Source organism: Mesoplodon bidens (assembly GCF_964165515.1).
Source record: "Mesoplodon bidens genome assembly, chromosome: 12".
Taxonomy (NCBI): Eukaryota; Metazoa; Chordata; class Mammalia; order Artiodactyla; family Ziphiidae; genus Mesoplodon; species Mesoplodon bidens.
In genome coordinates, this window is record NC_138168.1 from 64,689,236 (window position 1) to 64,833,414 (window position 144,179).

Sequence of the window (144,179 nt, forward strand, 5' to 3'; positions counted from 1 at the left end):
CCTGTGAATGAAAAAGTAAAAAACAATTGATAAAAATGCTAGTCCTAAGAATCGGATACAAATCTCTGTCATTTATGAGATATCATTTATCCAACAACTATAATGTAACTTCTTCCTTCTATTCATTTCCTCTTATCCTGTATGTTAGCTGATTATTATCATTATATCTTTGTTAGCCTTAACTCCAGGATCTACAATAAAGGTCTTGTGAAATGAAATAGCCCAATTTGTCATGCTCTGGAATTTGCCTGGTTCACAGAGTCTTGGAATTAAACATATAATTGAAATGATCCTTTGTCTAAACTTTATCCACAGTCATAAAATAGAGAACAGAGAAAGGGTTGCAACTATGGTGTTTCATCTGAAATCAAAATACTAAACATATTCTGCAGTTCAAAAGGCTCCTTGAGTAGATAGCCTATCACATCTATGCCAAGCCCTAACTATGGTTAAATAACTAGTTCTCATTGTTAATCTGTAGGATAGTTTATTAATCATAGAAAGTGTAATCAGTTAACCTAACCAAGAAGTTGGTGTTGGATATCATACTTCTGCTGTATTGTAATCATTCAGCATTTTCAACAGCTCTACAGACACTCCATTCATGACACGGTCTTTTCTTATAAGATAAGCATTCCTGAAAGAGTAGATTGAGAGAAAATACAAAGCATTTAGAAAGAACATTTCCACTGACATGACTTTCATGAAAATAAAGTCTGCCTTAGAAAATTTAAAAGTAAAAGAAAAAAATACAAAAAGAAAGGAAAAACAATAACAACAACAAAAATCAACCATGGTTGTGGGTTTCTAGCAGCCAAAAAATAATCATAATAAACCAATCTGGAGACCTGGGGTGGAAGACTAGGTGGGTCATTGAACCATTCATAGGTAGGATGGGAGGAGGAGGGAAGTGTCTAGATTGTTAAGGTCATTCAAAACTCGAAAGTTCTATGACGTAAATATCTTAGATTAACTTTAGCCCTTTCATTTGGGGTCAGGTCATCATTGGCGCTTGCAGCTCAGCCTAGTTGAGAAAGGTCTGTTTTCTTGAGAGCAGCTGCCCTCTAGCCTCATCCTTAGAAGTAACAAATAACATGAATCCTGCTGCTTCCATGTGTCCACTAACAAACCTTGATTCTGAGTATTTTGTCAGCTTAACACCAGGTCTTATATTTTAATATGTAAACAATTTTAAAAGATAGTAATATTGAGAGTCCCTGGATGTCTAAAATATGGCTCCAGTGACATGTTTGGTGACTCCATTTGGTGATTATCTTTGATGTGCAACCACTTTGTTCATTCCTACCTTTAAGGAAGTGATTTTTTGAAACAAATTTTAGAATAACTTTAGAATTTTATCAACTAGGAAACAGAGGTCTCTTCAGATTTATGTGTATTTATTTACTCTTTAAGGCAAGATGAGTAATTACTGCCCCATCTTCTATTCTCAGCACTCTCTGATTTTAGTAGCTACTGATTTTGCTGAAAGATGGAGAAGTCAAGCACATTTGTAATTAGCCCTTCTGGGCAAATAACCTTGTAAAACAAAATATTTTACTTCAGTTGGTTATAAACTTGCTAGATTTGAGTGGGATGTTATATGTATATTGGCTTCCTTAACTCTACTAAGGAAAATTATTCTGGGGGGTAAAAAAAAATACTTTGAAACCAGAATGCAAGGAGAAATGCAAGCAGTCATTTCATTCCCCCACGTTGCTGGTGACCAAATGTTCTGAAGGGAGAATAGTTAAAAGCAGTGTCTCCCTGACTGTAAGAATTGATCCACTTGCTCAGGATGGTATGGAAGCCCAGAGAGGCTGAAGACTCAAGACTCACAAGGTCTTGCCTCATGAGGAAACTTGGACCAAAAAATCTTGCTTGGCTTTGAGCTACATTCGAAGGGATGTTTTTCAAATTACTGGGATGAAATCTGACTGAGGGTGATGATTCTTTATGGTTTAAGAACACAAACCTTTTCCTTGGCGGTTTCTTTTCTCTTTCTCTTATTCCATTTGAATCACCTGAGCTTCCTTTCTCTCCAAATATGCAGTAAAGACAGGGGAAAGGATAAAAAGCAAATTCACCAATTGCATACTTTTTGTTGTTGAGATGCTTTGAAACTACATTTTTTTGTTGTTGTTCCCAAATGTTTTCAAGGCCAAGAGGCTAAAGGACCCTGAGTGAGAGATCTTGACTGAGCTCAAAGATTTAGAGCATCCAACAAATTAAACTCCTTCCTTTAGCATGTCTATTAGAATCTTAGAGTCTTTAATATAATTTAAAGCAATTGTCCCTGTAGAGAGGTCTAACATTTTGCACAATAACGTTGAAATAATTGACCTGCCTGAGGAAACTAGAAGAATTTCAAGGGAACATTTCAAGACTCTGTTTCTGTTGATAATAGTGTTCCAGAATTTATATTTATTAATATTGCTTTATTTTGGTCAGACTCCCACAGGAAATCCTGAGGAGTGTACGTTTCTGGCATATTTTATCTTAGATAGTTCCATCCCTTTGGTCTTGCATCCTGATTGCTAGACTGAAGAGTACCTTTGTAAGCCTCTACTCTTTAATAGAGCTGAGGATGACAACAAGCAGGAACTTCAACACTCTAGGAAGACAATCTGTCTACTTTCTCCGGTTATCATTAAAATGTCTTTTAGACGTAGGTCATAACTGGAAACCTATAAATGATGTCTGTGTAGTGAGCACTTCCCACAGAGCTGGAGTCCCAAGTGATTAAAATTTATCACATTGTTCTTATGGTTACAAATGCTGCTGATATGTGTCATTACTTAGAAAGTACTATTCATAACATTTTGATTTCAGTCCAAACAGTTTTTTTTTCCCCTGAATTTCCCATAAAATGCTCTTGATCTTTTCTTCAGAGGTCTAATCCGCTTTTCCTTTGAAAGAACAAAGAAAAAGGGTTGATTGTTCCCTAGTTTAAATTTTGTTTAGTGTGATATATTTATTGCCTGGTGGGATGCAGTTAATTTTCCACTAGCTTTTCCGAGAAAGTTATTAAGATAGAATTTAATCCTGTTCACCGTATGGGCCCTAAGCTCTTTCATGAATTACAAGTTATGGTGTTTAGCATGTAGCTCTATTAAAATGATATGTAACTACGAGTCCTCATATTTGAGCAGTGCTTTGTTTTTCAAAAATGCATGCTTTGAGTGTACAAATTTGCCCTTTTCGTACATGACACAGTATACACTGAAATGCTTTCAAGCGAGCTCTTAATATGGTAAGGGTTTGTTAGAACACAGGATAGCAAGGTGGCCTCTCATTTAGTCTCCTGAAGAGCTAAAGATCTAGTTTTTCAATATGATTTTCTAACCCTCATGCATTTTCCATACCTCTGAGAATTTATACATTAAGGCAAAATGTTAGTACAGAGTACCCTCAGACATTTATCTCTTATGAGGTATTTTACCTGGAAAGCAGTGAATTGAACTGGCTTGTATTTATTGAAAAATAAGCCTGTGCAGAAAGCATACCACCTGCTTTTCTGCCTAAATGTTTATTTCCTGAAAATTTGAGACAACCCTGGCTTGACAAATATGCTTTGAGTTTTTGTAACTGATTTCTAAATCCTGGAAGTAAGAGTACCTTGTAATAATATTGAAATATCAGGAAAAGAAAGAAAGTGAGATACTAATGGAATTGAACACCAAGATTTTTTTCAATCTAAAAGATCATTTATTATTGACTCACATCTCCAATATTTCAAGTGAGAACAAATTTCATGAAAGGTGTGATCTGAGCTTTTGCTCCATTTCTTTGTGATTCTCTGGACTCAGTGCTCCTCTCCTAAACCCCTTTGACTTTGGTTGCCTCATCCTTGGATGGCTTCCTTCATGGTTACAAGATGGCTGTCTATAGCAATATGGGCTATACCCACTTCTTTGTTCACTTTCAAGGATTTTGTCCCTTCCACAGTCATCCAAACCTTACCCCTTAACTTTGGGATGATTACATAACACCAGGAGTTTTTAACTAAGGAATATATCAAAACTTCTATCACGATTTGGACTGCTGGTTATGAGAATTTCAACACCATCTAGCCTTCTAATTTAGCTGACTAATATATACACTATTGTACTATAATTTAACATTCTACTTTGTACATTTTAATGTGATTTGACATCACAAGGGATATTATAAAGCTGATGTAAATTTTTACCTCATAGTTTTAGAAATAAATTAAAGAAGAAAAGGTGAGCTTCTTCACTTAGAATTCTGGAGTCAAGAATATTTGGGGCTTAAGTAGGCAAATTGCCAGATCTAGGATTTTTTTTTTTATATTCAACACAAAATGTACTAGTTCTTTCCATCGCTGACATAGTTGGCTCCGTGGAACTTTTGGAGCAAATCTCTTTTTGTATATTATCTTGCCGTTTAGAGTCCTTTTGCAGTGGGAAAAAAAGCCAGCTGGTGGCTAGCAAAAATGAAGTAGAGGGGGTGTTGATAGGAAAACAAAAAAAGGATCATAGAATTGATTTTATGAATCTTATTAAAACAAACTCCAAGGGACTAATTTATTTTGTCATATGGGTATCTTAAAATATCAAATATTCTTGGAAACAAATGAACTATTGGCTGGGGCTTGACAAGCATTTGTTATCTGGAGATTTTTCATTGTACATTAAAAGACTGAAAAGAGACAATGATACATAAAAACAACCAACACAAAATTTCTGATTATAATAGATTTTTACAGCTAATGTAGTTTCAAACTGTTTTGATCAGGGTTTTATGTGTATTTGTTGTCATTTATTTTGCCTGTTTATATTGAGAATTATATTTAAATGGCATGTCTGTAGGCAAGATGGCCCAATAACCAGAAAACAAGTCATGTCTCTTAGATACCTATGCATCAAAATTTAATTTTCTAATCAATCAACCAGTTACTTTGTCTATGTGATAACAAATGCTAGTTTAGTATCATTGCTTTCTGTTTTGTAATATCTCTAAATTTTCTGAAATACTTGATTGCTTTGGAAGATATTCATACCAGAAAAACATGTAAATATTTTAAACATCCTTAGAATACTAGAATACCCGATTCAGACAGGACAACAAAGGTCTAGATATAAATCCAATGTGAAAATCACCGCTCCAGCCTCTCCAACAGGTTAGAGGTGCTGGTCTCCTAAAGCAGCCCATTCTATCTAAACAGGATTAACTATAAGCAAGTCCATCCTTAGTTGGAAGCTTCTATGGATTGGTCTTTGTATACATATGACAGCAGAGAGAATAAACCTTTTCCGCTTCAATAATAAAACTCTTCTTTCTTCCAGATAAAACATCGTGTGTCCCTGTAGTTTTTCTTCCTTTGACATGATTTTATATCCTCTCACCAAGAACATCTTTTGTTTCTGAAAGCATACTTTCTTAAAGTGGGTGCATAGATATGAACTCAGGATTTGAAAAGAAGTTTTGACCACTGTGAAATGTTGAGTGGGGTTATCACATCTTCCTTAGCCTGGAAAGTTTGCTCCAAAATTGACCTAAACCCTATTAGACTTATGACAGCCTCACCACTCTGTTGACCTATATTGAACTCACTATTATCTAAAAGCCCTAGGCCATTTTTTCTCCAGCATTTTCAATACAAACTATTTTCCCAGTTGGTTTTCTGAACCCAGGTACAGGGATGTGTATTTATTGTTTGTTCTTATCAAAATTCATTTTGTGAGACTCTGCCAATTTGTTCAGCTTGTCAAGCTCATTTGGAGCCTGAGGTTGTCATCATCAGATGCAGTAAAACCCTAGCATATTTGACAAGATACTTGCCAAAACATTGAAAACAATATCTGGAAGGCATGGCCTTCCAACATGTTAAATTCTAGCCCCTAATCCAGCAGTCCACAACCTTTTTGGCACCAGGGACCAGTTTCATGGGACCCCTGCCTTAATCCATTCTTGCTGGAGTTTAAATCCTTTCCCAGATAAGGCAAGATCTCAAATAGGCCATGATTAAAAAATGGCCTTACTCTTTATCAAGGCATATCCTTGATAACTAATAGCCCTTTATTTTAAGCAAGAATAGTATGCCTAGCAAAGTAAAAATAATCCAGGGAAACACAATGAATCGAAGTCATTTATTATGACCTATACCTCCTTTTGGTTATTTATCTGATCTTTATACAAAAGTGTTGATGATGAAACTCAGATTATGTTTACCAGAGTTAGATTTTTGTCTTTCTTCAACTTCAACTAAAGTGAGGACAGGATTAAGCAAAGGACAGTGAAATCCCCTTTTAAATAAAAATGAAACCAAGGCAAAATCTCCAAGTCAAATAGAAATTTTCTGTCTAACAGCTTTCAAAATACGCTTGCTTGACTATGGTTCCCTTAGGATTTATGCTATTGTTCAGTAGACACTATTAAATAACAAAAATCATGTTGTTGGTAAAACATAATGATTACCATAACCTACCCCAGAAGCAGACACACACTAATCATACAGAAGTCTTTGGCGTTTAACTTTAAAGTGTACAATCATCAAAATGCTTGAGCAGCCACATGTGTAGGAGTGATGGGTCTTGCCCATATTTATGAGCTGCCTTAAATCCTTTCTGGAGCGAAGAGAAAGGTAAATAAAAGACACAGTCACATATTTAATGAGAAGGGAGAGAAAAGTCTAAATTGGTATGCAGTCATTGCTCTCACAAACAACTTAATTTTCTAAACGTTATACTGAAATATTGAGATGCCTCCTTTCAGTCAACACCCCCAAGGTAGGAGACATGTTATATCTCCAATGTCATAGATACATAGAACATTGTTAAGCAAAAATACTGTAATGAAATAGCTTTTTAATGACCTATTACCCTTAAGTTTTTAAATAAATGTAAAAACGCCACCTGCCATCCACAGGGTCATTCCTGATTGTCTTCATGGGATATGCCTTCTTCTGTGACTCCAGGAAGAATTCCATGCTACTGAGTCAGAGCTCAATATCTTTGGTTTACTTTAGATGGGATTTGCATGGGGATAATACGATTCCATCTGCATTTTTTCCCCACTTAAAAATTAAACAGGGGCTTCCCTGGTGGCGCAGTGGTTGAGAGTCCGCCTGCCGATGCAGGGGACACGGGTTCGTGCCCCGGTCTGGGAAGATCCCACATGCCGCAGAGCGGCTAGGCCCGTGAGCCATGGCTGCTGAGCCTGCGCATCCGGAGCCTGTGCTCTGCAAGGGGAGAGGCCACAACAGTGAGAGGCCCGCCTACCGCAAAAAAAAAAAAAAAAAAAATTAAACAGGAAACACATATGTACTATATATGTGATATAAATATATCTGGTTTTATTTAATTTTCTCCTCTCTAACCCAAACGGTGCCTCCTTTTCTCTTTTCATTTTTGCAGAAAAGGATCATCAGAAACTAATAATTTATTTGAAAGTTTGTTGGAAGTCATTTTATTATATGACTCTTTGAGCAGAAATGTCCTTTTCATTAGAGACAATTCTTTGTTCAGTTGCTTGTTGTTTTTATCTAATTGGCATAAATTAACCCAGTCACAGGATAAACAGATACTCATTTGTAGGGTAATCCTGTTTTAAATCCTGTTTATCCCCTGTATAGCAAAGACTGGATCCTTAGCCTAACCCTCTCGGCACCCCTCCCGGTGCTCCCAGCCTTACACACTAGTCTCCAACGAGACTCAAATGTATAGCATGGCCAGATTTAGCAAACAAACTTACAGAATGCCCAGTAAAATTTGAGTTTCAGATAAACAACCAAGAATGTGTTAGTATAAGTATGTTCCAAATATAGTATAGGATATACTTATACTAAAACACTCTTGGTTGTTTATCTGAAACTCTTTAACTGGATGCCCTGAATTTCATCTGGCAATCCTACAAACACATCTTCTATGTTGTTGTTTCAAGTCATTTTGTGCAGATTTTCCCTTCCATCTCAGATGAACTACTGTGCCTTGTCAACATGAGAGACATGGTTCAACTGGCTTTTTCTCCTTTTCCATAAAATCTTAGCTGACCTGCTCCATTCCAGCTTCAGCAGAGTTGATCATCCCCTTCTTTGGGCTGAGACTGTGTCTTGAGTATAATTGTGTCACAAGCTATATCTCACCAGAGACGTATATACATATACACAGATACATTTGTGTGTGTCTGGTGGTAAGGTCTCTGGGACACAAGGTGCTTTACTCATCTGTATCCCCAGAGCTAGAAGATAGAAGGAGAGTTTCTGGGTAGGAGTAAGAGCAGAGGGCTGGAGCCAAAGAAAACTGTGTTTGAATCTTGGCCTCTGACACTCTGCAGCTGAGACTGTGGATGACACATTTACTCTCAGGGTCTAAAATTTCTCATCTACATATTTAAAAACTAACACATCCCTGGCCAAGAAATTGTTGAAAATTAAATGAAGGTGTTTATATATAAGTGACCTGTCACCAAGCATAGGGTCATCTAAGTAGTTACCTTCTAAGCCCACTCTCCTTGTTGAACTAAAAAGTCCTTTCAGAGGTACAATGTCTTTCCTTTCCTGATAATCTAGAAAGAATTTCAATTTCAGTCTTCAAATTAAGTTTTAAATTTTGTCTGGTTATGACCTTATACACTCAACTTTTAATATTTTCATTGTTTTGCCCACTTATCCCCAAATTCTGATTGAATGCCTTGTTCTTCCTTTACAGTCAAATAACACTTCCAATCAGACCATATAAAACAAGCAAAACTCTGCTCCCAAAAGCTTGCAAAGCAAGAGAGTTTCTAAAAATTACCCTTGTCTCATCTGTCTGACTCACATTTATCTAAAAATAAAAGGAAAACTAGGAGAAAAAATAAACGAACAGAGGATAACGTGCAGCCTCATGTCTCTAAGTCAGATAACGAGATAATTTTTCTGCATGCTCTATGTTTCAATTTACTTTCCAAAATGACCTTTCCACCCCTTAGTCCTATCACTAGAATATAAATCCATTAATGAGGAATCTTTTCTTTCCCTGTCCTTTTTCATATCAATCTCAGCAGGATGCTAGACTGTTCTTTTGAGTTCATTCACTTTATTGCCATTAAAAAGAAAATATAGTCTGGAGACGGCCTGTCTCCAAATGGTTAAGCACAAAATGAAGAAATAAATTCCTGAGTTTCTAGCTTTCATATACCACTGATTTTCTATGCAAAACTTAAGGAAAATCCCAAAACTCATTTTTTAATCTGTGAAAGGGTCAGTCATTTAAAAATATCTTTCACATATGCCATTTGTTTAGCAGAAAATAAAAAGATCTTAAAATATTGGTGTTTACAGTTAATGATTTTCAAACTATGCTTGCCTGACTATGCATACTACAATATTTAACTCTATTGCTCTTTAGATGCTCTGAAATATAATAATTATATTGGTAAAATATGATGATTACCATAACTTTCCCCAGAAGTACATACATTCTAATCTAACTTTCAAAGCTAAAGAAACCAGAGGGATCACTGAGAAAAATATGTAGGGAACCTCGAAGTAAATTGACAGACAACTTAGGAGATACATATAGGTTGGTGCCAATTCATTTAACCATTTACTTAGTCATTCATCAAATGTTTAGTAAGCATATACTATAAGCAAAGCTCTGTGACAGACTTTTTCTGAGGTTCATTTCCTCGATTTCCTAATGACACTGGGGCTGTACTAGTAAAATGTATAACTCAGGGGTTAATAGCTTAATGTCCCTAAGTTAACCCTTTAATAATTTTATTAACATCAATATCTCACATCTAGGTAAATTTCTTTCAATGAAGAAAGGGGAAGATCTTGAGATAACAAAACCTTACCATGAAGATCTCATCAGGGTACCTTACAGATCCAGTACAGGTAAACCTGTGGCTTGGAAAAGTCTCTGAAACCAGCCTGAAGCACCTTGTCTGTTAGAAGTGTTATCACTTATACGACACACATGGACCACAAAAATAAGACCTCACATCCTTGTGCTAAAAGAGTAATCCTAATGAAATTCAGGAAAACAATCTAAAAGAAATAAAATATACTTGCTTGAAGTTTTTTGAAATAAGCATGTATAATTTTTGTAAAAACATTTCTAAAGAGGAAAAAGAAGAGAAGGAAGGAAAGAAGGGAGGAAGGAAGGAAGGAAGGAAGGAAGGGAGGAAGGAAAGAAGGGAAGGAGGGAGGGAGGGAAGGAGGGAGGGAGGAAGGGAGGGAGGGAAGAAGGAAGGGTATGTGATTTAATTTTTAAAAATTGATACCCATAGGAGGCTGTGGATGGCAAGACTAAGGAGCACAACACAATGCCTCTAAAGCATCATGATTTCTGAACCCAGACACTTGATATCTGAATCCTGCAGCCATAGAAGTTAGTATAGGCACTTTGGATCAGCTTCCATCTTCCTCATAGTTCCTCAAGAATTCACTTTGGGTTCTGACACAGAGTACTGAAGAGGGAAAATAACTCCCTCCTGCTTCAGAGAAACAGCCAAGAGGATTCTCAGAGCTTTCTGTACTGATGGGAAATAATCATTCTTGACCTCTTTCTCTCTCCCTCCAGAGGCTCATGGCTCTTTGTAGACACAACTAGAGAGATTGAACAGCTTCTCCCATATTTCCAGGTCAAGGGGGCAAGGCTAGAGTTTTTCAGATATTTACTAAATGCCTAATAAGCACAAAAAATAGTACTTGGCACTCTACAGGTCCAAAAAAATAAAAGATATGGTTCCCACTGGAGAAAGAAAAAATATACGTAAGCAAAAAGTAGATGACAAATTAGCCGCGAAACAGGAGATTTCACAAGGTTCTTGCTAAAGGCAAATGTACACAACATGAGAGCTCTCTTGACCAATGTATTAAGTATGCACTGCTTTCTTTAAAAGTGGATCTATCAACATCTGTCAAATGCATCCAGCACACACACACACACACATATATATACACATGCACAATTGCCACTCTGTTAGAATAAATTTTTTTAAAAATCAGAAGTTATAAAAATATACAAAGTTTAAACAATTACAGGGAGAGCAGAGATTCAGAAGAGATGGCATTTATTGAGCAATTTTACTGCTCCAGGTACTGTGCTAAGTGTTCTAAATGCATTTGCTCAATTAATTCTTGCAACAAATGAATGTGATATAGATTATTACCATTTCATATTTGAGGAAACCAAGACTAAGAAAGGTTTAAGTAATTTGTCTGAGATGTCACAACTAATCCCATGGTTCTGAAGAATTTGGTGATATGTTAGAAAATTAGTGTGTTCTCCATTGTACATACACAACATGACTCTATTCTTAGGGAACTCAGTGTTTCATAACAAACTCAAAAGTTCCATGAAGTTGTCTTATTTATTCACATAAAAAAAACAATTATTACAAGAAGACTCAAGGATGTATTGGCAAATTGGCTAATGAGTGGGATTAAATGAGGAAAAAAAATTTGAAGAAAATGAACCTGGAAGAAATTTGTAAGGAAAAGCCTATAGACAGTTCATTCATATTTCATCATTAAACTCTTCTTGAACATCTAATATTTACAAGTCCCTTTTTTTTTTTGCGGTACACGGGCTTCTCACTGTTGTGGCCTCTCCCGTTGCGGAGCACAGCCTCCGGACGCACAGGCTCAGTGGCCATGGCTCACGGGCCCAGCCGCTCCAAGGCATGTGGGATCCTCCGAGACCGGGGCACGAACCCGCGTCCCCTGCATCGGCAGGCGGACTCTCAACCACTGTGCCACCAGGGAAGCCCTCAAGTCCCTTTTTTGATGGTGATAATAGAAGTATGAATGACAGGTATAATTAGCTGCCTTCAAGAAGCTAATAATAATCCTCTGTGAGGTGATGGGATGGTGAGAAGGTGAAGACAAAAGAGACAGACAATGCAATGGGTAGGACATCCTATTACGGAGATGTGAACCAAAAGATATGGAACAGGGGTGGACCCACACAGTATGCATTTTGGAGCTGGGAATGACCTCACTGAGGAAGTCATAGCTGATCTGGGCTTCAATAGATTGGCAAAGTTTGCCTGAAAAATAAAGGGCAGGGGATATTTCTGATGGGGAATAATGTAGGTATAAATGCGTGAACTTTGTGAGGCCAGGTTTTCCATATGAGGAAGGAAAGCACCTCTAAAGTGGAACAAAGCCAGGAGATATTTAAGGTGAGGTTGGCCACAGCCTGAAGGAAAATAGGGAAATGGGGAAAAGGCAAGACCAGTTAGAGTGAGAAGAGAGAGAAGACAGAATGGTTAAGGAATTATGGCTGATCATCGGGCACTAGGAGAACCAAACACTTCTTTTCTAGCTCAGAAAAAGGCATCGTAATTCACCCAGTTGTTCAACCCAGAAACCAAGGTATTATGCTTGCCTTCTTCCACTCCGTCATTCCCTATGTCTCATCAGGCACCAAGTGCATCAACTCTGCCTCCTACACCTCCCTCCTCTCCGCTCACTTCTCTGCACCCTCGTCACTACTGAACTAGGACAGGTCTCTGCATCCTCTTGCCTGGGCTAGCGCAGCAGCCTCCTTGCTAGTGCACTTGCCTTCCTTTAGCCAGCATGACCTTCCTAACAGCACAAATCCATTTATGTCGCTCTTCCAGGGGCTTCTCAACACCTTTGAGGGAACCTTCTCTTGCTTTACAAAGTCCCCTTCAGCCTCTACTTAACTCTTTCCCACCTTGTCTCCCAGCTCCTCCACCTCCTACAAAACACACACATTCTATGATCCACTGATGTTGAATTACTTTCTTTTCCTGAGATACATCATGCTCTCTCTTCCTGAGATTTTGACTCAGGCTGGTTTCTCTGCCTGAAGCACTGTCTCCAGGTTTCTCTTGACTAACTCCAACTCATCCTATAGCTCTCACTTTACACGCTACCTTTTCTGGAAAGCCTTCCGTGAGCTTCATAGTCGGATTAAGCATCCTCCCTCGGTGACTACATAACACATTGTTCTTCCTTTTTCCCAGCACACAGAGCTGTGTAACTGCCTGTTTAGTTATCTGTACTCCCAAACAAACCTTCAGTTCCAAAGAGCAAGACCACATCCATCGCATTCATTTTATATCTCTTAGCAGCTGGTGCATATTAGACCAGTAAATGAATAACCAAATGAATCTTACTGACTCTGGGACAATACTGAGGGAGGATAAAGGACTGGTATATAACAGTGGATGAGTCAATTGAGGTTCAGCTACCAACTCCAGCAGTAAACCACGAGGGCAGCTCAGGTTCAGCCAGCATTGATCAAGCAGGTTCCAAGCAAAATCAAGCTTGGGGCTGCCAAGGTGTTTTGTCTACTTGCAACTGACTGAGTAGTTTAGTGGAAGCCAAGAAACTGAGTGTCCATTCAGAGCTGTGGAAAGTTCTCTTCTCAGCTGGGGTCCAGAATGTCAGTCCTACAAATAAAAAAAAAATTTTAAATTAAAACAAAAAAGAAGATTGAACCAAGTTGGGTGTAAGAAAGTAAAGAAAGCTACAGGGAAATGATCTGATTTGGCAGACTGGAGTAATATCAGAAAGTGGTTTTTAGTTCTCTACTATAAAAAATAACTAAAATATGGGGCTTTTTATTATAAGCAGTGCAATAGACAGTGACTTATAATTTACTCCATAAAACAATATGTACTTTGTACTTCAAAGAAATGTAGGAACCAAGTTTCAACGTCTCCTAAATTGAGTCTCTTTTTCCCTAATCCTCTACTTTGTGCCTGAACTTTATTTAATTCTTTCACTGTATTAATCTTTCCTGGTGTTTATCAGAGTCTTCGTACGGGTTTGAACAAAGTGGAGAGCAAAATCAAATGCACCATAGTTAACTTTCCTTCATAAGGAAAGTATAATGTCCCAGATTTGGGTTAATAAAAAAATCAAATAAATATCTGCCTATTTGGAAAGGTCGGAGGAGAGGACAGGAAATGTCAGTAGATAAAGAAGTAGCATGGTACCTGGTGAAGGCATCAGCCCTGTGTGTTGTACTTCTTTGCTTTAGATCTGTATCTCTTCCTTGCAGTTGGTGATTAGTCTCTGTAGCAGTGTCTGTCTAGAGGTAGGAAAAGCTGGTCATTATCTGGGCTTTAAATTGTGTATAAAGTCTGATAAGACTTTCTGTTTTTCAAGAATAATTTAAGCTTTTCTGAACTTTTTTGGGTAAAAGCACACTTAATCATCATACAGTAAAGCTGGAAGCTGGCCAAATGCAGGACAATCAAAGGGCTTTCTCTCAAAAAGCCCTGAGCCGGATACCTCAGCTTTGGATAAGTACTAGTGGGAGAAATGCAAGGACTCCGGTTCTGGAAATCTTCAAAAACCTTCTGAGTTAAAGCAGATCCTTCTACCCTTTGGAGTAAAGCTTAAGACTGGAGCATGAAAAGGACTGAATAGTCCATGAATAATCATTTTTATTTAATAAATAGAGAATATAAAACAGTTTACAATTATGAGCCATAAAGATAATTCTTAAGCAAGAATTTCTTCCTTAATTGATGTGTCTGAATGTCTACTCTTCCCTCCCCCACAAAATAAACCAAACTGTTACTGGCTTTGGCAGTTTTATACTAAAATGCAAGGTTATATATAATCTGGGAAAACCTAAGACAAGCACATCCTTCCTAATTGCCTCTTTCTAAGTTATGTTTCTTGTAACTCCTCATGTTAGAGGCTCAAATTATATTTTCAGGGTATTTATCACGTTTTATGCTTCTAACTCTGCAATGTTAGACCTCAAGGGGCCCATTATAGGGAAGGTGATGGAGACACAGTTTAAGTGAATCCCTCCTTCCTTAACAAACCACACTAGCTGCCAACACTCTGATGTCATCAGCTAGATGGTTTCACTCCTCCATTGATCATTCATTTGATAGACAACGGTGAAAATAAAGAGAAATCAAGGACTTAGAAATATGTTGGGTGATAGTCACTGGCTCTAATTATGCTTTGTCCTTGACTGTAATAAGTCACTTACCCTTCTGTACCTCATTTGTTCACTTTACAATCAGAGGTTTGGACTAGAATGTTCTCAAAATCCCAATCTAAAATTCCAAGAGTTTTTGACCTATTTTGAGGTATTCTATAAAAAAATATGGAATAAGTCTTACATGACAAATACTACTGGTTTGCCTTCAAGTTTCATGTTTACTTTGCACGTCTTTTTTTTTTTCTTTCAATATTCACTTATGATTTAATACTTGCATGTTCTAATTCTTTTAAAATGTTGATCCACTTGGAACTTTGTAAATGTTACAATTTAATCCAAAGCAAAGTTACATAAATCTCAAATATTAGTTAAGTTAACTTTAATAAATACATAATCAAAAAAGAAAAGCTTTAAAGGATTTTTAAACTATTTCCAGAAATACAGCAGAATAAATATTCCCATGTATTAGGCTTTGAAGAGCTTGACTGAATTGTGAATAATGTGATAAGGTAAACTAAAGAAGCAAAAACCAAAATCGTATAAATTTGTTTTTTAACATACTAAGAAATACTGTTGGCTTGGAAAAATATAAGTGATTGAGTGTCTTATTGTAGTCATTGTTATCTGGTTCTCATGTGGCACATTCCACAAATTATTGTAGGCATAGAGCAATCCTTTTCTAATCCTTGTGTCTATATATCCCCACGAATATCAACATTAAAGTGCTACTGCCTTGAGCTCATATATTAAATTTCCTTTTAGAAAAAAACATTTCCTCTCCTCCGTCTCTCCTCCCATTTCCTATACCATGTTACAACAACCCCCATTATTCTAAGAACTTTTATTACAGATATTTTGCCTCTTTGTAATTCATGTTCTATGGAATAGCCTTCCATTCTTCTTCCTTCAGTGAATATTTACTCAACGCTTACTATTGTTGGTCAGTGCTGAAGGCCACAGAACTAAATGGACACAATCTCTGCCCTCAGTAAATGCATGTTTTAATGAAGTTATCCATTCCTTCTAAGGTCTAGTTTATTCATCTACAAAGGGGTAACAGTAATTATGCATGAGTTATTGAGAGGATTCAGTGAAATAACAATTTTTAAATACTTGGCAAAATGCTTTGGTGAATACCTAACACTCAATAAATATTGTTTATTCCATTCTATTCCCTAGGTACTATAGTAGAAAAAACTCAATAAAAGAGATAATGTTTGAACCGTGTCTTGAAAAGGATTGTTTCTCAGAGGAAGGAAGATGGAAAATATTTTAGATATTAGGAACATACAGTCTGTATACAAGAAGTTTGAAAGAATATGTCATGTTCTATTTTAAAGAACTGCTTTAAAGAACTATTTAAAGAAAATATTTGCAAACAATATGACCAATAAGGGGTTAATATCTAAAATATATAAACAGCTCATACAACTCAACAGCAAAAACACAACCCAATTTAAAAATGGGCAGAACGGAATAGACACTTTTTCAAAGAGGAAATGCAGATGGTCAACAGACACATGAAAAGATGCTCAACATCACTAATCATCAGGGAAATGCAAATCAAAACCACAATGAGATACCTGTCACACCTTACACCTGTCAGAATGGCTATCATCAAAAAGACCACAAACAACAAATATTGGCGAGGATATGGAGAAAAAAGAACACTTGTGCACTGTTGGTGGCAATATAAATTGGTGCAGCCACTGTGGAAAATAGTATGGAGGTTTCTCAAAAAACTCAAAAAAGAACTACCATATGACCCAACAATTCCATTCCTGGGTATATATCCAACAAAAACAAAAACAATAATTCAAAAAGATACATGCACCCCAATGTTCATAGCAGCATTATTTACAATTGCCAAGACATGGAAGGAACCCAAGTGTCCATCAACAGATGAATGGATAAAGGAGGTGTGGTATACATATACAATGGAATATTACTCAGCCATAAAAAAGAATGAAATTTTGCCATTTGCAGCTACATGGATGGACTAGGAGGGCATTATGCTAAGTGAAATAAGTCAGACAGAAAAGCAAATACTATGTGATATCACTTATATGTGGAACCTAAAAAAATACAAGCTAGTTAATATAACAGAAAGAAGCAGACTCACACACATAGAGAGTGAGGTGATGGTTACCAGTGGGGAGAGGGGAGGAGAGAGAGCAATATAGGGGTAGGAGATTAAGAGGTACAAACTACTATGCATAAAATAAGCTCTAACTTTATACTATACAACACAGAGAATATAGTCAATATTTTATAATAACTATAAATGGAGTATAACCTTTAAAAATTGTGAATCACTGCATTGTACACCTGTAACTTAGATGATATTGTACTTCAACCATACTTCAATTAAAAAATAGTTCTTTTGGGCTTCCCTGGTGGTGCAGTGGTTGAAATCCGCCTGCCAATGCAGGGGACACAGGTTTGTGCCCCGGTGCGGGAAGATCCCACATTCCGTGGAGCGGCTGAGCCCGTGAGCCATGGTCGCTGAGCCTGCGCGTCTGGAGCCTGTGCTCCACAATGGGAGAGGCCACAATGGGAGAGGCCACAAAAGTGAGAGGCCCGCGTACTGCAAAAAAAAAAAAAAAGGTTCTTTTGTCAAAAATAAAAAAATATAGAAAGAACTGGAAAGCTGTCTATTAAGCTAGGAAGAAAAAGCAGAATACAAAACTGAAAAGATAGGCTGGCTTAATGGATTAAATCCTGCAGAAGACAGAGAACTGGCAAGGACTTTTAAAAACAGAAGATAACAGTTCTACTTATGTAGCAGAAAAATCGTTATGGTTTCAGTTTGGAGGATGGATTGGTGGTAAAAGAGTCTGCAGGGAGTGAAATCAAGTAAGAGAATTTTAAAATCAAATTAGAGAAGATGATGTCTGAAGTAAAACAATGGTAGTTATTGAAAGATGGAAGTTTAATCAAGAAAATATTTTAGAGGTAGCATCTGCTATATGTGGTCACTAACTGAACCTTCAGGAGAAGGTTGACTCTGAGGCTTTCAGTTTTGTGGTCAAGTGGATAGATACACCATTAACTAGAATAAAGACTGCAGAAAAAGCGTAAGTGTACTGGGGAAGTAAGAGGGGAAGAGATGTAGAAAGTTGAAGATTATGGACATAGTTTTAGACAAGGAAAAACTCAGGAGAATACCAATCCCTTCAAGAGGGCAGGGCAAAGGGCAGGGACCAACACAGAAAATCTCGAGGAAAGGGTATAATAAAAGAGAATAGTGCATTGGGAGTCAAGAGAACTGAGAGTTTCAAAAAGGAGAAATTAAATATTCATACTAATATCATACAGAGGTCAAGTAAGAGAGCTAGGAGAAATCTGGCTCAATCTTCTAACCTCAGGATTGGGGGAGAGGGATAAAGTACAGTCTCCCCTCCTGATGGGTTTGAGGAAGGGAGTGTAATCAGAGGAAATTCATGTTTCAGTCCTAAGTTGAGAAGGTGAAAGGAACACTCTTTATAACTTTTTGTAAAGTTTAACAATGTGGGGAAGAATTAGAAGATTCAGTATTTCAATAAAGAGATTGGGAGGAGAGCCAACAGGCAGAGGAGGGAGAAGTCACCAGACCACCAGGAAAGAACAAGACCAACCTGAATGGAGATAAGAGTATGAGAAGATTAATGATGAGGGGACTTTGATTTCTTTTTATCTTTATCTTATGTGAAATAATTTTCAGCACTTTGAATTCCTTTCTGATATCACATTAACTTAATAACTTAATACTCTGGATGTTCTGCAATTCTACCCTGTATATGAAGGCACTATGCCAATCTAAGCAACTGTGATGCCAACCACCATAATGAGAAAGTACAGTATCATTGCAACATTGCACAAACCTTTCCCATTCAGGTTGAAAGCCACTAGTTCCCCTGTAAGCTTCTCAAGCATCACCTCTGGATTTAATGACAGGTTTGATATGCTTCACAGATAGCTGTTTATGGTGGACCCCAGTCGTTTTCCCAGCAAGAAAAACTCAACTCTGCATTCTTCTGATTTAGCTGTTTATCTCTGTAAAACACATATATAACTTACTTACTAGCCAAGCCAAGACGTTATCCTGCAGGAGCTGCCTGAAACCCCATCATCACCACATGAGAAAAACTGGCAGAGTCTAGGTGTGCCCCTTGCAGTTATTCAATAAACTAAGAAAAAAAGATTGGGTAAACCACATGTCTAAATCAAAAGATAAAGTTCTGAAAATTGTTTTTGTCACCAGATATGCCTTGTTGAGAGCCCTGTTTTCTTTTGCCAAGATGCTGAATCTAATATTTTACAGCCAGTTTTTTTTAGTAGTCCTGTGGTTAGAAGAAAAGATGGACTGCTATACTGACCACATTTGGATTAGGTGCAGAAATAATTTCATTATCCTGGCATGTAGGACATCGTTCAGATGAGCAGTTTACTCTGCTCTCAAATTAGTAAATAAACAGACTGTCAAGGTAATTTGTTGATATGTTTACCCTAGTATGGTAGATGTAACACACCACCCGCAAATTGCTTGGCACTTCTCTTATCGAAAGGTGGGGTCTATGTTCCATCCCCTTGAAACCAGAAAGGCTTATGATTGCTTCAGCCAATAGAATAAGGTGTAAGTGATGTGATCTTCAAGTGAGAAAAGGGCATAGAGCTTCTTTCCAGCCCTCTTGAAAGGGCTACTCTCCAGAAGAAGCCAAAAGCCATTATAGCAGTCTATTTTCCTCATGCTGGAAAGGCACATCAAAAGCCTCAGCTGAGCTACCAGTGAACAAGCGACATCAATTGCTAGCCATACAACTGAGGCATCTTGGACATCCAGCCCAACAGGGCTTTCAGAAAACTGTATCTCGGGCTTCCCTGGTGGCGCAGTGATTGAGAGTCCGCCTGCCAATGCAGGGGACACGGGTTCGTGCCTCGGTCCGGGAGGATCCCACATGCCGCGGAGCAGCTGGGCCTGTGAGCCATGGCCACTGGGCCTGCGCGTCCGGAGCCTGTGCTCCGCAATGGGAGAGGCCACAACAATGAGAGGTCCGCGCACTGCAAAAAAAAAAAAAAAAAAAAAAAAAAAGAAAACTGTATCTCCAGCTGATATCTGGCAACAACTGCATGAGAGACCCCAAGCAAGAACTGCCCCTCTAAGCCCATTCTGAATTACTGAGCCACAAAACTGTAAGCAAGACAAAAAGGGCTCTTTTAAGTTGCTAAATCTGTGGGGTAATTTGTTATACAGCAGTAGCAACTAAAACAGAATTTGTTACCTGGAAGTGGGATACTGCTGAAAACCATAACAAAACCCTAAAACATGTGCATGAACTTTGGGCCTGCAAACCAGATGGTGAGTAAAAGCTAGAAGGGCCTTGAGAAAACCACTGTCAAAAGTCCAATGGCCCTTGAAGAAATTGTCATTGAGAGCTTAAAGGTAATTGAGAAAAACATTATTGAAAGCTGTAGGAAAGGAGATCTTTGTTCTGTAGTGGGAAAGTTTAGCAAAACTATTGCTTGCAGTAACATGGAAATAGAAATGTACCTCATAAAATAATGGATCTGGCTAAGGATATCTTGAGGTAGAATGCAAGAAAATGCTCACTGTTTTCTTTTAGCTGTATATCATATGGCATGGATAAAGCAAGATAAGCCAAAGAAGAAAATTTTCCATTTCCAAGATTATGTAGAGAAAATATAAAAGAACCAAGGCTTGAGGGGCTTCAAAATAAAACTACTTCCAGTCTCTTCCTGTAGAAGATTCTCAAACTGAAAAGTCTTAGGATACATGTCAAATCAGCAAAAATGTGGTCTCATGGTAAATACAAAGCTAATGTGTAGCTATAATTTTTAAATCTTCAGAATTATTTCCGATGGTGCCTCAGAGACATTTTCCAACAACAAAAGACCTTCTAAGTCTCTTAATATATGTTTTGTGATCCCCTCTGTTAAACAACAAGGCTTCAAAGAATGAATGATAAGAGTGTTATCTCATAGCAGCCTTGTCGGGAGCCTAAGGTAGTGAAAGGCTTACCCGGAAGAGATTTGTGAGTGTCACTTTTATCTAATGGGGTAGATTTTAAATTGATACACAAGAAGCTTATAGGATTTTTAAAGGAAGTGTATCAACTTGGACTGAAATGGACATCAACAGTACCAAACGAAGGGAAGTCTTTGACTGAGAAAACTACAGCTGCATCTTGGGCCATTTCTTAGAAAAAGGAAGGATTAATCACAGTATAAAACCAAGATTCTGAGGACAACTCCAAATCCACAGAGAATTAGTCCCAGGAAATGTTATTGATCCCTAATTTGAAAACCAGCAATACTGCCCAGCCATATTTCAGATATATAGATCAGTGACTGCTATCCCTTCTGTTTCCCCTTTTTGCATGGGAGCGTCTGGCAGTTATCCACAGTCTATTCCACCATTTTATATCGGGTGTGTAGGAGCAGACAGCTTGTTTCTTTAGATCACAGATCTTCAGATCATGAAGAATGGTATTCACAGAACTGAACCCAAGGAACTATATCTCAAGAAACTCTTCTCTCTAGAGCTACTTTAGACAATGAGATTCTGGATATCAACAAGCCTGAACTAGATGTTATAATAGGATGAAACATGAGCAGGAGAAAGAGGGATTGATCTTGAGAGGGGATGAATTATTTTGCCTGTGGAAGAAATGAAAATAATTTGTGACCAGAGTACAAACAGTGGTTGTTTAAAACATGGCTCCAAAGGTTGTTGACATTTCTTCCATCAGGAGGTGAGATCTATGTAGACGGACTTATGACTATTTCAACCAATAGAGTACAAAAGAAGGGATGCTGTGTAACATCCAAGTCTGGATCAGAAAATCCCATGCAACTTCTGGTGTTCTGTATGCATGTGTGTGTATATTATATGTATGCATGCATGCAATTGTTAAGCACAGATAAAACAAGCTTGTTAATATGGCTACTCTGAACATGGTGGGCAAAAGTTTAATAAGTCTAATGGGAGGAAGAGGGAAGGAAAGAGAAGGAACCAAGGGGAAAAAAAGAAAAGACTGACTGCATTAAGAACATTTATGAATTTATGAAAAATATGTATGTGCTTATAAAAGTTCAATTATTCATGTATGTGTATGTATACAGACATTTTTTATATTGGGACACAGGGACCATAGACCATGGATGATGGTATTATGAACGGCTGTCAGCAAGATTAAAAGAGGGGAACATATAGGGCAAGGATAGCCATGATAAAACAAAGAAGATACAGAGTTGCAGGTGTGAAACTGGCTAAACCCAGGAGAAACCATAGTCCAAGTGACAAATACTAATGGAGTGGTGGTGAATTGAGGAATGCATAGATACAGTAGAACAAAGTGAATAAACAAAAGCAATGGGAATCAGAAGACTACAGATACTGGAGAACAATAGGAATATTGGGGGAAAGCAGGACAGAGAATAGTAATAAGAACACCTAAAATAATAGAAAAGATAGGGTGAAGTACTAGGGCAAAAAAAAAAGATTCATAGTGCAAGCAAGAATTCTGGGAAGGAAATGCCATGGGCTGCGAGCCTCCAGATCAGGTTATTTGTGGATTACTTTGGGCAGGCAGGGTTATATGGTATAATTGTGTCTAATTAGTGGCCAGCCTAGGAACTAGAAACTCAAAGGCTATTAGAGTGAGGTAACTTACTATGAATAGAAGCAGCATTTTCTAAGATTTATAAACCTTTTAGAAGAGTTTTGAATGTCTTTCCAGAGGCACATGCTAGGTTCTGCTCATCTGCTCACAAATTTGGCAGTGAGAGGCGTCGTTAACTATTTTTCTTTGGAAATTTCATATTGACTTTTGCCCAAAAACTAATTTGGTTAAGCTGTTCTCACTACTTTCTAGGCAGCTTGAGTTTCTTTCTCTAGAGATAAATAACAGTGTACATTTATACTTATTATATAATTCATTTTGGAATCATGAACATCCCAGTAAGAACTTATTGGTCCATGTGTGAATTTACTTAGTCCTTCAAGTAGAAATTGTAAGTATAGTAAGTTTGAATCAATCAAAAATTTCTCTTCCCAATGTGTCTGTAATATGCATCATCCAGAAAATTATTTCAGAATTGCCTCTCTACACTAGAGGAAATACTAAAACTTGGTGGAATAAGGTGGAGGGCAAAACTGATTAGGGAAACCTTCTTCAAATAATTTCAGCAAATTTAATTCAAACAGAGACACAGTTAGCCTGGACAGAGAAGATCTATTTATTCTGTCTGTCCTCTCCTAGTCCACCAGAGAAAGATCATATTTTCATAGATTTTTATACTATGTGTTAACTGCATTCAACAATGGTGAGAACTCATGCCAATAAATTAATAAAGCCTCTCCTAGAAAACTAATGAGAGGTGAGGGAACTCAAATTTTTGTTCTTTATTTCATTCTGAATTGTTTGGGGTTTTTTTACAGTAAATTTCTGTTATTTTAGTAAACTATAAAACTTTTAAAATAATTTAAAAAAATAAAAACAATCATAGCAGGAATAACATTCCCAATGGTTTAACTGAAGTACCCCGCTTTCTCTTAAACAATAAAAATTTTAAAGTGTTTTGCAGTGAAATTGTATTAATAGGAGACTAATAGCCTTTACTGTCCAGACAGTATTCAATGACACATCCATTGCCACACCTTGATTTTCAACTTTGGAATAAGAGGTCTTGCCATCAAGTCAAACCATTTATCAAAATGACAGCTCTTCATATACACTTTAAATATGTGTTGAAATCACCTATCATGTCTTATTATTTAAGGGTAATGTTTTCTTCACTCTCAAACTCTCTTAGGAAGCATTTCTAATGGAAAATTTAGGTCAATATTTTTCTATTGAAAATTTCTTTTTAACGTTTACTATGAGTTCTTTTTCCTTTTTAATTATGGATTTTCAATGAAAAAATCGAAACTGTACATAAGTTCATGTCAAAATTTGAGTGTCTAAACTCAAAATTCAAATAAAGTCAAACCTCAGACTTGAAATTCCAAATGCTTACAAAATTATTGAATGTGAAAAATATTTTTTTACCACTGTAGACTTTATTCTTAAGCCTATTTTTCAACTGCACCAAGTTAGATTCCAAGCCAATTTGGACCAAACTAAAGTCTGAAAGAGAGTGGGAAAAAATCAGTAATTCAAAGTCCTTTCAAACTTGGACATGTGAACTAGCATGACTCAGATAGGGTGAGAAAAATGTCCAAAATGTCCAGGGCCTTACAGGTCTCTTAAATTTTTGATCTTGGCAAATCCTAATGGTTTACATTTGATTTAAAAATATAGGGCTTCCCTGGTGGCACAGTGGTTAAGAATCTTCCTGCCAATGCAGGGGACACAGGTTTGAGCCCTGGTCTAGGAAGATCCCACATGCCACAGAGTAGCTAAGCCCATGCACCACAACTACTAAGCCTGTGCTCTAGAGCCTGTGAGCCACAACTACTGAACCCACATGCCACAACTACTGAAGCCCACGTGCCTAGAGCCCGGGCTCCACAACAAGAGAAGCCACCACATTACAATGAAAAGTAGCCCTGCTCACCGCAACAGGAGAAAATCTGCATGCAGCAATGAAGACCCACTGCAACCAAAAATTAAATAAATAAATAAATTATTATTTTTAAATTAAAAAAATAAAGATATAAGCACATTGAAGATTTCTAGGGCCCATATCCAATATAAAACTACTTTTTTCAGCTATTAAATTGGATCATATACAAGTTACATTTTCACCATTTTGAAGCTAAAATAGATTTGTATACTTGACCCCAAGTTTCTTCATAATTCATTTTCTACTAATATGGAGTGAAATGTAGCCAGATAAAGAACATTATTCAAGTGAGAAGTGTCTGAAACTAATACCTATATTAGCTCTGACTGGTGTTTGCAGTAATATCAGCCATGTATTTATACAGTTAAGTGTTTAAACAATATCACTTAAACTGAGTAATAAAAGAAGTTGTTTAGATTTTTGACACTGCTTCTCAACCTCAAATGCAGGGAAAGAATATAGCATAACTATAACTTTATTTTTATTGTACCTTTTACCTGTAGTATAGTGTCCTGAAACTTGTGACCAGAATAGTGAAAGACTTCGTTGCGGATAAAGATACAAGTTTAAACCCTAGAACAAATACACACTACTATATATAAAATAGGTAAACAACAAGGACCTACTGTGTGGCACAGGGAACTGTATTCAATATCTTGTAATACCCTGTAATGGAAAAGAATCTGAAAAAGAATATATACATATATATGTATGTATAACTGAATCATTTTGCTGTACACTTGAAATTAACAAAACATTGTATGGAGCTGGAGGAATCAGGCTCCCTGACTTCAGACTATACTACAAAGCTACAGTAATCAAGACAGTGTGGTACTGGCACAAAAACAGAAAGATAGATCAGTGGAACAGGATAGAAAGCCCAGAGATAAACCCACGCACATATGGTCACCTTATCTTTGATAAAGGAGGCAGGAATGTACAGTGGAGAAAGGACAGTCTCTTCAATAAGTGGTGCTGGGAAAACTGGACAGGGACATGTAAAAGTATGAGATTCGATCACTCCCTAACACCATACACAAAAATAAGCTCAAAATGGATTAAAGACCTAAATGTAAGGCCAGACACTATCAAACTCTTAGAGGAAAACATAGGCAGAACACTCTATGACATAAATCACAGCAAGATCCTTTTTGACCCACCTCCTAGAGTAATGGAAATAAAGACAAAAATAAACACATGGGACCTAATGAAACTTCAAAGCTTTTGCACAGCAAAGGAAACCATAAACAAGACCAAAAGACAACCCTCAGAATGGGAGAAAATATTTGCAAATGAAGCAACTGACAAAGGATTAATCTCCAAAATTTATAAGCAGCTCATGCAGCTCAATACCAAAAATCAAACAACCCAATCCAAAAATGGGCAGAAGACCTAAATAGACATTTCTCCACAGAAGATATACAGACTGCCAACAAACACATGAAAGGATGCTCAACATCTTTACTCATTAGAGAAATGCAAATCAAAACTACAATGAGATATCATCTCACACCAGTCAGAATGGCCATCATCAAGGAATCTAGAAACAATAAATGCTGGAGAGGGTGTGGAAAAAAGGGAACACTCTTGCACTGCTGGTGGGAATGTGAATTGGTACAGCCACTATGGAGAACAGTATGGAGGTTCCTTAAAAAACTAAAAATAGAACTACCATATGACCCAGCAATCCCACTACTGGGCATATATCCTGAGAAAACCATAATTCGAAAAGAGTCATGTACCAAAATGTTCATAGCAGCCCTATTTACAATAGCCCGGAGATGGAAACAACCTAAGTGTCCATCATCGGATGAATGGGTAAAGAAGATGTGGCACATATATACAATGGAATATTACTCAGCCATAAAAAGAAACGAAATTGAACTATTTGTAATGAGGTGGATGGACCTAGAGTCTGTTATACAGAGTGAAGTAAGTCAGAAAGAGAAAGACAAATACTGTATGCTGACACATATATATGGAATTTAAGGGAAAAAAATGTCATGAAGAACATAGGGGTAAGACAGGAATAAAGACACAGATCTACTAGAGAATGGACTTGAGGATATGGGGAGGGGGAAGGGTAAGCTGTGACAAAGCAAAAGAGCGGCATGGACATATATACACTACCAAACGTAAGGTAGATAGCTAGTGGGAAGCAGCCGCATAGCACAGGGAGATCAGCTCGGTGCTTTGTGACCGCCTGGAGGGGTGAGATAGGGAGGGCGGGAGGGAGACGCAAAAGGGAGGGGATATGGGAACATATGTATAAGTATAACTGATTAAATTTGTTAAATAAAAAAAAAAGAAGAAAAAAAACAAAACAAAACAAAAAAAAAACATTGTAAATTAACTATACTTCAATTTAAAAATTACAAAAAAAAAAGAAATACAAGAAAAAAGAAAGTAGATAAGTGAAGGGGAGAAGGAAGGTGATAGAAAGACTGTTAATGAGTATGGAGTTTCTTATTGTTGTAAAGAAAATGTTCTAAATTTGATTGTAATGCTGAGTGCATAATTCTGTTACTATACTAAAAACTATTGAACTTCACACTTTAAATGGATGAATTTTTTTTTTTTTTTTTTTGGCGGTACGCGGGCCTCTCACTGTTGTGGCCTCTCTTGTTGCGGAGCACAGGCTCCGGACGCGCAGGCTCAGCGGCCATGGCTCAGGGGCCCAGCCGCTCCGCGGCACGTGGGATCCTCCCAGACCGGGGCACGAACCCGCTCCCCTGCATCGGCAGGCGGACTCTCAACCACTGCGCCACCAGGGAAGCCCAAGGATGGTTTTTTTGATGTGCAAATTATATTGGAATAAAGCTGATATAATTTTTTTTCTCGTGATGAAAAAAAAAAAACCTAGAAGAAAAATATAGTAAAGTAATGCCTGGTAGAAATATTTACAAAGAGATCACACTTTTTTATGAGGTATTATACAGGCAAGTACTAGATTTAAGACTAATATGATTTTTCACTAAAACAATTAAATAGAATTTGTGATTTGCTGAATGTCAAAATTTGTAATTTTTCAAACCCCTACTATTTGCACTGTGAGAAACTGCAAGACATGAAAGATATGAATCTTTCCTCCAAAAAACTCTACATCTGTTGGGAAAGGAGCACATATATTCATGATAAATTGAACTACTTAGTTTGCCCATATTCACTCTTATTCACAGGAGATCCAAGACAGGAAGATTTAGCTATTAATAAATAAAAATAAAAATTTTATTTTTTTCTTTTGCCCCAAAGGATTTAAGAAAGGAAAAGTCAATAGTAGAACAAATCGTTATAATATAGATAAGAAATCACACAGGGAAAATGTTATACATTTCAAATGAAAAGAACAGATATCGGCACTAGAAGAAGAGCGAGACAGACAGAATACCTTTGAGCTATTGCGCCAAGTAACACCCCATAATAACAATTAGCACTTTACATCCTTTACCTCATTAATCTTCACATGAGACACAAGCATGATAGAGCTTATCATTATCCATGCTCTACAAATGAGATAAAAGAAGCTCAAAGGTGATGAAGTGGCACTGCCAGAATCTCAACACAAATGGTCTTCTAGATGCAAGCTCAGTCCTCTAAGTGTTGATCAAGCTGTTGCATAACCAGATCTTAAACATTTTATTTCTGATTCACCTGTCCTTCAGGTGTTCAGAATCTCACCAGTACTTTTCCTTTTATGACAGGGATACCACTACAACTCTCCAGTGGAAGCAGTTTTTTTTTTTTTCAACAATTACTGGAATAAACAGTGCCAAGGTATTTTGGAAATCAGAGTCAGATGGGCATTTTATGTCTCTTAGGAAAAATAAAACCAGTTCTAATACTGGACACCTGTCAAGTCACATCACATCGTGAATATTCTTTTCAGTAACAGGCAAAAAACTCTATATGAGAGCAGCTGTCTTTCTTTAAAAGAAAATGATGTTGTCACTGTTACCTCAAGATATTAATTATCCTGGTGGAATTGTTTTCTGATACAGACCACTAGGAAATCTTCCAGGCTTTGAATATAACCAAGGTTATCCATGACCGTGGGAAAGGTTGTTGGTTCTGGGGATATTAATTTTTATGAAGGAACTGATGTATACACATTTATTTCAAGGCAAGTTAAAGATTCCTTTTAAGGATTCTGGATTTATTCCTTCTATCCCTGAGAATATGTACTCATTTTTGGTATTCAGAAAAAAAGTGAAACTTTCCATGTCAAACTAGATATTTTCTTGTCTAGTTTTCTTTTCTTTTGTAATAACTGAATCTCATGCTGAGTAATCCAGTGTTCTTATGATACGATTGAAAAATTTTAGATAATCACAATAAAACAGTTTCCTAATTAGCAGTGATACCTGAAAGCAGACTCATTCTAGAAATTAAAGTAGTTCACCAAAAATATCCTCTAATGGTGAAATCTAGGCTTTATTTCATTCTTTTTTTATTTTGAAAAATAACATTTAAAAGACCAAAAAGTACAAAGAATAATATAACTAACACCCGTATTCCCACAACCTAGAATTAAAAGCTGCTAATATTTGGTTACATTTACTGTAAGAAAATTTTTATATATGTTCTTTTAAAAAATTATACAAGTAATATTAGCCTATATTAGAAGAAGGAAGGGAGAGAGGGAAGAAGGGAGGTTGAGCTGAAGAAAGAAAAGGAAGATGGAAAAAAGGAGGAGGAAATAAGAGAAGGAGGGAAAGTGGGGGGCAGACACCAAAGAGAACAGAAGACATAATGTTAAATAATTATAAATAAAGTTAAAGATCATTTGACCACCATCTGTATCCCATCTCCCAAGCTCCTCTGCCAGCAAAGTTCATGATCATGAGTTAAAAGTGTACTCTTCCAGTCCATTTTTGAGTTTTATGCTTGTGACTTATTTTATCATACTGGTAATATACCTACTATCATTTGACTAATTGCTTTGTTATTCAACATCATGTTTTGAGTTCCAGTCATATTAATATATAGAAATCAATGCTATCTATTTTAATTGATGAATAAATTGTGCCTGAATTCAACATACTTTAATTATCAACATCCCTAGTTGATGTGTCCAGTTTTTTTCCTATTACAACCAAGGCTGCAGTGTACCTCTTTCTACATATTGTCTTGCACACAGATGTGAATGGCTTTCTAGGGGATAAACCTACAAGTAAGATCGCTGGTCATATGGTACGAATAGTTTAAATTTTACCATAAACTGCTAAATTGATCTCCAAAGTGGCTTCACAAATGTATGCTTCACAAATGACAAATGTCATGTATACCACCATACATGACAATACTGTTTTCTCTATATCTTCACTCACCCTTGATATTGTCAGAATTCTAAAATTGTCAGTGTAATGACTGGAAAATATTAGTTCATTGTTGTTTTAATTTGCATTTCCCTGATTACAAGTGAGGCTGAATTTTTTATATGTTAATTAACCACTCACAAATGTTATTTTGTGGTTTGTCGGTACATATTATTTACTGTTTTTCTATTTTAACTTTTTTTCCTTAGAATCTTTATAATAGTCTGAATAATAATCCTTTGTCTACTATGTACATTACAAATATCTTCCCTTACTGTGGCTCTTTACCTTTTGACATAAAGCAATTTTAAAGTTTGATGCAAATGACTGATGAGCAGATTATAGATTTGCTGAGATTAAATTCTTCTTGTATTCCAGTGACAATCTCCACTTGATTACAGTGTATTATTTTAAAAACTTTCTTGGATTTGGCTACTTAATATTTTAATCAGCAGCTTTATACCTATGTTCACAAGTTTATAAGCCCATAATTTACCTTTCCCACACTGTCCTACTAATCCAGTTTTGAAGTCAGTTTATAATAATCTCATTCCAAAAGCCAAATGATTGTGTTTCTGTTTTCTGGAACAACTTGAGAAATTTAGTAAAACTCACCTAGAAACTTTCTGGGTCTGGGGTTTATAATTGGGGATGAGCTGGATATTTTTTTACTACTTTGATTTTTTTAATGGTTATTTATGTACTCAAATCTTTAAAAATTTCTTCCAGTGTCAATTTTGACATTTTATATTGCTACAAATTTTCAAATTTATTAGCAAATAATTTGTATAAGTTCTTGTTATATTTTCATGTTTATTTTATCTATAGTTAGTTGTCCTTATTTAATAGCATATTCTGTCTTCTTTCTCCTCAATCACTCATGCCAAGGTTTGGCTTCTTTCAGTAATCTTTTGGTAATATTAGACATATTACTCTGTTTTTATTGATAGCCTGTTCTCTATTTTCTTGACATTGACATGTGTCTGTAGTTTATTTTTCTTCCTTGTTTACTTTTTTAAGACATTATTTAGGAAAGCATAAAGAGTAATAATATGCACACATTTTTAACACTACCCAGCTTAAGAAAGTGAATTTCACTAATAGAGTTCAGAACCTCCTCCTCAAGGATATGTCCTCTGCACCCAATATCAGAGATAAATACTATTCTGAACTTCATATGCATCATTCCCTTGCATGCTTTATACTTACTATATACACAGGTATCCCTAAGTAATGTATAGGGCTATCTTGCCTACTTGTAAAGTTTGCATAAGTATATGTTTATATTTATATTATAACAATATAAGTGTAAATATATATGTATGTATAACCAAGCAGATAGATAGATAGAAGATAGAGATAGATAGAAAGATAGATAGATAGATGATAGATAGATAGATGCTTTTTTGCTCAACCTTTGTCTGTGGGATTCATCCATGTTTCCTGAAATCACATCTCAGATACATTTACTGGAATGTCTACCTCAGTATCTGCTGTTAGGAAAACCCAAACTAGGTCAGCAGTGTATTCAAAATTTTTTACATTGTTTTCATGAAGAGGTGTTTAATATTTTAATACTTCTGCATATTTTGAGAAGGTGTTCTCCTTTCACCTCTTAATATGAAGAATTAAACTGAGATGCTTTAATGTCTAATAATCCTTTTATTCCTGCAAAAATCCAATTATTTTGATCTAATTTTTCATTTAGTTTGTTAATATTTTGTTTAGTATTTTACATCTATCCTCATAAGTGAGATTAGCCCATAGTCTTCTTTTCTAATATTTTCTTATCTGATTTAAGTAACAAGGTTATATTAGTTTCATTTTTTTAAAAGAAAATACAGTTTATTGGGGGGTTCTCTTTGATTTTCCAGAAAAATTGGAGTAAAGATAAAGTTATGTTTCTTGACTCTGAATTAAATTACCTCTAAAACAATCTGGAACTGGTTTTATTGTTAGTAAATTTCTAAACTTCATTAAATTTATTTAATGGATAGAGGAAAATTCATCATGTTATTTCTTTTTGAATCTGTTAAGTTTTAGTTTTTCTAAGAAATTTGCATTTTATCTAAGTTCTCATGTGTTTTGGAAACATTTATTTCATAGTTTTATCTTTTTGGTCTCAGCAATATCTATAGTTGTCTTCTTTTTTATTTCTAATATTGTTTATTTGTACTGTTTCATCTTTTCTTGGAGCCAAAAATGTCTATTTTATTAGTTTTTTCAAAAAGTGAACTTTTGCCTTAGTTGATTCTCTCTACTGTATATTTGTTTTCCATTTGATTAATTTCCACTCTTATCTTTATAGTTTCCTTCCTTCTACTTTCTTTGTGTTTATTTTGTTGTTCTTCTAACTTCTTAAGTCACTTAGCTCATTTATTTTCAGCTTTCTTCTTTTCTAGTGTAAGCATTTGGAGCTATAAATCCACTATAAAGTATGCTTCAGTTATATCTCATGATGTGGACATATATTTGTTGTTATTCAACTTGAACTATGAGTTATTTAGAAAGCTTTTTAAAATTAATTTTCAAAGGTATGAATTTTTCTGCATCGCTGTTTATTATTGATTTCTAACTTATTAGAAAATGGTCTAGGTGATAAAAATTCTATGAAATTATGTCTTAGGGTGGGATCAATTTTGACAACTGTTCCTTGTGTGTTTGAGAATAAGATGTAATCTCTCGTTTGGGGTTATTTATCTTTCATATCAAGCTTGTTAATTATGTTACTCAAATTTTTCACATACTTGTAGAAAATTTTTGCTGCTTGATTTATCAGTTACTGAAAGAAGTTTGTAAATTCTTATATTCCTATTATCGGTTTTTCCATTATAACCTTATACATTTTGAGGCTATGTTACAAAGTTTACACAGATTATATCCGATGAATTAAATTTTTATCATCATGTAGCAGTCCTCTGTATGCCTGATAACTTTTTTGCCTCAAAGACTATTTGACTGACATAGCATCTATTTATCTATCATCTATCTATCTATCTATCTATCTATCAGTATCTTGGTAGGTATTGGCTTAGTATATCTTTTCCTATTTTTCTTTCTTTTTTTTTTTTTACTTTTGACTTTTCGGTATACTCTTATTTTAGGTGTTGCTTTTCATCCCATTTGACAATATATGACTTTTAACTGTTAAGTCTATTGAATTTATAGTAGTTAATATTACTACAAATCAGGGTTTATTTCTTCAACTTCATTTTATGCTACGTCTTCTGATTTTGCAATAGTTTTCTTTTTTCTTCTTCTTCTGGCTTTCTTTTGGTCTGATTAATTTTTGTCTCTGTACTGCAGTGCCTCAGCACAGTGCATTTAGATGTTGAATTTTTTTAGTATATCCCGATGAGAATGTCCTGATGATCCACATATTTCATTGAAGATGATCCATTTCATTCTTGAGAAGTTCTTAACTCATAATGTTCTGCTTGAATACTGCCTTTCCATTATTCTGTTTCTGGAACTCTAATGAGATATCTTTTAGAACTTTCTCTTCTATGCTCCAAGAATATTAACCAACTAACCAAGAATCTTAATCAACTTTTGTATTTCCTATGAGTAGTTTTTCTCTTGATTGTATTCTGGTTGATTTCTTCAGGTCCTTCTTCCATTTTACTTCTTCTCTCCAATATCCAAAGGAAGATAAGAAACTCAGAGAGTAGAGTCCAGTATTTAAGTGACCGTTCTGCTAGGGACAACAGGCAATTCTGAAGTGAGACAACCAGAAGTCTGAGAAGAACAGAGGTCTTAACAAATTTGCAGCGTGTGAGACAAAAATTGAAGCTCAGGACTACCAAAGAGGGAGAGGAGAGAGCATTGATAAACCTTGAGGTTTAGCGCTGGAACCCTTCAGGGCTATACTCTAGGAGGAAATGTAAACCACAAGTTGACTTGCTCTTACAGCTTCAAATTATCTGAATCCATGTACTCAGACTGAGGTAATTTTAGATTGCAAGTGCCTGGTCTAATCAGAAGCAAATGCAGATCCACTCTGAAGAAGGAAGGCATTGTTGTAGTTCCTGAGATTTTCTAGTTTCTTACTGTAGAAGGGTAAGTCCATCACCCCTAGCTTTCCTGAGGAAGGCTTTGGGCCTTCACTATGTTCTGAAATAGTCATGGAGCTATAATGAAAGAAGTCATAAAACAGAAGACATGATCAATTGAAACATGTATTTAGGGTTTGTTAGGCATTTTGATGAACTAAAATGTCTTCCACAGCTTTTTTGTATTAAAAGAAAAAAATGACTACTCTCAAACTGACTGATCTGCCACAGCCACCATAAATTATACTGTGACAGATTTAAGTGATTCTATGAAGGAAACAAGGATACTTCTTGTTCAATATTAAGTGTTAGGGACATGTGATGACATCTGTGGTCTGTCACAGATGGGAAGTTAAGAGATGTGGTTTTTTTAGGTCATGTTTCTGTTACACACTACAACCTTGCTTGGGTCTGTAATGTACTTTCTCGGCACCAGTGAAATATGCCATCATTGTATTTGGGAAATTAATAGATTTATAGATTCACAACTAAGAGATGAGATGGAAATTTTTCTAGGGGGAAATTTATAATGTAGAAAAACATATTCATTATTATAATATCATTCTATGATTTCATATTGCTCTCATAATGTAAACTGCAAAAGGTGAATTTGCCAAGTTCCTCTAGCACAGTGAGGTAAGCAGCAGTTAGACTTTTAGTTAAATCCAAAGCTGATTAATAATCAGAATTATCTGAGAAAGTTCTCAGAATAAATATTCTGGGATGAGTATCATCTTTCCTCCTTTCCAGGTGGAACACTCCCCAGTTATTCTTTCACCTTAGTTTATTTCCTTCACCACCCTTTCCATAATCTGTAGTTAGATATTTGTTTATTTGTTACTTCTTTAAGTTCAGTCTCCCCCAGTGGACAGTGAGGCCCATGAAGTCAGAGATGTTGACTGTTATCTTATCCATCCTGTTCATAACAGTTACTCTCAGGCCTAGAAACTAGTAAGTGTTCAATAAATGTGTGAAGGAATGAAGGGATGAATAAATAAACCAGAAGAAATCTCTGCAATGTGACAGGAATCTTTATTTGTAAAGAGTTCCAGAAATGGTTTCGTTGCCCAGCTCACTGATGAACACACTACACTGGTTTATGACAAAGTGATTTTCAACTAAGGAGGATATGTCAGAATTGTCGATGGCATGGGGGTAAGGCCAGCTCCATGGGCATTTGACTCATGCATTCTCACAGGGCCAACTCAGAAGGGCCTCCCTCTCTCCCCTTCCACATTTGAGACTCTGCAGTTGCCATCTTCAAGTTCTTAATCATTTTCTCTTTGAATGTGTGCTTTGTAAATGCAGTCCAATGGGACAATGGAGGGTGAGTCAGAAGCTTGGAGCCTAACAATCCTGCTTCCTCCCACTGCTGCCCCCCGGGAGGGGTTGTCAGCTGCCTGTGACCCCCACCTCCACCCTGCCCTTGCCAAGCAACTGTGGCCACCCTTGCCCCACGAGAAGCTGGGCATGAGTTAGGAAGGGGCAGGGTCTGGGTGTCTATGAGGGTCTGCTTTTGCCCAGGAAGTTTGAAGTTAAATAACAAAGAAACCATGACAGGTTGAAAAAGACCATGGAAAAAAGGAAAACATGATTTTCCTGCTTTTTGAACAAGGAGCCTGGCATTTTCATTTTGCACTTGGCCCTGCAAATTGTATAGCCAGCCCTGAGGGCAGGATATATTTGTGCAACTAAAGGGAGCATGTGTATTTGAAAGTTGAGAGACACCATCCACAGGTTTACTTCCTTAAAGTCAGGTTGTTATGAAACTAAGGCACGTTGCCACCTAGTAGATGGTGGTGCCTCAGTGTCTTTTGCTCTGAACACATAGAACTTTCCATAACTGACACAAACAATGATCTCTTTTCCCCTAAATTATTTTTTCTTGATGAAAACATGACTTCACTAAAAAGTTAAGCTTAAAAAAAGTTAACTACTTTTTACTGAAAAATACATTTTATGTACTTGAAGAATTGCACATAAAGAACTTACTCATGAACCATTAATAGTATCCATTTTTATTCTTTAGTTTTATTACTTCAAACTTATGTTCTCCCCCTCTTTTCCCTTCCTTCAAAACCTAGAGGCTTCATTACCAACACTTGCTTTAGACAAAGTTCCAGTAGTTCCCAGTTTGCTCTCTGACCTCTCTGTTGTTCAACTCCTTAAGTATGTGTCCAATAGTTTTTCTTTCTCTAGGGGGCTCCAATCTTCCCTCCAAGTCACTTTACAGGAGTCTCAAGTGCTGAAGTGTCAGTGGAGAATTTTCAGTCCTCCAAGAAATGGCCCATTTAAAACCAGGTACAGCAAGAGCCAAGAAGCTGTCTGGAAATGCTGAATGACTGAGTTAAACAAAGAAATCTGATTCTAAAGCAGGCTTTGCTGAAGAACCTTGCCTACCAACTAAAAACACTAACTATTTTTCTTGACTGTGCCCCAGCTCTTACTTCACAACTTGTGTGACTTCACCAATATTCTACCAGGGTTCCATGTTTTGGGAGTCTGTTCCCTGTCAACCTGCCATGTGATTCATCTCCAAGAGCTATTTATCTGGGGGAAGGAGCAACATTATTCCTATTACTGGCTCTGCATAGCAACGACCTCTCTTTCTCTTTCCACCACTCCTACACTATTAGTGGTTTCTTGATCTTGTCCCTTGTTCACCAAACCCCAGCTAAAGTGCCTAATCCAACCTCCTGACATCTGCATATATGCCTGTGTGTCCTTCATCAGCAGCACCCATCAGCCAATTACTGTCCAATGCAGGCCACTTGCCCAACACTAGCATTACTGTATGGAGTAATTAATGACTACTCCTTGGGCCCCATAAAGTGGGCGTGACTTCCCCTCATCAAAGAGAATTAGAGCTTAGAAGCACAGTTTTTCAATTGTTTGATTTCAAAATTTATGACCTTTCTCTTAGATTACAGAACTAGTGCACCTGTAGCCTGATAAAAGCATAAAAACGTGTTCAAAATACTGAACTTGAAGGATACTTTGAAACACATTTGGTGACTCTCATTGGGCCACAGCTCAGTCAAAGAGTATGACATCTCATTGCCCTGGGATAAAGCCCACCTGATGGACCAGCCCAGGTGGTGAACCAGCTGGGTAAGGCTATGTCCTTGTTGATCTACCCTTGCCTTTGGACCCAGGACAAGCAGAATTCCAAACCAGGATTCCAATTTCCCATAGCCACCTCATTGTATATTTTCCACGTTCCACTCAAGACAGCCTTTAATGGTTGCACATGGGGATGGCTGCCAAGAAGAGAGGAAGCAACAAACATGAATTCCCATTTATAGTTTGGACAAGAAGAACATTCACCAGGACCTTCCCTAATAAACAGTAGTCCTTTAAAAGAGGAGAAATTCTTAGCACTGTTGTATGGAGAACACTTGTGGTCCTGCCCAATACTTCTGATTCCATCCAAGCTAAGCTCCTCACTTTCTTTACTTGTAGATTGAATTCCATCTTCCAGATTCAATCTTTAAGTCAGAGGCTTTTGACCTGGGCTTCTGAAATTCTATATATTCCTTGGACTTGTATGTCTGTGTCTTTGTTTGTATGTCCATTTTTTAAAGGAAGTTCAATGGATTTCATTAGATTTTTTAAGGGTGTTCATGATCCAAAATGTTAAATCTTCATCTTAGTTGATTTGTGGCCAAGTGGTGTTATCGACAAAGATGTGAGACATGAGGACATTTTAGACCAAGTTCATCCTTGCTGTCTTAGAAGATCCTGGTCAAGGCTGCTAATTGAAGTTAGATACTAATTCACGAGCCCCAGGACTATGACTTGTGACCAAAAACCATGAGAAGACAATCATATGAAAGAGTGGTTTCCAGAATGTGTATCACAGTAGCTAGGATTTCATGGGATGTCTCAGGATTTTCTGTAGGAAGTGACCAAGAGATGGGGCTCCATATCTAGCTGCAAGCCCATTAATTCCTGTGTTATATGTTGCAGTTATGATTGAATCCTACTTTTAAATTTGTATGAGAAATATAAGGTATGAGGCTTTCTTTTGAAGTTTGAAAGTTACTGCTCAAGGATGTCACAGTTCCTTTTTTACCACTGATTCTCAGTATCTTGTGGTTGGGACAACATAACTTCACCAGGACGTGATGCACCCAGACACAGAATTAATTATGGAATTAATTAATAAATACTACTACAAGTATATACACCACCTCCAGTTGCATTAGTACATAAATTTTACTAACTCTCATGTTAACTGCAGCCAATTGGAGGAGGATGCCTAGGAGACATTTTTGAGAAGGATTCTGAGCCAGGCTGGTTCAGCAGGAAATAAGACTATTAATAATTAATGATGTCTGCCATGGTCCCAAGGAAGGTGTTATGTATTTGAGACTCCTATCCTGATTTTTCTGGGGGAGAATAGCTAGCCTGCACCTGTACCACACAAAATATAATTTCCAACATGGTTATTTTGTCTCCATGGAAATGGAGACTTCAAGTCAACCATTTTTATCGATTTGATAACCTATAAACTCTAAAGACTCCACCCCTCCCACTTCTTCCTCTGCTACTTTTTCAGACTTGACCTTGGACCCACAGTTGCCAACGGTATTGGTAAGTGTTAAAAAACAATTTGAAGGGAGAAACACCCTGACTTCCAGTTCTGTACAGATAGGAGTACTAGCTCATAAAAGGGGAGTTATGTGGCCCAAATTCCCAAATTACTTATTAACTCTTACTCAACCTTCCAGTGTGAGCTCTAGGGAAACTACTCCTGGCTTCCCCAGCTGTTGGATGATTTCACTACATAGCCATCTTTTCTTTCCATAACTCTTATTTCAGTTTATAAAATGTGTGCATGTGTGTTTGTGTGTGTGTGTGTGTGTGTGTGTGTACTTATGTGATTAAATTCTCTCTCCCACTAGTCTGTGAGTTCCAAGAAAGTCTATTTTTGCTCACCACTTTATTCTGAGGTTCTTGCATTAAAAAATTCTGTCACACTTATTTTACCCTAAGATGTGTTACTGCTACTACTTGCTAGAATTGAATCTTATGAAATAAAAAGACAGACAACAGAAGGGGAGAAGATACAAAAGAGACAGGAAAATAAAAGCAATTGCTTCATGTGAGAACATTAACTACCCTCTAGAGCATGTTGCCATTAAGATCAGGAAAGATTGCTCTGGAACACAGCTGAAAGAGAATGAGCCACTCCATTTTAAAACCAGCACCGAACACCCAGTTTTGTTGTTTCTCCTAGGAGAACTCCCACCTGCAACTTTGACCTTTGGTTGGCACCAGGCTAGTTGTTTATACCTTGAGGTTTCCTGATAGTCCCTACGACTTCCTCTGAGTCGCCTAAATGTGCTTCAGATTTTTACAGTCTAGCATTTCCCTATCCTATTGCCCAGTGTCATTCTGTTGGAGTTATGGAATGGGAAGCCTGAAGTCAGGTTGATGAAGACATAAGAAATACCAAGAGCGTAGTATCCCAGATGCCAAAAGAAGATGTATTTTAAGAAGGAAAGAGTCCTGCAAACATAACAACGAGTGGACATATTGTTGAAAGAGACAAAAAGAATAAACTACTAAAATTAAATAATTAACATATGGTCAAATGGTGATAAGGGCTATGAAGAAAATGAAACCTGTTTGGGGAAAGAGAATGACGGGAGAAAAGAATGGTGATATTTTTAATCATGCAGTCAGGAAGGCTCTCTTTGAAGGAGTGATATCTGAGCAGAGACCTGGATTATGTGAAAGAGTGAGAGAAAAGCATTCTACACTGAGGAAATAGCTGTGTAAAGGCTCAGATGGTTCGAGGAACATCAAGAAGGTAAGCATGGCTCAAGTGGAAGGAATCAGGGAGAAAGAGGTAGGAGAGTTTTGCAAGGACCAGATAATGAACAATCGTGGATTTTATTCTGAATGGTAACCAAAGAGAAATTGACCACAGGGATAGTACAGACAAAGCAGGAAGCCTGGTTAAGAGGCTAGGATGAGAGTTCAAACATGGCATGACAGTCATATGTTCCAAAAAGTTTAGAAGCAGTGACAGCAGTGAGAAGCAGTCATATTCAAAATATATTAGGAAGGCTGACCCAACAGCACTTGCTAATGGACTGGGTGTGAAGGGTGGGGGAAAGAGAGAAATCTTTTATGATTCTTAGACCTGAAGACCTGAGACTTGAAGATTCTCAGACTTGAAGACCTGAGCAAAATCTTATGCTACTTATTCAGTTGGAGAATCTTGGGGCAGGACTTGTTTGGGGTAGGGATATAAAAAATTCTATTTTGGACATGTTAAATTTGGGATGCTTTTTAGATATCCACGTGGAAACTTAAAATAACTAGTTACATATACAAGTCTGAATCTCAGGAGGGAAGTTGTAGCTGAAGAATATAAACTCGAGCCTAATGAAGGTATTGTAAACTATGGCCCAGAAAAAGGTTAGCTAGGAAAAGTATGTAAATAGAAGAAAAAAGAGGGCTAAGGCCTGAAACAGAAAGCAGGCTAACATCTAGAGGTCGGATGGGGGAAGAGCAGCTAGTAGAGGGGAAGGAGCAATGAGGTTACAGATACCAGGAGAGTGGTGTCTCAGGTACTGAAAGAAAAAAGTGTTCCAGGAACAGAATCATCAACAGTGCCAAATGCTGCTGAAAGCACAAGAAGCAAGTGGGTGGGAGATAGTGTGGAGAACTGACCATTGGTCTGAAAAGTTGGAAGCCAGTGGGTTCCCTTAACAAGAGCAGTTTCAGTGGAATACTAGGGGTGAAAATCCCTAGTATTGAAGTGGGTTCAAAATATTAAGGATATATTGTGTATACATAAGTCATCCCAGGGATTTTACTAAATAAAAGCAAAGAAATGGGCTAGAATTGGGTGTGGGATCAAGGGAGGGTTTGGTTTATTTAAGACAGAGGGAATTAACTTGAAGGCTGTGGGAATAATCTCACTGAGAATGATAAAATAATGATTCAGGAGAGAGGAGATAACAGTTGCTGGAGAAAGGATGGGACAAGAGGCCTTACAGGAGGACAGAGCTCATCGTTGTAACAGGAGGGAAGTTGATGTACAAGCATATGTAAAGGTTAGTCAATTTGGTGATGGGAAGATGAGGTCATTCTCCTCTGAATGCTTCTATTTTCTCATTGAAATAGTAAGTGAAGTCACCAGCTGATAGTGAAGAATGGGAAGGTGGAGTTGACAGTTTGATGACAGAGGAGATGATATAAATTTGCCTTCTTGGAGAGGGGGAAAGCAAATACCCCAGGGAAATGCAGGAGGCCTCATTAAGATCATTTTCTCTACTTCCTTCCATTACTCATGGACAATCCTGTACACAGACCACCCACTTCTTTTAAAAACATGACTGTTAAAGAAAATCTGTTGAATTATTTTTCAAAACTGAGATGTGCTTTTTGTGACCAGAGACCTCAATTTACTCACTTGTACCATGTGCATTGAAAACTTGCTTCCTCCTACCTTATGGAAAGGTAGACTGCTAATATCAATAACAAATGTGAAATCCTTTGAAAGAAAAATTGTATTCTATGTGTCCAAGGCAGAGATGGGACAAACCAAATACCCTATCTGCAGGGAGAACATCCTTCTCTTTTTGAGTGGAAGTGACTAGAGATGTGAGGTGGACAGAACAAAACAATCCCTTTGAAATTAACACCAGTGCATTAAATTTTTATTTTTCTTATTTTTAATTTCACACTTAGAGAAGTTTCACTAATGAGGCATGCCACAACTCGATTCCCAGATGGTGACATTAATGTTAAAAAGAAGATGCATCTGAAACAATTTAAAGAACTCCAGAAAGACCAGATTAAACCCATGCACTATGTTTTATCAGCCTTTTGGGTCTCCCAAAGGGTTGTAATGCAGCAGGACTACATCAAGTTTAGTTCAAATCAAAATACATTTTTAACACATAGGACCGTTCAACCTAGTAAGTCTGAAGTACAGAGGGCAACGTGATTAATACTTTTACATCCTTTTACTTGGGTTTAGTTTTGGTGGGTTGAAATAAACCAGTATCTATTATATCAATGGAGATATGTGAGAATGTAGTCTTTAGAAGAACTCTGCCTGATTTAAAATAAAAAATAATAAACAGATATGATATTCTTCTGTTAGGAAATAAAGAACAACTTGAGGTAAGGAGCAATCACGAAGATGGTGGGTAAAATCAAAGGCCCATAAATGTGTGCTGAGTTACTTGTGTTTTATTTGTCTGATCACTCTGTAACTTAGCAGTGCTGTATAAGGAAATGGCCAGAATGCCTATAAGTTATTTTACACACTCATAGAGGCTGAAGTTAGTAAATCCTACAGTCTCCTTGGCAAACTCTCCATGTTCTCCCTTTGGAAATACAATAAACTTGCTTATTCCATTTGTCAGTTTTCTGTTTCTGAGCTTCTTCATTGAATTTGTTATCTTCTTTTTGTAACCAAGCTGTCCCAAGCACTGTGTGGCCACAGTTACAAAGAGAAATTAAGGATATAAGTAATAATAAAGAATAATAGCTTGTATAACACAAGGTCTTGTTCATTGTAAATGGGATGAGGCAGCTATTTCAGCTTTAAACCACACTGCATAATACTAAATATGTCTTCCAAGTTGACTTTAAGAAATGAAGTGTGTCTTCTCCATCTCTGTGACAAGAGTTTTTCCTATGCACTAAGTGTTACACATTCCAGTGCTGGGATGTGAAGGTTTGAGAGAGGACAGGTGTAGCAAGTCACTGAGGCTGAAAAGCCCTTCAGACCCAATTCTCTTGCTCTCCTAGGTCTGCCTGAGAAATAATGACCATGTGAACAGCAGCTAGGAGAGGTGAGAGTAGCACAGGGGAGCCAGACTTCCTTTATTCTCTTTACACCTAGAGAAACCATGAGTGGGTCAGCCATGGTAGTGGTGACTATGAGTCACTGAAGAATTTTTCTTCAGTAAGCAATGAGGATATCACTAGAAAGACCAAAACATCTGTGTTTCAGTGACAGTCATCGGAATGGAAATTCCAAGCTCTCCTGTTCTCTCAATGGGACAAGAATAAGTAGACAGGTCCATAGGACTGTAGAAAACTCCGAGGGAGCATTTTGGAGTTATCACTGGAAGAGGAACCTTGGGAAAGAGGTGGGATATTCTCGTATGGGTAGCCTTGGCGCTCACAGTCGTTTAATTTAAATGCTATATACTTCAAGGTGAGATAAGATACACCAGTTGCATTTGTTACCTTAGAAACACAGGGAAAATAAGTTCCTTCCTTAAAGAATCAGTAACTGTTTCATAAATAAATTCTGCCTAAAGTTTGTAATACATCAGAAAGGAAGTAGCCCAACCTCCTGAATTATGGTATTAAACAGATTTCCCTCTTTCCTCTTAAGGAAAAACACAATTCTTTGCACATCATGACCACTCAACCTTTTTGAACTGAATTAAATAGTGCTGAGTTTTTAAAGAAATTGTTGAAATACGTTGCATTATTCCTAATTAATCATCTCTTCAGTGTTAAAAAAAAAAATCAGTCGTCTGGTTTGATGAGGATCGTCTTGGCTAAGTCTTGTAATTCCCTAAGAAAACACTTTTTTTGGTGTTAAAGTTAATCTGTACACTTAAATTTATATACAATCCTGAATTCAAAATACTTAATAGATTCATTAAATGTATATATTTTCTCAATTATAGAATTGAAATAGACAAATTAGAAAATCTTTGGATTATTTCCAAAAGATAATAATTAATGTGGGTTCAGCATTTTAGGAAGTGTTTTCACATACATGATCTCATTTGTTATTCATTACAACCTCATGAGTTGAGAATTTCCCTATTTGATAAATAAGTTAACAAAGGCTCCAAGAAGATAATTAACTTCAACATCAGTAAGAGGCTAAGATGCGAGTCCTCTGTATCCAAATTCCATGTCTTTCTCACCATAATGCATAGTCTGACATAACATAATACTGTAAATGTGTCACAAAATAGAACATAAGTCTCCTTCTTGAAATCCCAGGATTTATCCGTTAGTCTACCCAATTTGATTTTAAGCTAGCATATATCCTTTCTTTACATTCCTCTTAATGATTGATCTTACTTTGCAGTTGATAAGGATCTCTATAGTTGATAGCTGGTAGGATATCTCCCCTGCCATATTCCTCTGGGCTCCTAGCCACATGTTTACACATTGTGTCCCTACCTCACTGGTGATAGCTGATTGGTCAGAGATAAATAGCTTCTCCAAGTTGAGCAGCTCAGATTTCTTCTGACAGAAATTTGGAATGAGCACCATGAAAGAAATAATCAGTGTCTGCTTTACTCAACTTTATTCATGTATATTCTGAACCATAGAGTGACCAATTCCCTCCTTCTGAACTTGAGGAAGAAAGAAGCACATATGTGAAGAGAAAGAGAAAGGATAAATTCTTGACCTTGAATTTCATAAACTACCCCTTATCATCAAAATAAATCCCTTTTATTACTTAAGCTAGAGCCAGTAGGTGTTTTACTATTTACAACCAACATCCCAAATAATGTATCTGATAATCTACTAAACTCATCTTAATCACTTCATCCCCAACTTTTTGAGCAGACTTCCAAAACTCATTTAGATACATGATTAAGGGTAGGCAATAAAAATTAAAATTTACTATAAATTGTGAGATTTTTTTCATTAAAAATATTTTTTTCAATAAATATATTTGTAGTAAAGAATTTAACCTTGCCCAAAAAAGAATCTGGCCTTTGCCCTTGGTTCCTCAGAGGAAATCTCTAGGCCCTTGTAATGTCATGCCTGATACAGTGTCTTTGTTTGCCTTGGGACCCTGAGTCACTCTGGATAGTCTAACATTGTGACTTAGAGTGGGGGCTGGCTGCATCAGTTAGTAACAATGTATTTAGAATGGGGGCTTTAGGTCATGTGGTATCAGTTGACCTTTGGAGAGACTGAAGACAGAGATCAGCCAGTTGGGCAATCAGTCAGGTTTATATTACAATATAATGTAATGCTTACATTACAATATAAACGTTGGACATCAATATCAGGGGAGCAGCACTGGTTGGCAATATTCAATGCTGATTGTTATACATTGATACCAGGCAAGTAATGCTGTCCTGCTTCCATGGGGAAAGGACAACTGGAAGCTCCATGTTTGGTACACTCCTGGACTCTGTCCCATGTGTCTCTCCCTTTGGCTGATTTTAATGTGTATCTTTTCCCTGTAATAAACCATAACCATGAGCATAACAGCTTTTAGTGAGTTCTGTGAGCACTTCTAGTTAATTATCAAACCTGAGGGTAGTTTTGGGAACCCCTTAAAACTGCAATTGATGTCATAAATGATGGTGGCCTTGTGTGTACTCTTCCCTCTAACTTCACAGCTGACTTAGCTTTCAAGATGAATGGTCTTGTTTTGCTTTTATTAGAGAAAGTAAGCCCTTTTCTAACAGTTATTTTAAAGATTACAAATAGTTTTCAACTCAATCAGAGGGATCCAGATCCACAAATAGTTTGAATCTTATACATGCTGTTCAAATTGACATAACTGTGTTCACTTTATTTATGACATTTCTCTTTGGCCTCTTTGACCGTGATATTGTTGAGATGAGAAACTGTGTCTTCTTCCTCATTATATTTCCAGTTCCTAGCATAATGCAGATATATAGGTGGCACTTAGAAATGTCGAATGGCAAATGGATGGGTGTATGGGTGAATAGGTGGATAGAAGGATGGAGAGGTGGATATATGGATATATGGATGGATTGCTGGTTGGGTTAATATTACAGTTTTTCAGTTACAGTGAGATGTGCAATTGCCTAGTGAAACTCCTCTGAGTGAGGATCAGAATGAGCACATTCCTGTTCCACCCACCCCCCCAACCTTACCTGTGTCTAGATAGCAAGGTCTATACAGAAGTTTAGTAGGGAATATTAGGGAAAGGCTTCCCTATATCTCTAAATTTTCCCAGGCTCAGAACCAACCAGAATAATGTGAGAAAAGGAAGAGTTCAAACCAAAAACATTCAATGAACACCAGCCCCAGACATGGTCACAAAGAGATAATGCAGTCCTGGACTTCCAGGCAAATGTCTAGGTCAGCATTAAAAAAGTTTTGTGTTGATTTTTTAAACCTGATATTTAGTTGTTTTTATTGTTACTTCTACTAATACCTTCTATTACTTGTCCTACAATGTGCTTAATATTCTATAGCTTCTTATTTACTCCTCATTTCTACCCACTGGGTTCAATATTATTAGCACCATTTTACAGATGAATAAACTGAAGCTTGGGGAGATTATATTACATGTGCCAGGCCAACAACTGCAAGTGATACAGCCTCACTGTGAAAATAACTCTAAAGTTCATATTAGTTCCACTATAGCATATCATTTGGCCTCTTCCTTTTCGAGAGTGTTTAGCACATTTAGCCACATGCAAGAAACTGCTAGAAATTATGAGCAACAATAAAATAAATAAGGTCCTGTCAATAAGGAGCATATGATCCAACATAGGAGAGAAGGAGCGTGCACGTAGGATGGTCCAAAGCAGACAACGAAGCAGGCTGACCAGCAGGAGAAAGCATCACCATGATCCAGAAATGATCCCTGGTTAGTGTGGCCAGAGAAGAGCTCCTGAAGGGAGCAGTATCTAAACTTGTGCTTGAAGAAGCAGGTTTTATAGAAATAAATTTGGGATATTCCAGGCAGAAGAAACACCATGAAGAAAATCAGGGTAGAACAAAGCATATTAGGACATACCAAGTAGACCAGTTTGTATAAAGTACACAGCTACCAGCTATCTCTCTCTCAATAGTTATATACACTTGGTTACATCTTTTCACTTTCTGGAGCTAAAGTTTTCTCATTTATAAAACCATAAAAATAACACTGAGCTCACTGTTTGTTGTTCTGGTTGAATAAAGGAATAAGAGTGGTACAAACACAATAAATACATATTATTTTTTGTTAGCGGTGTAGACCTAGAATTTCTCAACTGCAGCCAGTTCTGTCCCCAGCTCTGAAATTTGTGGACATGTATGTTGTTGCCACAATGCCTGGAAGATTCTCCTGGCACTTAGTGGATGGGCTCAATAAGGCTAAATGTTCTGTAATTCTTGGGACATTATGACATAACAAAGAATGTTCCTTCCTTTGGGCCAATATTGTTTGCATGGAGAAATATGGGAAAGAATAATAAAAGAAAATGTTGAAGTAAGACGATTTTATATCACTGTAAGCATTGAATACATAGTTCACTATGATAGACAAGGACGAGCCCATGAACATCTTAAGCAGGAATTAACGACATCAATGTTTTCAGAAGATTAACATAGGAGGGAGTCACAGGATAAACCAGAAGTAGGGGAGACTGCTGAGAATGTTATAAATTGGCAGGTGTCCACCAATGCCTCAGCATGAAGCACTAGAGGCTTGATAAGTGTGTCATAGGGTCTTCTCAAACCCCCAAGAAACTTGTGGTAGCACTTCTTTTGACACCTTTATGCAAATTACAAAAAGGCTTCCCTCCCTCCAGGTGGACACTGCCCTGTGCAGGGATACATGACTTGAGCCCCTTTATCTCTTGAGAGAGTCACTTTTTTCAGTGGTGCTCATGGTACAAGAAGGGATGAAAAGGAAGGGTCAAATTCCAGAAGGATCACAAAGGAAGAGGTACAGAAATGGGTTACTGATTGCAGCTGGGGGAAAAAAAAGAGAAAGAGCCAGAGCTGATTCCTCTGTGAAGTCTGGAGAAATTTACAATGGTGATGCCATCATTAGAAAGATGTAGGTCAGAAAATGTTTGGGAGGTGAGATTATAAATTTAGTTTTAGACATTTTGAGATGAAGGTGCCTTCTGGACAACAAAAAAGAAATGTCTTAAGGCCACTGACTGCAACAGAACAAGAAGATTGGGACCAAAGAGGACTGCAATAGAGAGGTTAACTGCTATAACAAATGAGCACACAAATTTCTAGTGACTCAAACACAATAGAAGTTATTTTTGTTATTGTTGTCCATAAAACTGTCCAAGGTCAATATTCCTGGGCAGGAAAAAGCTCTCTTCCATATGGTAAACCAGGAACCTGGGTATCTTCCATCTTTGGCTTTGTTTTTCTCCTGGGATCCTTCATTATCATCTGTATCCATCCCGCTAAAGGGAAAAGGAGAGGGTAGGGGAGGCACACCCACCTCTTAAGAACCTTGGCCCGGAAGTGACACATATATTACTTCAGCTCACATTCTGTTAATGACTCACGTGGCCACATCTAACTGCAAGGGAGGCTAGGAAGTGTAATCTATCTTGTGTTCAGGAAAAGAGGATCCATTTTGTGAATAGTCTGCAGTCTCTGCCCCAGGGGAGACCTAGCCCTCCTCTGTTTAAGTAAAAGTTCTATGAAGGCAGAGACAATGTTGGTCTTCTCCACTCTGTCTCCATCACCTTGTATAATACATTGTCTGACACCTAACAAGTGTGCAACTTTTGTCAAATAAATGTATAGCTGAAACTATGGGTGTGGAAAAAATTTCAATAAGAGAAATTATATAAAAGAAGGAAGAAAGATAGAGGATATTTTAATAACAAAAATTATTTTGTATAGTTATTGCTGTTGCTACCATTTGTGGAGGACCTGTTAATACCTAACCTTCACAACAACCTTGCAAGATTGTAGATTCTATTCACCATATTTTAAATATGAGGGAAACTGTACCTCGAAAACATACACCACTAGAAAAGTTCAGAGCCAGCATTTAGCCCCCAGGTCTTCTGGTTCCTCATTCCAAAATCTTTCTAGAACACCAGGTTCCATTTAGTGGGGGGAAGGATGTGAAACCTTGACTATTGTGTTGCACCCTAGAAGGAGAAAGATGTTTTGGGAAAACATAGAGCTATCGCAAAGGTAAGTCAGGTGACTTGGCAGATTTCGCTTTCTTGGGTTACTTTGGGACATTTTCAGAGCTGCTTGGGAAATCATGAGCCACTCCATATATAACCAGTATTGAATGTCATGCTTTGTTGCTTCATTCAGCAAGCCTTCCCAAGAGAACTCCCAGCTGTTGCTGCCGACCTTAACTTGGCCGCTATGTTGCGGTAACTTTGGCTTTTCTGTTTCTGAGACTTTTACCATGTGATGGCTTATTACTTGTCTACCTTCTTCAGCAGCCACCTCTGCTGATGTCACATAAATGCCACCTGCTCCTCAACAATAAGGAAAACGAGTGCCTCATCAACTAAGGTTTTTACCCCGCCTTCTAAGTTTCACTAAGTGAGAATTCTAGGAAATTTCCTATTGATTTTATCTTCTAGAAGTTCCTTGACCCTCTCCACTTTCCTTCTCTTCACAACTTCTGCTAGCAGCTCTCCCCTGAACCATTTTAATAGGTTTCTATCTGGTCTTCCTTTATCTGTTCTTATCTCCCCTGTAATTTATCCTCCACAATACAGCAAGAGTAATTTTTTTTTAAATGTTCATATGGTTTTGTCACCATTTTGCTAAAACACTTTAAGAACTTTCTTTGGCCTTAGTATAAAGATCAAAATCCTTAGCAAGGTTTTAGACCTTGCAAGATCCAGACCGCCCTATCTCATGGGACAATTCCTTTCTTAACTTCTGTGCCCTGGACACACTGGCCTTTTTTTGGGTTCTCACGCATGCTGTGCTTTCTTCCCATCTTAGGACCATCACACATGCTGTCTCTCCTTGCTCCTTACCTAGCTATCTCCTATTCATTCTTTGTATCACAGTTCAACAATTACCTCTTCACAAGGTTCTTCCCTATTGCTTAGTTAAATCAGGTCTCTCAAGGCACCGTATTTTTTTTCCTTTACAATATAGATCACAATCTGTAATAACAGAATGGGGTGTGTGTGTGTGTGTGTGTGTGTGTGTGTGTGTGATTATGGGGTTAATGTCTATTTCCTCAGCTATTGTATCACCAATACTAGCACGATGCCAGTTGGCACTTAACAGGAATTTCTTGAACAAGGAAATGAATGATTTTGTCATTTTAAAAAACAGAATGTGTTTTTTTGGGGGAACAGTCTACACCACGTAAAACCCTTGGAAAAGGACTTTCAAATTTGAATCATTGTATCGTATTGTTCCTTGTTTGTAACTCAGGGAGTAATTTTATTTTAAATAAAAAGATTCTGGGGCTTCCCTGGTGGCGCAGTTGTTGGGAGTCCGCCTGCCGATGCAGGGGACACGGGTTCGTGCCCCGGTCCGGGAAGGTCCCACATGTCGCGGAGCGGCTGGGCCCGTGAGCCATGGCCACTGAGCCTGCGCGTCCGGAGCCTGTGCTCCACAACGGGAGAGGCCACAACAGTGAGAGGCCCGCATACTGCAAAAAAAAAAAAAAAAAAAATAGATTCTGCAGTTGAAAAGTCAATAAATTAGTATGAATCACAGCAGGAACAACAAAATTAAACTTTGTAGTATTGGTGACATTCTCTTCTGAGTATAAATTTGTACTATTCATATAACATTTATTAGTAAAAAGGTGATCCTTTAATGTGCTTTTCTGCTCATCTAGATTTACAATATTTAAAAGTCTTTGTTCTTCAACTTTTACTTTTCCTTTAAGAATTTTCAATCCAAAAGTTTAGTAAATGAAGTATATATACAGCTCATGAACATATTTTAAGACTTTTGGGAAATACTCAAAACAAAAGCTATTTTCAGGATTAGGAAATAGCTTGTCTGAATATTGCCAAGTGAATTTGGAATAACCTTTCTGTGGGATGCAATGAAAAAGCAAGGCAAGAACTTCAACATTCTCAGTTCAAGGTTACAAGGAAATGTGAACAAAAAGTGTTTCTCATCCTGTTAACACTCAGACACACAGAACATAAAAACGGTGTCTTCTTTCATTTAAAAAAAATTTTAAACACACAGGGAAACTTTGACCTTTTGCCTTTTGGCTTCTCTGGCAGAGACTCATATAGATTTTGATCTATTTTTCTCCTTCCCAACTTCTTACTGTGTATTTAATGACCCTTGGCTACCTGGCCATCCCACTGTATACATATGAAGTGAGTTGGCACTGGGAGAGAAAAGCAGGCAGCCAGATGCTGTGTGTATAATGGGTAGCAATGCTGTTATGTCAGGGCTTCCCTCTTGGCTGCCAGCTGAAGGAGAAAAGAAAATGCTTCATTCATAGCACGTTACATATAAATGCCTTTTCTAAAAAACAGGCAAAGAGAGGTGGGTGCTGGCAGAGTCAGGCCAAATAGTTACTCAAGGCAACAGAAAATTCTTAGACAGGGATGACTACAGCTCTTAAGAGCTAGGAACCTTATTCTGAAGGGTCTATGTCTTGAATCAAATGTTTCACTCTATAATAAAGAACTTCAGAGCCCCAAGGACTATTTTGTTTATATGAGAACTACTAACTACTGTAAGGGTGTTATACATAAAATAAGTGTATTATATAAATAAAATAAAGATTTTAAATAAAATTCAAGTGTTTTTAGGGAGTGATCGCGTGCAGAAATAACTTACTTTACAAACTGAACCCAAGACTCAGGGAATTTCAGGTTAAACCCAACATGGTGGGGCCAGCGCCCCTACTGGCGAGGTGAGGCCCTGCACACTCCAATGCCCGCCTACATTAAGTACACTTGCCAGGAACTGGGCACTAAAGTCAGGGTATTTCCTAGAAAGATGGGGCCAGCATGGTGCATTGGAGCAGGGCAGTTGCAGAGAGAAGAACTGACAGTAAAGACAAAACCGAAATTTTTTTCTAAAAATGTTTTCACTGGGTAAAAAGGAATTCTCCAGTGAAAGCACTCACCGCCTATGGAGGTCTTGGAGCTGAAAAGCCTGTCCGGCTCTTTGCCAAGGCATCCCCATTAATGTACTTGGGAAAACTTCCTCCTAGAAGAATACATCGCAGTTTTTAGAAAAGAACCTTACATAGTATACAATCCAGCTCATTCATTTTATAGGTAAAACATTAGAACCTAGAACTAGACATGGGGAAAATACATTTATTCAGTATGCTATTAAATATTATTACATGTATTCACTATGCTACTAAATACAAATAAATCTATTCAGTATGCTATTAAATATAGAAATAAATACATTTATTCCATGCAGTAATACTTTTGTAAATTGAAAAATAATGTGTTAAAGTGAGAGGCTGAAAGAAAGCTGAGTAAGTAATGTTTTTTGAGGAAATCTAATGAAGTTCTACTTACAATTCACAAAGAATGAATACTGTATACAGCAGGAGAGGCCAGCTATGATAGGACAAAGCTAACTAAAAACTAATTACATTCTCTAATTAGCCAAGAAACTACAGCAGCTCTTACTTCAGAAGAAGTGTCTCTTTCCTAAATTTAGCTTCTTTGGAAGTAGGAATAGTCTAATATCTTCAATCATGAGAAAACCAAAGCACAGGTTCCTGAGATCACACAGCTAATGAGTGGCAAAATCAGGACTCAGGCCATTTTAAGGCACGAAAAATCCAGATCTTCATTTAAGATACGGCCTCTGTCCTGTATGTTGGCCCCTCAAATCCCATTCTTCTATAATGTTTTCCTTCTTTGAAAGTGATCATAATATCTTCTATTTTCTCATGTTTGTATAGTACTTTGTATATATCTGTTTCTATTTTTAAGGAGTTATTAGCATTTTATTGGTTGAATCATTCATTTTTTACTCCTAAATATATAGGTAAATTAAAGACTATATTGGTTTGGATAAGCTAATCTGCTGTAACAAATAGGAAATTTTTAGTGAATTAAAAGCAATTGAAATGTATTTCTCACTCATGCAACAGTTCAGGGCTGGTAACCATGGTGGTGGGTCTCTCTCCTCAACCTATTTTGTGGCTTTTCTATTCTCTATGGATGCAGCATCATCTTCACCTAGCTAGCAGAAGCTGAAGGAGAGCCTAAAGGACCCACACACACACTTCTGAAAAGTCCCAGCCCAGATGAGCACAAGTCACTTCCACTCCAAGCCAAGGGAGAAAGAGAAGTGAATTCTGGGTGCTTGCTTGCCTATTGTCCTTTCACTAAAGCAGAGGAGGGACTGGCTGCTTGGTAGCTAGCTGACAATCTTTGCCACAGTCACTCTCTCAAATCCATCACTTAGGGCTTAAGTCTTAAGTAATGGGGGCGAAGGAATCAAATCTACAGCTGCATTTTATTCCTCAGATTTCTTCAATTTGTCTATAATATATTGAGGGTCCAATCTGAGCTAAATACCATAATAATAAATCCCTAACTTCTCAGAGCCTATATCCACTAACAAAGAACACAAGACTATGTACAATTAAATATAAGCTGCACAAATAAGATTTAAAAAATCAAAGAAATACCCAAAGTTAGACTGAAATTAACTTTCAATATTACCCAAGCACAAAACTTCTACTTATTTTTTCAAATTAATCAGTCAGTAAGTTAAAACACATGCCCTGAACACAGACTTTGCTCAGGGTCCCATCTTCAGCCATGCTGTGAATATAAGCAAATACAATATTTGCATCCTGACCTTAAAGAGGTCCCTCTGTAGTCGGAGAACTAAAAATATAAGGCAGTATATAGTTTCTTTCTCAATTTTAAAATCTGCAGTGCTGCTGTTACACGTCTAAGCTAAAGACACTTCCTTATTATATATAAAGACTGTCTTTCTTCTGGTTTTTGTCTTGTTTTCTTTTGGATGGTTTTTATGCTTAAAGAGTTTCCTATCAAATATTTCAGGTATATGTGATTCATTCTTTGTCGCCTCTATCACCAGTTCTCATTGTAGACAAAGCAAGAAGTGCCACAGTCTTCGTCTAATTACAGCTTAGCCAAATGAGTACATACTGAACTGTGTCAGCCCAAATCAACAGGCCACCCACCACGAGAGTGAAAAAGAAGACACTGGTTCCTCCCACAGAGAACTGGAAGAGCTTTTGATGGAAACAGGAGATAATTGTGTTTTGTCATTGGCAAGTGCAAATAGTGCCTAGCACAGCAACCCATAGGCCATAATATTTAACAAATATTCTTGCAAGCATGATAGTGAAAAGAAAAATAGTGGTTAGACGGAGGTATGGCACACTATCTTCCTCCACATTCCCTCCCCATATTCCTGAAGGAGTAATTCTAGGAAGAACCTAGTGGAGAAAAAAATACAGTTGCTTATGGATATGTGACTGGGCTTTTTGAACTAAGATTCAAAATGCTTTTAAATTAAAAGGTTGTGAAACTCTTAAGTTTCAAAATATTAAAACATAATACCTCTTTTCTACTCCATCCTAACACCCTAGTTTTTCACTTAGCAAAATTCCTACTTAGTTTTTAAGTATTGGTTTAAATTTTGCCAATTGGAAGCAAATATAAACTTGCGGATGTGCTCTAGATAAGTGATTCTCAAATGGGAGTTGGTAGGAGAATATCAGCATCTCAGCAAGATAATGGAGCTAGGAATGTATGACTTGGAAAACTTCCCCAAACTGACTCTGCAACTCCTCCACCCTCATCCTCATTCAGAGCTACCATTTGAGTTGTTACTTAATAATTTAAGAATGAACTGCAGTCATAGATGTAGAAGACTGAAACAAATGGCTGTGAATGAAAACAATGGCCCTTGGAATGTAAATCGGTGCAGCCACTATGAAAAATATTAAGAATAGAAGTTCCTCAAAATATTAAAAACAGAACTATCATATAATCCAGCAACTCTACTCCTGGGTATACAGAGCTTCCTTGACTCACAACAGGGTTATGTCCTGAAAACCCCATTGTAAATTGAAAATATCCTAAGTAGAAAATGAATTTAATAAACCCAACCTGCTAAACATCATACCTTAAACATGCTCAGAACACTTACATTAACTGACAGTTGGGCAAAAGTTATCTACAACAGAGCCCATTTTATAATGAAGTGTTGCATATCTCATGTAATTTAGTGGATACTGTACTGAAAGTGAAAAACTGAATGGTTGTATGGGTAGAGAATCGTTGTATGCTTGCCCTCATAATCACGTGACTGACTGTACTCTGTGGTTGCTGCCAATGCTCAGTATCACAAGAGAGTGTCACTCTGCACATGGCTAGCTGCGTGTCTTCTTTGAAAAGATCAAAATTCAAATGCGAATCACTTTCACACCGTCATAAAGTTGAAAAGTCTTAAGTGAAACCATTGTAAATTGGGGACCTTCTATATATCCAAAGGAATTCAAATCACCACCTCCAAGAGATATCTGCATCCCATGTTCATTGCAGTGTTATCTACAATAGTCATGACATGAAAACTAACTAAGTGTTCACTGACACATGAGTGGATAAAGAAAATGGATATGTATGTGTGTGTATATATATATATGTATATATACAGATATATATATACACAATGCAGTGAAAGGTGGGGGAATTGGGTGAAGGTGGTCAAAAGGTACAAACTCAGTTATAAGATAAATAAGTCCTGGGGATGTAATGTACAGTCTGGTAACTGTAGTTAACAATGCTCTGTTGTATATTTGAAAGTTGTTGAGAGTAGTAGTAGGATCAATAACCATATTTTTTACTTAGGAATAAAACCCATTTTTAATTTCAGAAGTGACTTGTTTGTGATTATTTTTTAACATAAGTTCATTGATTACTACCAACTTTTTCTAAGCCTTCAAAACTGCTTGCTGCCCTGGTGTTTCAAAGTTAACTTATATTTCTATTATTTTTTTTAGGTAAAAAGCAGGACTCTCTCCAGAGTTTAAGATAAACAGCAGACTCACATTTTTTGGTAGTCAAGTACCACTTGTCTCTATGCCTGATACCCACAACATAAAAATTAGTGATTGTAACGATATTAGCCAATGTCTTAAGAATATCATTAATTCAATGGATGATGTTGAGAGTAATGATATTCCAAGACAATACATTATAGAAGGAGGCAATAAGCCAAATACTGAACAAATAACCAATTTTTAACTGTCTAATATATACAGAGGTTTTAATGAATGACTAGGTCATCTTTGTAGGAACCCATCTCAATTATTAAATAATATCCAATAAACTCCTTCCTTATTCAGTTTGGCTTTGTAAATGTTTATTTGTATAAATCTAAAGTAAGCCAAAGTGCAAGAATATACAATAGGGAAAAATCAGTTTCTCTAATAAAAGGTATTGAGAAAACTGGATAGCTACATGCAAAAGAATGAAACTGGACCACTTTCTTACACTGTATACAAAAATTAACTTAAAATGGATTAAAGACTTAAATGCAAGACCTGAAACCATAAAACTCCTAGAAGAAAACAGGTGGTATGCTCTTTGACATCACTCTTAGCAATACTCTTTCAGATATGTCTCTTCAGGCAAGGGAGACAAAAGCAAAAATAAGTAAATAGGACTTACTCAAACTAAAAACTTTTGCACAGGAAAAGAAACCATCAACAAAATGAAAAGGCCACCTAAAATGAAACGAAAAGGCAGCTAAAATTTCATGATTGGTCATTTCAATTGTTCCCCTGAATATATTCATAAACTTTTCATCCTCCTACGCTTTGTTAGATTTGCTAGGACAACTTCCAACTATGGTTAAGTGTATATTTCCAACATTTCAAACCACCCCACCTCCAGCTGAACATACATGGAGAAAAATACACAATTATGTCAAATCTCCAACAGCTCTTTACCCATCCTCACTCTCAGCGGGTGACCTTGGTTACTATTTTAATGAGAAAAATAGAAGTAATCAGAAGTTCCACAAGCTGTCACTCCAACTGTGTATTTCCATCATATATCCACATACTTTCTTCTATCCTGTTTCTATAAATGAACTGTATGAGGTCCTATCAAAGCTCAACATCCCCATTTGTGTACCCTTCTCAACTATTAAATGTGGTCTCTCCAGCAATTCTCCCCTCTCTCTTCTGCCTCATCAATTGTTTCCCTCCATTTTGGATTATTCCCATCAGCATATCAATAAGCTGTTACTTCACCCAACATACTAGAAAACATTTTTGACCCTATTTCCCTTTTCAGCTATCATTTCTCTTCTCCTCATTATAGGAAAGCTCTTTGAAAGAATTACCTACACTTGCTATCTTACTTTTCTCCTATCATTCTCTCTTGAACCTGTCTCATTCAAGCTTTCCTCCCCACTTAAACTGCACCTGTCAGGGTCACCAGTGACCTCCACATTGCTGCATCCAAAGGTCATTTCTCAGTCCTCACCCCCACTTGACTTACAAGCACTGTAGGACACAGATGATCATCCTTGAAGGACTTTTTTCACTTTGCTTCCAGGACACCACACCTCTTGGTCTTGCTCCTATTTTACTGATTACTCCCTCTCAGTCTCATTTGTTAGTTGTGGGACTACTCCAGAGCTCAGTTCCTGGACTTCTTATCTTTTCACTCCCTTGGTAATTTTGCTCAGTCCCAGACTGATGACTCCCAAATGTGTATCCTGAGTCTATATCTCTTCCTTGAACTCTAGCCCCTTATATCCAACTGGCAATTTGAGAGTTCCACTTGGATGTCTAATATGCATCTCAAAAATCTTACATACCAAAATTGAACTCCTGGTTACTCCATACACAGCCAAAACTTACAACTCTAGCAAGTGTCCCCATTTTAGTTATTGCCAACTACATTTGTATTAGTCAGGCTAAGCTGGCTTATGCTGCAGTAATAAGCAGCCTGAACATTTTGCTGGCTTCCAACAACAAAGGTTTATTTCTTGATACATATCCTCTGTGTGTATCCTGCAGTTATAATGCACAATGGCTTTGTTCTAGGAGCCAAACTGATAGAGCGTGCTTTAGTTGGAACATTGCTGGTTTTGTGAAGAAGGAAAAATGATGTGGCAAGCCAAGTGCTGGCTCTTAAACCATCTACCTACTTATTATGGGTCAAGCAAGTCACATGGCCTCCCAATTTCAATAGGACAGAGACGTATTATTCTCCCACTGGAAGAGACTCTACATTTAAAGAAACTGAAATATTGGGTAAACAGTGAAACAATCTATCCCACCAGTCCTCCAGTTACTCCAGCTGAAAATTTGGCTACTCTCTTTTTCTCAAATCCAATCCATCAATAAATCAACAAATTTATAAATCACTTAGTGCTAGCATCCTGGCTCAAACCACCATCTATTGATTCCTTACTGGTCTTCCCTGTAAGACCAGTAAGAGACAGAGAACAGGGACTTCCCTGGTGGCACAGTGGTTAAAAATCTGCCTGCCAATGCAGGGGACACAGGTTCGAGCCCTGGTCTGGGAAGATTTCCATATGCCGAGGAGCAACGAAGCCCACGTGCCACAACTACTGAAGCCTGTGTGCCTAGAGCCCGTGCTCTGCAACAAGTGGAGCCACAGCAATGAGAAGCCTGTGCACCACAACGAAGAGTAGCCCCCGCTTGCCACAACTAGAGAAAGCCCGTGCACGCACAGCAACAAAGATCCGATGCAGCAAAAAAAATTAATAAGTAAATAAATAAAATACACAACAGAAAAAAAAATAGAGAGAGAGAGAGAGAGAACAATGACTGGATTAGTTAATAATCAATAAATGTTTATTTAATGAATAAATTAACTAGTGAGACAAACCAGGGAAAGTTGAAGAACTCCAGCAGGGCTTGACGTAATTTAAAGATGTAATGAAAACTATGGTAGACATTAATAAATATTGTGCAGTCACACAGACTCAAGTGGCTTGCCAAGTTATTTGTCATGAGTTAGAGAAAATAAAAATAATCTAAGTGGAAAAATAAAATAAAAAACACCAAAAGTGTTATTTCTAAAACTATTTTATTAATGATCAAGGCAAAACAGTAAACTTGCCTATTTGATTTAATACAGACTGCTTAATTTAAATCCAAATTTGAAAGTGTATATATTTTAATCCTTTGTCTCTACCAAAGCAAAAAGGTAATATACCATTTCATAAATAGCTGTACCATTCTTGGTAGAAATCAAAACTCATTTTACCTCTGACTCCACATTAAAAGGAAAGCCTTTTAGCCAGATTAATTACCTGCTTTCTAGTGTGACTTTGCCCTCTAGTAGGGTTTCTCAACCTTGCCACTATTCACATTTGGGGATGAGTAATTCTTTGGTGTAGGAGGCTAACCTTTGTATTATAGGGTGTTGAGTGGTATCCCTGGCCTCTACCCACTAGATGCCAGTAACACATCCCCAGTTGTGACAACAAAAAATGTCTCCAGACATTGCCAGATATCTCTGGGGGGAGGAGGGTGTTCATATCAGTCCCAGTTAGGATTCATTGCCATAGAGCTGTGATAAGACTATAAAGTGAGCACTCCTGTATGAACTCAAGCTCTAACCCATGAAATGCATTGTGGGATTATTATGGAAATATTAGACCAAAGCAAGAGAGCAGATCTTACATATATGATTTAAGGAAATACTGAAAAGTCTTCCCTCGAAAAAAATCATCCCTGATTTTTTTTCCATAGTATTACTTTGCTTTGGCATTTTAGAAAGAAGTTACCTGGAAAGTAAAAGTTATTATTAAGCCATTTTGGTCATAATGCTTTAATGACAGTCTGGGAACAGAGCTCAGGACGAAGAAAAAGACAAAAAAAAAAAAAAGGTTTAACAGGGAGAAAGAAAGGAAAGTCCACAACATGAGAAGAAGGAGGCTCTGCAGTAGGGAACCTTATTTATTTAAGGAAATACACAAGGTCTTTGTTAATGGTGAGAAATAGAGGATGAACCTCGGAGGGAAAATTCTATTTGTTGACAATATTTAGAATGGTTCTGCACAGTAGCACCTACTTAGGAAAGAGTAAAACTGAAATAATCAATTTAAAATAGCATGACAGTTTTGAACGACATTAAATAAATTTTACCATTATTATGGTCTGTGCTAATACTTCAAGTTTAATAACTGAAAATGAAATTATTAAAAAGTAACTGGAACTCAGACATAAAAGCATTAGTAAAGTCTGAAATACATTTTTTGTGGTAGTTTTTTTTAACATCTTTATTGGAGTATAATTGCTTTACAATGGTGTGTTACTTTCTGTTGTATAACAAAGTGAATCAGCTATACATATACATACATCCTCATGTCTCCTCCATCTTGTATCTCCCTCCCACCCCTCTAGGTGGACACAAAGCACCGAGCTCATCTCCCTGTGCTATGCGGCTGTTTCCCACTAGCTATGTATTTTACATTTGGTAGTGTATATATGTCCATGCCACTTTCTCACTTCATCCCAGCTTACCCTTCCCACTCCCCGTATCCTCAAGTCCATTCTCTATGTCTGCATCTTTATTCCTGCCCTGCCACTAGGTCCTTCAGAACCTTTTTTTTTTTTTTAAGATTCTATATATATGTCTTAGCATATGGTATTTTTTTTCTCTTTCTGACTTCCTTCCTTCTGTATGAAAGTCTCTATGTCCATCCACCTCACTACAAATAACTCAATTTCGTTTCTTTTTATGGCTGAATAATACTCCATTGTATATATGTGCCACATCTTCTTTATCCATTCATCTGTCAATGGACATTTCAGTTGCTTCCATGTCCTGGCTATTGTAAATAGTGCTGCAATGAAGATTGTGGTGCATGTCTCTTTTTGAATTATGGTTTTCTCACGGTATATGCCCAGTAGTGGGATTGCTGGGTCATATGGTGGCTCTATTTTTAGTTTTTTGAGGAACCTCCATACTGTTCTCTGTAGTGGCTGTATCAAGTTACATTCCCACCAACAGTGTAGGAGGGTTCCCTTTTCTCCACACCCTCTCCAGCATTTACTGCTTGTAGATTTTTTGATGATGGCCATTCTGACCAGTGTGAGGTGATACCTGATTGTAGTTTTGATTTACATTTCTCTAATGATCAGTGATTTTGAGTATCCTTTCATGTGTTTGTTGGCAATCTGTATATCTTCTGTGGATAAATGTCTACTAAGGTCTGTTGCCCATTTTTGGGTTGGGTTGTTTGGTTTTTTGATATTGAGTTGCATGAGCTGCTTGTATATTTTGGAGATTAATCCTTTGTCAGTTGCTTCATTTGCAAATATTTTCTCCCATTCTGAGTGTTGGCTTTTTGTCTTCTTTATGGTTTCCTTTGCTGTGCAAAAGCTTTTAAGTTTAATTAGGTCCAATTTGTTTACTTTTGCTTTTATTTCCATTTCTCTAAGAGATGGGTCAAAAAGGATCTTGCTGTGATTAATGTCATAGAGTGTTCTGCCTATGTTTTTCTCTAAGAGTTTTATAGTGTCTGGCCTTATATTTAGGTCTTTAATCCATTTTGAATTTATTTTTGTGTATGGTGTTAGGGAGTGATCTAATTTCATTCTTTTACATGTAGCTGTCTACTTTTGCCAGCACCACTTATTGAAGAGGCTGTATTTTCTCCATTGTATATTCTTTTTTTTTTTTTTTTTTTTTTTTTTTTGCGGTATGTGGGCCTCTCACTGTTGTGGCCTCTCCCGTTGTGGAGCACAGGCTCTGGATGCACAGGCTCAGTGGCCATGGCTCACGGGCCCAGCCACTCTGCAGCACGTGGGATCCTCCCAGACCAGGGCACGAACCCACATCCCCTGCATCGGCAGGCGGACTCTCAACCACTGCGCCACCAAGGAAGCCCTCCATTGTATATTCTTGCCTCCTTTATCAAACAGAACGTGACCATATGTGCATGGGTTTATCTCTGGGCTTTCTATCCTGTTCCATTGATCTTTATTTCTGTTTTTGTGTCAGTACCATATGGTCTTGATTACTGTAGTTTTGCAGTATAGTCTGAAGTCAGGGAGCATGATTCCTCTAACTCCATTTTTCTTTCTCAAGATTGCTTTGGCTATTCGGGGTCTTTTGTGTTTCCATACAAATTGTGAAATTTTTTGTTCTAGTTCTGTAAAAAATGCCATTGGTAGTTTGATAGGGAATGCATTGAATCTGTAGATTGCTTTTTGTAGTACAGTCATTTTCACAATGTTTTTTCTTCCAGTCCAAGATGGTATCTCTCTCCATCTGTTTGTATCATCTTTAATTTCTTTCAGCAGTGTCTTATAGTTTTCTGCATAGAGGTCTTTTGTCTCCTTAGTTAGGTTTATTCCTAGGTATTTTATTCTTTTTGTTGCAGTGGTAAATGGGAGTGTTTCCTTAATTTCTCTTTCAGATATTTCATCATTTTTATATAGGAATGCAAGAGATTTCTGTGCATTAATTTTGTATCCTGCTACTTTACCAAATTTATTGATTAGTTCTAGTAGTTTTCTGTTACCATCTTTAGGATTCTCTATGTATAGTATCATGTCATCTGCAAACAGTGACAGCTTTACTTCCTCTTTTCTGATTTGGATTCCTTTTATTTCTTTTTCTTCTCTGACTGATGTGGCTAATGCTTCCAAACTATGTTGAATAATAGTGGTGAGAGTGGGCAACCTTGTCTTGTTCCTGATCTTAGTGGAAATGGTTTCAGTTTTTCACCATTGACAACGATGCTGGCTGTGGGTTTGTCATAGATGGCCTTTACTATGCTGAGGTAATTTCACTCTATGCCTACTCTCTGGAGGGTTTTTATCATAAATGGGTGTTGAATTTTTTTGAAAGCTTTTTCTGCATCTATTGAGATGATCATATGGTTTTTCTCCTTCAATTTGTTAATATGGTTTATCACATTGATTAATTTGCATATACTGGAGAATCCTTGCATTCCTGGGATAAACACCACTTGATCATGGTGTATGATCCTTTTAATGTGCTGTTGGATTATGTCTGCTAGTATTTTGTTGAGGATTTTTGCATCTATGTTCATAGTGATATTGGCCTGTAGTTTTCTTTTTTTGTGGCATCTTTTTCTGGTTTTGCTATCAGGGTGATTGTGGCCTCGTAGAGTGAGTTTGGGAGTGTTCTTCCCTCTGCTATATTTTGGAAGAGTTTGAGAAGGATAGGTGTTAGCTCTTCTCTAAATGTTTGATAGAATTCACCTGTGAAGTCATCTGGTCCTGGCTTTTGTTTTTTGGAAGATTTTTAATGACAGTTTCAATTTCAGTGTTTGTGATTGGTCTGTTTATATTTTCTATTTCTTCCTGGTTCAGTCTCAGAAGGTTGTGCTTTTCTAAGAATTTTTCCATTTCTTCCAGTTTGTCCATTTTATTGGCATATAGTTCCTTGTAGTAATCTCTCATGATCCTTTGCATTTCTGTAGTGTCAGTTGTTACTTCTCCCTTTTCATTTCTAATTCTATTGATTTGAGTCTCCTCCTTTTTTTTCTGGATAAGTCTGGCTAATGGTTTATCAATTTTGTTTATCTTCTCAAAAAAACAGCTTTTAGTTTTATTGATCCTTGCTATCATTTCCTTCATTTTTTTTCATTTATTTCTGATCTGATCTTTATGATTTCTTTCCTTCTGTTAACTTTGTGGTACTTTTGTTCTTCTTTCTCTAATTGCTTTAGGTGTAAGGTTAGTTTGTTTATTTGAGGTTTTTCTTGCTTCTTGAGGTAGGATTGTATTGCTATAAACTTCCCTGTTAGAACTGCTTTTGCTGTATCCCATTGGTTTTGGGTGGTCGTATTTTCATTGTCACTTGTTTCTAGGTATTTTTTGATTTCCTCTTTGATTTCTTCAGTGATCTCTTGGTTATTAAGTAGTGTATTATTTAGCCTCCATGTGTTTGTATTTTTTACAGATATTTTCCTGTAATTGATATGTAGTCTCATAGCATTGTGGCCAGAAAAGATACTTGATACGATTTCAGTTTTCTTAAATTTAGCAAGGCTTGATTTATGACCCAGGATATGATCTATCCTGGAGAATTTTCCATGAGCACTTGAGAAGAAAGTGTAATCTGCTCTTTTTGGATGGAATGTCCTATAAATATCAATTAAGTACGTCTTGCTTAATGTATCATTTAAAGCTTGTGTTTCCTTATTTATTTTCATTTTGGATGATCTGTCCATTGGTGAAAGTGGGGTGTTAAAGTCCCCTACTATGATTGTGTTACTGTCAGTTTCCCCTTTTATGGCTGTTAGCATTTGCCTTATGTATTGAGGTGCTCCTATGTTGGGTGCGTAAATATTTACAATTGTTATATCTTCTTCTTGGATTGATCCCTTGATCATTATGTAGTGTCCTTCTTTGTCTCTTCTAGTAGTCTTTATTTTAAAGTCTATTTTGTCTGATATGAGAATTGCTACTCCAGCTTTCTTTTCGTTTCCATTTGCATGGAATATCTTTTTCCATGCCCTCACCTTCAGTCTGTATATTTCCCTAGGTCTGAAGTGGGTGTCTTGTAGACAGCATATGTACGGGTCTTGTTTTTGTATCCATTCAGCCAGTCTGTGTCTTTTGGTTGGAGCATTTAATCCATTTACATTTAAGGTAGTTATCGATATGTATGCTCCTATTACCATTTTCTTAATTGTTTTGGGTTTGTTATTGTACGTCTTTTCCTTCTATTGTGTTTCCTGTCTAGAGAAGTTCCTTTAGCATTTGCTGTAGAGCTGGTTTGGTGGTGCTGAATTTTCTTAGCTTTTGCTTATCTGTAAAGGTTTTAATTTCTCCATCAAATCTGAATGAGATCCTTGCTGAGTAGAGTAATCTTGGTTGTAGGTTTTTCCCTTTCATCACTTTAAAGATGTCCTGTCACTACCTTCTGGCTTGCAAAGTTTCTGCTGAAAGATTAGCTGTTAACGTTATGGGGATTCCCTTTTATGTTAATTGTTGCTTTTCCCTTGCTGCTTTTAATACTTTTCTTTGTATTTAATTTTTGATAGTTTGATTAATATGTTTCTTGGCGTGTTTCTCCTTGGATTTATCCTGTATGAGACTCTCTTTGCTTCCTGGACTTGACTGACTATTTCCTTACCCATATTGGGGAAGTTTTCAACTATAATCTCTTCAAATATTTTCTCTGTCCATTTTTTTTTCTCTTCTTCTTCTGGGACCCCTATAATTCAAATGTTGGTACATTTAGTGTTGTCCCAGAGGTCTCTGTGACTGTCCTCAATTCTTTTCATTCTTTTTTCTTTATTCTGCTCTGTGGTAGTTATTTCCACTATTTTATCTTCCAGATCACTTATTCGTCCTTCTTCCTCAGTTATTCTGCCATTGATTCCTTCTGGAGAATTTTTAATTTCATTTATTGTGTTGTTCATCATTGTTTGTTTGCTCCTTAGTTCTTCTAGGTCCTTGCTAAACATTTCTTATATTTTCTCCATTCCATTTCCAAGATTTTGTATCATCTTTACTATCATTACTCTGAATTCTTTCTCAGGTAGACTGCCTATTTCCTCTTCATTTGTTTGGTCTGGTGGGTTTTTACCTTGCTCCTTCATCTGCTGTGTATTTCTCTGTCTTCTCATTTTTCTTAACTTACTGTGTTTGGGGTCTCCTATTTGAAGGCTGCACATTCGTAGTTCCCGTTGTTTTTGGTGTCTGCTCCCAGTGGGTAAGGTTGGTTCAGTAGATTGTGTAGGCTTCCTGGTGGAGGGGACTGGTGCCTGCATTCTGGTGGATGAAGCTGGATCTTGTCTTTCCGGTGGACAGGACCACATCCGGTGGTGTGTTTTGGGGTATCTGTGAACTTTTTATGATTTTAGGCATCCTCTCTGCTAATGGGTGGGTTTGTGTTCCTGTCTTACTAGGTCTTTGGCATATGGTGTCCAGTTCTGTAGCTTGCTGGTCATTGAGTGGAGCTGGGTCTTAGCATTGAGGTGGAGATCTCTGGGAGAGCTTTCACCATTTGATATTACATGGGGCCAGGAGGTCTCTGGTGGACCAGTGTCCTGAAGTCGGCTCTCCCATCTCAGAGGCTCAGGCCTGACACCTGGCCAGAGCACCAAGACCCTGTCAGCCACACGGCCAAGTACGTGGGGAGTTTGTTGCCTTTTGGGAAGTCTGAGGTCTTCCGCCAGTGCTCAGTAGGTGTTCTATAGGAGTTGTTCCACATGTAGATGTAGTTTTGAGGTATTTGTGGGCAGGAAGGTGATCTCTATGTCTTACTCCTCTGCCCTCTTGAAGGCGCCCTGAAATACTTTTAAAATCTACTTTCAAATGAACTCAGGTCTCAAAACTTTTTTAAAAATACCTTCTTAAGCCGTTTATGATGAAAGTTTTTTTGTTTGTTTTCTTTTTTCCGGCAATTGTTCAATTCTCAGATTTAATGTTTTTCTTAAAAAGTAGTAAGATAACTGATTATGCCAGAGAGAAACTCTTACTATGTAAACAGAACAACCATCCATGCTGGGTCACGTCTTTGGAAATCAAACACAAGAGTTTTTAGACAGACATTTTAAAGCATTTGATGATTTTCAATAAATTGTCTTTTAACTACTTATAAAAAATTATCAACTTATTATACCTTATATTTCTATCCAAAGAAAAGCATTCCAGCATTGAAATACATATGGTTTCTATGATTTAAATATATTTTTTAGTTATAAATAGTAATTGGGGGACTGGAATAAAACAATCTAAATGCACATATCATTAGATATTTTATTCCAGTTTGTGGAGTAATTTAAACCTCCTCAACTTCATCTACTTTCGTAGTGAAGCTACATTCAAGGAGCAAAACTGATTCATCTGAGTTTCACTTTCTATCTTCACCCTGAAAAAAATACACAAACAAATTACAATAGGATCAAAAGGTAGAAGTTAATGGATAGTTTTAAAACTTCGTTGATCTCTTGGGTCTACAAATTGGATAACAATTCTCTAAAATTATGCCCCAGTCACAATTACATGTACTTTAAAATCGTCTTAGGCTGACATTTAAATATATATTGACCACCAAAAGAAGATGTGCCTTCATTTGTTTCAAAAACTCTTGAAATATGCATTTGTTTAATATGTCATTTTTACATGTTTACATTTTATACGATGACTCAAAAAAAAATAATTTTTAAACAAAATAAAAGAAAAAGCTCCTCCATCAGTAGTCTGAATTGAGGCTTTGAGTTGCAGAAGTAAACTGTGAATACAGCCCAAGTGCTCAAGTATCCGTTAATAGAGGATCTCCGTTTGTCTGCCAAAGCTGATTTTTAAAGAAACTGTGTTAAGAAATACAGCAGGGCTTCCCTGGTGGCGCAGTGGTTGAGAGCCTGCCTGCCGATGCAGGAGACATGGGTTCGTGCCCCGGTCCGGGAAGATCCCACATGCCGCGGAGCGGCTGGGCCCGTGAGCCATGGCCGCTGAGCCTGCGCATCCGGAGCCTGTGCTCCGCAACGGGAGAGGCCACAACAGTGAGAGGCCCGCGTACCACAAAAAAAAAAAAAAAAAAAAAAAAAAAAGAAATACAGCAAAAAGAAACGTGCAAGAGCTTCTTGCCAAACTGCTTGCAATGTGCATATTCTTGAGTGATTTTTAAAGTCTCAGCTTTTATTTAGCTGTATTTCCAACTGTTTAGTTAATCTTTATTGACTTGTGTATAATTCTCAGGAATAGGAATGTATTTGTGACTTGAGAGAAGTTTCCTGGTGTGCTAAAATGGCCTGTTTACTTTCCTTTGTTAATTCTCATGCCTAGTTAGGGATCTGGAGGTTTGGAAGGCCAAAAACAGTCACCTGGAATACTGTCCCCAGGGGAGTGGGTTACACCTTCTACACGCATGTCCTATTCGAATCCTAGAAAGAGTTGTTTTTATTTTATTTGGGTTAGCACTGGTCAATTCTATTGTTTGTCACTAGAGTTAAAAACCAAGAGCTCTGAAGACAGCCTGTAGGACAGGAAAAAAAATGAGCCAGAGAAACCATGAGATGCATGACACAAGTGCAACTGTAAGTTAGGACACTGTGATGAGTTGAACACAGAGATAATAGGGTAAGTGTGGTTTTCGATTGCACAGTGACAAAATATTCAAACTAAAACTATCTCAATCTGAATTATCAGTACATACATTCTTGCCAAACAAAAGCAAAACCAACAGAAGAAAACAAAAATTTGTGCTGCATCCCCATCTCAGTAATGTCAAAAACCCAAGCCATATCATCTCCAATTTTAACCCCCCTAAACATGAGCATCAGTCATCAAGTCTTGTTGATTATGCCTCAAAATGTCAAATGAATCCTCTCCTCACCATTTTCATTGTCACTGGCTTGCTTAAGGTTTTAGCCCTTTTTCAGCCACATGTATCATGACAGTCTCTACATTTCAACTCATACTCTTGCTTCAACAGACTTTGTGCATGGACTAGAAACACTATGTACTGTTTGGCTGCTCCTTCAGTTGAAGCTTAGTTACCTCTATTCATCCTTCAAGGACCCCTGCACCCCGTACTTGCAGAAGAATTAATCCCTCTCTTTTTAGCATCTCCCTAGTAATATATTGCTATTGATACCATAGTATTACCACGTGCATTGTACTTAGATGAAGATAATTTGTATTTCTCTCATTAGACAATGCTTTTTACTGAGAACAGGACTATTCAATTTTCTGTATCCAACCCCTGTAATGGTGTCCAACATCTGATTAGTGGTCCATAATTTATTTTAGTTTAAATAACCAAGTGACCACAGAACAACTGGTTAAACAACAAAGTATGAAAAGTAGCAACTTGAGGTAAATATATTCATTGATAATTTATTTAGGATTTAGTTTGGTTTCAGTGCTTTTCACAATCTTTATCCATGCTTTAAAATACTTGTGTAAGCTAGGGATCAATTCATGTTAGAAGAAACTCAAGGAAGAAAGTGACTTAGAGTGAAATCTTCATTCCTAGTAGGTGTGCTTGATAAAACATCAGCTCCTCCATCCTAAAACGTGTGCAGTTCTTGGGCATCGTGTTACCTTATGCCTTATGTTATCTCAGAATGCAAATGAGAGCTATTCCATGAAACAACTTCACTCAGCATTGATGCAGCATCACAAAGAAAGCTGATGATAGAAAAAATTAATAGAATTCACTTCCTGTATGTTAAACCTGCTCTTATTTTACATTGAATTTATTTCCCTAAATAGAAGAGCTTCCCATATGCCATTTACATGTTTCATCAGAACAAGAAATACTGGCTGGCTAGAACTATAATGGTATTTTCTTTTCCTCAATGTGATAGGAAATATTTAAGTACCTCCCTATGGATCCTTTTCTAAATACTGTACATAACAGGTTAAGAAACCACGAAAAATCTTTTAAGTATTTATAGCGTCTATAAATAGTAACAATATTTAACATTTAATACTATTATAAATGTTATATGTATTTACTCAAACATTACTAAAGCCCTTTTAGTGAAGAATTATTTTTAGCTGCACTTTAGAGATGAGGAACATAAAGGTCAATAATTTGAAAGTGCTAGGAAGTGGCAGAGCCTGGAATCCAACCCAGCGTGTGTGGATCCAGAGTCTATGCACTTAATCGCCATCTGAGCAGGGGGAGTGGAGAACTGCTACCAAGTAGTTCTGCCAAATTACATTATTCAGTAACAACATGTGTACCTTTAAATGCCTTTGTTGTTTCCACTTTTAAACTGTCCGGTATATAAGTATATGTGTATATACATACATATATATGTTTTACTCTGAATTATCTAGAATCTTTTTCCTAGGATGGAGAAATATACAAAACATATCAATACGTTTTGAAGAGGAAGGGAGTAAAAAGACACTTTTAAATGTTCTAGAAGTCTTAGATATTACAAGTTTTAGATATCATGAGATTAAAGAAAAATAACCATAATTTAAAAAACTGTCCTAGGAACAGAAGAGGTGGGAGTTCAGTACACTAACATTTTAATTCTCAGTCTCGGGGGGAAATTGAGTTTTCATGAATGCTGTGAGTCCTTCTCCATTAGCCATGAATCCTGAGCATCCCCTGCCTTCTCTTATGCCCTCAAGTGAGAACTGAGTTATGACTGGTTGTCTTCGGAAGAAAATGGCTATTCCAGGACATGAGATGGGGCGGGCTGGAAGGGTGGCTAAGGAAAGGCCTGACATGTAGCTTGTAAATTGCAGCAGCTGTGGCCTGTTTTCACTAATACCTGACATGTTTCTTTGGCCACTCGCCAAATTGAGCTGTACCCAGCACTTCTCCCATCCTTCCTGTGCCTCCAGGATCCTTTGTAACTGCTACTTGAGACTTCAGTCCACTCCAAATCAATTCCCTCAGTTCCTTCCTCCCCTTAATGTGCAGGCATCCCACCCTAATTAATTAACCCAACACCAACTTCATCCAGGACCTTCCCACACTTTGCCCCTTCGTGCAGCCCAGAAACATCAGCACATTCCTTACTTCATCACTTGTCAACTCCCTTTCTGTTAAAGACCAGTGTCCCCTTTCCCTGACCTGGCCTCTGATTTGATCTCACTTTAAAGTATCCCACTTTAAGAGACAGTAACAAAGGCTGCCTTTTTCCTGTTTGGTTTGTTTATTCACGTTCACCCGACCTACTATAATTAAAGACCAAGAGACTTAGAAGAAGAGCTCAAGAAGATACTTTATGCATTTGATATGTGGATAAGCTCCAATACTGGATTCGTAATGAAGCCTCACTTTGCCTATTACTAAATGTGTGACCTTTTGTGAGTGCCTTAAGCTCTTGTCACTCACTTAAATACTTATCGGGCACCCATTACTATACTGGGTTCTGTTCTAAATGCTGGTGCTGCATTTTTTTAAAATAACAGAAATAAAAATACCTGTCCTTGGTGAAGCTTATATTTGAGAGAGGGGAGATGACCCCTCTCTAATGAGTTTTATAATACAAACAGACATTCAAGAAAAAATACAAAGAATAAGGGAAGATGAACAGAGAGTGTCAAGAGTCGGGGTGGGAGGAAAAGTGGCAACTTGCAATGGAATAGTCAAGAATTACCTGATGTGACATTTGACTACATCTAAGAAAGTTAGGGAGTGAGCCATGTGGATATCTGGGGAAAACGCATGCCCAACAGAGGAAAGGCCTGAGATAGTGCAAAGGCCCTGAGATAGGACAGCCTTGTCTGTGCAAAGTGCAAAGGCCCTGAGATAGGACGGCCTTGTCTGGAGTGTTGAAGGAGCAGCAGAGAGACAGCTATACCTGGTGGAGAGCCAGCAAGCAGTAGGAAGTGATGTCAGAGTAACAGGGGACTAGAACACGGAGGGCTGTGGATGTGATGATAAGGAATTTGGTTTTTACTTTGATTGAAATGGGAAGTCACTAAAGGGTATTGATTAGAAGAGTAACATGATTTGACTTACCTGTAAGAAAACCTCAACTCATTCCTCTATAAAATGGGAAAAATAATGTGTGGTTAAGAGCAGAGTGCCTGCTCCAATCCCAGTGCCACCACTTACTAGCAGTGTGACCTGTAAACTAATCATTTGACCTTTCTAAGCCTCAGCTTTCTTAGTTTAAGGTAGAATTGATAGTACTTCCTATTTTCTAAGGTTGTCATGAAAAACAAATTTAATAGTACATGTCGTCAAGGTGCTGAGCACAGGGCCAAGCACATGGAAAGGCCTGGTACTTGCTACTATTCTCAGGCTGGTGAGGATCAGAGGAAGTGATGTGTGTGGAGTACTTGATATGTTGTCCACATAATGAGCACTTATCCGTCATCCTAGCATTATCGATTACTAAATCATTGGCTGTTTTGAAATAACTCCGTATATTTTAAAATTTTATAATACCATCCTTAAAAAGAGAATAGCAAAAGTTCACGGATAATTTTCAGATCCCTCAGAGGACTGATATAGCATTAATTGAGTGCTTCTGTGCAAAGTACTCTTCTAGGCACTGGAAAGTCATATGTACTCAGGTGAAAAGGAATATATATAGATAGAGTTAGAGATAGATAGAAAGATATAGGTAGGTAGGTAGATAGATAGATAGATAGATATCTTACATTTATATAGCTCTTAATATATATATAACTTTGAAAGGAGGAGCAAGAGTTAACTGAGACAAGTTTCTATGTTTGTTGACCTCTATCATGTGGAAGAATAAGAAATGAAAGTAAGAAATGTGAGTTATCAACTCCCTGGTCACATACCGGATCTGGAACCTACTCTTGTCCATCGCAGAGATTCCTGCCTTGGGCTGAAGTTGGGGGTATTGGAGGCCTAGTGAGTCTTCACAGCCCTGCTTTATTATCCCAAAGTTATGGGGTTCACACCTCATTTCTTTCCTAGGACTTGGGCCACCTTAGTCTGAGGGAATGTATCTGGTCTCCCTCTCCCTTGCCCACCACACACACACACACTCCCAAAGCAAACACACATCCCCAAAGCAGAGGTCTCTTTGGAAGCTCAACTATATACCCTAATGTGGTTTTAACAGCTCCTCATGAGAAGAAACAAAGATCAAGGCAGAAGCGTGCAATAGAGTGAGTTCTGGTTCTTTCCTCCCCTTCATATATCACCTTCTCAATGCACAGACAAAATTTCATGTTTTTATTCTCATTTTATCTAGGGAAAAAAACCTCTTAAAATCAGGTGGGAAAATATCCTTGTCTTATTGCTGCTTTTTTCTAGTAAGCTGTTCTGCACAGGGCCAGGTAATGCTTTCAGAGGATTTAAGCACCTACTTACTTTGGTGCCCAGCTTAGCTGGTGCCCTGAGAGGCCTGTCTTTATCTGTTGAGGAATCCAGCCCTGATTCTGGAGAACCAAAGTTTGTGCTCTAGAATGCTCCCTTGCTGACTCTTCCCCTAGCAGTGATCAATTGCACTAAAAGCCAGTTATACTCCATCACTTTATTTTAATGGGAACCATCAAACCATCAAACGAGGTAGATAAGAGCAGGGAAAAGTGACATTTAGACTTCTAAAAGACAGAGATGCATGATTAGAATAATAAATTGCAAAACGTGAAGAAATTGGGTGCTGTTTTTTAAAGACAGCCTTAGAAAGGGCACAGTTAGGAATGTTAATTTCGGGGTAGTTCACTCCTAGATATATTCCATTTTGTTTATGCAAAGGCTTGACCTTGTCTGCAGGGACAAGTAGGGGCGGAGGATGAGAACATATAAGGCAAGAGGCTCAGTCGTCTTGATCTTCACTTGAGAAGAAAATGTGGCCTCTTTAGATCTCGGGTAAGGATCCCTGCAGTCCATTTTTCCTAATACACTCCCACCCTGGGAGTGAGGTGTGGTGTGGAGGGAGAGGATAGCAATTTTAACTTGACTATTCACAGCTCCTCCTCGCCTGCAAGTTTAAGTCATCTCTTTTGCATAAACATCCAAGCGTTGCTTTTGCTTTGTCTCTTCCGGGCAAGGCGGGTCTCTTCTATTTCTACCCCTCTCCTCGTCTCCTCCAGAGGGCGCCATTTCCACAGGGACCTCGCTGTGAGTTTCTGGGTTTGGGGTTTGTTTTGGGTGGGGAAGGAGCTGTCTTGCGTCTGTGCCAGGCGCCTTTGTGCTGTCTCTGGTCCCTTGTTCCCTGGGCACCACGCGCGCATCCTCTGCCGAGTCGGGGCTGGATGGGAGTGCACGGTCCTCTGGCTCCCGCTGTGTTGAGATGCGGGGCGCTCCACGAGGGCGCCTCTCCCCGGCCGAACCCGCAACCCGCATCGCCCTCTCCTCATCAGCTCTCTCCCGAGAGTCTAAGAGGCCCGGACCTGGAACTTCTACTCCAGGAGAGAAGCTGGGACATAGATGCCCCCAGTCCCTTGCACCTTTTTCCTCCTCCTGTTACCCTCCGAGGATGGAAAGGGGCCGACTTTCCTTCCTTCCTGGTAGCTTCAGTCAGCCTCTTTCCTGGATCCAATAAGACGTGGAAGGAGCAGGGAGGGAAAACTTGGCTAGCTGATAAGGAAACATTAATTGGGACATATGTCCAAAACATCACACTTGGTAGCATACTAGAGTACTGATGGCCTCTGTAATGAGGTCGCCGCTTATAGGTCTTATTCTGGCACTATGCTGGGAACGCCTTGAGAACAGGGCTGCTTCTATTCTATTTTTCAATCCTCAAAAGGTACAGCACATAGCCCAGTACTTGGCACAGAGTGGAATGATTGATAAATAATGATCTAGGTCGAGATTTGGGTGAAAGTTTTCATCTTTGTGTTCTGATTTTTGTTTGGGTTTAACCCTATAATTGAAAGTGTGGAAGACAAATATTTACTATTTTATTGAAAATCTCTATTTCATAACCCTATTCATATACCCAAAAATATTAGTTAAGACCATGCTAGCTAAAGCATCTATTTCTTGTTTGTTATCAATAACATGATGGAGCATTTTTGCTTTCTAAAAACTTTAAAACATTCCAGAGAAATCTGTCAAAGTAATTATTACAGTGTCCTAACATCCTTTTGGGTGCAGGTGGGGGGAGCTTAATACAGCAGAAATTCATTGTCTTACAGTTCTAAAGGCTAGAAGTCTGAAATCAACGTGTTGGCAGGGCCATGCTCTCAGAAGGGCTTAGGGAAGGAGTGTTTCTTGCCATTTAAAGCATTTGGTGATTGCCAGCCGACATTCCTCAGCTTCTGGCTTCATATCTCTAGTCTCTGCCTCCATCTTCACATGGCCGCCTTCCTTTTGTGTCTGTGTCCAAATTTCCTTAGTCTTATAGGGACATCAGTCAGTGGATAAGGGCCCACTCTTTTCCAGTAGGATGGACCTTATCTTAACTTGATTACACCTGCAAAGACCCTATTTTTAAATAAGGTCACGTTCACAGATTGTAGATAGACATGGATTTGGGGGAGAACACCATTCAACCCAGTACACCAATTATGTTTGGGGATTTTAACATTCCAGTCTCAGTAATTGAGAGAATAAGTAGATGAAAATCAGTAAGGACGTTATCGACCAACTTGACCTAATTGACATAAATAGAACACTGTATCCAACCATGGCAGAACGCCCAGTCTTTTCAAGTGCACCTAAAACATTCAACAAAATGGGTCATATAAAAACCAAGTGACTAAAAATAAATAAATAAATAAATAAATAAAACCAAGTGACTATCAACTCCAAAGGATTTAATTCATACACAGTGTTTTCTCATGAAAATGGAATTAAAATAGAAGTCAATAACAAAAGACATATAAAACCCCCAAATACCTGAAACTAATGAACACACTCTAAATAACACATTTCTAAGTAATTTTGGAATTATACAACAGGCTTCTAAATTTTTTCTGTGTCCAAAGATGCAATTACAAGGAAAGTTAGAAATATTTTGAACTGAATGTTACTGAAGACGTAAGGAATCTAACATCCAATTTTTACAGACTTTCATAGAAAATGGGCATCTTATCAACATTTGAAATCAAAAACTGTTAAAGGGATGAGGGTAAGAAGGTATTACCCAATTGCAGTTAGATAAATTACCTTTATATCACTTGTTTTCGGCATACTCTTTTATTCCATTAAAATATTGATTTTTAAAAGTTAGCATCACTACCTGTGTCTTATGGAATTAAACATCCCTTTAGACAGAAACAACAAAGATTTCCAAGCTTTCGACTACTTGGGGAGTTAACTTCATAACTACTTAAAGGAATTTTTTAAAAAATTAGACTATGTACATCTTAGCACATATGTGCATACATACATAGTCTATGTTGTGTGTAAAATATAACATATCAATTTGTTGCAGGGGTTTCTAACCTGTGATCTCCAAGCCCAAAGTCATGAGGAGCCTCACTGAATATTCAGATTTTGCAAGTATATGTGCATTTCTCTAGAGAGGGTTCTACAGCTTTCATTAGATTCTTAGCAAAATCTACGAACCTGGGCTTCCCTGGTGGCGCAGTGGTTGAGAATCCGCCTGCCGATGCAGGGGACGTGGGTTCGTGCCCCGGTCTGGGAAGATCCCACACGCCACGGAGCGGCCGGGCCCGTGAGCCATGGCCGCTGAGCCTGCGTGTCCGGAGCCTGTGCTCCGCAACGGGAGAGGCCACAACAGTGAGAGGCCCGCGTACCGGTTAAAAAAAAAAAAAAAAAATCTATGAACCCAAAACTTTAAAAACCAGTTTTTAGAGATTAAAGCGTATTTCAATGCTATTCTTTACTCTCCATATTCTTTTCCCTCTAGTGACCTGTTGGGGTCTTGGTCTGTTATTGACATTTTGGATGTCCAAGTAGTGAACAATGCAAACCAGGGAGAATAATCCTTTTAATGCAAAGAATGAGCAGATGTGATAACATAACACAGCCCTGTTTGAGATTCTTGACTTGTTTAAAATTTAAGTAGCATTACATCTCTTTACAGAACTGGCTTAGAATAAGCATGGAAACTGCTCTTATGTAGTCTATGAGGCCAAAAACTAAATGCAACTCTGCACATTTTTTATTTGAAAGCATTCACAAATGACATGCAAGGCATAAACGTTGGCCAAAAGCCACAGCTAAGCATTGTGTTAAAAAATACTATTTTGTTTTTCAGCCAAAAACTATTTAGGAATCAGTTCTTCATTTCCTAATTATTAAATTAGGAATAAAATCAGGAAAAAAATATATCTAAAGAGATGTGCTTTAAGTATTGCCTTTCAGTTTAATAGCCATGACAACTTTTAAAAATCCAAACAAAATTGATCAACGGCCTAGGTAAACAGTCATGTAGGACTGAAGAGGACTCTCCTATTTAGACGAACAAGAAAACTGTGCCAGAGGTAGCTTGGTGAGATGTTGAGAAATAAAATGAATGAAATAGATGTGTACTAGGAGAAATGATTCTACACACATGTTTGAATGCTTCTGCTTAGATTAATGTTTTCCTGAAAATAAAACTGGTTATCATCTAGTTCAGGTCAAATAATGTAGCTATGAAGATGAATCTACAATAAGCAACGTATTTGGTCATTCAGAGCCAAGAGATGAGAGTTATTCTAGAAAAATATTAAATGAGCAAAAACACTTTGCAATCTCTAACTGCAGCATATCTCTAACTACAGCACATAAAGGTTTAACCTATGTGACAACAGATAATGAAACCTCAAAACAAATCCAAATTTTCAATGTCCTCAAGGTATGTGTCATTATTATAGAGCATGAAAGAAACACATACCTTACTTGACATCCTATTTAAATATATATGACTCTCCTCTTTCTCTGAGTAAAATGTTTTTGCCACTCACCCTTAATTATGATGCTAATGTCAATCTTAGAATCCACTTCCATCTTGGAAAGGTTTAGTAAGATGTACACAAGTAGGTATCTCCATCTAACAATTTTTTTTTTTTTTTTTTGGCCATGCCGTAGGCTTGTGGGATTTTAGTTCCCCAGCCAGGGATTGAACCTGGGCTCTCTGCAGTGAGAGCGTGGAATCCTAACCACTAGACCACTGGGGAATTCCCACTAACAAATCTTAATAATTTACTTGCAGAAGGATAGTCTGGAAATGACATCACAACTAAAACATCCTCTTTGAATCCAAAGGGCAAGATTTAGCAATGCATTTTTCCCACTCTGTGCTTTGCTTCAGGGTGCCATCAGAGATGTAGTTAAAATTAAGAACTTTATAAATGAATATAAGTGGAAGAATTATGAGTCCAGGACAAAAGACACTTAGAAGGCCGTGTCATCTTCTCCTGCTGTCTAAAATTGGTCTCAGGAAAATCCAATGGACAGTGTCATTGCCTCTGATGTTTTCTCTTCCCCACCATCCATGTGTCATAGAGTTAATAAACCCATATTCTCAAGCTATGTTTCCTAACTTAGTCTGACTCTTAAGTACTTCAAACTGTGAGTTAGGTCCATTTGCTTTTTTCATTTCCCATTTGGTGATTCCCAAATAACATAGAAGTACAAGCAGGAAAACTAAGGCAGCCTGAGAACTGGTGTTTGGCAAACCTAATTATGATCAGTGAGGAATCACTTTCTCACGGTTTTATATTACTTTTGACTAATGTATTGAAGTTGCAAACTCAAGGGCCTGTAGGGCCAGGTGGTCCATAGGAAGTCAGTCGAGAACAAAAGTGTGTGGCCCTCATAAAATGGGCAATCACTATTCCAACTCACCTGTCACCTATGAAAAGAACTCTAAGTTGGCCTTTTCATGGTTACTTTCAAGACAGCCTAGATATCTGAATTTTTATGTGAATACTCCTGATTGCTAAATGCACCTACTAATTCCAAATTTCTTAACTATTGTTAAGAAATAGAGAAGACCTGCAGACCTGATATGGCAGCCAATATTTCATGAGTCTGTGACCTCTGGAAAAAGACTTCCTGAAACCAGCATTGGCTATGTGGCCATGTGAATTGGAAAGTGACCACGTCTGTAGGGTGGTTGAGAAGGCTGCCCTAGCAGCAGCCACTGGGGTCCCCTTCAAGGTGAGAATTCATTGATTCTGGGTTATAATCATCCTCCCCACATCCAGTACCAGCTCTCAGACAAGGGTGTGGCTTCTGACTTAACCACTGAACAAAGGATCAGGGGTACCACAATCTGTCAAGACCCAGTGAGACTAGCTTTCTGGATCAATTCCACTATACTGATTTTTTTAAATTTAATGTAAAATATATTTTTGTACTTCTAAGTAAAAAATCAATTAAAGTTCACTCTAGAAAAGTTAGTAAATACAGATAAACAAAGGGAAATCTCTTTAAAACATTCATATTCCCACTAAGTACCTTGATATAGATCTTTTTAAGTCTCTAAGTGTATATCTCTTTTAGAAAAATGGCATCAAATCAAGTGCACTTTTTTGTAGTGCATATATATGTATCAAAGAAATACTGATTTTTTAAAGGAGTATAAATGCAATTCTTATAAGATTAATTTCAATTCACTTTATTTAACATAAGCACAAATATGTCCATTTGTCAAGAGTATAGTGTTGATGATCAAAAAAAAAAAAAACCCAAAATAAGAAACAAAATGCAAAGCAACCCTCCCCCGCAAAAAGAGCTTTCCTCAAATCACTCACTAATTTAATAAAAGAATTCTCCAAATGTTAAGAAATCTAGGATTATTACTATGTAATGATAAAGCCTTATAAATCTAAAGTGAAAATAGATCAAAATACGTTCATTATATCATGAGGGATATTATTTAGATATAAGAACAAAATCTTGGAAAATATAGGGTGTTAATAGTTTAAATAATGAATCTAGAGAGAATGGGAGTGAAAGACAGGAGAGTCACTGCAATTAACTCTGAAAATTCTATGCTGTAGTGCGTATGTAACTAGGATAAGAAAAAACAAATACAATTCATATATAGTAATATATAATAAATGTATTTATGAATTATACATTAATATAGTCAAGTGTATGTTAATAATATAAATAAGTAAAATGCCAAGTATTTTTAACTCTCTTCTTTACTAAATCTCTTGCTAATTAAAACTAAGGTAATTTTTTTTATTAACTTGGAATTTAGCAGTGGTAAAAATTTCTGTTCACCTTTTCCAAGAGGAGGCTAATTAGTGAAATAAATGACCAGCAGATTAATTGATAGCTGAGAAATGAAAAATCAACATTTTGTAAGGTTGTTTCTGTGTTGAGTATCCCTCCATTATTTGGCCTTCTCTTGACAAAAACTGACTATGTTACAAAAGCACATAGCCAAGAATGAATGAGTTAAAAGCAAACAAGAAAAAAAAAAAAAACTCATATAATACAGCCAGACAGAGAAATGCTTTTTTAAGAATAGAGTCTTCTCCCTGTCAGCAGCTCCAAATACTAATACAGTCTTGATTTCCAAAAAACTTTCCTTCTTAGATCTGTTTTAAATAAAATCTGATCACTCTAAAAGTAAAACTTTGCAGAAAAACATATATTAGTGGAATTGATATATCCAATAGTCTGACAGTTCCCTCTCAGTCATGTGCACCGCAGTATTGGGTTCCACTGGCCTAACAAAAAAGACCCACAAAAAATCTATTAAAGATGCTGTATCACTAATCTTATACTAATATTCAGAAATTATTAGGCCCATCTAAGCTGATATAGCTTTCCATATTTTCATTTGCTTCACATATATAACCCACTGATAAATCTCTTTCCTGCTAAGCATTCTGTTCCCCAATTTTGAGATTACATAAATCAATTTTATGAAATCATCTTGCAATACAGATGCTCCCTTTTCCCAACCCCACATATTCTCATAAAAATTTAACAGGAAAATTTTAAAACATCTCGTCAACATTGTTTTTACAAAGCAACCGTTAGTTATAAACAATCTTTTAGGTCTCAAGGAGATTTAAGATACTTCAAAGACTTGGTCTAAACCCCCTAAATCCAGGTTGCTCTTATGTATTTTCTAAAACATGGTATGTTAAGTTTAATGCTTAAAAATTTTTAAGCGTTTTGTTATGCCCTGGAAAAATTTAAACTGATCTCATTCTAAGAAACAGACATTTCTGGAATCTCCATTTTCACTAGTTCTTCTCTCTTCAAAAGATAAAGTAACGTGCCTCTGTTCACTGTTTTTATATAAACGTCTTTGAACTTATTTAAAGAAATCATACATCTTATCTGCCCAAGGTAATGTATATTAACATATTTCGATTCATGTTAAAAAAAGAAATTACTCACGACTTAGTTCTTGCAGATGGCCTTCTTGGTTACTCTTCTTATCAGGAAAGAGGCTGATCTGTTTTCTTTTCGTATATCCTATGGGTCCGTGGCAAGAAAAAACAAATAAAGGCCATCTTGATAATTATTAGAAGTTTCTGCAAATATTAACCACAAGAGTCATGCTAATCTGAATTGCTCAGTTAATATTCAGTGGTACATAGTTCAATTTTTGAAATTCTGACTTAAATGACTTATAAAAGCATGCACAATGGTGAGTATTTATTTTAAATTAATAGTCAGGGTGTATGTTTTCCCCCTAAGCTTTAGGTGATAATGTAGACCACGTTTACCCTGGCAGGTTTGGGTTATTTGAATTTTTTTAAAAAAAATCACAGTTTTAGAGGGCAGTATTTTTTATTTCACAACAAAGATTCAGTTGGATCTAATAAATAATTCCTCAGCTTTCCACTGTTCTTTGCACTAGTAAGAAAGAACTATAAGCAGCAATAATTTATTATGTCTTGTTTTAGTACATATTTTGAAATTTTTACAACTAAGAGGAACACAGATAGTTCTTTAAAGGTTTGTTTCCTCTAAAATAAAACAACATGTATCTCTTACCACTGACTGGACAGATTCCCCTTAGTTTCAAAATTAAAGAATAAAAGACACAAATGTTTGTCTATTTGTTCTAATGCCAACTCTGTTTATCCTTGCAAAGTAATGGAAGCTTTAGAGGATTTATTTTCATGCCTATTTTGCCCAATGAGATGTGTAGTCTTTCCACCATATGTGAATACACAGGAAGTGATAAGTGCTCAACCAGACACTGAAAGGTCATCTATAAAAAAGATAATCTTATTGTAAGATTAATTCAGAATCAAAACATGGCTGTAATTATCATTTGCTTTGCGTTTTCTGCATTTTCAAAATTTTCCAAAGTGAAAAAAATGCAGCTATTTTTAAAAAAGAAGAAATTTTGAATCATGGTTTCCCAAAAACTTGTGGCAGATTAAACACCATCAGTTTCCTGGCCCAGCTCTTGAACATATGGAGACAGTAATAAAAACAAAAGGTATGATATCTCCCTCCCCTCAGAGGAAAAAAAGATTAAGTGGTACTCAGCTGACATTCTGTAACGATTGCTGCTAAAAGAACACCATATTTATAGTGAAAACTGAGTTTATTCTCTCTCCCATTACAAAATTACCTTAATAAATTTCTTTTTTTTTAATTTTATAATCCTGAACAAGAAATTTTCTTTTGAGCACTTGTACGCCTTGTATTGATCGTTATTAAAGAGTAGCAAGTTCAAGATCTTTTATTTCTTCTCCTTCCCCTCCTCCTCCCACCTCCTCTTCCTTCTTCTCCCCTACCACACGTGCGTGTGCACATGCACGCACACACATACACACACACACACACACACCAAGCACAGAGTTGTATGTCTGGGCACATGGCAATTATTTAAGCAATATTTGACACCTACTGGATAGTCATGATGTTGGTTAGGCAATGACCCTCTACCATAGAAGATTCAACTAATAAAGTTAGAAAAAGGATACTTTTTATAGTTTATAAACACTCAGAGCCCAGGTTCCTACAGTTCCTACAGGAAAATCAGTGTTTACTCCAGGTGCTTTGTCATTTTCCCTATATTTTCTTCAAGATCCTGCCCCCATCCCTCAATAGAGTATCTTTAAAAGACTTACATAAGCATTTTGAAATTCCCATTGAGATACATGCTAATTTTCCAATTTCTCATTCCCTTGATGACCTATACAGTATAGTAGCCAAGCTTTTTAACTATCCAGATAATAATCGTAACTAACATAGTGCAAGAAGAGAGAGAGAGAAGGTGATAAGTATCCTTAGAATAAAATGCAAATTACTTAACTAGATTGCCAAAGACCATGCTATCTCCTTACCTCTTACACAGACAACAGATGCCTATATTTTATCCTGTATTCATTACATCATTCATTCTCTTATTTATTCACTTATCTTTGTGTCTTTTAAGTTTAATTGGAAGCCAGTAGACAGTCTATACAATGGTTTTAGAGAGTGATTTTTATGGTACTAATATCAATATATCTATAATAAGATTAATTACTGTATCCTATTCTGAAGACAACTTGTCAGAAGGCCACCTGTCCTGCAATAAGTAAATACCATGGAGTTATAAATCTGTGTATACTTAAGAAGATAAACATATAAAGCTACAAGAAAGGCTAAGTTTGTGCATATCCATGAAAGGAAGTCAGGTCTCATTTCTTTTCTTGCAAAGAAGATTATCAGAGAATCATTCTGTAATGAAGAATCCTAGGCCTGGGATAGCCAGGCTCATCAAATTAACATTTTTCATTGCACTGAATCACCTTCCTACACTATTTAGCACCCAAACATGTTTTGTCCTGAGCAGTACACATGGAAACAAACTTTCCAAAGCTCAGGGGGATGTTGACTGTGCAGGACCTCTTTTGAAATGCTAGAGCAGGAAAAGGGAGTCAAAAGTTTTGAGCAATTAGAAGTTAATGGAATGGAGTGTCTTCATCTGAACTTCATACCCCGGAAGTTCATGCTGCCACGTCTAAAACCCCATTCTCAGGCCACGAATCTCACCCAATTCCAAAGCCACTTCTTGCCTATACATATTTTTTAAAAGAGACCTTAAAATAAAGGATATAGCTTGTGTCTGGATTTAAAACATAAATGCGCTTAATCAAAATGACACAGGAGAGAAAGGGAATTGGAAAGCAGGGAAGTCCTGTTGAATCTCATTGCATTAACTCTAAACCTCACATAGCTCAGGAAAGCCCGTGTTTTAGGTTATAAAAGAGTCAATGACAACTTTTGGGGGAATTATGATTTTAACCCTACTGCCACTGCTGAGTCTCGATAACTAGAATCTACCTCTTTAAAAGCCTTCTTGCAAATTGAGTGAGATCTACTTTATTTCCTTTGAAACCTCATATACATTGAGATTTTTGCCAAAGTGTTGCAGATGCTACCAAAGGGGATTTTCTTTTTCAGAGTTATCTACAATGATTAACTATTAATAACTACATAGTAACAACCACCAGCTCTATACTGTAACTGATGCTACACAATGTAAACCTTAATTCAGTTGGAATTAGGGTAGTTACATGGTTTCTTAACAGAATCAACTGAATTTCAAAGCTAGTAAACTGTTGTGTGTTACAAATTTGGTTCCATGAAATGTTTGGTTCCAAAAAGGTTTCAGGTATTCCAGCAGGTGCTATGTGGATCTATGTAATAAATCTATGTAATAAATAATATCCTAAAACAAAAAGATTTTAATATTCATGTTTGGATGTTATAATTAAACATATTATGCAAGTTAGTCTCTCGCAACTGAGGCCACAATCAAAGAGTGTCCCAGTCTTGAGCAGTACTTTATCTATTTTAGTGCGAAGAATGTAAATCCTTAGTTACATAAAAAACAAATAGAAGAAACTCATCCGCATCAACCATATCAGCACTGTGTTGAGAGGCAATCAATAAATATCTGTTGGACGACACTTTTTTACAGAGAACATGTACAAGTTCTAACTGTTGTCCATTCAATCTAATATCATGCCATCTGTTCTTCTTGGAGTTCTACTGTGCAAATAATGAATGTTTTAAAATACACGTTGGAGCCAGATTCATCACAGTTGCAAGGCAGAACACCATAAGTATTCTACCCAGCCCCTTAAAAATGGAAATGAGCCTGCTGTCATAGAAATCAAGTGCTCACTGATAAAACCAAACCAAAAAAGGCTAAAGAGGCTCTTTTTACCCAATGGAAGAGAAAACTAAAGTGTAAAATGAATATTCTGTGGGAATATGAGAATTACAATAGTAAGTAAGCAAGCATACAAGACTTTAGGGTTAGCACAATCAACAACAACAAAATCAACTAAATTGCACCAGATGGAAAGTCCATAAGCAAATATAGCTAGATCCTAATACTTGCATACAGTTTCATTTGGATAACTTTATTAATTTGACTATCTGCAAACAAAAACAATTTTTTTCTGTTTTTCAGTGCCCTTTTTTCTACCTGGTTCAAATGAACAGACAAATTTAATAACTCTTTACTCCTACAGTGTTTCTTAGAGATAAATTGTATGACTATGTCATGGAAAACAATTCACAATCTGGTAAATGGGCAGTAAAAAATGGGGCTAGATTTCTATTTCTTTCAAGATAGAAAGCAAATTTCCATCTATCTATCACGTGAACATACAGATCAAGCAGTGCTTGACACTATATACAATCAAAGCAGAGTGGAGCACAAAAACTTATACACAGGGCTTCGCTGGTGGCACAGCAGTTAAGAATCCGCCTGCCAATTCAGGGGACACGGGTTCGAGCCCTGGTCCAGGAAGATCCCACATGCCGCGGAGCAACTAAGCCCATGCACCACTAATACTGAGCCTGCGCTCCAGAGCCCGCAAGCCACAACTCCTGAAGCCTGGGTGCCTGGAACCCATGCTCTGCAACAAGAGAAGCCACCGCAATGAGAAGCCAGCGTACCCCAACGAAGAGTAGCCCCTGCTCACTGCAACTAGGGAAAGCCTGTGCACAGCAGCAAAGACCCAATGCAGCCAAAAATATATTTAAAAAATAAATAATAATAAAATTTTTAAAAAAACTTATACACAAGTGTCCATAGCAGCATTATTCACCATAGTCAAAAAATGGAAACTCTAATGCCCATTAACTGATAAATGGATAAGTAAAATGTAGTATATCCATTCAGTGGCATATTATTCAACCATAAAAGGGGATGAAGTACTGATACATGCTACAATGTGGATGAATTTCAAAAACATTATGCTAAGTGAAAGAATCTAGTCACAAAAGACCACATATTATATGATTCCATTTATATGGAATGTCCAGAATAGGCAAATCTGTAAAGAAAAGTAGATTAGTGACTGCCTAGAGCTGGGGTGAGAAGGAGGGAGCAGAAGTGACTAATTGTTGGGGGTTTCTCTGTAGTGAGGAGGGGAATATTTTGAATTAGATTGTAGTAATGTTTGCACAATCCTGTGACTATACTGAAAAACTTTGAATGGTACACTTTGTGTTGTATGGTATGTGAATAATATCTCAATAAAGTTGTTTTTTTTTTTTTTTTTAAGCAGAGGGGAGGTTTGAGTAATTATCTGGGCTTAGATGTGTTAGTTGGAGGCACAATTGTCTACTTGCTTTTCTAAACAAATTCTATCAAATTCACTAGAAAATTACTGTCAACTCTATTTTTTTGAAAAGATAATTATTATATTTCATAACTATTTTAAGGAGTTTTTTAAAATCTCCCTTCTTAAAAAAATCTGAGAAAGTTATAAAGTATGACAGATTTTTAAAAAATTGTGTCAAAAGATAAAAATCAAAAGTGATACAATGATCAGACCGGCATTATTTTTTTGTCTTAATCTTTTATTCACTCCTTTTTTGTTGTCATTTTTCTGTTCTACTAGGAGAACAACTTGCTTCAACTTAACCCAAATGAGGCTTTGTTCTCATATTTGTCAGTGTTAACCTGAAGCTAATCATTTACCTTGAGTGGTGTCAAAAAATGACTTATTTTCAGGATAAGTTAATAATATCTGAAATAACACTGTTATGCTCTGTCACCCACCAACATACTCTGGAGTGAGAAAAGAAAATTCAGTTGGTTAACTGACCTTGCACAGTTTAATTGTCAAATAAATTCCATAATGGACAACTCAAAAATCTAATTTGGTAATCCTGAGAAACTCCCTCCTACTCCTTGTCCCTCCCTCATGCTCTCTAAAAGGTTCAAGAAACAGCAATTATAACATTGACATCTAGCTCTAATTTGTGGAGTATTTCATATGTCTACCTTGGTATTCATAAAATTAACCTAGCTTTTCTAGAACCTAGAAGATGTTGTCTTTAAATTACAAATTTCATACACTGATATATTCTGCCATTTCTTTTTGGCAGAGAAACAAACTAGAAAACCTTGTAAATGAGAAATACCTCAAGTAACAAAAATCGTATGTCACTTTTGGCTCCATGAAGAACTCCAAATCTCTGAAATATGACAGATCTTTTCCCACAGGAAGATCTTAATGAACTCCCAGTGTAGATCTGTACCTTATCTTTGACCACTGTTTAAACTCCGTCTTTGACTAACAAATCAGGCGAGATCTCCGAAAATGATTTATGAAACGGGAAAATCTCTGCTCAACAGCATTCCAGAAGTTCATGACCATGGGAGTGATGCCACAATAGAAAGTAAACTATGAAGCGTCACAGATCTTGACTGAAAATTGCACCCCACGACAGCTGAGCTAATCTCAAGGTGTTTTAGGTGACAGGGAAATTGAAGTGAGGGCCTTTGGATAGGCTCTCCTCTTTAGCTATCAACCAAAATGAGTTCTGTGAACATTTACTGAAGACCTGAAGCTCTGCTCAGCAGCACAGAGGCAGTGCCAAGCAGAAAACAAATCCAGACAAAGATCTTTGAAAGACAACAATTTTCAGATGAATTTTCAAATAAAATTACCTAAAAGTATCTGCTATTTCTCCAACAAACTTAAATGTTTAGAAATATAAACACAGCACATAGTTCTTCAGTGTTTTATAAAGCTCAAGAGCTTTACATAATAATCATAGGCATGGCAAATGATTCATAAAGAGTAAAATTTGAAAAATAAATGAGATATTAGATAGAACTGAAAAGCAAAATTTTATAACAGTCACAAAACATTATTGGACTATTAGGTTTTGCTTTTGTGAAAAGAAATGATATAATAATGCTTTTATTTGTTCAAATAAAACACACTTGATGCTCTTACAAATGTTTAGGAAAAGAAAGTCTGTCTTTCAACCTCCTGGTGGTAAACATTCATAAAACATCGATATATTCATCAATGATTCACCTTATACATGAAATGTAAATAATATCTGGGAATAAATCCATTGTAAAATTATGTTGCCTAAATCTTTCTAGTTTAACACCAAAATAAAATGAGTGAGATTTTCTGCTTTCCCCAGCATTTTTTTTTTCCAGTAAGGGTTTTGGAAGCAAATGGAATAGTTCACTTTTACTTTACATATTTTGAAGCTTTAAGACTTGCTGGATCCCTTTATAAAAGCTACCTGTGGACCAATCCTGGGCCTCATGTTCATTTCACAGATGCCAAGAATCTAGGGCTGCACAAAGCAGTGTCCCTGAGACAACGTGTTAAATAGCAATCATCGGGTCTATTAAAGTGGTTCCAAATTGTCCAGCCCTGCACTCAGGATTCACAATAATTCCCGGTGTTGGCGCTGGCTAAACGACAAGTTGATGGGGTAGAAGGTGGGGAGGAAAATGACCCCGGAAGCAGAGTGTTGGTTTTACACCCTCTGAGTATCTGTTACAAGTGAATTTCCTCTGGCGCCAGCAGGTATTTTGAGCAGGCATCCAGAGGGATCCCAGAGGAGAAAGGATGGAAGTGGGGGAGATGGAGCTGTAAGTTTGGGGATCAAAGCTTTAAAAATCTCGGAGGAAACCGGTAAAGATCCTGACTGACTGGCCCAAAAGCTTCAAACGAGATGCGGAAGATATTTCGAATTTCTGAGGCTTAGAGCAGCAGCGAAAGAGGTAGAAAGGTGGGGAGTAAAGAAGATCCCAGAGGAGAGATCTTCAAACCAGGTCGGGGGGTAAAATTCCAGACAAGTCCACAGGAGGATGAGAGGCTTCATCCTAGCTTTTCACCCCGGGGACCCCAAAGGGCAACTCCAGCCGGCAGATCATGCCAGCGCTGCTGGCGCTGGGCTGCCACAGCTCTCATTGGTCCCAAGTCGCGGGAGAGAAGGCTGCGGCTCCCGGGCGGGCCAGGGGCGCTGAGGTGTGCGCAGAGGCCGCGGCCAGTCTTCCCTGGAGGTCTGGGAGGCAGAGCCTTTAAAGCCCGGCTGCCCGCTGAAGCGCTCAGGAAAAGTGACTGCGATTTATTTGGATTAGTCACTATACAAGTCTGGGGGAGACAGCTATTTATCCGATGCGGGTCCTTGACAAATTGAATGGGCAGTGCTAGAGAGGACAATCCCTCTGACCCCGGGCGGTGCTGGGGCGGAAAGCGGGATCCTCCCACCTGCTCCCTACCCACAGCTGCGCGCACCTCCGCGGAGATGCGCATCTCCACCTGCGGATGTGCTGCGGCCAGCTACCCGCCCCAGCCCGCCCGGATACCCTCTCCCTGTTGGAGGGGTTTGGGCTGCAGCCGTCAGGCCCTTTCAAGGGAGATTTCCGCTCCCTCTGCGGCGGAATCTTCTCCCCAGGTTCCGGGAAGGTCACCAAAGCTGAGATCTGCCCTGCAGGTGACCCAGTTCTAAGCCCACGCTGGAGGGCCCACTTTGGTAAAAATTGTTTGGTCTGGCAGCATCCGGGTCATATATCAGAGAGGTCGTTTGGGGTTTTTAGAGCGCTGACAAACGATTTGAACCCGAAATTTAATTCCACCCAATATGGAATGCAACCTAATGTACTCACTGGTCCCTAATTGAAGATAACTTAGACCCTGGTGTCGCAGATTCTGCAGTGGATTCGCTCCAAAAGCCTACAGCGTTTGCTTTTACAGTTAATACACCTAACGAGAAAAGAACAAACCAATTCACTCATTCTCTATTTCTAATCTTAATTTATTTCTTAGAATTTATTTCTGTCGTTAATATATGAAGTGCTACATTAAAATCTTCTCAAAACAAAGAAGTTTGTACTAAATATCGACCGGCAAAGATAAATAGGTAATTTTGTAACTTGAAATACAATCAAAAGGATTTATTTTCCCAACAGTATATGCTTTTAATGTAATTTATTGTTGCCTCAGCTTTAAGGCCAACGATGTATTATAGTAACGCAACGATGTAAGACTAGACATCTAAAATACAAAATTCTGAACAGGAACTCGGAGTACTGATGACAAGTAAACACGATCACTTTGCTTTTAGAATCTGAAACAGCACTTTTTGGACAATCTCTAAAAAGCTCTGCGTCAAGTGGTGATGTTAATTTCTTTCATCGTTTGCCTTTATTTTGGTTAAAGACCTAACACTGAGAGAGTCATTTGAATAAATTCTTTCTTATTCAGTAAGAGAAATCGGATCCCTTCAGTTAAAAAAGATGAAAGTTCAGTGTGCCCATAAGATGAGGGTTTTCGCCCTTTTGATGGAGACTATTTGAACCTGAAAATTTTGCGTGGCTATCTATCTTGCTAAAAGTCAGGGCGAGGAGATAATGTGTAATCTGGCTCTGATTTCTTCTGGAAAGAAAACATTGAAATGACTGCTCATTTATCACTGTGCCCACCCTCCCCCTCTTCCACCTTGGTTTAATTGACTATGTAACACCGAGCTGTTTGTGTCTTCCCTTGACTGTTGGAAATGAAACCAGCTCCGTTGAAGGGAGAGTTTTAAATTATCAGGTTTATTATGGAAAGAAATCATAAGAAAAACGTATAGGAAGTGGTTGAAAAACTCTACCATCAGCAAAAACACTGGCGAACCATCCAAATTTTGTGATGACTCATCAGGTTTTTCTTCTTGTATGACTGCTTGGTGAATCTGCATATGTAGGTTCCCTGACTAATAGTAACTAATTAAGAGTTAAGGTACTGTTTGTGACACTATCCTTAAACTGATTGCAAGAATACCTACTACAGTGACTATGGAAATTGAAATGATCAGATGATTTGTTTCTAGCCCGGATAGTTATTTTAGCCAAAGAGGCACAGCATTTATTTTCTCTAAGTAGATGCCTAATATCACAAGAGAAAAAAAAAAAAAGTCTGTATGTATATATAAGATTCAATCTCATTGTAATCATTTATATAATATTAAAACAATAATAAGATACATTTTTCAGTGATCTTATTAGTCAGGATTTCTTAAAATGGTAATCCACAATTTTGACAAGAAATCAATGAAACAACTACTCCCAAATACTGTCTGAGAATGTATAAATTAGAACAATCTAAAAATGTTCAAAATTATTATTTAAATTATTATTTAAGAATACATATGCCCTTTAACCTAGCAATTCTATTTCAGCGAATTTGTTCAACATAAAGAATTAATTAATATCATATGGGGTGTGGATAAGGATTCTTATTTAAGGAATGCTCATAATAACAAAAAACTGGAAACAAATATGTACAACAGGAAAAATGATTTTGCCATTCATTTGTGTCATAGAACATTTCGTGACATCCAAAGATATTTATAACATGTAAGATAACAAAATGAATTATTATAAAATACAATTCAATGTTTTGTAAAAAATATATTTATAGAAAATATTTCAGAAGATATATATGTAGGTGGTTTATCACAGGGTAATTATATTCTACTTTTTTGTTCAAAAGTTTTATATTATATATATGAAATTTTAAACTACAGAAAGATTATGTGCTAGAAAGCAAGTCTTCCCTTTTCATGCTTTTATCCATGTTGCAACTGGAGTTGTTGGCTTTTTCCATATTGGTTCACAAAGTTCTTAATAGATTAAGGAAATAAACCCTCTTTCTAGCATGTACTTCCAAGTATTTCTCCTATTTGAAATCTGTGTTTTGATTTTGTTTATATTTAAAATATGTATGGAAGCATATTTATCAGTCTTTTCTTTCATGGCTTTCAGGTTTCATGTTTGCTTGGAAAGCCACATTCCCCCTGCCTCCCCCACACACACACTAGAATTAAATTTTTAAAAAGTTTCTCACTCTTCTTCTACTAGTTTCATAGTTTTAACTTTTTACTTTTAAATCTTTAGTCCATTTAGAATTTGAGTTCAAGCAGTGAAGTAAGGATACAGCCTATTTGTCCTAACAGAGTTTATTAAGGAATGTATTTTTCCATTGATCTGAAATAAGACCATTTTCGAAAATTAAATTTTCATTTATATTTGGATTTCTAGCTTCCTCATATTGTTCCAACAATGTGTCTCTTTACTCAGGTGCCAACAAACAATTATTTAAATTAATATAATTTTATAATATATTTTAATATAGGGTACCATTCCTCCCTTATTACCTTATTATTTTTTATATTCTTTTTTGGAATATATCTGGCAATATAAAATCCAGTTTATCTAACTTAAATTTTTTTCTTTGTATTTGTATTGATATTACATTATATTTATTAATTAAATAGGGAGACTTGATGTCTTCAAAATATTGACTCTTCAGACCAAGAGCAATATAAGTTTTCATGGTGGGTTTTTAAAACAAATGCTCCTCAATGAGTATTACACTGCCCAGAAGGAATTGTATTCTGTGAATTAAAAGTATATGTTCTTAAACTTATAAGATCTTGAGCAAGTTACACGAACACTTTGTACCTCCTTTTTCTCATGAGTAAAACAGAAATAATAATAGCACCTACTTCAGAGAGTTGTAATGAGAATTTAATGAGAAGCTCCTCAAAGCACAAACCGTGTGCAGCAGTAGTAAGTGTTCAATACATATTTCCTATTACTAGATACTGAACATTGCCTTTTGAATTTTTTCCTAAGTGTTTAATTCTTTTTTGTTATTATTGTTGTAAATGGAACCTTTTCCTCTTTTTTCTTTTCTAGCAGATTGTTATTTGTATTAAGAAAATTGTTGATTTTATGTATCAATTTACAAACTGCCATCTTTATTAATTCTATTATTCTTTCTGTAGCTTTTCAGTAGGTTCTCTTCAATTACCCAAGTATGTAATTTTATCATCTGAAAACATTTATAAACAATTATACATTGTTCTCCTGAAAACAATTGTAAATTGTCTCTCTCCAATGAAGTTTTACTAACCCATTTCTTCCTCTTGTATAATTGCCTTGGCTAAGACTACTAGAACAATAAAGAATCATAGTAGAGATAATATAAATTTTTTGTCCTTGGCTTCAATGAGAATGTGTCTAGTTCCTTGTCACATTACAGAAGTTTCTATTTAGTTATGTTTTTTTTAATAAGTCAATGTTAAATTTTATCAGATGACTTTAGCACATACAGACGTGACTCTGTGGGGTTTTTCCCTGAGACCAATTAACATAATGAATATATTGATGGATTTCCTAATATTAAATATCATTGTGTTCATACATATAAAAGTGTATAAGTACACTTATGTGTATCATATTAGTCTGTTCATATGCTGCTTAGTTCTATTTACTCATATTTTGTTTAGGATCTTTGAGACGATTTCCACAAAAATAGACTAGAGTTCTTGGGCATGGTGAATGGCTATTACAAGTTCAAGTATAATAGCATTTTAAAAATTTGGTGTCAATATTATACTCGCTTCATAAAAATAACTTAGAAACGTTTTTCTCTCTACTCTCTGAAACTGCTTAAGTAAATGCAGTTATCTGTTCTTTAGAGACTACAGAATGATAAAATCATCTAGTTCTGTTGTTTTTTTGGTGAGGAGTGTGGTGGAAAGTCTTGACAACTTTTCATTTTTTCTAAGGACTATTAGTCCTCATCTGCCTCATCTGGTTTGAGTTTTACTATATCATATTTTTCTTCAAAATTATGCATTTTTATCTCCACAGCAGGACACAGTAAATTTTCATAATGTCAAGCTATGAGAAAAGGCATGGAAGATACTACTCCTTTCTATATCACCACATCAGTGAAGATGCCATATTTAGATCTACCTCCCACCAAAAACTACTATTCGTCTTTAGCTTAGCTTAAAAGTAATGATAAGCATGATATCCTGGTCCCACTAAAAAAAAAAAAAAAGGAATGAGAAAAAAAGGATTTTAAACAGAGAACTGAATTCATTAGATTCATGTTTTCAAAGATCACTCCAGCAGCATCATGAAGAATGGATAGAGGGGGGCAAGAAAGGATGTGGTAGGACCACTTTGAACAAATCCAGTTGCAGCTATTAAGGTGAGGGGTGGTGGTACCTTGAACAATAATGTTGGTTGGGAAGATGAAAGAAGTGAATAGATTCCATAGCTTTTTAGGAGGTAGAATCAACAGAACTTGTGATAGATTATCCTCTATGGAAGGTGAGAGAGAAAGAAATGTCGAGAATCAGTCCTGAGTTTCTGGCTTCTGTAGTTGATGCTGTTCCAGAGGAACGAGGCTCACGTGATCTGTGTCCATGGCTTGGGAACAGAGATGACCATGGAAACAGGAGTAGCTCAATTTCAAGACTCATGAAAATGTGAGCATAATTAAGAAGTTAGTATACATATCTAAGAAATTAATATAGGCATCTGCAGATATTACAAAGATACCAAACCATGTCCCTGAAGTAGTTCAAACAATTATAAAAAGATGGATCCCCAAGAATCCACCTCTGAGAGAATACCATTTTATCTGACAAGGAAAGGCATCTGGCAATTACTCCACTGAGAAAGATTTCTATCAGAAAGGGGTAATTAGGAAGCAGTGTGAAGCAGTGGAGAAATACCAGTCAGGAAAACCTGGATTCCATCAACTTCTCCCTGCTGCTGAATGAGTGAACTTGGGTGGATAATCACTCTAAGTATTAGCTTTATGTCTGTAAAGGGAGATGATAACATCTACCTAAAAATGTTATTATGAGGATTTAACATGATGACACATGTCAAGCACTCAACCCTCCTGGTACACAGTAGCTCTTTCCCTTCAAATCAGAAGTCTTTCAAATTATTACCACATTTGCTTTTAATAAACAGGTAATTCCTGAGTAAATCAGCCAGTCCTTCACACTTTAGTGCAAATTATTTACTGCCTTTTAAATAAAAATATCACTTTTGGAGGCTAATATTGATGAAATGAGTTTGTAATCTTATAAATTCTTAATAATGAATGCAGAAAGAATTATTACAAAGTGTATATAAACCTGTATTTCTATAAAACGACCAAATGCATTGAAGGAACGTAAAACACAGTACTGTCACAGTGAAATTTGGTCTTTTAAAAGGCAGAGGACATTGATTTTTCTAACATATTTCTTTGCTTTGAACTTCTTTAAATGTCATATGGGAGAAAGGTACTCTTATAACTGTATAACACAGCTTAAAAGTTTCATCAAAATTATAACAATGATACAGTTCTAATTGTGTTATAAAGATATTAAGAGCTCAAATATTTTAACTGCCTTGAAATTGTTGTGTTAGTCAATGCTTATTAAAATGCATAAATTAAAGCCATGGCTTTATAGTCATTTTGTTATACAAAGATTTTCATGGTATGTGGGTTTGCTCAAACACGCAGCTTATAATTCACTAAAAGTTCACATTGCAGACTATAATGGTTAATTTCTCTAGAAACTTTAGGTTAAGATATACACCTAAATGATCAGAGAAGTAGCATATTTTACTTAGAGAAAGGGGAAGAAAAAGAACCGTAACCTGGAGCATATAAGAAACACAAGATAGAATATGTAATAGCAAGAGGTCATGCTCATAGAGAATTTCGGATGTGCTAATTTCTGTGTGTGTATGTGTGTGTGTAATCTCACTTAGTCCTCTTAACCACCCTATGAAACTAAAAGAGGTTAATCATGCCCAAGCTCATACAGCCAGAGAGAAGCAGAACTGGAAACAACCCATCCATCTGGCTCCAAACCTGGCTGTGCTAGTCTGTCTCTCATAGGTACCCATTTCTCTCGAGCAGCCAGTTCATGGAAAGAAGACAAGGGTCACAATACACTAAGGATCGCTTTCTGCTTCAGACCTGTCTATTTTGTGGTCAACAAACCAAACTCTTATATTTGGACCACAGACCTAAATCTAAAAAACAGCTTTAGTAGAAAAATGCCTTAGTTCAAAACACGTGTGAAATGAAAGGAAGAAAAAAGAAATCCAACATTGCACCTGCTGATTGCAGTTTGCAGCTACAGCCTGCTGCCCTAAGCAGTGTGCTGTAGCTAACTAAGCACCTTGCATTCCAACCTGATGAATAAGATGGCGATAAAGATGAACAAGGTAAAGTCCACAGGGCCTTGTATGTTACTTGACACATGGAAAGTTCTAATATATATTTGCAGACTGGAAAAAGGAGCCTGAGGGTTGGGCAACAAGAATGGGTTGTTACAGGTGTTGATAGCGTTATTTTATATATTTAAGAAGAGTCCTTCTGAAACAGGGATAATCCCTGTTGTTTGTACATTGTATTTGGTCAGTTTATTGATTTTACAATTTTATTAGAAGCGAACACTATTATACAACTAATAAATCAAAAGCTATAACTTAACAAAGTAATTCAACCATTTCAATAATATTTTCAAATTTACTTAATCAAAATTCTCATTTAATTGAAATCCCAAAGCTAATATATTAGATATATATAAACACTTTGAAGAACTCACACAGATGATCACAATGATTATAAAACTTCCTATTACACTTAAGTGGATTAAAATGTATTAATACCTTGAATTTAAATTTGCTCCTTCATCTTCCCTATACTTACTCACGTTTAAAAAATAATTTTCCAAGTTCTAAACAGATGATATTCAAAATATTTAACAACCTGTACTGTTAACTAAGGAGAATTGGGTGCCTGTAGTACTAAAGCAAGCTCCTAAGTGCCCCTACTTTCCTGGCCTTTCAGTTGTCCCAGGCATAAACCCTTTTAGATAAATCCGGGGAGATCTGTGGAAGTACAAGGCAGGATTGAGGAGGCAGGTGACAAGACTGGAGTATTTACTGACCTGAATGAAAGTATCTGAAATTTAACCAGTGGCATGGCCATCTTTGTACTTACCAACTGAATATCAACAATTCTTACAACAATATTACAAGACTCAGAAAAGAAAGGCTATTTTTTCAGACCAGCCAAGGTTAATCTGGATTGTTGACCAACTGACCAATTGAATGGGGCACAGTGTCTGCTCACACCATCTACAATGACTTGAACCCTAACCAGAGATATCTGATTGGGCCCATTTTGATGGCTGGATTTTAACCACCATAATTTTTCAAAGAATACAAGGCTCTGACAAATAATTTTGATATCTCACAACCTTAGTTATTTTCTCTATTTGATGCTTTTTTTAAGGTTTTCTTTATCATCATTGTAAAAACATATTTTCATCTTGCATAACTTGTGCCTAGGCTGGTTTGATAAGGCTGGAAGCCTCTGAAAAATCTGGTTCACTGTAATCCCAATTATTCCTTCTTATCAGTAATCAGTATGACACAAGAAGTTAGTTTGAAGGAGAAAGTAAAGAGTTTAGTTTTGGACGTGCTGTCTGCAAGATATATTCATATGGAAATGACCAGGAGGCATATGAAAATTCATTCCTAGCCTTTAGGAATTAAATCCAGAGTAAAGACTTAATTGGGGAACTACATACAGAAATGGTAATAAAGATTTGAAAATGGATGTGATCATTCAATGTAAAAGGAATGAGAAAACCAGCAATAGAAATTTGAGAAATGTCCATATTTAGGTGATTTGTGTAAGAAGACAGTGAAAATAAAACAAATGATCAAACATAAAGTACATAGTGTCACAGGATCCAAACAAAGGGAAAATAATTTTAATATATACAGAGAAAGTGATGTAGCCTTGTTTGAAATAACAACAACAAAATGTTAATAACCTAAATGGATCAGTCAGCAAATAATTAAATTATGGTTCAGTAATACCATAGACTATTACACAACCATTGGAATGAGGTAAATCTATGCTTGCTACCTGGGAAAGATTTCCAAGTCATATTGTTAAATTTACAAGTAAATCACAGAAATATATATATATATATTTATATATTATGATTTATGTATATTATGATTCCAAATAATGTAAGAGAAAAATGAAAAGCATTGCATAATACAAATGTAGGACCTATATATATATTCTTGCACATATCTATAAATCTAGAGCTATCTACTGATCAATTGATTGATAGATATACATAGAATATAGTACTTGTAGGATTTTTAGGTTGATCACCACACTGAAAAATCGGGTTTGAGAAAAGTCTGAAGTAGGACTTTCTTATTTTGATTAAAATACTTCTGCTTTGTTTGAAGCTTTACAATAAAACTATACTTAAGCACTACTTGGGTAAATGGTAATAAACTATATATAATTTTTGTAATAAACCAACAATAAGCCAGCAACCAATGCTGTAGGAAGAAACCAAAGAGAATGAAAATGAAGGGAAAGGCCATTGTTTTATGATTAGCAATTTGATGGTGGACTAAAAAGAGCAAGTTCAGAATACCGGTAAGGAAAGAATCCTGATTACAAGGGTGAGAAGAGGTGAAAGGAGTTGGGGTGGGGGGGGAGTCACAGATACGACCTACTCAAGATTTTTATCTGTGCCTTGGGGAAAGACTAAAGAAAACTGGTAACCAGAGACTTTCTCAGGATTAAATTTAGGAGATATTCAGTGAGCCCGTCAGAGCTGTTGAGTTGCCATGAGACCTTTTGCTGGAGCTTGGGAGAAGATCGTTCGCTCTTTCCCCCCACCTCCCACTGAGGTTATACATGGGAGGAGGTGTAACTAGACCTTCAGCCAGCAATTCTGATTCCATCTGGAGTCTGATAAAGAAATCAACCTAGCAGAAGGCAGCAGAGAAACATGGGCTGAATTCTGATGATGAAATTAGGCACCAATCCTCAATATGCTGAACCAACTATATCCTTGGACTTTTCACCTGTAAGAACCAATAAATTTCCCTTTGCTTATTAAATCATGATGGGTTTTCTGTCACTTGACACAGAACCCACCTAAAGGCTTATTTTTATTTGGGACTCTATCTAAATAATTTATGAAAGAATATCTTAAAGTGAATTTCACAAATAACCAAAAAAATTTAGTATGGCCATTAATTTCAGCGTCTGTCCTATAGCTCTTACCAGAAGAACTTGCTAACCAACACTGTAATAACATTGGGTGGTTTGGATTTCACCTCCTCTCCTTTCCTTTCCCTCCTCTCTAATGGAGCTGCTTAATGAGTAGTGAAAAGTCCCAAAAGGTGAATGAGAAAGAGAAGAGGATAATCAATCCCAAAGGCAGTGAACTCCAAAGATATTCAGCCGGTAAAAAATTGTTTGGCCTCACTGAAGTTATCGCCTTCAGCTAGTTCTTCCTGGCATACTGATGGAGAGTGGCTAGTAGATTTTCTTTTGAATGTAATATTTGAAATATTCAGAGCTATCAAAGAATGTCTTTTCTGTGTTATTTGAGAAGACATAGTAAGTTAATGAACTTCATAAAACTTAGGGGGTTGTATCCGGTTCATTTCATGGTTATATCATACAATGATATAATTGTACAATATTTGATCCACGCAAAAGAAATTTGTGCAGTACATATGTAAGTTATGAAACATAGTAATAAAAAACATTACTATAGTAATGAATGCTTGTCCCCCCCCCAAAAAAAAAATTCATATGTTGAAAGCTAATCCCCAGTGTGATGGTATTTGGCAGTGAGGTTTTGGGAGATGATTTGGTCATAAGGGCAGAACTCTCATGAATGGGATTAGTGGTCTTATAAAAAAGACCTAACAGAGTTTCTTAGCCCCTTCTACCATGTGAGGACACAGTGCAAACATGGCACCAGGAAGCAGGCTCTCACCAGCCTCAGAATCTGCCAATGACTTATCTTGGACTTCCCAAACTCCAGAACTGTGAGAAGTAAATTTCTCTTGTTTATAAGCCGCAAATTCTATAGTATTGTGTTATAGCTGACCAAATGGACTAAGACAAACACCTAGTACCACTATTCAACATAAAAACTAGAACACTGCCAACACCAGTGAATTTAATTTTGCGTTCCATCAGTCACATCCCTTTACTAACCCTAGATAAAATCAGTATTCTGAATTTTGTGTTCAACCTCCCCATATGTTTCTATATAATTTATTAAATATGTACATATTATATAATATTTTAGATAATGTGTATATATATCCCTATACAATCATAGTGTATGTAGTCTTCTATGCTTTGATTTTTCATTCAACATTGTTTCATCCATAATGTTGAGTGTAACTGTAGTTCATGTAATTTTCCCTGCTGTATAATAGTAAGCATTTGTTTTCTGTATTGTTATTCAGTTTTTTCCTCTTTCTTCAAACCTAATGTAACCTGGGAGCTTGGGAGTGGAATATATCCCAGCCAGTGTCTGTGTAAATAGGAACATAGTTTCTCTCTCAGGAGTTATTTATATAGAGAAAAAGCGGCCGAGTCTCTACATTACAGCCTTCCTAGAACAAATTGAGTGTAATCTTCATAAGAAACCTGAGTAAAAACTATGAGGAACTAGTCAGCATACTCCATTATGGTTTTCAAAAGTGAAAGGAAAGTTCTTACCTTGTTGCTTCTCTTTAAAACACTGAACATATATTTGTTAATACTAAAGTCAAAGTTATGCCCCTTAGTTGGGTCTGTGTTTCCATGCTATGCCAAATACCCAGTTAAAAATTAAAATGCAAGAATATCATTCACCAATTAAAAGGAATAAAATGCTAATACATGCTATATTTTGGATGAACCTCAAAAACATTATGCTAAGTGAAATAAGGAAGATGCAAAAGATCGCATAATGTTTGATTTATATCACTTATGGTTTATATAACATGTCTAGAAAAGGCAAATTTATAGACATAGAAAGCAGATCAGTGATTGCCTGGGGCTGGGGGCAGGAGTGAGGAGTAACAAATGGGCAAGAGGGAACTTCTTGGAGTGACAGAAATGGTCTAAAGTTAGATTGTGACAATAGTGATGGCTGCATACCTCTATAAATTTACTAAAATCATTGAATTACAAGGGTGGAGTTTGTGGTATATAAATTATACTTCAATAAAGCTGCTGAAAATTAAGGTGCTGTCATATCTCTAAAGTATTACATCTAATTCTTTGTTGTTGTTGTTTGATTTCACTTAATCAATGCAATCTATAAATTATTTGGGCTTTTGAAGAAACAGCTTCAGTCTGTTAAATTTTAACATTTACACAGACTGTTTAACTAGCCCACTTTATTTTATTTATTTTTAAGATCTTTTTGATGTGGACCATTTGTAAAGTCTTTACTGAATTTGTTATAAATTGCTTCCGTTTTATGTTTTGGTTTTTTGGCCATGAAGCATGTGGGATCTTAGCTCCCTGACCAGGGATTGAACCCACACCCTCTGCATTGGAAGGTGAAGTCTTAACCACTAGACCGCCAGGGAAGTCCCTTAACTAGCCCATTTTAAAGTAAAGCTAGAATGGAAGAGGTCCAGCAACTTGAAAAGACCTGCCATTGAAGATGGCAACTGAGTAAGAATGAATTGGATTACTTGCTAAGGGGCCTAAAATATGACATTGGGAAGATAATTACCACTCCACATACAGGGAGAGAAATCTTAAAACAGCAGCAGTTTCCCAAGGGATTCTATGTCATGATGAGGAGGGATTACAGGAAACTTCTACTAACACTTTATTTTCCTTCCTGGAGCGCCCGGAGAGGTTTCAGTAACTCGGTGGACAGGTCAATGGCTACTTACACTATAGAGTTACCCACAACCCTCATGATAACTTATGCCTTGCCTACTCCTTTAAAAACCCTCTTTTTGTCAGAGGCATTTAAGTTTTGTGTTTCCACAAGTTTGCAACTCTCAGCTGAGTTTGGTTTGTGACCTGGTAGTTGTTAATTGAAATAGGACATCACACCAAACATGCCTTGAAAGGAAACCAACTATAGAAAGCCAGGAATAAAAGGATGAGTTGGCCAAGTCGATCCCACTCTTTTGGATATAATTTTAAATGAAACAGCATTTTTATCACAAAATGGACAGGCCTAAAGGTAAAATATAAGAAAAGAAAGCTAAAATATTCAAGAATTTTTTAAAATTTATAATTATGTTTGTGAAGCAGAGAAGGAAAGCAATTGGTTAGATAATTTAAGCATTTTCCCGAAATACCAGTTTTGTCTCAGTTATCTGGATATTTCAGGAGAAAAATATTGGCATGCATTGTGCTAAAGATGAAAATTCTTCTAATTGTTTTGCATATGTACAAACAATGTAAGTGAAGTATATTAGTGTAGAGTTTAACATTCTAGGAACAAGCAGTCAAAAAAAGACATTATCGGGCCTCCCTGGTGGCGCAGTGGTTGAGAGTCCGCCTGCCGATGCAGGGGATACGGGTTCGTGCCCCGGTCTGGGAGGATCCCATATGCCGCGGAGCGGCTGGGCCCGTGAGCCATGGCCGCTGGGCCTGCGCATCCGGAGCCTGTGCTCCGCAACGGGAGAGGCCACAACAGTGAGAGGCCCGCATACCGCAAAAAGAAAAAAAAAAAAAAAAAAAAAAAAAAAAAAAAAAGACATTATCACTCAATATTTTCCTTGTAGAGAAAATTGTGAGATGACAGAGCACGTAGCCATCTGACAAATAGCCATCAGCCTAGTTTGCATGACTTTTGAATTTGTTACAAATTATTTTAAAAAAGAATCTTATTCCAGATATTTTGTTTCTCAACAGGTTTGAGTTTCTATGGCACCGAATACTTATTAAGTAGACATCAGTTACTTGATTTAAAAATTCATGAGCTCTCTAGGATTTGAGAAAGAATGTTTTATTCTTACATGTCATTTATTTTCCATAGTGAAAGATATAATAATATCTACAGGGGCTTTAAGATAATATTATTCTTTTAACTAGTTTCACTTGGTATGTGTCAATACCACTGCTAGTATCAAAGATGGAAGTCTAATACAACATGAGTTGTTTTTATATGCCAATGTTTTATTTTAAAACACATACACATACATCTGAACCACATTACTAAATAATTTAGAGATGATAGTGCACCTAGAAAATTCATCTCAATTAATACACCTTAAACACTATGGGACCCAGCCCTGCTGTCATCAGGTTAAATAGGAGGACTCTGAGACCCAGTGAAGTTAAATTAAGGGACTTGTCCAAGTTCACACAACTAACTGGTTCTATAAGCAGAACTTAGACCCAGTCCCTTAGTGTCGTACTTGCCACAATAACTTAAGAGAAAAACATAAGAACAAAAATCATAATTCTATTAAGAACATTCACGTTTTATAATTTAACAGGATGTGATCATTACACTATACATCCAACATTTAGTTCACTCTTCTGCCCAAATTCATTTGAGAAGTGTTATACCCTACCCTTCCTGGGTAGATGGTCTCACTGTGGTCAGTTCTGCAATTGAGTTAAAAGAAAAAAGAACTTATTCATGTGAGGGGCAGTTTAGTATTTGCCTAAAATTCTGGCTGAAAATAATACTGGCTTTATCTAAAATATGTCACAGTGACCAGTTAAAAAAAAAACCCAGTACAGTCAATCAACAGTTTGTTTTGTCTATTGAGTAACCCTCAAAAACACATTTAGCAAATTTCAGTACTGAATTGATCTAACCCATGTCTGTTTCTGTGTGGGAGCTATGTGGTATACTCAAATGCAATGGATGAAGAATTCCTAAATTCTTCTACTAATGGGTTCTTTAGAATTGATTTAGAGCTTCTAACTAAAGAATGTCCTCCTTTCTCTAGGAGGATTGCCCTTTGCAAATTTTAAGAATAAGTATCAGATGACCCTTCTTGTCATAGACCATGGATTTAAAGCTCTTCTTCCTAATGATTCCTCAGAAAAAGAAAACCAAGACAAACAAAGCCTGAGGTTTGTTGTTCTTATTGTTGTAATTGTGGTTGGTATAACAACATTGGATGCAGTAAACTCTCAAATGACAGAAGAGTCCTAGGCATATCCTGAGTAGATTGAAAGTTGGAAATAATAATAAATAAGAAAAACCATTTTCCAGCTGTAATTTCCAAAGATAACTGCTATGGGCTGATTTGTGTCCTCCCTGCCCCCAAATTCATGTCAAAGCCCTAACCCCCATTGTAACTGTATTTGGAGATAGGGCTTTTAGGACGTAATTAAGGTTAGGTGAGGTCGTAAATGTGGGGTCCAATAGCATCGGTGGACTTATAAGAAGAGGAAGAGAGAGAGACTGCTCTCTTTCTCTCCCTCATCAGAAGTACTCAGAAGGAAGACCATGTGAGGACACGGCAAGAAGGTGGCCATCTACAAGCCAGGAAGAGAGTTCTCGCCAGAAACCAACCAGGCTGGTACCAGGATCTCTGACTTCCAGTGTCCAGAACAGTGAGAAAACAAATGTTTGTTGTTTAAGCCACCCAGTCTATGGTATTTTGCTGACTAAGATGATAAACTATTAGCAAACCTTAAAAATATATCAGAAAAGTAAAACACTTTTAAAAAGCTTTCCACTTGCTCTAAACCCTTATAAATTTACCTGCTGCATGATCAGATTGATAGAAATTAAACAAGCAATTTACAGGGTTTCAGTTAGGGCCAATAGTAGGTAGTAAATAGCCTTAACAACCTGCACATTTTTTCTGGTCACTTCTCAAGAGCAGTAACTTTAAAAAGTCATTTTACTGAGAGTAAGTTAATGACAGCATTTGCTGGAATGGCTCATATTGATGAGTTTGCTCAGATGAGTAGTCAGAAGTAGATTGTTAAACATTTTTCAACTAATTCTGAGCTCCAAATAAGAAGTGAAGCCCACTGGTACTCTGAACAAATTGTAAACTTCATAGAGAACTTGTGATCTGCCTTTTCTATCCGAATCAAACAAAATATTCTACTCTAGCTATGGTTAACTTGATCCTTTATGCTACAAATACACTGGCAGAAAATGAATTGGCTTCCCTTCTTTCTACTAATGGATCCCCTTATATTCAGAGACTATATTTCCAAAATTTCCTTGTACTAAAGAGGCTAATAGAATGGAAGCAGAAGTGATATGTATAACTTCTAGATCCCATTATTATAAAGAACCTGCTCGCCCTCTACCCTCTTTTTCCTCCCTCCTGGGGGCTGGTGAGGGTAAGCTGACTTTACCTATGTATGTGAAGTCATCCAGCTCCCAAAGGATTACAGAGTAACAAGACAGAAGGAACCTGGGTGCCTGGGTATCTTTGTGAAGTAGAGTCACCCATCCACTCTGGACCACCTGCCAAGGTTTGCACTATAAGAAAGAGAGAAGTAAATTTGTGACTTGTCTGAGCCACTGTATGTTGGAGTTGTGTTTAGTCCTCTAAACAGTGTGCATATCTTACAGTTTACAGTGTGCCTTCTATATGCTATGTTCTAGAACATCCATCCATTCATTCAACAACTACTTTTTAAGTACATCTTATGTGTTAGTGCTACTCTAGGCTCTGAACACACTACTAAGCCAAGCACACAAAGTCCCTGAACTCAGGAAAACTTTCATTACAGTGATGGGGGAGGAAATGGGGCAGAGAGACAATAACAAAGTAAATACAGATAAACACAATAATTTCAAAACAGTAACAGTAGTTTAAAGTGAAGGCTCTACACTCAGATTGGCCCATGTTTAAACCCAGATTTTGCCATTTATCCCCTGTAGTGGCCAGCCTCCAAGAATGACCCTGCCAATAGAAACATGCACACTGAACCACACCTCCTCTTTTATAGACCCCTCCCCTTGAATCTGAGCAGGCTCCATGACTCACTTTTGACCAATAGAATGAGGCCAAAGTGATGCTGTGTGTCTTCCAAGGTTAGGACATAGAAGACTTTCAGCTTCCACCTGGATCTTATGGAATGCTCACCCAGAAAAGGGTCAGCTGTCATGTAACAAGATCAACTGCCTGAGACTGCCAGGCTGAGGAAGCCATGTGGAGAGGCTGTACAGAGAGAGATGCCCGGCCAGACCAACCCTAGCTGTCCTGCCCATCCCGGTGTGTGAATGAAGAAGTCATCTTTGATGTTCAGCCTAATCAAGCCTTCAGATGACTCAGCTGCCTTCTGACTGCAACAGCATGAGAGACCCCAAGTGAGAACCAGCCAGCTAAGCCCAATCAACCACAGAACCAAGAGAAATGACACTAACTTAAGCCACCAATTTGGATTATAACACAACAGGAGCCAACTGGATCACCAGCTTCATGAATTAAGCACATTTCTTAATCTCTCTGTACCTCCATTTTCTCACCTCCAAGGTTACTATCTCATAAGGTTGCTACTAGAACTAAGTGAGTTAATCTGGAAAGTGCTTACAACAGTGCCTGGCTTGTGGTAAACATTTAGTAAATGTTGGCTATTATTATTTATGATCAATAAATAAAATAGGATGATGGGACGGAAATATTCATAGTGGATGTTCAGGAAGTTCTTACCTAGAAGATGACCCTTGAACTTAGACCTGAAAATTAAGGACTCCACCATGCAGAGAGCCAGAGAGGAGCCTCCAAACAGAGAGAGGAGTGAGGACAAGGATCCTGGGGTGGCAATGATACAGTGTTTTTGAGAGATACAGACATGGCCAGTGTGATTGGAGGGTGGCGAGCAAAACAGAATCATGTAAGCCATGATAAGGAATTTGGATTTTGTATTAAACACAATAGAAAGCTTTGAGGGATTTTAAGAAGGGGAATGACTTGGATCACTCTGTTGGAAGACGATTTTAGAAAGACAAGAATGGAAGCAGAAAGAGCATTTAGAAGGCTTTTGTAGTCATCTTAGTAAAAGACTTCGGTGACTTGAACCGGTGTTTAGCAGGGGAGATGGAGAGAAGAGGGCAGATTTGAGGATGTGTTAATTGAATGAGTGGCCCTTGGGCTGCCCATCAGGTCCCCATGGTAGAAATGAGATTTATTTTAACAAAGCCACTTTGGAACTTACATTACTGTAACCCCTTAGACAGAGTTCAAATCATTATACCCCAGGACGGCTCAAGTTTGTCTCATTTTGTATAGTTCAGGGTTCAGTTGCTACAGATTCTTGTTACTAAATAGGGGATAATAGAATATAAGTTTTCTTACCCATTTCTTATTATTATTCAAACAGGAAAAGCAATTCAAAGCAATCTGGCTTAGTGGAAGGAACATTACAAGGCAAATCAGGACACAGGTTCAAGTGGCAATACTGTAGCTGACCACTTATATGAGCCTGCAACAGAATTCTTGACCACTTACGGGCCTTCTTGATTCTCAGCCCCTTCCAATTCTAAAAGTCTATCACTTTGGAGCTCTATTTTAAAATACTACATTACCTGGACATATTTTATGCTCATGAGGTCAGGAGTCACATTCTAAGTACTTTCTTGATGGTCCCAGGATCTAAACTCCATGACTCATGATTTTTGGCTCCTTGAGGCTAAAAGCACCTGCCACAAGGATGTAATTACAAGCAGATCATCACCAGAAAGAAGCTTTGATTTTATTTTTTGCCCATCTTATCCTAACCTGACAGGAAGGGGCCTGACAGTAAGGTGGTCTCTTTGTTTTATTGCCATCAATAAGCCATATTTAACATAAAATGCTTTATAGGCATCTTTCATATAATCCATAAAATTTATTCTTTTTAGGAAAACTTGGGAGGTTTTGCTCAGGCTTTACACTAAGACACAGAAAAGTCATCACTCAAGCAAGTTTTTCTAAAACTTCATTGTTACGGGTGGAAAGCCTCTGGCACACATTTCTACTAGGATTTCCATTTCATAGACTCACAGACATAGAAAACAAACTTAAAGGGTGGGGAGGGATAAATTGGGAATTTGGAATTAACAGATACACACTACTATATATAAAATAAATAAGCAACAAGGACCTACTGTATAGCACAGGGAACTATATTCAATATCTTGTAATACCCTATAATAACCTTGTATAACCTGTAATGGAAAATAATCTGGAAAAGAGATATATACTTGCTATACACCTGAAACATTGTAAATCAACTATACTTCAATTAAAAATTGCAAATATAACTTTTAAAAAAGATTTCTATTTCATATAGCAGCTCTTTCTTTAGTGGTGACAACAGAAAGGAGAGATTCTACATAAAATGGGAGAATGGAGGCAAAGAACCTCACATGGCACCTGACAGGAGAGTTGTTCAGTTTCTCCTCTCTTCTCTCCTAATATTGAGCAGGTCTAATAAAATATGCTAGTGTTAGAAGACTTAGGATGACATCAAACTCGATTTGTAAAAATTTCACTTCTCACTATCTGCCTGAGTTTCTTTCAGCTCACTTGCTCCTTAAGGTAAAATCTGTCTTTCATGTGCACAGGCTTTGTTGCTTTCAGAGTTACATTTTGGAGCATGTGGGATGCAAGGTTAACTCTTGGATCTGAAAACCATAATGAGTCTTTCTTTGGACTTTATCGTTGCTGTCTGCCAGCTTTAAGTTTTAGTGCTGTAGCATTGGATCTAGAGTTCATTGAATTAAATGAAAAGGAGGGGGACAGTAAGGTGAACACCAAGAGGACTTCTGAATACTGATCATAAGTGGTGCCCCATAGGAAAAGAATATGAAAAATAATGCATATACAGTATATGCATAACCGAATCACTTTGCTGTACAGCAGAAATTAACACATTATAAATCAACTATATGTCAATAAAATAAATTTTTTAAAATGGTGCCAGGTAAAGATAATAGCATCACCATCACTGATGTCCTTACATAGCCCCCAATCTCACTCACTAGTGCTGTATTCACTTTGGCCACCAAAATATAACAGGCCAGCATCATTATAATTTGAAATCAGTAAGGGGAGATAATGCTCACCTGACAACATAAGTTAAAACTTAACAAAATAGAGTCAAATTTCACTAGTCTTATAAGCTGAAGATGGAAAATAATCAATTAGCGGCAAAGGATACAATGGCAATTATGTCCAATGGAGAAAGAGGTGTTAATTTGCATAGAAGGTCAGCACATCGTTGAAGTGGTGTTGGTTACCATCAAACAAATATAATAACACATCTGGAGGTGTTAATTAAAGGTGAAGAAAGAAAGATAGAATTGGCAGTTTCGCCAATTTGTCAGCCTGCATGCCTCCTGGCCAACTAGTAGGGAGTGTGAGAAAAGGACTAAAATTCAAGTTTAAAGACATATTTCCCTGCCCCCTGGGAAAGAGAATGTGATGATGGTAGATGAAGTCAGTTCAAAAGAAGCCCTGATGTTTTTCTTCTCATAAAAAAGGAAGCAAATTATCCCATCCAAGTGCAACTGAATCAAATTTGAACTTCCTGAAAATTTATCAGTTGATAAACGAGGATTTACGTTCAAGGATACATTCCATGCCTAATCTTCATTTTACTACTTTTGGAGATAAATCTTCCGTAGCATTGAAATCTTTCAAAGATAGCCTTTCTTGCAGAACAAATTGTTAGAAGTGTGCAACAAATTGGCCAGATGTCTCTGAGGCATAAATTCTCTCTTAAAAGTAAGGTAAGAACTTTTAGTAACTACCTCATGCTCTCACACCACTAGTTTTCTACTTAGTTCTTTGAAACTGTAATGTTCAAAGGATTTCTCTTGTTATTGAAAGAGTTAATACAGTTTCTCAAAAATGCTTCTCTTCTCACAGAATTATAGTTTATATTTTGGGAGAATCTGGCACAGCTTAAGTTACAGCTTAACTGATTTTCTCAGTAGAATCCAACAATAAGTCATTTCCCCCACCCATCTGTCCCTAAGTGTTTATTAGCCGGGTAGACACAAAATGTCAAGAGGAAAAAGTATTATTCATCTTAATCTACTGTCTTCAAGACTGAACATCAGGTACCTAAATAACAGCCTTCTTCATAGCTTGCTCCCAAACAGGTAGCTATTGCTTAGAGGGTTTTTACAAATACCCCAAGTTCATTATCAACCCACTAGCCCTTCCCAGACTAAATGTATCACTGCAGGGTAAGTGGACTTAATTCTCACTTATCTAAAAAATAATACTCATTGCTAGGCACAAAAAACAGCTTGTGGCATGAAGCTAGTTTTACTCCTTTCCAGAAATTGCTGTTTTTAAGTTTCAAACCTTAGAAAAATCAGAGAGCAGAAATCTATTTGGATGTATACATTACTATGATTGTTGCTATTCCCCAAACAGCCTCAGCAGCTTACCAACTGAAGGGTAGCAGAAAACCAGACCTTCTCCCTCCAGTAGGAAGAGTACTCTAAGCAAAATCTTCTAGCTTACTAGCCTGGTATGTGGTAAGGCCATAGTTCTGATTCTTAATTATCATCCCATTCCAGAGCCCAAATAAATAAATTACCTGTGGTTATTCTGCAGATATCTCAGTAGCTACACACACACACATGCTTCACAAAGTATTAGCCAATGCCCACTTTCACATAGCTCTTTGAGTCTAAAAATAACTGAAACTTTCATGTCTTACCAAGACTGAGAAAAGGGAGGGAAAATCAAGGAAAACTAATTTGGGAATCAGAGGGGAAACATTTAGCAGGCCTGTTGGGTGTTCTCTTAATGCTGTCTTGGATCTCAGATTAAATTATTACACTTTCTGTGTTGTAGTGCTGGGTCATTTGTGCATGAGGACAAAGGCAACTTCAACTTGATATTTCTATCATCCCTGCTGTGTGAAGAGTCCTTTTCCTGGTTTATAACATCAATCACTCTCGCAATAAATCTTGGTAGTGGATATGGTCATTTAAATCTCCACCTGCACAAACAACAGAAAATAAGAGAGCCCATAAATCTCTACACCGGTGATTAACAAATTTTGGATCCTGGGCAAAGATATTATGGGGGTGGGGGGGTCTCACTAATTCATTAATAAAGACTGATTTGCTGACAATCTGTTTAGTTTACAGCATAGGGGGAAAGCAAACAAGACCCTGCTAACAAAACAAAATGTTAGAGGTTAGTGAATTCCCAGCTGAGCCCAGGATTAGAGATATGGTATCTTAATGTAGGAGAGGGGTGCAGATTCCGAGCCAAAAGCTCAGAATCCGCTCTTGCATTTTGTTCTAGCCCCTCATCGTCAATGCTTAATTGCAAGGAAAGAAAACCTGGAGAACTAGTAAGAAAGATTCATGCATTCTGTCTCTCTGATTTCATTTCATCGATGTCATTCAATCCCTTGGTTTCTGGTTCCCTTTGCTTTTCTACTGACGCCCCAGATTTTCTTCTTCTACAGGAAAGATGGTCGGGGCTGGAGTTAGAGATGGAAAAAAGAACCTTCTGAACAGGACATTTTGCTTAACGTTTTGTAACGTCAGCTTTACATGCAGAACCCTGGTAGCCAAGAGGATGTAAGGAGAAGGCGAAGGCAGCAGGCAGCACTGGGAGGGAGGAAACCAGAAGTCCCGGACAAGGTGATGTCTGAGAGCAACTAACATTCTTAAGACAATATTAACTGCACTTCTAGAAAGAAATTTAGGGGAAAGTTTTAATTTCATTAAGAAAAGATTATCGACTACCAAAATGTTTTCCACACACCAGTATTACTCTATCTCATTTCCTCCACTCCCCCTAAACTGTGTGTGGTTGTGTGTGGGTGTGCAATGGTCAAGTCTGTTCATGTACACACCGGCAGTTCCTCGATATCTTTAAAGTGACCAGGTGTAGATGGATTCTTTGGTACTTTCTCTGTCATCACCCTAATGATCCTAGAAAGCACTTATTGTCTTAATTCACCAGAGTTAAGGTGTGAAGATATCTTGGAAAAGCCACAGAACCTTACAGGGTGTTGGCAGGAGGTGGTTGATCCCTGCCTGCATTTTAATTGGTGTTTTCTGGGGGGAAGCGGGGAGCCAGAGGATGCTAGTGAGATTTGTGGGTGGAAGGCCCAGAAAGAGCAAAAGGATGTGCTCGTTTTCCTAAAGTTCTCAGTTTCAGGTAGCTATGACCTGTTAAGAAGGAAAGCGGGCCTTAGGAGATGGGCACCCCCCGGAGAAGGAGCTTCAGTAGGGCCCGCTCCTCCCCAGACCAGCCAAGAGTGGGAGAAGGTGACTGGTATTTGCGTCCTGCAATGGAGTTGATTCACATTGCAAGCTGGAAATCAGGGGCTGTGCGTGAGAGTTTCCCTCCGGTTGTGAAAGGGGTCTAAGAGAGTTGCTGGGGCCTGGCAGGCTCCTCCCCTGGGCTGCAAGGATCCGCCTCTATTCCCCAGATAAATTCCTAGTGTCCACCAAATTCCTCAGCGCTCTCTCACACTCCTCTACGGCCACGACTCCGGGGGTGGGGAAACAGAGCGTCGGCTTCCTGCCCGCAGAAGCCCTCGCGGCTCCTTCTCAAGACTCTGCGGAGGGGAAAGGGGTGTGAGACCCAACCAGACCCGCAACTCCCGGCTCCCAAGCCGAGGTGGCTGCCCCACACTCCACGTTCGGGGGGTCCACTGGTTTCGGGGTCTGTCTCCTCTCTTCCATTTCTCCTCTCTCCCTTCCCTGTCTCTCTCACCCTCTCCCCCAAACATGTCCACCGGCTCCCTCAGCGATGTGGACGACCTTCAAGAGGTGGAGATGCTGGACTGCGACGGGCTGAAAATGGACTCGAGCAAGGAGTTTGTGACTTCCAACGAGAGCACCGAGGAGAGCTCCAACTGCGAGGCCGGCTCTCCCCAGAAGGGCCGCGGCGGCCTGGGCAAGAGGAGGAAGGCTCCCACCAAGAAGAGCCCCTTGAGCGGGGTCAGCCAGGAAGGGAAGCAGGTCCAACGCAACGCGGCCAACGCGCGCGAGCGGGCCCGGATGCGGGTGCTGAGCAAGGCCTTCTCCAGGCTCAAGACCACGCTGCCCTGGGTGCCCCCGGACACCAAGCTCTCCAAGCTGGACACGCTTAGGCTGGCGTCCAGCTACATCGCCCACTTGAGGCAGATCCTGGCCAACGACAAGTACGAGAACGGTTATATTCACCCGGTCAACCTGGTAAGTTCTCCGGTGTGGCGGCGGCGGCGTCCCGGGGAGGGGGGCGGGGGCGACCCAGCGCGGCGGCAGTGGGTCCCCGGTGAGAGGGTGCGCGCCAGCCTGGGAGCCGCGCATCTCAGTCACCGCCAGCCAGAGTCTCTAGGGAACCGGTGCAGGCGATCCCCACACGGCCCTCACTCTCTGCCTTCCAAGCCGCGGGAACGCGTTGATTTATTCGAGTACTTGACGTGGCAGCCCAATTAGGAGTTCGCACGAGTATCGAGCTGGCAAAGAAGAGTGATCCCTCCGCACTCGCGCCAGCGCCTCCAGGGCCGGTGCGGGACAGCGAACGCAGACAAGATGCTGCGCGCTGAGGCGGCATTTTAGTAATCCTTTTATTCTTCTTTCAGCTGAAGAGTAGAACTTGATTCCCCTCCCCCTCTAATTCCTGTAAATAAGAACAGCCAACTCTGTTTCTTTCCCAAGGATATGTAGAACCTTTACATATGGACACATCATGCTCCCCCATAATTGTCACATAAGTCCCCAACTATTTAAATATTCTGCCCTTCTCCTATAGGTGGATTAACATTTTCGAATCCCAGAATTTCTAGCAAATACCAGCATAATCAGAACATTATCACGAGTATTAGTGAATAAGTAATATTAAAATAGGTCACTCTCCTTCAAGTTTAAGAACATGTTACTTTTTATCTTAAAAAATAATGCTCATTTTTCTCAACCGCATTTTACTGTTTAAGAACTAAATTTTAATTCCTTTTTCATTTGATTTAATTTTAAACCTTCCAGGGGCTAAAGAAAAACAAAAACTAACTACCACCTCTGTTTATATATGATAAGAAGGAGAGGTTTTCCTCTTAAAAGTCTTCTTATCGGTGGGCACTAGCGAGAGAGGTTTGAAGGTTTGAATTGTCTTCTCTCTGAATTGGTTTCAGGAATTGGGGGTGGGGGGGAATGCAAAACCACATTTTGCTGTGAAAAATATTTTTCCTTCTAATTAAAAGTCAGGGTTTTTGAATGAGTAAACAGCTTTTAAAAATCTGGAACGAAAATGAAAGCAGTGCCTTCATTTACAACTGCTGCTGCCTTCATCTTTGAATAAGAAACTTAAGTGAGCTTTATTATACACAGAACGGAGAAGGGAAGACAAAGCTATGCTTGCTCAGCCCAGTAGGAACACAATGTGAAAATACACGGTTATATTCTTTTATTAACATTATTTGTTTTTAAGAGCTGGCGATTAATTTAGAAACTGTGGTTAAAACCGGCGTTTGTGATGGAGGAAACCAAAGATAGAAGTAGGGAAATCCATGGGGGTGAAAGAGAGAGGGCTGGGAAGCCTGACCAGGACGTCAGAAGAGGGCCAGCAGGGCGCTTCACCTTGAACCCGGTGCCCAGTGGCGCGAGGTCCTTCTCGGCTTCCCTGCTCCGGTTCACCCAAGCATCTGCCTCCGGGCTGTGGCAGGGCAGGAGCCACTGTGGGCTTCCCAAGGGTCTCCTCTCTTGGGTTTCACTTCGAACCCAGGGCGAGCCCCTCTTTGCTCTACCACCTCGAGCTGTGGCTTGGCGCCAACGCTGCTTTCTGCTTTACCCAGCCACAGGGCGCACTAGGTCACCGGGAAAACTGCAGAGATAACGGGCCTCTCCAACTCACTGCCTGCCCCCCACCGCGCCCTTTCCTTTGGGCGCCCTTTCCTTTGGTCTCGGGCTCCCGCCTCATCCCACCCCTCCTCCATGGCCACTTACCTCCTCCACCCTCTTCTCTCCTGCAGACGTGGCCCTTTATGGTGGCCGGGAAACCCGAGAATGACCTGAAAGAAGTGGTGACCGCAAGCCGCTTATGTGGAACCACGGCGTCCTGACCTTGGAGGTGCGAGTCTGGGAAAGGCGCGCTCCCGGGGCGGGGGGTGGGGAGCGGGCCCCAGGAAGGCGACCCTTGCCCTCCCTGCTCTCTGTCTCTTCTTCCCCCTTGCAACTCTCCTCTCCCTTTCCCACCCCTCGAGAACACTTTACAGCGACGAGGAGATTCGTTTCCAAACCAGAGGACATCAATTGTACTTACAACGATTCCCATCTATTTAACTTTATTAACTTCTACCGTGAATGACTCTGCGAGCCTTGCTGGTCCAAGTGCAATATGTAATTATAAATATATAAATAGATAATAAGAGCCTATCAATGTGTATCTTTTGTACAATATGTTGTAAAATGTAGATCATAGAATAGCTGACTTTGACAGTCACATTTATAAAGTAATTCACTTAAAGATATATATTTTTTTCAAACAAGTTTTTGCTACTTTCAAAAATAAATCTTTCTTTATATTGCTAAAAGCCCTGACATTTGGTGTGATTTTTTAAAATATATATTTGGAATAGAAAGATGGGGAACTATGGGGGAGCTATATAATAAAAGTGGTTCTTTTGAATCTCAATCCAAACTTCTAGAGGTAGACAAGGACTAAATACGATTTCCACTATGAAGATGCAGATCATATTTTGTACTGAAACCTCAGAAAGAAACTAGTCCATCAAGTTTGCACGTTACTTTTCAGACAACTAGAAATAATGTAACTGTAAACAAAGAAAGGGAAGGATTCAAGTTATCAACAGCTATACAATTCAAGAGAAAAACACACCAGAAAAGAAGAATCTGATTTTCAGTTGTTCCACAGTTTAATTGCTAACATGAGCAGGAAGGTAATCTCCACATTCTATAACTTTCCAGGCGCGTACATGAACCCAAGCAACCCATAGCTGCAAAACAGTGAAGAAATACTGGGAGCGATGAAAAACGTAAATGCCATACCTTTGGAATGTGTTTTACGATTTTCAAAGGGCTGCAACGTGTATTATATATTTCTTATTAATAATTGACGATTACTTATAACAACGCGCATGCCTGCCTTTCGGTTACATTAGCCAGCGCGTTCAGCTCCTCTCCACGACTTCCGGTGGATTGGGTTTTAATTTAAACATCTTCCAGGCTACGGAACAGCTCGTTGGGGAAGATTAAGTTGAGATAAACAGAGAGGCGCGTCCGAGGAGCCTGGGACCGGGTTCCCTCGCTGCCCCAGCGCAGTCAGCGGCGGCCGATGCGCCAGATGCCACCGGGGCTGTTTAATGTTCGGGGTTATGACCGCAGTGTTTACAAGACGTCTTCGGTTATTTATACTGTTATTCCTCGCAGAGGGCCTTGAAACTTCCGCTTCATTTGCTCTTTCTTTTCGATTTTTTTTTTTTCCTTTTTCTCGGCTCAGTTAGGTACCTTGAGTAAGGGCTCCCCCGCTCTTGCACTTACCTTCAACCAACACCAAAGGCCGCTTAGGGGGTGGAGCCCTCAGCCTGGACAGCAGGGAAGGAGCCGGCGATGCTGCTGACCCGGGGAACCGCTGTGCCAGGAGGGATGTTCTCTGCCAGAGATAGTTACCACGTTACCAAGTCCACATCTCCATTCTCCAAGCGCTGGGAACGCGGGTGACTCTTCATCCACGTACCTGTCATTCGCACGTCGGAGGACCTCTCAGGGTTGTCAGGCTTTCCTCCCAGCCCCTTACCCCACTACCCGGACTTGACCCTCAAGAGAGCATTTTAAGCTCTGGCCACCTCCACCTTTCCCAAATTCGCTTCTACCAGAGGGATGGACCGTCTACCCTCGCCTCACTGATCCAAGAGTTCAAGTCAGAGATGCGTCCCAACGTGATTCAGTTGTCTGTGTTTCACGTTCAGCAAATTTTCCAAGCTCCCACTCACGTTTTTACAATACTCAAAATTCTGAGCACTCTATGCAGGCGGCCCCCTAGAGAAGAAATTTCTGCTTGCTCATTCTTTGACGACCCCCAACGGCAAAAGAATTTGTTAAAAAAAAGTCCTCATGCCTCCCACCGACAATTTGCAGCCTGTGCTTTCAGCATAAGGCCTGAAGCTGTGCACATGGGACATGCAAGTTAAGCCCTAGTTTTGCGTCCAGTTCTTTCCTGAAAGGGTTTGGATTCCCAGTTTTCTCATCTCCAAAAGTGGGGATAAACGTGATTATAATGATAATAATAATCGTACTCATACATTTCCTCTTTCACCTCACAACGCCTTAGTGGTGCTCAAATGAAATTATAGTTTTGCAACTGCTTTGTAATGGAAAAGATCCGTGCACATATTGGTCACTTGTACTAAGTGGCTGGCGGTGAGCTGCCTATCCTAGACCCGACTAGACCTGAAAGTACTCAGGCAGGAAGCTCAAGAGCATGCACAAGGGAGGGTCTTTTTATTGCAGGAACCAACACACCCCTTCAATGCAATGTTGAGGGTTACAATTTCTCTCTCTCTCTCTCTCTCTCTCTCTCTCTCTCTCTCTCTCTCTCACACACACACACACACACACACACACACACACAAACCCTTTACCCCTCCTCGCTGTTCTCCCATTTTGTCCAGAGCTTTATACCAATGTGACTATTTCCTAGAAATCCAGAGTCCAGAAAAATTCAGAGAACAAAGATAGGGACTGGGACCAGCAAACAGAAGGGCTACACTGGTGCCTGGCTGTCAGGAAGTCCTGAGCACAGGGCTCTCAGCCTTTGAGCCTGGGCACACTAGAGGACCCAAAGGTTGTCCACGGAAAGGAGCAAGCAACATGGTGGGAATGACTGGGCTGTGGCTACCACTAGCCCTGGCGCAGGACCACCCCCCTCCACACACACATCCACAGTCTAAACATCTCTCCTTCCCATGGACCCTTCTCTTCTGCCAGGTCATCAGTCCTCCCACACCCACCATGCCCTACTTCCCAATGTCTGGTGCTCTTCTCAAGCCTGTCCCAGCGGGGTGTGACTTTGAGCCTACCGTGCCAGCACAGGTACTTGGCATGTCTCGATTTTAAAGGAGGCAAGCGGTATCGGAAGGAGTGGGGGACCCCCTTTACCGCAAGCCAGATAGTTAGGGGTGAGGGAGGTGTGACCTCTCAGTTATAAAAAATATCTTAGAAGGTGCTTTCTAAGATAGTCTAGAAGGAGAACGACCAAAGCAGGTTGTAGAAGCCTGGAAGGAAAATGAAATGTTTCAAACAAGCATGTCTGCAAGTTCTCAGGAGGAGGACACAGATACTGAAAGTGGACCGAAGCTGGGGAAGTCCCTTCTCCTCCCTTCTCTCTCTCTCTCTCTCTCTCTCTCTCTCTCTCTCTCTCTCTCTCTCTCTCTCTCCTCTCTCTCTCTCTCTCTCTCTCTCTCTCTCCTTCTGATTGCTTCTATGACTTCTTATAGGCAACTCACTGTGCTTCCAGCAGTCTTCCCCACTGTCAAGTCAGACTTCTTTCTAAACAGATAAGTGGTAAACAAGGTTGGTACCTGCTAGTTATATTTAGTGATCAGTGGGAAACACTGCCCAGGGAGGCTTTTGAGCCAGTGATTCCTGGGCGTGTGTGGGAATCACAGGGACAGCTCCTGGAAGTAGAATGTTGGGCTCCATCCATCCAAGTTCCAGATTCAAGAGGTGTGAGGTGGAGGTGAGGCCCCAGAATTTCTACTTCTAACAAGTTCCCAAAAGATGCTGAGGCTACTGGTCGGGAAACCATAGTCAGAATCACTGTTTGGGGATCTGTCTCATTAAAGAAACAAAAGACATTGAAGCGGAGAGAAAGAAAATATTTGGGAATTACTTTTTCTTAAGAGGCTGCATGTTCGGGGCTCCAGTTTCATTTACATTTCTATTCGCTCCACGGTGGCCTGCAGTGTATTGTTAACGCTTAAATGCCAGTCAAGACATCAAACCGCTCGTCCTCAGAAAATATTAATAAAAGATTTGTGCAACCCTGGTGTATGGAAGTGTGTGCGCGTTCGTCTTGAGCTCTCAAAGAGATTTCAGGTGATGGATTAAAGGCCTGGATGGATTAGGGCCCGGCTGCTGTTGGCTCCGTTGCGACCCCTAAGCGGGGGAGAAATCCGAGCGCCCGGGGCTCATGCCCTCTACAACTTCTCGGTTGCGCAGAGGGTCCCGCGGTCCAATCCAGGTCAGCAAAGCTTTCCCCTTCACTCCAGGGGGAGTAGGAGGGTTTGCTCTGGGCTGGGGCCCTGTGCTTCCGGCTGGTGGGAAGTCGCCCTGGGGTTGAGGTGCAGGGTCTCGGGCTGGTAGGGAGAACGTGGCAAGCGCCGGGTGGGGCTCTCGGGCAGGAAAGGGCCCCGAGCCAAGAGGCGGAGTAGGGAACAGCTCCTCTGAGGTTTTTTCTACCCGGGAGACAAGTTTCTGGAAGTGGGCGGGAGGAGAAGGATGGAGAATCCGATTTCGAGCCCCAGCCTACACCGCCTCCTGGGTCCGCATCCCTTTCCGGGCGCCGCCTCCGAGACAGCCGGGTGCGTGTGCCAATGCGGACTAGCCCAGCGCAAAGACACCGCCCAGGGAAGGTTCTAGGGTAATGACCCTGCTCAGCCACCAAGGAGAGGCTCAGACTCCAGCCAGCTGGCGAGAGGAACTTTCTTTCTTAGCTTTGCATCCTTTTCTCCAAATTCTGGCGATGCCCTAGGAAACTCGCGCTGTGCCAGTGGCATTCTTGAGAGCCAGGCTGGCTTCCTCCAGGCGTCGGGGTTCCAGGCGCCTTTCATCTTTCTATCTGGCAGGCTCAGCTGGTCCACCTCCAGCCCGTTCATGGGAAGATTAACCACCCCAAGGACTAGGCTACAGATCCCTTCCCAGGGCAGAGGGAGGAGAAAGGGGTGGAAAGGGCAGAGAGAACAGTTGAGAATGTCTTCGAGTTATGAAACCAGACTCCTCGAGGCAACGTCATCTCACCCATTGTACCCAGCATCCAGCTTAGCGCCCGACACCTCAATACATGTTGAACCGCCAGTGAATCATTAACTCTCTGAGGCTATGGTGAAGGAAGAAGTTAAAATACAGGGCAGGTGGAGCAAAGAAATTGACAGTGGGGCTGTTGCCATGGTTAAATTGAAACATACCGGGACGTCCCTGGTGGTCCAGTCGGTAAGACTCCGGGCTCCCAGTGCAGGGGCCCAGGGTTGGATCCCTGCTCAGGGAACTAGGTCCCACATGCACGGCACAACTAAGAGTCCTCATGCCACAGCTAAAAGACCCCGCGTGCTACAGTAAAGATGATGCAGCCAAAATAAATAAATAAATATTAAAAAAATAAAATTTCTGAAAAAAAAAGAGAAAGAAACATAACCTCTTAGTTGAAATCTGGGTGTATATTTGAGAAAAGAATAAAGCAAGCAGACATCTTGGGACCAGATGGCATCAGCTGGGGATGGGTTGTTTGCATTGCCCTTGCCCCTGACACTCAGATGAAGTCTGTTCTTTCCCCTCCCAGTAGAAGATGACATTATTAGTTTTGAATTTATATGGCCCTTAGGTCAGAATCATTAGCTTAAAAGGTGCTTTGAAGAGTGGAGATACGTTGAGAGACTTTATAGGATAAAATGTAGACTATACAACTAAAAGGATCCTTATTTTAAAATTAATCCAGGTGGTGATAAGTAAGTAACTTGTTGCCTTTTGTGCAGGTTAGATCTACATCTAGTGGAGGCTATAGCGGGAAAAGCTTTTGACTGAATCCTTGGGCAAGAAACTTGACCATTTAGGACCTTAGTTCTTCCACCTGAAAACATGGGTATAATAATGACTGCTTTGCAAATGCTACCCAAAAGGCAAAGATATACGAAGCAACCTAAGTGCCCATCAACAAATGATTGGATAAAGAAGATGTGGTATACATATACAATGGAATACTAGTCAGCCATAAAAAGAATGAAAATTTACCATTTGCAGCAACATGGATGGACTTGGAGGGCATTATGCTAAGTGAAATAAGTCAGAGAAAGACAAATACTGTATGATATCACTTACATGTGGAATCTAAAAAATACAACAGACTAGTGAATATAACATAAAAGAAGCAGACTCACAGATACAGAGAACAAACTAGTGGTTACCAGTGGGGAAAGGGAGGAGAGGAGGGGCAATATAGGGGTAGAAGATTAAGAGGTACAAACAATTAGGTAGAAAATAAGCTACAAGGGTACACTGTACAACATGGGGAATATAGCCAATATTTTATAATAGCTATAAACAGAGTATAACCTTTAAAATTGTGAATCACTATATTGTACACCTGAAATTTACATAATATTGTACATCAGCTATAGTTCAATTTTAAAAATTATTTTAAAAAAGGTAATGACTGCTTTGGTAAGATAATGTATGTGGGCGATGTCTGGTACATCATGGGCACTAATTAATATTGGTTTTCTTCCTTTCCTCTCTTCTTCTTCTGGTCATTAAGTTATAAAAGTGCCTGAAAGAATGATATGCATCTCCCCTAAATAGTTATCTACCCAGTAGTAATTATTGAGTAGAATAATTATTATATAGAATTATTAAATTCTCAGGGGAACCCAGTTGCTTCAGGTCATCTTGAATGTGATCAAAACAGACCTCACCACCTTATCCACAGTGGATCCTGATCCTAATTTCCCCCCTGACCCTGACCAGGGATCGAAGCCATGCCCCCTGCATTGGGAGTGTGGAGTCTTAACTGGATCACCAGGGAAGTCCCCGGTTCCTAACTCTGTATGTCAACATTTATAACATTATCAATAACAGGTAATCATTATTTTCTTTCATTTCTCTGTTTCTTTACTTAGTTTATACTTATCCTCACTAGCTCCATGAGGGCAGGGACCATGTCTGACTGATCCACTTTTGGTTCCCAGCCCCTAGCAGAGTGACAGGCATGTGGTAAGTGTTTGAAGAGGACTGAATGTATAAAGCTTAACAATAGGCTTCTTAGAGATTCCTCTGTTTTCTAGGTAAGTTCATATTGCATTGCTATAACCAAAGGCTGGTTTAAATATATCATCTAATTTTAATTTTAGAATTTGGTAGTGGACATGTATTCTAAAAATAAAGATAAATCTATAATGAAAAAATCACCATCAATTCTGTTGATGGGGAATTAACCTGAAACATTAGTCCTCACCACATGCAGATTCTCCTTTTAGCACTAAATCCCAGGAAAACGTCTATAGTAAGTACTGTGTCTTTCAAAACAATGCATGTCTCCCTTCAGTATTCTTACTATCCCTGGGGACCAGTCACCTCTAAACTTTTCTGTTTGGTTCCTGGAATTATTCACTAATGAATCTTAATAGAATGTTTTTGTTCTTCTTTTGCACTTTATGTGAATACCATCTTCTTCTACTGCCCTCTAATCTCTCACTTTCAGGCATCTGTCACCCACTCAATAGCTCCTTCAACTTTTTTTTTTTTTCTTAACAAGCATTCTTTCTCTCCCCACCAAGGACTAAAAAGAAACCCAAGACATCTCTAAACCCAGGAGAATTTTTTAAACCAACAGGGGTCATTTGGTTACAAGGAACAAAAATCCCTTCAAACTGGCTCAAATAAAAAGGGGAATGAGGCATTGTAAAGATAGTACAAGGACTCTGGCTGACATCTCCAGGCAAAAAATAAACAGTAGGGAAAAATCTATTGGGAAACTGAAAGTCAAGAGTACAACTCCCTCCCTCTCTCTCTGGAGCTCTCTGGGCTCTTATCTCTGCTTTCTCTGCCAGTCTTCTCCATTTCCTCTTCTGATTTTCTGTGCTGACTTACTTTCTACCTCTCCTGAACTTTTTATTTCAGATGGAACTTGTTTGTTAGGTTGCTATGGCCCCAATTCTACAAAAACATGCAGTTGTAGGCTCTACTGTCCAAAATTTTAGTCTCAGCACCTCTTAATTTGAATTCTTAAGAGAAGAGATATGCATATGGACTACTGTAGACTCGTTCTAAGAGGCTCTGATTAAATTCCCCAGGTCAGTTGTACGCCTCTTGTCCTGTCAGCTCTGGTTGGCTGGGGATGGATGGACAGGTTGGCTGATGGCTAGGGTAGATTCTTTTGAGATGTAGGCTCTGGGTGAGACAAGAATCCCAAATCTGTTTGCTACAAATGTAATCTAATGCAATCAGGGTTGAGGTGTCTGCATATGGGCCACCTGGCTCTATTCTGCTACACCAATGGTGAGCAACATGTGTTTGGAAAAAGGTCATGTTGTATTTGTAATGGGGGGAAGGGGTAGAGATACCAACATCAAGAAAACATATGTACATATAACCAAATGATCTACTTTATGGAATAGAATAATTTTATTGAGAAAATCACCACTGGTATGCCAGTGCTATTACTGGGCATATTTAGGAAAATGCTAACTCGTATAGATTCAGCTTTATTAATTTTCTTCATCTATCTGCATTACACAGAGACCATGCATATGAACAATCATATTTCATCTTCAAAACAACCCTAACTAGAAGGTATTATCATCTTTACTTTTCATGTAAAGCAGCTGAAACACAGAGAGGGGAAGTAAATCACCAGAAGATATATGATGGAGTAGTGGCAGAAAGCTGAGTATAGAATTTTTCTACTTTAATTAAACTGAAATGGTCTCCTGCCTTGAAAATTGAAGACTCTCCAGAATAAAAGAAATTAAGGATGATTATAACCCTATAAAAGAAAGAAATCCTTACAAGCAGGGCATGCCATGATGTTTTTTCAATCAGAATTTTTGTTTTATACTCATTTAAAAAACTCTTTTAGACTTACTAATATTTTTTATCCTCTACCACTGTTAAAGATACAAAAAAGGAAACTATAAGCAAAATAAGTTAGTTAAAATAGTCCAAAAACCTGTTTTGTAGCCAGAGTGCAATTCATTCTGAATTATTTATTTACTCCGTCATTAAAATCTAGTGATTTTCCACCCATTACGTATCAGTTTTTGTCATGTAATAAACTACCCCAGAACCCAACGGCTTAATGCTGTAAGCATTTGTTATTGCTCATGTGTCTACAAGTCAGCTGTGCAGTTCTGCTGATCTGGACAGGGCTATGCTGTCCTCACTCAGCTTGCTCATATATCTGTGGTTGGGAGGGCAACTTGTCTGAGAGCTAGCTGGTCAAGGATGGCCTCACTCACATGTCTGATGGCAGGCTGCCTACTGGCTGAGGTGATGAGGGTGACAGAGCCACGTGTCTCTCATCATCCAATAGGCCGGCATGTACTTGCTTTCATGGTGACTGGGGAGGGAAGAGAAACTCACAAGCTTCTTGGACTTGGGTTCAAAACTTGCTAGTGTCACTTTGGCTGCATTGTATTGGCTAATGCCAGTCACAGAGCATCCTAGGTTCAAGGGGTGGGAAATAGATGCTACTTCTTGATGGGAAAAGCTGCAGTCACATCACATAGAGCATGGATACAGAGAAGGGTGAGATTTGGGACCATTTTTATAATTAATCTGCCATATTAAGGTTTTCCTAAAACTTCTTCATGTTTAGAGTCTAGCCTTTCTGAATTAGTTCCCACTTTGAATTGTCAATATCTAGTGCTGTACTACCCATTTTGTCCTCTGGGTTACAAAGAATATTTCTTAGAAGAGTTTTCCTCTATAATTACTGTGATTTTCTTCCAAGCCACTGATACACATTCTGCAAATTTCAGTGCTTACCCTTTCTTGATTTTGTCAGAAGGGAGGATAAAGAAAATACCAACAAAAGTTAATCATACCGGGCTTCCCTGGTGGTGCAGTGGTTGAGAGTCTGCCTGCCGATGCAGGGGACGCGGGTTCGTGCCCCAGTCCGGGAAGATCCCACATGCCGCGGAGCGGCTGGGCCCGTGAGCCATGGCCATTGAGCCTGCACGTCCGGAGCCTGTGCTCCGCAACAGGAGAGGCCACAGCAGTGAGAGGCCCACGTACCACAAAAAATAAATAAATAAATAAAAATAAAAAGTTACTCATACCCACCTTTCTTTTACCTATTCTTAGAAATTTGGAGGTTCTTCTGACACTAGTTTCATTACTTGACATGTATAAGAGGATGAATGGTGGCCTCAAAGACATCAGATCCTAATCCCTGAAAACTGTAAATATTATCATAATTGGAAAAAAGTCTTTGCAGATGCAATTAAGTTAAGGATGTTGAAATTGAGACATTATCCTTGATTATTTGTGGGCCCTAAATGCCATTACAAGTGTCTTTATAAGAGAAAAGGAGAGAGAGATTAGATACACAGAGGAGGAAAAGGTCATGTGAAGACAGAGGTAGAGATTAGAGTGATGAAACCACCAGAGGCTGGAAGAGACAGGAAATGGATTCTCCCTTAGAACCTCCAGAGGGAGCGGGGCCATACCTACACCTTGATTTTGACCTAGTGAATCTGATGTTGAACTTCTGGCTGTCAACCAAGAAAGGGTAAGTTTCTGTTGTGCTAAGGCACCAAGTTTGTGGTCATTTGTTACAGCAGCCACAGAAAACTAATACAGCATGTGATAGGCAATCCATTGCATGTATCTCAGTAACAAAATGTAACAGGGTCATCTACTTATGATTTACTTCCTTTCTTAAGTTCTATAAAGCATCTGCACATGCCTTTGCAAGAAAGTACAGAATTATGGATATTCCTCCAATGAAAAATGCATTTGTTCCTATACATTAGTTCTCTATTTCCATGTCTTGCTATGCATAACAAAATTATATTTATTATTGATATCTATATACCAAAATAAAATTTCTTCTGATGCAGTATAATCTTTTAAAAGACATTTTCCATGGCAATTTAACCCAGCATGGATAATACCAACAATATAGAAAATTCAAACAAATAGACCAGTGTTAAGATGCATCTCAATTTCAGAAATGTGAAAAATAATGCATCTTAGAATGATAATATATAGTAGCTCATTTCATCCCATGCATCATCTCTGAGTACCCACTGTATGTAGGACCCCGTGTTACACACTGACAATAGATAAGATGACACCTTTCTTATCTCCAGCTTAGGTCTTACTCTCCAGTAGTTGCAGACTTTCTTCTCTTCAAGGACCTGAAAGAGCAGGGCAGTCTTGCACCTGCTGTACCAGTTTCCAGAAGGGTGGGCTACTGGGACATACTGGCTGCTTCTACCACACTCTAAGTTAGTGCTGCAGACAGCTCAGCCTGTCACTCATTAAGCTAGTCCAACATGGTGCACTGCCTCTACCCCAGACTAACCAATCTCCTAAGAGTGAACAAATATCTGGGGAAGTGACTTCAAAACGTCACTTTTTGCATCCAAGGTAGTTGTCCTGGAGGCTTTTATTTTCCCAAAGCTAAAATTGGATCTCAGGCCATTTGGAGATTGGCTATATATAGCGGGCCATCTTTCTACCACACTGATATAGGAAGTCATTTTGCAAATATGTGCTCTCGGTCCAAAGCAAAACATTTTCAGGATATGATAGGTGCATTAGCAGAAACTTATGTCCACTACTGGAAAATCAACACCAGAACTATGAATTATAGACCATCAGAGTCAGCCATGCCCTATAATAGCTGAGCGTAACTTTTTTATGCCTTACCTGCCAAGCATTCTGCATCATCTCAGGGTCCTTCCCCTCAAACAAGTACGAACTTCCCAAAGCTTTTTATCTCCAGAACCTGTCTTTTGCTTCTTCTTCTCTTCTGAATCTTATAAAGCAAGTCATAAACTATATGACACTGAATTCCACTAACTTTTTCAACATTACATTATCAGGTATACTCTAATTATTAGGATAAGATATTTTTTAAGTGATATTTTCAAAAGCTCATAGACACCATGGTACTCTTCCCCCAAACCAATAACACCAGCCTAATTATTTTAAAAAATCAGACATATCCAAATTAATAGATATTCTGCAAAATATCAGTACTCTTCAAAACTATCAAGGTCATGAAAAACAAGGAAAGACTAAAGAAACTGTCATAGATCAAGGGATATTAAGGAGACACAATGACCAAGTAAAATGTGGTATTCTGAATAATATTTTGGAATAAAAAAATGCCATTTGGTAGTGATAAAGGAAACTAAATAAAGTATGGATTTAGGATAATTGTACCAATGTTAATTTCTTAGTTTTGACAAATTGTGTATGTAAAAAGTTTTAAAATAGGGAAAGTGAGTTAAGATACAGAGTCTATAAGAAATTTTGCAACTTTTCTAAACATCTAAAAATTTCCAAAGTAAAACAATAAAACATTTATTAAAAAACAAAACAAAACAAAACAAAAAAAACTCATAGGCCTGAGCTTTAGGGGCTAAGCTACTCTGACCCCAAGCTAATCATTAATCATTTAATCTCACTGTGCCTTGATTTCTTCACCAGCAAGGTTTTTAAAGTTCCCTTCATCATTAAATTAAAAGTCATAACTCTAGAGAACACTTTCATGTGGTTTTTGAGCCAAACTTCTGGTATTTGGCCAGGAAAATGACCAACCACTCTCAACTAAATGTAAGAAGACCCAGAAACTGTTGGTATCGTGACTAGTTTTAGAACCTCTGCTGGCCCTGAACACAGAACCAAGAAGAACATGAGACTCCTTCTAAGACTCTATCTCTCTCATTAGAATGATTTCCTTTACTGCATGTTACATAATATTTAGAAAAAATTCAAAAACAAATGATATGTTCATATCTATTTAGTTACCATTCTGACCCTGGTCTGGGCTTATCTCCACCAATGGCTGAATAAGCAAAATAGGGCTGAAAAGAGGGTGATGGCCCAAAGGCACGGCACTCTGAAGAATTATTGAACCTTCAAAAGATTTAATGTCTTATCAAATTTTATTTATCCTATCCACAGTTTACCTAACCATTCCATGATTTTTAGATATTTAGATAGTATTTCACTTTAGGCCATGATACCCATTTTTTTACATATATATATATATATATAATATATATATATATATTATATATATATATTCTTTTTCAGTTTCTTTTCCATTATAGGTTATTATAAGATATTCCATATAGTTCTCTGAGCTATACTGTAGGTCCTTGTTGTCTACCTATTTTGTATATAGTAGTGTGTATCTGTTAACCCCAAACTCCTAATTTATCTTCCCACTCCCCCACTTTGGTAACCATAAGCTTGTTCACGATACCCATTTTGGATCTTTGTCTGCATCTTCCAGAAGTAAAATTCTGGGCCAAAGAGCATGACCAGTTTTAGGCTCTTCATACATTTTGCCAAATTGCTTCTCACTTTATACCCCATCAGCAATTACCTAGATCACTACTTGGGCTAAAATTTAAATTTAACTGTTTTTTTCTCTTGCCCATATAAGGAAGTCTAACCATTGAGTAGGGAAAGAGAATGAGGGATTGAGATGAACAAATTTCTCTCGTCTCTGCTAATTTACACCATCATCCCCTTTTGGGTCAACTTACAACTTTAAAAAAATAATATTTGTTTTTGTGCAAGGGCTGAAGGAGAACATGAAAAAATTAAGACTATTATAACTGTGCAGCTGTGGGGGAGGGAGTAACCTTGTTTCCAAATTTTTGCCTTTCCATTCCATCCTCAAGAACTTTTAAAAACAAAATTTTACCTCGTGTGCCTTATAGAAAAGAATTTTACCCCCAAACCAGAAAGTCCCAAAATAGGTGTTGCCAAATTAAAACAAATGCTCTTGAGTAAGTTTTTTTCTGATAATAAAAGCAATCTATGATTATTTTAAAACATTTGGAAAGAAAAGGTTTACTTCCAGAGATATAGGTTGATAAACATAACAAAATTAGGTTAATATTGTATATGTGGTTCATACTCTACTACTTGTCACTTAATATTATGAAGCAGGCTTTTTGTTACATCATACAATATTTTGGAAACGTGATTTCTAATGACTGGGCAATCTTCCATTTAATGGAGAAACTATAATTCATTTTGGACATTTAAGTTGCTTCTAATTTTTCCTATGATAAATAATTCTGTATTGACCATCCTTATGCACCCTTATATCTTTGATTATCTCTTAGATTATTACTTTGGATAGATTCCAAGAATGATTCTTTATAAATATTAAAAAATTGCTTTACAGAAAGGTCGTACCCATTCAAACTCTCACTAGCAGCATATAAGAATACCCATTACAGGGCTTCCCTGGTGGCGCAGTGGTTGAGAGTCCGCCTGCCGATGCAGGGAACACAGGTTCGTGCCCCGGTCCGGGAAGATCCCACATGCCGCGGAGCGGCTGGGCCTGTGAGCCATGGCCGCTGAGCCTGAGCGTCTGGAGCCTGTGCTCCGCAACGGGAGAGGCCACAACAGTGAGATGCCCACGTACCGCAAAAAAAAAAAAAAAAAAGAAGAAGAATACACATTACAATGAACCATTATGAATGCTTAACATTATCCTTCTAGGTCTTTGTCAAAGATGTCTCATTATTTTTCCAACTTGTTTTCCAGCCAGGTCGGGGTAACTTCACTTATTTCTTATACAGCTTTTACTGAGAGAGACTGTGAGTTTCTGCCCCCAAAATTGTTCAGATTACTAGGAAAGGCAAGTTATTTCCCTTGGTAGCATTTGGGCTGGGTAGTTGCTGAGTTATATGGTTTATCGGAGTTAGTCGCCACCACCTCCTAGAGTTTCCCTAAATGTTCTGGTCACATTTGCTGCATGATTAGCTTTACTGCTATGAAATACTGAGGGATGTATAGAACAGATGCCCAGTCATATCCCTTGGTTTGCATGGAGCTCAGAAGTCCTGTGAGAAATCACTTGAAACTCTCTTTACAGTTGGAGTTAAGAGATGTACAGACCTGATAACCTGCGGGTCCCCAAAGTAATCTGGAGCGGTGGAAAGACAGTGAAGGCTGAGTGAAAAGGAGTGGACCAGCTGTGCGGCAGGGTATGGATATTGAAGATAGCATTTTTTTCCAGGGAGAAAAAAACTAGGGTCGACCATCCTCTGAACTAGCCACTGAGGTCTGAAAGAATAGTATTCCAGATGAGCAAATTACTGTGCTGTGGGAACCCCCTTTTTAAAGAGGGAGTCACCAGAAATAGGAGATGTCCAATAGTTAGTGTAAAAAGAATACCAGGAAACAATCCCGAGATTAGCAGAGGAGGGGGCAGAAACCCATGGGAGGAGAGGGAGCCTGCTCTTCCAAAGAAGCTGGTTCAAGGAGAAGAGTGACAGCTGTCAACCTCAAACTGAGCAGGAAGTTAGAAGTGCTAAAACTGGCTCAAAGGAGCCAGAAGCCACTGTTTCTGATTACCTTGAAAGGACAGCCCTGATGCTTCAATCTACCTCCTGCCTCCACCCAACCAGTCCCCCAGAGATTCCAACATTGAAAATGACCCTCTACAGGGTCAAACTCCTAGAAATTCATTAAGAAAAAGACTACAGATCGCTAGTCAAGACGGTGGGGACTTAGCCCATTGGGATGTGTGGGATACAAATATGAAAGATTTGTTCTCATCAATTGGTGAAGCCTTTTCAACTTTGTGAAATTTATGGACATGCTGTTATCTGGCTGGAACATACAGTGTGTACATCCATTATTGATAAAGAAAACCCTTTTATTTCTCAAATTAAAAACCTATTGGTTGTTATAAATTCCATCTTTATATTGGCCAGATTGTGGCCACTGTAAATAATGGAGCACAGAAACTTCCAAACAGTTCTTTTTGCTTAGAAAATATATACACACATAGACTAATGAATATATATGCACACTTGCATACATGCATACACACATGAACATGTAACATGTTGAGTAACAGTTTTACATTCACAGGGATAAAAATGAAACCAGTTTCACTTTCCTCCTGTTACTATGCTACGTCGAATTTCCTCTTCTGAGTGGGAAACAGATCCTTAACGATATCTTGGGCAGATACCACAGCATTTCCAACACTTCGTAATTAAAAGACAAATTCAGTATTGTCCAGTTTAAAACTCCAATCTCATCTGATGCAAATCTCATCTCTGCTAGCTATGGTCCATGGTTCCAGAGACCTGCAGTGAGTTTGGTCATTGACTTGGGTTGGAGTCAAGGGGGTCGGGGGTCTGGCTTATCTCTTCCTCTACTTATTTAAGAACTTATTTTCGGTTGTGCAGGTTGTAAGGGAGGATGAGAGAGGATGTTTCTTTATTGACTGCCTACTCTTGTGGTCCTCTGCTGGTTGTTGCTTCTCACTTGCCTTGGCTGCCCTCTACGTAACAAGGACCCAAATATATCTTCTCACCTGGGCTCAAGAGTAAGTTCTTCTGCAGGCTTTCTTCTGGGAGGGGGATATTGGGAGGGGAGAGGATGTTATGAAGCTACCCTTCTGCACATTTCCATGAAGTGGAGTTTGTCTCTACATCTTCATGTCTAGCTTTCCCAACCTCTTCAGCACCTTCCCTCTTGCCTCTGGTGTCCTCTCACCCTGTGGTCAGCTCTCATCCATTTACCATCTGTCTCCAGTTCTGTCTTCCCCTGTTCATGTACGTATATGGGCCGATTGATGGATCAACTATTTTAGCCCAAATCCCAAAATTTCCTTCAGGGGACGAGATGCCAGTCTCACAGTGTTTCAGGCAACCTTAATGTCTGTAAGCAGTTCTCCTGATCTTCTCTACCTTACTTGATTTGTGCAGATGGGGTGGTGGGGGGTAAGCATCACCCCTCCTTTTACCATGGAAATCAGTGGGGAATAAACAGAGATCCCACATAAACCAACAGCATCTGACTTCAAAGACTTTTCCCAACCCTACCATTATCCCTAGGTCTTCTTTTTATAAGACTGTAAGGGAACACTGAGATGATGACTGAGGCTGGAGGAAGGGCAGGGGATGTACTAGGATAATGTTTGGAGGCAGCAGAGCTTATTTTGCCCACTTGTTTTTAGCCTTAATAGAGAGGTCAGCCGCAAATGTTCAAGGTTCCCTGGAGGGTATCACTGTAGAATAGGTTACTTCATGATCCTTTGCCCATAGCCTATAGCCTTAGTTGCCCAAGGCAACAGGAAAAGCCTCACTCAACAATTTTAATATGTGTAGAACATTCAGTAAGTTTTATTTTTCAGCTTGCTTTTAAACAGTCATACAATTTCATTTATGGATACCATATTAACCATTTCTCCATTTTTGGATAATTTTTTCTAATTATTTTCCAAATTATAAACAATGCTAAAACAATCACCTTTATTCTTTATGTACTCATGTTAGTATTTGCATAGGATAGATTCTTACAAGTAGGATTGCTGATCGTGTTCAAATTTTTGGATGCCTACTATCAAATTGCTCTCACCAAAATTTGAAAAAGTTTACACTCCCAGTACCAATTTCCTCATACCCTCGACAATATTCAGTGTTATAAAGTTTTAAAACTTTTGCTAAGGACTTCTGCCCCCAGAAAGATGAAATAGATGTATTTTTCTCTATCTGACTGCTAAGTACAACTAAAAACTCTGGACATTTTATATAAAGCAAAAATAGACTTTGAAACCAGCCAGAGACCTTGGAGCCTAAGAAACAACATGGAGTAACTTTCCTGCAGTGTCAGTGGAGGCCATGTGGGTCATCTAGACTTTTACCTCTGTCTGGCAGTAACAAGGTTTGATTACAAGTAACAAAGCATTAACAAGGAGCAATGGCACCCTGTCAGAGTAGTGTCAGAGAAAGCCAGCTAAAACAGAAGGCTTAAATAAGATCCATTTTCTCAATATAAAAAGGCGCAGGTTTCAATAAAAAAATTACTTATACTAAGAACCAGGAAGATCTCAAAATAAATTTAAAAATACAATCAATAAGGCAGTTCTAACTTATGCAATAAGACAAGATAAGGAAATAAAAGGTATTCTGATTGGTAAGGAAGAAATAAAGCTGCTTGTTCTTGATGATGTGATCATCTATGCAGAAAATTCAAAAGAATCAACAAAAAAATTCTAGAACTAATAAGTGATTATGGTAAGGTAGCAGGATACAAGGTTAATATATGAAAGTCAATTGCTTTCCTATACACCAGCAATGAACAAGTGGAATTTGAAATTAAAAACACAATACCATTTACATTAGCATTGTCCAAAATGAAATATGTAGGTATAAATCTAACAAAACCTGTACAAGACCTATGTGAGAAAAACTGCAAAACTCTGATGAAAGAAATCAAAGAACTAAATAAATGGGGAGCTATTCCATGTTCATAGGTAGGAAAACTCAATATTGTAAGGTCTCAGTTCTTCCTAACATGGTCTCTAGATTGAATGCAATTCCAATTAAAATCCCAGTAAGTTATTCTGTGGATATCAACAAACTGATTCTAAAGTTTATATGGAGAGGCAAAAGATCCAGAATAGCCAACAGAGTATTGAAGAACAACAAAGTTAGGGCTCTCATAATCAAGGCAGTATGTATTGGTGAAAGAATAGATGGATCAATGGAACAGAATAAACAGCCCAGAAATAGACCCACCTAAATATAGTTAACTTATCTTTAACAAAAAAAGCAAAGGCAATACAATGCAGCAAAGACAAACTTTTCAACGAATGGTGCTAACAACTGAACATCCACATGCAAAAAAAAAAAGGAATCTAAACACAGACCATACACCCTTCACAAAAGTTAACTTAAATGGATCACAGACCTATATGTAAAATGTAAAACTATAAAACTCCTGGAAGATAAAATAGGGAAAACTCTAGATGACCTTGGGTTTGATGATTTTTAGATACAACACCAAAGGCACAATATATGAAAGGAAGAATCGATAAGCTGGACTTTAGTAAAACTAAAAACTTCTGCTCTGCAAAAGATACTGTCAAGCTAATAAAAAAACAAGCCACAGATTAGGAGAAAATATTTGAAAAAGATATATCTGATGAAGGACTATTATCCAAAATATGCAGAAAACTCTTAAAACTCAACAATTAAAAAAAAAAACGATTAAGAAATGGGTAAAAAGAGGGGGTAACGGTGAAATGTGTAACAGGCCCAGGTAGGTAGATTTGTTATCTTAATTGCTCCCACACACTACAGTCTTCCAGGGGACAGGTTGCTTGCAGCTCAGAGCTCTGCTGCTCCAGGGGAACCCACCCATCAGTGGAGCAGGCAATGTGGGGGCTGGGAAGGGGAAAAAACAAAAACTAACCAAACAAAAAAAGGACAAAGACCTAATAGATATCTCACAAAAGAAGATATACAGATGGCAACTAAGCATACAAAAAGATGCTCCAGTTTATATGTTATCAGGGAAATGTAAATTAAAAACAACAATGAGATACTACAACACAGCAACAGAATGGCCAAAATCCAGAATACTAACAACACCAAATGTTAATGAGGATGTGGAGCAACTGGAACTCTCATACATTGTTGGTGTGAATACAAACTGTACAACCACTTTGGAAGACAGTTTGTCAGCTTCTTACAAAACTAAACATATTCTTTTAGCAGGAGGAGGAGAAAAGGAAGGGGAAGAGAATGAGGAAGAGGAAGAAGAAGAAAAAGAAGAGCAAGAAGAGTAAGAGGTAGGAGGTATAAGGAGCTAAATGGAAATTTTAAAACCTAAAAATACAATAACCATCAGTGGATGGGCCCAGTGGCAGAATGGAGGGCACAAAGGAAAGTATCAGTGAACTAGAAGATAGGACAATAGAAATTATTTAATCTGAACAAAAGAGAGAAAATACACTGAAAAAAATTGATCAGGTCCTCAGTGTCCTGTGGGATCATAACAAAAGATCTAACATTTGTATCATCAGAGTCCTGGAAGTAAAGGAAAAAGAAAACAAGACTGAAAAAGTACTCATATAATAACTAAAAGGTTCCCAAATTTGTCAAGAGACATAAACCAACAGATTCAAGGTTCTGTGAAGATATTTTGTAATTAAAGTCCATAATCAGTTAACTTCAAGTAAGAGAGGTTGTCTGGATAACCTGGTTGGGCCTGATTCAATCACTTGAAAGGCCTTAAAAGCAGAGCTGAGGTTTTCCTAATCAAGAAGAAATTCCACCTGTGTACAGCAGCTTCAGTCCGTACCAAAGAGTAGACTTGTAGAATGAATGCTTTATCCGCTATCATGGGATTCTACACAACAGTGTTTCTGGTAAAGGAACTCACTTCAAAACAAATGAAATGCAGCAATGGGCCCATACTCATGGAAATCGCTGCTTATCATGTTCCCCATCATCCTGAAGCAGTTAGTTTGCTGGAATAGTGGAATGGCATTTTGAAGACTCGGTTACAGCACTGGCTAAGTGACAATACCTTCCTGGGTTGGGGCAATGTCCTCCAAGAGGCGGCATATCCTCTAAATCAGCCTCCCATAACCAGGATTCACAGGTCCAGGAATCAAAGGGTGACAACGAGAATGGCTTCACTCACGATTATCACTGATGATTCACTATCAAAGATTTTGCTACCTGACCACACAAACTTAGGTTCTGCTGGTCTAGGCTGGTCTAGTGGTCCTAGTTCCAAAGGGAGGAATGGCACCACCAGGAGACACGACAATGATTCCACTGAAATGGAAATTGAAACTGACATCTGGCCACTTTGGGGTCCTCATGCCTCTGAATACACAGGTAAATAAGGGGTTACTCTAGTGGCTGGAGTGATTTATCCTTATTAACAAGGGAAATTGAGTTGCTACTATACAGAAAGTAAAGAAGAATATACAGGAGATACCCTAGGGCACCTGTTAGTACAGTCAGTTCTCTTTATTTGTGGTAGTTATGTTCTACAAAGCCCATACAAACACTGAGTAGTAAATATTGAACCACTGTTTCCAGGGGAAATATGTCTATATTTCACATGTATACATATATTTCTCACATAGATTACAATCTTAAATCCTAAAACAACTCATCCTGGTAAATTCTGTTTTCTTTATTTCACAAAAGGAAAAATGCTACAACTATTTCAAAAAGTTTCATTTTTTTGTAAAGTGAAAATGAGGTTCAGAAATGTTAAGTGACTTGCCTGAGGCCACCTCACCAGCAGGTGCCAGAGTTGGTATTCAAACCCTGTCCAACTGGCCCCAGAGCTGGAACTTCTTGTACTATCATTGCATTGTCCTACTGGCTATATCTTCTGGTTATCTTTATATTAGAGCTGCAACAAAAAGCAGAGTGTAGCCCTGTGTATAACCTAACTTAGAAACATGCCCAGCAATTGATTCAAACTTTTCTCTGCTCTGTCCATATCTGCAAATGACCACAAAAGCCTGCTAGTCTTGATTGGAGGATTATAAGGGAATTCAAAAATACAGAATCCCTGAATAATGAGGGTCAACTGTACTATCATGCCCAGAGAAACAGAATGTATAGGATTATATAAATATGTATAAATATAAATAATATGTATATATGATTTATTATAAGAAATTGGCTCATGCAATTATGGAGGCTAAAATTTCCATGATCTGCCATCTGCAAGCTGAAGACCCAGGAAGGCCGGTGGTGTAGTTGTAATCTGAGTCTGAAGACCTGAGAACCAGGAGAGCCAATGGTATAAGCTCTAGTCCAAGGCCAAAGGCCTGAGAACCAGGGGAACTAATGGTGTTAGTCCCAATTCAAGGGCAGGAGAAGACCTATGTCCCAGTTCAACAATCAGGCAGAGAAGGTGAATTCTCTCTTTCTCTCCTATTTGTTCTATTCAGGCCCTCAATGGATTGGATGATGCCCATCCACATTGGGGAAGTCAATCTACTTTACTCACTTTACCGAGTTAAATGCTAATCTCATCTGGAAACACCCCTAGAGACACATCCAGAAATAATGTTTAATAATGTGACCCATCAAGTTGACACATAAAATTAAGCATAATATCCTGTAATTAAATCAATGGAAAGCTGTAAAAAATCAAATTCAGCCAGGACCACTGATGGCCCAGACCCTTCAGAAATGAAGATTTGGGTCACTTCACCAGGTAAAGAACCACAACTAGCTGAGGTGCTTGCTGAGGGCAAAGGGAATATGAAATGGATAGTGGAAGAAGATAGCTATAAATACCAGCTACAACCATGTAACCAGCTGCAGAAATTAGGGCTATAATCGTTACGAGTGTTTCTTCCTGGTTTTGTTATAAATATTTTGTATATATTTTAAGCAATTATTTTTGGTTTCTTCCCTCTTATTCCTTTACCATCTAAGATATATTAATGACAATTAACTTTATATCACATTTTTAAGAATATCAAGAAGAAGAGTGAATATTACCCTAGGATTTTGCATCCTCTTCTGGAGAAAGAGTTAGTGTGTTTGGTTGTATGGTGTATGTGTGATGTCGGGTGGAAGTACGATTCCGTTGATGTCTTTATGTGGAGGTTAAGTATGGTTTATGGAGTTGTGTGTGTGTGCCAAGTAGACAAATAGTGGACTGTAATGGTCTTTATGACATGTCCACTTGGCTAGGCTATAGTCCCCGGGTACTAAATAAAAAATCCATGATCCATTAAAGTTGACTTTAAGTAAGGGCAGTTGTCCTGGACAATTTGGATGACCCCATTCAATCAACTGAAAGAGCTTAAGGTGGAGCTGAGGCTTCCTTGAAGAAAAAGAAGTTCCACCTGTGGACAGAAATTTCTGCATACGCCTGAGTTTCAGCTGCCCTCCCTGACAGCCTGCCCTGTGTATTTTAGACGTGCCTAGACAGCCCCCGCAATCGCATAAGCCAACTCCTTGCCATAAATCTCTTCATATATGTCTCCTACTGGTTCTGCTTCTCTGATAAACATGCCAAAAGAGAATTAAGGCTGCAGATAGAGTTAAGCTTGCCATTCAGCTGCAGTTGACTTTAAGATAGGGGGCTTTAACTTAGATTACCCAAGTGAGCCCAGTGCAATCTGATGTAGCATGAGAAAGACTGGACTGCCATTGCTGGCTTTGAAGGTAGCAAGGAGCCATGAGCCAAAATGGTGGCAGCCTTTAGAAACTGGCATCGATGAGGAAGCTGATTCTCCCCTAAGCTTCCAGAAGGAATGCAGCCCTGCTGACGTCTTGATTTTAGCCCAGTGAAACCAGCTTCAAACTTCTGACCCCCCAAACTGTAAGATAATACATTTCTGTTGTCTTAAGCCACTAGGTTTGTTTGGTAATTTGTTACAGCAGCAATTAGAAACAAATATACCAAATATATGAAGTCTGTCTTAAAGTTTTCCTTAGACTCAGAGAGCGATATAGATACATACACATATATAGTTTAGAAATATATATAGTTTATAATTATATTGTTCATATATAAATATGATTTAGATTATAAATATATAAATTATTAATATGAATTTTGATATAAAAATTATAGCATTGACTTTATTCTTTATAAAAGAAATTCATAAAAATAATTACCATTAGGATTAGTCTCGCATAAGAGAATGTTCATATAGATAGAAGCTCTCACTGAGGCAGTACAAGATAACAGATGTTAAGATTCACAACAGAGCCCCCTATGAAGAATCAAGAATATGAAAGGGACAGGAAAGTGTGGAGAGAAAGGAGATTGTCATGTGAAGACTATCTTTGGAAGAAGATATTGCATGTGGTGTAGGGCTCAGCTGAGAGCCCCACCTCACCCCAAACCAAGGAAGCAAGGAGGAACCTGCCATACTGTGGGATGGGGAGCCTCCCCAGAGCTTTAGGTGTTATTCCTGTGGGCCGAGGATAGGACTGGCTCCCCCTGAGGCCATAGAGATTAACATCCCCTGTGGCAGGTCCAAGAGTCGGATACTTGCTGGGATCTACATACCCAGAGCCTGTCCCCCTATAGGAGAGAGTAAGCAGGCATGTGGTTACCATGGGTCCAGTCCTAGCAGACCACCTGGAGAGGCACAGGGGCAGTAAGTTACAGTTCACATATAGAAACTGAAGTGGCCACCTGATGTAAAGATGCATCTGTCTGGGACAAGGGACAGTGCCCATAAGAGAAAGGTTGGGGTCAGGTTATAATGATACTCTGTTCCTATAATATCTTTCCTTCCCCCTTACTAGTCTCCAGACCCACTGCTTCCTGTTTAAATTTTTGGGGGTCAGGAACTGGCAGGGTGAGGGGGTTAGAGGAAGAGAAAAAAGGGAGGAGAGATTGAGATGAAGTCAACTATAATTCTAGAATGGTACAAGTCAGCCAAATTAAATCAACTAATAACTGGTACAGGCATAACATTTGCAGGTTCCCATCAATATTGATTTGCCCATTTAGTGAAATGTATATATCTGAGCCAAGGATGGATTGACAAAAGGGGAGTGATCGACATAGAAAAGCAAACTCTCCATTCTATTCAGAACTTCCCAGAAAGATATAAGAAACAGGAAATTTTTTCACGAGAAAGGTACTTTGATGGTAGAACAGAGTTCATTGGGTTTCCACAGAAGTTGGATTAAGGACCCACTTTAATAGTCAGTGTCTAATCAGAGAGCAGAAACCATATAGTTATCTGAACAGGGAAATTTTAATTTAAAAAGTTATTAACTACAGCACAGGATTAACTAGAAAGGGAGAACCCTGGGGCTGATGGGGCTTACCCACAGAGGGAAGAAACTTGTAAGACAGGCCCCCTTCCCAAGGCTAGGATTCAGTTTTTACCGAAGAAGTCCACCAGAGAAGATTTCTGTGCTGTTCTGGACCACAGCTGGTCCACAGGTGCTTGGAGCTGAGGCTGGCAAGCAAGGAATTTCAGCTGGGACCAGAATGCAAGGAACGATCTCCTGCGGTGGAGGCAAACAGAGGCTGGCAAACTGGAAACCTTGGCTGGAACTCACTGGGAATTGGACCTCTGGGAATGCTACAAGGGAAAACCATCCACAAAAGGTGCCATACCTCAGAAGTTGTTGTAAAGCCACCAGAGATGCTGGGTGGAGGCCCCTGCAGAGAGGTGCTATGTTCTCTTGGCCACTAGACTCTGCAGCCTGGCCTGCAGAAGCTGGCCCACGAAGGAGGCTGCTAGAAGGAGCACAAATGGGTGAAACAGAAAGGGTACCTTTCCTCCTTCAGTGTCCCTCCTGCGCCCTCTACTGACAAAGCTTAATATGCCGCCAGCTGCAAAAGAGAGATGCTTATAAAATCTAGCTCCGGAACACTGAATTTAGAGCTGAGCAGGCAAAAAAGTGGATTTGGAGCTGAGAGGCAATACCTTGATAACTGGAACACTGGAAAAACCATTCTCTTCCTGTGTTTTTATTTGTCTGTTCATCAGACAAAATGGATCTGTAAATCAACTTCCTAGGTATCTAAACCCTAAGGTTTCTTTAGACACCACCATCACCACCACCATCATCAAAGAATTCCAGGGCAACAAAAACCAGTTCTTGAGATTTTCTCTAGGACAGATGCTTACATACATTATCTCCCTGATGCAGAATAACACAATCTACAGTGTTATATATTGAATAGTAAGCAGTATGTAAGTATATGCTACTGTTCTTATTTTAACAAACATACGAGGAAACTAAAGTTCAGGAACACACAGCTAGTAACTGATGGATCTAAAAATCTGAGCCTAGGACCATCTCACTAGAAAATTGCTGCTGTGTTCACTAACTCAGCCTTTCCCACCAAGAGGCTAATTTTTGCACGATGTGCTAAGAAATTCCATGTTCTAGGCTAAAACGTGGTGCCTCAACTAAGGTCCTGCCTTTGAGAAATCCTGCTGGCAAGAATCTGTTACTTTTAGGACAACATCTTTTCCAAGAATGCGTTAAAAAATGAAACAGAAGTGCTGGTTTTCTTTAAGAAATTTGATAGTTTCATTGTGATTACACTTAAAGTATAGTTGTACACACATCTCCGCCGCTGGGAGATTTTATCAGCCTAACATCTATGGCGCAGTGAGTAAATGCTAGGCATTGTGCTAAGTTCTGCGCATGCCTTTTGCTGTGTAATCTTTGCCACAGCCCTGTGGGTACAGTTAGTAGTCCCATTTTCAGATAAGAAAACCGAAGATTGGAGAAGTTGAATAATTTCACCAAGTTATCACATAAGTGGTGGCACTGGAATTTGAATCCAAAATAGGTCTAACTCCAGAGCTCAAGTTCATGATCATGAGGTCAGGGCCCATCCAGTTACCCTGTGTTGTACACTTTCTTTATTTCAAATATTCTATATTTTTAAGTTTTAAAAATAAAAAATGGGCTTAATACATTTTTCAGTTGCTTTTGATTAATAAAAGAGATTGCTCCTTTGAGATGATTAGACTTCTTTAAGAATTTAAGCAGCCTTAGGGGGGAAGCCCATTTCTAACCCTGTTAGATTAGCAGGGAAAGAAGAGTTTCTGATATGGTGCCTCTTGCCCATTTTCATTAATTCCAAGTGAGGTAGGGCAGACATGTGGATACTTGACATGAGCAATTTACAGTTGTCTAGGATGAAGATAGCAGCTGATATGGCAAATATTTTGGCAAAATTATTTTTCATTGCCTTTCTTCTTACCCTACGTCTGGTTATTAGTAGCATCCCAGCCACAGAGCGGGCCTCTATACAACTCAAGCAGTGATTCCCCTTGGGCCCCCCTTTATTTTTAACCAAAAAAAGATCTCAGTGCCCATTTCTGTGACACTCAAAGTAGAACAAATCTATTTAAACATTTGCTTCACTTGGCATTCACTAAATTCTGTTTAGTTAAATCATTTCATTTATATAACATGGCTATCATGCCAAAAGTATCTGATTGTGAAAAAGGTAGGAACAAAGAGAATTTTAAGAATTTAATATCTTATATTTTGTTTTATCAAATAAAATTATGCATATCTAGACATATTTTTATTTTTATTTTTATTTTTATTTTCATTTTCACCAAGAACTATATTGAACAATGTATTCACCATTTTGTTCCACTACCTTCTGCCATTTTTCAGGCAACTTCATAATTCCATCTTCCCAAAACTTTTTATCTTTTTGAGCAAAGAACTGTTCCAGGTACCTTTTACAGTCTTCCAGGGAATTGAAATTTGTTCCATTTAGAGAATTTTGTAAAGACCGAAATTAATGGAAATCTGAAGGTGCAATGCCTGGTGAATATGGTGGATGAATCAGAACTTCCCAGCCAAGCTGTAACAGTTTTTGCCTGGTCATCAAAGAAACATGTGGTCCTGCGTTATCCTGATGGAAGATTATGCATTTTCTGTTGACTAATTCTGGATGCTTTTCATTGAGTGCTGCTTTCAGTTGGTCTAATTGGGAGCAGTACTTGTTGGAATTAATTGCTTGGTTTTCCGGAAGGAGCTCATAATAGAGGACTCCCTTGCAATCCCACCATATACATAACATCACCTTCCTTGGATGAAGACCGGTCTTTGGTGTGGTTGGTGGTGATTCATTTTGCTTGCCCCATTTTGCTTGCCCCATTACACATTATTGTACAGTATCCACTATTCATTAGCCATCACAATTTGGGTGGATTTTTTTTTAGTTTTTTTTATTAGTTTCTGCTTTATAACAAAGTGAATCAGTCATACATATACATCTGTTCCCACATCCCTTCCCTCTTGCGTCTCCCTCCCTCCCACCCTCCCTATCCCACCCCTCCAGGCAGTCACAAAGCACCGAGCTGATCTCCCTGTGCTATGTGGCTGCTTCCCACGATCTATCTACCTTACATTTGGTACTGTATATATGTCCATGCCTCTCTTTCGTTTTGTCACAGCTTACCCTTCCCCCTCCCCATATCCTCAAGTCCATTCTCAAGTAGGTCTGTGTCTTTATTCCTGTTTTACCCCTAGGTTCTTCATGACATTTTTTTAAAATTCCATATATATGTGTTAGCATATGGTATTTGTCTTTCTCTTTCTGACTTACTTCACTCTGTATGACAGACTCTAGGTCTATCCACCTCATTACAAATAGCTCAGTTTCGTTTCTTTTTATGGCTGAGTAATATTCCATTGTATATATGTGCCACATCTTCTTTATCCATTCATCCGATGATGGACACTTAGGTTGTTTCCACCTCCAGGCTATTGTGAATAGAGTTGCAATGAACATTTTGGTACATGTTTATTTTTGAATTATGGTTTTCTCAGGGTATATGCCTAGTAGTGGGATTGCTGGGTCATATGGTAGTTCTATTTTTAGTTTTTTAAGGAACCTCCATACTGTTCTCCATAGTGGCTGTACCAATTCACATTCCCACCAGCAGTGCAAGAGTGTTCCCTTTTCTTCAAACCCTCTCCAGCATTTATTGTTTCTAGATTTTTTGATGATGGCCATTCTGACTGGTGAGAGACGATATCGCATTGTAGTATTGATTTGCATTTCTCTAATGATTAATGATGTTGAGCATTCTTTCATGTGTTTGTTGGCAGTCTGTATATCTTCTTTGGAGAAATGCCTATTTAAGTCTTCTGCCCATTTTTGGATTGGGTTGTTTGTTTTTTTGCTATTGAGCTGCATGAGCTGCTTATAAATTTTGGAGATTAATCCTTTGTCAGTTGCTTCATTTACAAATATTTTCTCCCATTCTGAGGGTTGTCTTTTGGTCTTGTTTATGGTTTCCTTTGCTGTGCAAAAGCGTTGAAGTTTCATTAGGTCCCATTTGTTTATCTTTGTTTTTATTTCCATTGCTCTAGGAGGTGGGTCCAAAAGGATCTTGCTGTGATTTATGTCATAGAGTGTTCTACCTATGTTTTCCTCTAAGAGTTTGATAGTTTCTGGCCTTACATTTAGGTCTTTAATCCATTTTGAGCTTATTTTTGTGTATGGTGTTAGGGAATGATCGAATCTCATACTTTTACATGTCCCTGTCCAGTTTTCCCAGCACCACTTATTGAAGAGACTGTCCTTTCTCCACTGTACATTCCTGCCTCCTTTATCAAAGATAAGGTGACAATATGTGTGTGGATTTATCTCTGGGCTTTCTATCCTGTTCCATTGATCTATCTTTCTGTTTTTGTGCCAGTACCACACTGTCTTGATTACTGTAGCTTTGTAGTATAGTCAGAAGTCAGGGAGTCTGATTCCTCCAGCTCCGTTTTTCATTCTCAAGATTGCTTTGGCTATACAGGGTCTTTTGTTTTCCAAAAAAATTTTGAAATTTTTTGTTCTAGTTCTGTGAAAAATGCCAGTGGTAGTTTGATAGGGATTGCATTGAATCTGTAGATTGCTTTGGGTAGTAGAGTCATTTTCAAAATATTGATTCTTCCAATCCAGGAGCATGGTATATGTCTCCATCTATTTGTATCATCTTTAATTTCTTTCATTAGTGTCTTATAATTTTCTGCATACAGGTCTTTTGTCTCCTTAAGTAGGTTTATTCCTAGATATTTTATTCTTTTTGTTGCAATGGTAAATGGGAGTGTTTTCTTGATTTCACTTTCAGATTTTTCATCATTAGTGTACAGGAATGCCAGAGATTTCTGTGCACTAATTTTGTATCCTGCTACTTTACCAAATTCATTGATTAGCTCTAGTAGTTTTCTGGTAGCATCTTTAGGATTCTCTATGTATAGTATCATGTCATCTGCAAACAGTGACAGCTTTACTTCTTCTTTTCCAATTTGGATTCCTTTTATTTCCTTTTCTTCTCTGATTGCTGTGGCTAAAACTTCCAAAACTAGGTTGAATAAGAGTGGTGAGAGTGGGCAGCCTTGTCTTTTTCCTGATCTTAGTGGAAAGGATTTCAGTTTTTCACCATTAAGGACGATGTTGGCTGTGGGTTTGTCATATATGGCCTTTATTATGTTGAGGAAAGTTCCCTCTATGCCTACTTTCTGCAGGGTTTTTATGATAAATGGGTGTTGAATTTTGTCAAAAGCTTTCTCTGCATCTATTGAGATGATCATATGGTTTTTCTCCTTCAATTTGTTAATATGGTGTATCACATTGATTGATTTGCGTATATTGAAGAATCCTTGCATTCCTGGAATAAACCCCACTTGATCATGGTGTATGATCCTTTTAATGTGCTGTTGGATTCTGTTTGCTAGTATTTTGTTGAGGATTTTTGCATCTATGTTCATCAGTGATATTGGCCTGTAGTTTTCTTTCTTTGTGACATCCTTGCCTGGTTTTGGTATCAAGGTGATGGTGGCCTTGTAGAATGAGTTTGGGAGTGCTCCTCCCTCTGCTATATTTTGGAAGAGTTTGAGAAGGATAGGTGTTAGCTCTTCTCTAAATGTTTGATAGAATTCGCCTGTGAAGCTATCTGGTCCTGGGCTTTTGTTTGTTGGAAGATTTTAAATCACAGTTTCAATTTCAGTGCTTGTGATTGGTCTATTCATATTTTCTATTTCTTCTTGATTCAGTCTTGGTAGGTTGTGCATTTCTAAGAATTTGTCCATTTCTTCCAGGTTGTCCATTTTATTGGCATAGAGTTGTTTGTAGTAATCTCTCATGATCTTTTGTATTTCTGCAGTGTCAGTTGTTACTTCTCCTTTTTCATTTCTGATTCTATTGATTTGAGTCTTCTCCCTTTTTTCTTGATGAGTCTGGCTAATGGTTTATCAATTTTGTTTATCTTCTCAAAGAACCAGCTTTTAATTTTATTGATCTTTGCTATCATTTCCTTCATTTCTTTTTCATTTATTTCTGATCTGATTTTTATGATTTCTTTCCTTCTGCTAACTTTGGGATGTTTTTTTTCTTCTTTCTCTAATTGCTTTAGGTGCAAGGTTAGGTTGTTTATTC

General features: G+C 38.2%; 1 protein-coding gene across 2 annotated transcripts; it reads left to right on the top strand.

Annotated features, from left to right (window-relative positions):
- The first annotated feature begins 111,075 nt into the window (after positions 1–111,075).
- TCF21 (transcription factor 21) lies at positions 111,076–114,106 on the top strand. 2 transcript variants are annotated; one of them, XM_081251580.1, is made up of 3 exons: positions 111,076–111,773; positions 113,546–113,643; positions 113,777–114,106. In XM_081251580.1, the coding sequence occupies exons 1-2, from the start codon at positions 111,324–111,326 to the stop codon at positions 113,633–113,635; spliced, it is 540 nt and encodes a 179-aa protein (XP_081107706.1). In that variant the 5' UTR covers positions 111,076–111,323; the 3' UTR covers positions 113,636–113,643; positions 113,777–114,106. The 2 variants fall into 2 exon arrangements, with proteins under 2 accessions (XP_081107706.1, XP_081107705.1); XM_081251579.1 differs by having other exon boundaries at positions 113,546–114,106.
- Positions 114,107–144,179: the final 30,073 nt, after the last annotated feature.

Bases quoted from the DNA above. Each gene is read 5' to 3' on its own strand.
- TCF21 (XM_081251579.1), top strand. From the start codon at position 111,324: ATGTCCACCGGCTCCCTCAGCGATGTGGACGACCTTCAAGAGGTGGAG. The intron at 111,774-113,545 runs GTAAGTTCTCCG...TCTCTCCTGCAG, and splicing joins ATATTCACCCGGTCAACCTG to ACGTGGCCCTTTATGGTGGC.